We start from the raw sequence: 134,930 nt of genomic DNA, 5'->3' as shown, positions 1-134,930 counted from the left end.
TTCATCTGGGGTGGGGGGTGGGGGGGGTGGGGGTATGAATGTTATATTATATTCTATCCATCGAGACATTTTGTTCCAAAGCCTAATATGAATCTCAGTGGTGTTAGAGGAAAACTCTCCAGGGATCAATCAGCAGGTCACCAAAGCCGTTAGGGTCATTATGTGGGAACTATGAGGACCTGCACCAAATGTCATGGAAGTCCATCCAGTAGCTGTTAAGACATTTGTATCAGCGTCCTCCATATACTGTGATATGGTGTATTACTCGTGCTTTTGGTTTAAGCCTTAGTATTTTTAGGGTCTCTGCTGGTAAAAGTCCAGATAATAAAAAGCAAATGAAACTATTTCTACCTGATGTCAGGCTGTAATGGAGTCAGAAGAAAACGATATGTCCAGTGAACCTCATTCCTTTCTTACATTAAATCCACACTGGAGAAATTGAACTTCACTACTAAACTTTTCTGCTGTTGTGTTGTGTGATTTGTGTGATGCCTGCACTTTAGAAACAGAAAGGTTTCGAAACTCCTCAGTTGGGGCCCAAAGACGTTTTGCTGATTGGGCTAAAACTGTGCAGCATTTTGCATGTTTAATGTCTGCTGCATACAGGAACCCAGCAGAACCTTTAGGTGCTATAAGTCGTGAGCAGCGGCCTCCATGGATTGGACTTGTGTGTCCAGCACCGCCCGCGGATGCTTGATTGGATTATGATCTGGGGAATTTGGAGGCCAAGTCAACACCTCAAAGTCACTGTTGTGCTCCTCAAACCATTCAAGAACCAGGCCCAAAGCATCACGCTAACCTCCCCCAGGTGACCCTCTTCCCATGGTGCATCCTGGTGCCACGCGTTCCCCAGGCAAGCGACGCACCCGACCGCCCATGTGATGTAAAAGAAAAAACGTGATTCATCATCGTGTTTTCATTGCTCTGTGGTCCAGTGTTTGCCCATTGTTTTGCTTTTGGACAGCATCCGATGAAAGATAGTTTGTCCTGCTTCCTCCCTCCTTGATTTTGTTTTTGCAAATGGTCCCACATGTGGGTTCGGGTTGAACTCCCTGGAGCAACTCGAAGGTTTAATAAAAAGTTCTTAATTAAAAGACACTTAAGGACCTGAGCCCATGGCAGAGCTCTCCGTTCTCCCACAGTGATGGCAAATAGATCTAATTGAGATGGGGATGGATGAGGCAGCATGTGGAGCTGCTGCAGCACGGCTACATCTCCATTTGTTTTCATTACACAGGCAAAAACAGCCAGAGAACAGATAGAGGAACAGCAGAGGACCACGGTATAGATTTTGGGGAGTGGAGTCATCGTTCACGTCTGACGAGTGCGGCAACAAACTTTTGGTAAAAGCTGTGTTTGTCCCCAGTTTCTGAATATCTGCCCCGTTGATTCCGGTTTATGTGAACACACGAAACATTCCGTCACAATCACAGGTTTGTTGGTTAAACCGAGAATTCAGCAGTTCGCTGCATGATTCACACGCAGACAGCTGAGACTCTGACAACACCGATTTGTTTGACATTACAAAGCCCCTCAGGGGCTTCCTGAGCGTCCACGTTAGCGGCAGTTCATTCTTCGAACGGCATTTGGAATTTGTAGGTGCCCATAACTACCAAGGTTTTTCAGAGCTTAGTTTGCTTCTAGATGCTTCAGGTCTGTTCTTAGCCACCAGTACATGCTGCTTTGTGGATCAACTATAGGGACTGTGTGACATGAATGTGGCTTTTTCCCGTCGAGTGAAGGTTAAAAACGTCGCACACCAAACAAAACACGTTTGCACTGGAGGGGAGAATCTCAGTGTGTTGCTTTTTGCACATCAATCGGGGACAATCAGCAACTGATTTTAACTTCATTTACCTACAGATATCGCAAACGAGTGGAGCTTTTCCAACTTTTCTGACAGTGACCTTTGAACCCCAGACCAAATCCAATCAGGTCATCTTTGGGCACAAGTGGATGTTTGATCACAAAAACTAAATAAAAGGAAGGTGGGTACATAACGACTTGACATAACCATTTCAATGAGTCAATGAGGCCCAGAAATCTTAAAGCACAAACTGCTACCAAGCTAAACAGACATTCAGCACATTGGTCATAGTAACAATATGTAGGAAGGTGCTTCTTTTAAAATGTAAATGATCCACATGTGCTTTAGGTGAAAATCCATCCACTTGTAATCTGTTTAAAACGTTCTTAGCATCAAACGCTCTAACAGCACAGTGAACCAGCCAGTAAAGTAGATTCATTCTCTTAGTACACTTAACTGAAAGTACTCATAAGGGGTGCGTGTGAGTCTCCGAAGATTTCAGCTGAAGTCCGAATTAAAGCCCGAGGCTCAACTTATTTGCCGTGACATTATGCAGAACTGATGATATAGATGTGAGTGATTGACTCAAGCTTATCCTCTCAAGCACTCGGGCGCTTATGAATCTCAAATATTGGTTGATTTCACGGATAACCGACACTGCGGCTTCATGTCACGCTCAGCTTTATCTCCCCCTGTGGAACTGGGCTACTACAGGTCAAAAACCTCAAGGAGGAGTTGATGAAATTTCATGAAAGAGCAACAAGGAGTTAGTCACACTGCTACGCTGGCACACGTGGGAAAGTTGATGTGCACCCCCCCCCCCCACACCCGCCTGCCCCGCTCCATCCATTTCTCCCTCCACTCATACTGCCTCAGAGTGACTGAGACACCCCCCAGATGTCTCATTAGCTATATCATTAGGGAGACAGCTGGAAGGGGGTGCAGACAGCTGACGCGGGGCTGCAGGGGCAGGATTAGCTGCAACTTCTTGGAGGGATGGGGGTTCAAGGGTGCGGGATAAGGTGTCAAGGTACAATCCCACAGAGAGTTGACTCAAACAAAAATTTGTTTACTGATGTATTTGTAAGTTTGGGTTCAATCACAAAGCTACTGGCATTTGAAATGAAAACACCTTTGGAAGCTTCTCCGGCAGCGTTTGTTCAGGAGCTCATAGATTCTCCTTCACTTCAGTGAATAATGCTGTTCAAGTGTAGGCAGAAGCAGCATATTTGAATATTTCACGAGACGTGTTTGCAGTCGCCCGAATGTCATGATCCTGATTTTACTTTTTAAGTTTTATTTTGTTTGTTTGTTTGCACAGGTCCGAACACAGCTGGATGGGGTCTCAGTCAGTCCAGTGCAAGAAAAACTCTGGAGCTGTTTGTTGGTGGTGAGAACATGATGCTACCTCAGTTCTGAACACCGTGTTTTAGCAAAACAGCTGGTTGACAATGGGTCGTCTTTGCATACGGACTTTTTTTAAATTATACTCAAAATTCTGCAGCGTTTCGTTGGTGTATCAGCCACACAATCACTACGGCTATAAAACTAAAACTTGATAACTTTGACTTGTTCCATGTTTGTTTCCATCTGTAAATCAATGACTAGAGGTTTGATTCTGCCTCAAAATACATGTTATCTGATCAGATCACAGACACATCAACATCCCAAGTATCACAGTAAATACACTCATCTCCACGGTGTCGACTCGTGTTCCGATTTTGCATTTTACTTTCTCTAAAGCTATACGCACATGCAGCACATTTGTATTAAACAATTAAGCAAAAATGTTGTCGTGCACCATGTCGTGCATTGATGATTTATTTTCCCTCTACATTGTCAGTCGCATTACAGACCACTTGGTTTAAGTGATGGGATCACAACGCATCATGGTGCGAGTTTACAGTGTATTTAGCGCCGTCTGATTGATTCTGCAAAAGAACCAATAAATCGGAGTGAAATATGGCTTCCCTGCGTTCCTGCAGGATCCCAAATACCATCTTTACAGAGCCCTGTATTCAGAAAGACCTGGGTGATGGAATAAGCCTTCTATTTATTGGAGACGGGATCAACAAAATAGTGAAAACTCTGTTTAGAGAGGCCACAATGGACAAATGAGGCCATTCAGTGTACAGAATGATAAATGGACGTCTGCAGTGGGTCGCACTGAGCCTCAGGACTTCAGTCGTTAATGTGTTCTGCATTGACTCATAGATCACTCACGGCTAAATCATAGGTTTGTCTGTGCTTACACAGTCCATGGAGAAATTAATGACATAGCAAGCCACAGTTTTTTTTTTGGCTTTTTGCAGTTGATTCGTTTACAGTTTAATACAGTTTTCACATTAGAGCATGAAAAGTTGCTCCATTGCAGTTTTGGCTGCAAACCACGGGACTGAAAGCCTGGCTGTGTTTGTGTTCTTCAGAGTGACATGTGCAACGTAGTGTCCCTCACTCTGTCTTTGTGGTAAAGCGGAGGCTCCCGACCTCTTGAGTTTCCCATGTGCTGGACTTACCAGTGTAAATAGGCCAGTTTCTCCTGATAAATGTCTGAATAAAGCTGCACACATCCTAACAAAAATGCAGACACTTTGTCAGAAACAAAAATAAATTGAAACGTATAGTACAGGTCCAAAGAGATGGTCAGACCCCAGTCTTCCTGTAGCTCGGACCAAGTGCCGTGAGAATATAAACACAACCACGGGGCTTTAGAAACTGTGCATTGAAAGATCAGATATGTTTGTGTATATCCTCAAAAATGTAATCTGGCTTTTGCAAAGATATTCCTCCACACAGTCGCATTTTCATCAGCAGCTGAGCTGTGTGGAAATGTAATTTTTAGGAGACGGGGGAGGGGGGGGGGGGGGTTGATACAGTATCTCTATTTGTTTTGCCAGACATCTCCAAATTATGAAGCAGCAAGCTGAAAATATTAGAGCATTAAGAAATTCCCCCCAACATAATCTGGACACTAGAAAAACTACAGGGTCAACTTTTAATTAATTGTAGCACAGACTCAAACTCGCTTAAATGCACGTGTGAACACAGGAGTGTGATAATTGTAAGAACAGCACTGAGGGTGGGTGGGGGGGTGGGGGAAGCGGGGGTTTGCGGTTTACATTCTTGGGGTATTGCATTTTGCTGCCCTTGTGCTCCCTCCACAATGTGGGCCACAATCCTCCGCGACCACGGGGGCCGAGCGGGGCGACAGCTGCCGAGCCAGAAAAACAACGGACGCCATTTTCCTCCATGTGAAGCCATGAGAAATTCCTGGAATGGCCGTGATTGTAATGTGGTGCTATAGGGTTACATAATGAGGGCACTTCATAAACATAATCTCCGCTTCCTTTTTCCCCTCCTCTTCCCTTGACTTCACCTTGGCGTCCCCCGACCGAGGACAGGCTCACGTTCCCACAGCGTCTTTAGCGTATTTCACACTGAATGTGGACTAACGCAGCTGCGCTTACAGTTGTTTGATTGCAGTTGTGATTTTGCTTACGCATGTGTTGTTGTTGTGTTTTTTTTTTTTTATTGTAGCCAGTCTGGACCATAACATTGATCAGAGAATTAGCTCACTTTTTTCCAGTGATGCCAGTTCATTTAGAAGGCAACGGAACACAGATCTGTGTGGAGATGTTGAAAGTACGAAAAAAGAAACATCCAGCACATTACAAAAAAAGCTTTTACCACTTGGCTGTGATGGAAATGTGACAAACATACGGAGCATATGACACATGGGGCAGCTTTACTCTCCTACAAGTTCATACATGAAACAAATGGCATGTTTCGATGGTGTTTCACACTGTTTGAAGTCTGACTGATTTTATATGCACAACTTTGGATAAACCAGGTCTTAAAGGGCAACATCACGGATTTTCAACCTGCTTCCTATTGCTTTAGTTTGGGGAGCAAATGTCTTTGAATGCCCTGTAAGTTTGAAATATCTCCCAGCTTCTAGCTAGAAAATGCCTCCAGATGACGTCATCGGATGTTCAGTTCATTGCTGATACAGTGGAGGCTGTATGCTTTGGTCCACTCGTTGCTCAGAGCTCCTCTGGATGACATCATATGAACTCACGATGATGATATCTTTACATTTGAATACAGGGATGGCAGATTTCATGAAACCCATGAATTTACATTTAATTTTCACTATTTACTAAAATGTACTAACTACTCCGTCAGTTTTGTTTCTTTTCAACACACAAATCTGAAACTCACGATGAATTCTTGGTCAATTCTTGGTCACGCAGACCACCGCAGGTGAACATACAGTAGCAGAGCCTGTAAAGGACAAACAGAGCTGAAAACTATATTCATCAATTGCACAGACACACGACTCCATATGAATATGGATATTGTTCCTCTATAACTGCTAGATGTGGGAATAAGCAACAGATTTGTCATTTTAACGTAAGTCACTTAACCCTCTGGAATCAATCGATCGTCAGTGTGTCCAAACCATTTAAGATAAATTGGCAGACGCTTGATTCTTTTGCGTGTCGAAAATGCAGACGTCAAACTCTATGGACAGTTTTCAAATAGTGTCGATGAGTAAAGTAAAACCAGAGTTATGATAAATGGTTCACATGCACAGAATAGGATGCATCTGGAGATCTGGAGATCCAATGTGTTAATACAGTATGTGAAAATCAACAAATAACTAAAGCCACACAGGTGAGGTTGTGCTGAAAAAAATGACAAGTATTGGCATGGGAAACAGTTTTGGGCTGAAATATACAGGTAGAATCCAAAGTATTCAAAAAGGACCAGATCTACCCTGGAATCCGGAGGATCACCATCAGAAACTGTGGACTCACTGAACCGAACACACAGAGAAGAACTCTTCCGAAGGTTTTGGAGAGAGGCTCGCCTTTCTGACCAATCAGAGATCAAACCCCATTTGCTGATGAAGACGAACACGGCATGATAATATCGGCTAAGGTCCTTATCGGTCTATTCGTTTTGTTTCTCCCAGTACGTTGTGGGTGTGGGTATAAACAGAATATTTGCGCTATTAACACAAAACGGACTTGTTTTCACCACTTTGGCCTTACGACCTCTAACAATTAATCCTTGTGAGCTAGAATTGTGTTAACAACAGTTAACACAACAGCTTGTGGGTACGATGTCGTCCAACCCTGTCTGAGAGATTTTTTTCTTGCTGCATGATGAAGCTGCTTCTTCTGTCTTCATGTTGTTGCTGTAATAAACACTGCAGCCTCTAGTGGTCATTAGCTCATGAAGGCTTTTAGAAAATACGAGGTCACTGCGAATGCAATGAACATCAGTGGTCGTCTGGAAATGTCCGACTGAAGTTAAACGACGTTTTCTTTTTTTTAATTTTGTTTATCCAGGACGTCCCATTTGAGACTTGCAATCGTTCTCTTTCAGACAACACTGCTGAGAGCCTGGAATAATAACCGTGTAACTGAAGATACCAACGGTGCATTTTTTTCCACAACAGAGGGAGCTGCAGTTTATGTCTGTGGTCTGTAAACCAGCTTCCATACCAGTTTTGTTTATGGGGCACTCGTCCTCCTCCTTGGCCGGCTCCTCTCCCTCCTCTTTGTGTCCTGGAGTACTTGAAGTGGGTGCTGTATGAAAAGACTTATTTAAAAAAAAAATTTAAAAAAAAAGGATCTGAGGGACCCTTGGCTTTCCCCAACAGCTGTCCAGCGGTGCCCCTTGCCGACCGCCCTCCCGCCTCCCAACTAGCCCCGATCAGCACTCACCAAAGTCTGGACATCACAGCAGAAATGTGCCGCAGTGCCAGCAGCTACTGTACAGCTGTAATGAAAGGAGCCTTTCTCTGGGCTCTCAGGGTGATGTGAGGGTCAATTTTCCCTCTGTGAGGTTATCACTAAAATATACTTTGACACTTTCCGTCTGCTGCTCCCCCCCCCCCCAACCCTCCACCAACTACCCAAGTTCCTTTGAATGTGATGCAATGTGTAACGCATGTTAATCAGGAGGTCGAAAAAGAAAAAAAAAAACAGCCTCTCTTATCAGAGAGATTAACATTGATCTGATAGCGTTCTGCCTTTTTTTTCCCTGCATGCATTGTGTCACTTCTGCTGCCTCACCCTTGAGATCCTCCCCCCCCCTTTTCTCCCTTTTTCCCCAGGCAGGAGCCGCACATGAAAGGGAGACCGAGAGAGCATGAAAGGCAGCCTCTTGTCAGTCAAGCTGACCTCCAGGCTTCTCTCGTTTAAAAAATAAAATAAAATCTGTGTCCTCCCACCCGATTCACCTGCTCCAACAACTCCAGAATCTCTCCCCTGTGTCTGTGGGTGAGTCTGACAAGTTAAAGGGAGGCGGGTTAAGAGACTGTGGAGGACAGTCTCTTAACCATTATATCCCGTTTTCACACCGGAGTCAAGACCTTCAATTTTCCATTAATTGCAAATGTTTTGTTTTATAGCACTTAGTTAATCACAGTGGAAACATTAAGGCACTTTTTCCAGTGTTTATCTCTTTGCTGAATAATAAAAGGGATACGATTTGATCTCTGATGCCTCTCAGAGATTGAGTCAAACTTGCTGATCTAAGGCAGTTGCCTGCGGACATGCCTCAAAAAGGCAGCGTGCAGTGTTTGCAGGAACTCCTTGTGTGCTGCTCGGCACTTATATAACACTTTTCTACTTTACAGCTGATGGAAAACTGAGTTGTGGATCACATCACATCAACATTTATTCTTCAAGATTCATGAAAACATTACAGAGCAGCTTGAGCTGATACCAGCAGCTAAAAATCCATGGTAATTAGTTTATCTGCATGTTTAGTTTTCAATAGCTTTATGCTTTAAAACAAACTACAAAAAGCATTAGACAGATTAGTATAATCAAATTGCCAAATGACTTCACAAGTGCAAATATGTTTCATTGAAAATGTGAACATTAAAGTTTGGCTAATTTGTAACAGTCTTCTGAAAATGATATTTACAGTAAAACCACACGCCCAAAAAAAAAATGGATGTTTGTTGCGGAACTTCACTTCAGCTGGTTTCCATTTTCTATTAACATAATTAGGACACTTTATGTAAATGTTAAAATTCCCAAATATGTTGTTTTGCCCCCAATATTTCAGCATCCGGTTTAGGGACTATGACATTAAACTTTTTATCTTTAGAAAGTCACAGCACTAAAGCTAAAACTGCAAGAACTCCACACCCAGTGTGTTTGTTCAAATGTTAACTAAAATAAAAAAAAATGTGCAAAAGAACGTGTAGTTTTAGATGACGGAGTTCCAACAGTTCAAACGACTGCGGTGTAAAAGTGATTGAAGTGGATGCAGCAGGCAGCCGTTTTTTTTTTTTTTAGCAAAAAGCCCGATAAACTTACTGCACTAACTACAAAGTTAGATGATGGAGCAGTGAGCAGCTGACGAGTCACATATTTCTCTCTCAAGATTCTCCAAATAACAAAAAGTTGTAATGCCGCTCAGTGTCTGCTGGATGTGATGGATGTCTCTTTGTTCAGTCTGGTTGGACCGAGCTCAGGTTCGTTTATCCCGTCAGTGTTTCGGCTGCTCTGGAATTAGGTGAGGACCACACGTTCTCATCCCTCAGAGGCAGAATGACACTTCCCAAGGCTTCAAATCGGGCCACTTTTCACACCCTTTGGTGCATCATACTGACGCCACAGGGGCCCTTTGCCGTTATTATTGGATGCTCCATGAGCGTCACAGGAACAACTTTATATCCACAAAACAACTGCGTTAGGGTTTGAAATCCACTTCAACACCGGGTCCATACGAAACGAAATACTACAAACTCCTTTGGTTAAAAGGATTCCTGCCCCTGATGTGTTTGACCAACGAGTGCACAGGAAAACCAGCAGAAAAAGGATCACGCTGACAAACTGATTCAGAGCAGAGCAAACGTACGAAAGCTGTGAATTAATTAAATGAATTGGTGAGGGGGAGAAAAAAAAAAAAAAGAACGAAGATGCTGTACAAAGTTTTCTGCTCTACATTTAAGCCTTGATGGATGAAGCTGAGGTGGTCAAACCTTCAGCACTGCAAACCTTGACACTTATTTGAGAGCAGCAGATGATTTTACATCAGAAGGAGGAGAAAAAAAAGAAAACAGCTGGACGAACTCAACATCCCAGCTGTCAGGCCCGCTGGTTACTAGGCAACAGCTCTCCTCACCTCTCTCTCCTCCACTTCTCTTATTCAGTGTAATCTGTTTCTGTTATGTACCCTCCCCCCCCCCCCCCATCATACACATGCTGGAACACCAACCTGGTATTCTGCTTAGCAAAGCCAATTTTATTACCTCAGGGACACGTATGGTTTTACAGCACCGGGACAGAGAGCTGCCTATGCTGGTGGACTGTGGTGTAGACAGGTTTAGCACCGGGGCTAACTAGGTCTGGGACCGGGGTGTTTCCTCGCCTCCTCCTCCCCACTTCCCTGCGCTTTCCCTCCTTTCATAGAGGGGAACAGCAAGGCGCTAACAGCCATGAGAAATCAGGCATGGAATTATTCAAAAAGCAATTCAGCCCAAACAGTGGGGAAGATATGGAGCGAGCCTTTCACTGAAGCAGGCACCTACTGCACAGCCCCCCCCTCCTCATTTCGCCCCACTACCGATTAAAACTTTGGGTTAAAGGGACAGTTTACAAGACGGAAGACCCTGCTCAAAACCTAAATTAATGCTGCTGTTTAGCACACGTCACTGAGGTTCGTCTGCTGCTTGTGTGGGACGGTGCAGGTGATACTTTAACGCCATTATACTTCTGTGTGGGACCGGTTTTAGTTTCCTCAGCAATTACGAGGAACAAAAACCAGACCTACAGATCTGCTACGAACATTTCATCTTCAAGGGTGACAGTCAGAAAACAGGACAAAGTGACAGAGCTGCCTTTATGCCTTCAGCCTGATGAGCTGACGGGGAACAGCTGAGCAGGCAGCAGGTCACAGAGCCGCTCAGCTGAGGAGCGGCAGGTGTGCGGGATCAGGAACTTCGCCGTGTTCCTCTTAGCTTGTACTGTGGGCCAACAGTGTGATCGGGTTACAATTAAATCATATTTCACACAGATTATGCTTTGGATGTTTCCTTTCAAAGTGCAGTCTTGTGTCATTTTTTTCAATTTGTAGTGATCATTTTGTGTCATTTTAAATGCTGTCAAATGCTTGTTCATTCTTTTTGGGGCTAAGAATCATTCTGTTTCAAATTTTCAAATTTATTTTGTTTGTTTTCCCAAATGTTTTTGGCCATTCTGTTTCCCCCTTTGTCAGTTTGTGCCCGCTGACCACTCGGGCCCGTCCACTAATCCATCCATAAAAATAAGATTGATGTTATAGTTTGATTTGAATTTCTTACAGCTGCTGTCAAACATGCTGTCTTGTGCATAACTCGCAAATTTTACTTGTGCAGTTTTGTGCCAAACTTGTGTCCCGTGAAATCTTTATGTCAGACTTGACTAACAGACCCTCGCCCTGTTATATGAGAACAAACAATTGAGAAATCTGAAATATGTTGCAGACATTTTCTTCTCAGACATGGATTTCAAAGAAAAAAACAAATTGCCAAGAGGAACACATTTTTAAGAAGAAACTAATTATGATGCAACACAGAAAAAGAGCAAGTGAACATGTGGTGTTCACTCTTCTGTCATAGGAATTGATCAAAACTAAACAACCTCTACTTTTATTTGTCTCTTCATTTTACACTGTTCATCAGTTTCTCTTCCTTAGTTCCAGATGCAGACATAATGGTGAGCAGGTCGACTCTGCTGCGGGTTTGCCCACGAGTGAGGATGAATGTTCCAGATGTGAAAATTGTTCACAGTTAAAAGACAAAAAAAACAGGAAGGAGAAGAAAACAGGAAGCAGAAGAAGAAGAAAGCAGAAGGTGATGACCCCATTAGGTGCTCAGTGGAGTTGACAAGGGTCATTTACCTCAGGTGGGGACAGGTGTGTGTGTGTGTTTTACTTTGTTACAGCTGCGAAATCTGTCTCAGCTCTGTCTGTCTTCCCAGTGCTCAGTCCTCCCATCATCTCAGCCTCTTTTTATTTCAATTTTCCTCATTTCTTGGTGTGAAACTGCCATAAAATCTTCAATCAAATCCACTTTGCTCCTTATCTTGCACTAGTTTATCATTTACTCTCGTTTTGGTCTCCGTCTTTTGTCCTTTGTTCATCATTGACATCTCTCGCCTCCTTCTCTCTTTCCGTCCTTCCTCTCTTTTTCTCTCGTCGTCCTCTCTGCGCACTGCTGCCTCCAGGAAGTGCCTCGTGAATGGGGACTATTGAGCTCTGGCCCGGTTGGATCTCTCTGGCCCCAAAAACTGTTGTCTTGGAGAGAGTCAGCAGCCGCCAGAGCTGGCCGTCCTGCTGCCGTGCTCCTTTGACCCGGCCCGGCTCGAAGCTGCTGGGCTGCCCGCTTCCAGCCCAAACAAGCTGATATGGAGCCAAGTGCTGCTGGTGGAGGATGTGTGTGTGTGTGTGTGTGTGTGTGTGTGTGTGTGTGTGTGTGTGTGTGTGTGTGTGTGTGTGTGGGCTGGTTTGTTGGCTGAGCTCAGAGTCACGGCACTATAAACCCTCTGGTTGGGATGGACTGTTTCACATTCTCTGGCTGAAGCAAGATTTGTGTAGATGGCTCCAGTTTTTGGTGCAAACACAAAAATGTCTTATATATGTGATCGCAACTTTAGCCTGGTTTTCTGGGAGCAAAAGCTTTAGGATATTTTTTTCAATACTAATCATTTTCTTGTACCGTCAGTCTGGGGCTGTTTAATGATCTCGTCTAAAACTGCTAGTTTTAGGTCAGTCTTGCAGCCTGCAGGGATATTTTAGACATTCGACATGACTGTGCCCACATGCACAAAGCCAGGATCATAAAGACGTGGTTTGGGATGAACTGGAATACCTGAAAGCAGAAAAGTCGAGGCCTTTATAGCAGCACTTTAGCGCCTGTGGTTTTGGAATGAGATGCCGAACAGTCACGAATTGACGTCTTTGTTTGGGTGTCTACATCCTGGTGGCCGTAGACACTACATAAAAAGATCCACGTGTCCAGACACAAAATGGCTGCCGACACATGTTAATTAAACCTGACGGCCAGTGCACTTTGTTGGAGCTCGGACTGTAATTACCCATCTGATGTATGTTTGTGCAGCTCTGAGTGACCCTGAACAGGTTGGATCCACCGTACAATTATCCCATAAAGAGCTGCAGCTAGTTTCTCTCAGAAAAAGGCAGAAATATTGACATTTATTTGATGCTATTTTGCTCCACTTTTAAATGTTCTATGAAAACAACATGTGCCTGTATCCGTGCACGCAGCACTGTCATTACCCCACATAAACGTAGGCTGTAAGCCACACTTGTGGCATTATTTCTAAGGAAAAGTGCAGGAGATTTCCGTGATTGTATTTGGCTGATGTAAGAAAACACACTGCAGCAGCATGTCTGCATGTGATACTATAATTATGTGATTTACATACAGTACTACAGTATGTAATTATACTGTAAACCACACACTGTGGTTTCTTTCCACAAGAGAAGCTGTTGTTGAGAAAAAAGGCCGGGTTTGAGGCATCTTTGGCTTCGCTTAGCGTTTCTTTGCCATCCCGCTGTGAACAGGGGACAGAAAAAAAGTTTTGGAACTTCTTGAACGTTGTTCCCCGATCCCTGGGTCGGCCAGAGTGCGGTCTAGGAGGGCCATCCAAAACTGGAACACGGCTACGTGCGCCATCATATATATATGTGGGTCAGGTAATGAGTCGCAGTCGCAGCATTTTGTTGTTAAAATACAAAGAACAGTGGGATCTGGGGGGCTTTTATTTTGAAAACCAGACTGTAAGCACATGCAGCAATGTGATCTTATAATATACATACGTCCTGTACAATTATATGCACCACAACTGTTTGTTTGAGGATGAAAAAAAAAAAAACAGAATTTCTGCGCGTTTGCCTCAACACGGAGTAAGAAAACACACAGTACATGTAACACTATACAGTATTTACACTATGCAGTACTGCATGTAGAGCAGTATCACAGACTGTTGTTTTTTTTTTTTTTTGAGACATCTTGCTCAAAGTAAATGTTGCTTTTATTTTCAAACGGTCCTGAAATACACACTACTTGTACATGTCTTGTACCCTGGAATACAGCCCCCACGTTAATCCGTGCAGCAAACAACCCTCAACTTCTGACTCCACGTTGAATCAGCTTCTAAACAGCCGGGACGTCTGCGGTTTCTGACGGATGCCTGTACGTCTAAACAAGCGACTTTGTGAGTTTCATTCACATGCGATGCGCACGCATGTACAACACAGCATGTTTGTCATCATCCATCTATATGATCTTTTGTCTGTATACTATTTTTTCCTTTAATATTTTATTACATTTTCTTCTTCTTCTTCCATGCACTACATCACCATCATTGTCAGTGAGCTTCCCACACAGTGCTGCCTGCGCTTTCCGCCACTGTAACTCTGTATCGATCGCAGAGAACAATGGAGACCTGAAGGGGCCTTTGTAGTCCGGCTTTTGACGAAGGGCCTCGTGCCGTTTGGAGGCAGACAAAATAAATAAATAAAATAAAATAAATAAATGCAGCTTGGCGCACTGAGCTTGCTGGGCTCGACTGTCACTGCGCCCTGAGGAGCGTTTAATCTCCTCCGCAGCTCATCCATCACACGCTGACGGCGCAGGAGACAGCGGCAACGTTTACACGCGCGGAGGACTCACGTCTTAACCTCTCTGCGCTAAAGATCGTCAAAGGAAAAGTCGTTATCTGCGTGAGATGCAGCCTGGGTTTGGTCAGTGGATATAAATGTTGGAACCTTGCTCAGCGTATAATTTAATTATGGGCCACAGGTACATTTGGAAGTCAATAAAACAGCACGGCACGAGAGCAGGACCTGCAATCACTGCTGCCATGGGAATCCTCTTCCCCATCGCCCCCCCCCCCACCCCCCAGGCTGTTAGAGTAAACCTCGGTCACCGAGAGCGCTGGCAGCCAAAGCCTTTCATACATTTTATGGCATATTCTATTAACTTTTTTTTTTTTTTTTATCCAGGAAGGAAAGTCAACCCCACAGTATCAAAGGTTCATGCAGAGGTCTGGCAGCTTAACCTGAATAATACTTTAAGTAGGACTGAGTGGCTCTGCACATGTACTTTGTCCCACTGTGCATGTTATGCATGACGTTGTAGCAGCACTAGTAGCTGTATGGATCCTAAAGTGTTTGGGTTGATATTACTACATTCATAAGCCTCTGTGTTCTCTCTCCTTGGAAGGCAGAGGAACTTGTGTTTCCAAATGGAGCGGAACTGCAAACTAAAGAGCTAAACAAAGTTAACGAAGACACAAAAAGTGCTGACACATTTGCCGCACTCTTGAAAAATACATGAGCTGTATATATTTTACATTTCGCAGGATAAAGTAAGGAAGCGTGTTTGATCATGGTTCCAGGATGCTAGCAGATGGAAATCTTGGGAAATAAAGTGCTACTGATCTGTTTGCAGGATGATAACTGAAAAAGTTCACTATCAGATTTAGCTGAACGCTGATAAACAGGTGGCTAAATATCCAGGTGTGTCCCAGCACAGCCACCAAGAGCCACCTTTTTTTGGGGGGGGGGGAGGGGTCAAACTTCTAATCAAGTTTAGTATTGCTGCTAAACAAGATATAAATATATTGGGAAAGTTTGTTTAAACTGAACAACTAGTCTGAACAACTATGAACATATTAGCAGCTAGAAAACACTTATGCGAGACAGATTTTTCACTATGAGAAAAAAAAAAAAAAGGGAACCAGATTCTCATTATCCAGTAATTTCCCTTTGGAGCCACCGGGCAGCTGCAGCACAGCAGAGGTAAAAGCAAAAGAATAATGATGATAGTTTTTATCCAGAGTTCTGTAACAGTTCACAGTGTTCTCTGCATTAAAATGAATGTGTCCACATGATCCTATCAGATATGTTCCCTCCAGCCCGTGTTTTATCTCTCCTGGCAAATATTGCATAATAATGATAATCACACATAAAAATATATGGTTAGTAAAAGGGTTTTAACATAGGTCACATCAAACATGATCATGCTGCAGTTATTATTACTAAAACATTATCTAACAACATGTCAAACATGTACACTGATGCATTAACAATATATTTTATTAAAATTATACATATATATGTATATAGCACATGTTAGATGGAAATGTGGTACAGATCAGGCTGCACACAAGGAATTCGGATTTGTTTTATGAGCTTGCTCTTTGTAAATCATTAATGACAGTTTCAGAGGGAACCGTAACCACAGTGTTCCCTCCTCCCCCTAGAATCATCCAACAAAGCGCCAGTGAACGCCGAGATATCACGAGCTACACCAACATTTTTCCTTCATGATCGCACATCATGGGCAAACATGTCAAAACAGCTCAGAGGCGACTCTCAACATCCAGGACCTTCCCGTCACCCTCTAATCTAGCAATTACAGGAGAGGCCAGTGAGATGGAACAGATGTGCCATAAATGGGAATGGCAGAGGGAGTCCTGGTCTCCACGAGGAGGACGGCCGAGGCGAGAGAAGAGGTCAATGTGTTCTCTGCTATGCTTGTTTTAAGCCACATGGGCTGCCAGAGGGGTGGGGTTCGCTTGTTGAGGGGTCACTTTGCTTCACGTGCAGTGCTCAGATTATCGAATGTGGCTGGAAACCGGAAACGCTGCGACTGTGTGCAACAATTCCTGCAGCATGACAAGTTCAGCGGTTGGAACAAACTGAGCTCCTGTGGAATAATCCACTTACTCTCTTGTCTGATGGATGTGGAAGCAAATGGACACGACTGGTCCCATCACAGCTCTGCTGCTCCGAGCCAAACAGCCAATGAGTGTTTTAGCTACAGTGCTCAATGTTCTCAATGTACAATGTCCACGTGATGTCATCTGGAGGCGGTAGAGCATTTTTTTACCTGTAACGCTATGAGATACCAGCTTCACAACCTTTAACAACAAATGGATGTTGTCTGATATTTTGACCCAAAAAAAAACCAAAAGTATTTATTGATTTGTTCACTTTATATAAATCAACAACATACTTGATTATGTTAATTGGCAAACACACTTTCTGTTGACAGTCGAGTTGTATAGAAACCTTGATTTTGAAAGACGGAGTTGCATCAGCCTAATTTACATCGTTAAACAGCTTGGTGCCGTGTGGCAGCTCCTGACCCCTCACGTACATGCACTGCGCCCACGTAAATGTGGATATACTGTGTCTGTGGGCTTAACCTCCTGATGATTTGTCCTGAAAAATCACTCAATGTCACGAAGCAGGAAGTGCTAAACGGCCGTGGGGTCTGAGCCCTGCACCTGTCAATCAGAAGAGGAGGCTGAAGTTTGCCTTCAGAAATCCTAACCAGCTGTGCAGCGAAGCTCCAGTTTAACTCCAGTCGACCTTTAACTCAACGTAACAGCAACACAGGGGGGAGTTTCGCAACAATTGTGGCGGCTCCGGTTGACGCTCGAGCCGCACCTCGCAGTCAGGGAACACCTTGAACCATGTTGGTGTCCATGTTGGTCCCCCACCCATCATCTGGTCTATTCCTGCCGCTCAGTGGGACGGGGGTTCTCCACGGAGCGCTGAAAACCGGATTGTTTTACAAACACCTGTCGCTGAATGTCACTCGGCTACACGCCTGTCTCAGAGCGAGCGCAGTTAATCGCTGATTTGGCACACTTACAGTGACAACATACCGAGATCTAGTTTCAGGAACTCAGAGCGCAAACACACATTAGGACACATACTCTCATGCATACACTCTTTCTCACACACAGATAGATGCGGGCTGGCTGCGCTTCAGGCCTTGAGCACAGTGTACTGGAACGAAAAACGCTAAAAAAGATCACGACGAGACGAACAGTGTGGGCACTCGGCGGCCATCTTTGATTTCCCCCTGACTCCGTTGACACACAGAAATAACCTCAAACTGTGCAGAAACACAGAAGGCTGCACACATGTTCAAGGTCGGGGCTGAACTTGCAATTATTTTCAGTTGTCTGCCAAAAAAAAAAAGGGCGACAGTTTGTATATACTGGAATGCTCGAAGCTTTGTGGCTTTGACTGAATGGGAAACAATTAAAGTGCTTCTTGGCAGCACATGAAGCCAGACGGCGATAAAAATGGCTGTGCAGCATGGGTGAGGCCTGTCGGCTCAGCCTGTCTGCAGTCACAAGGATCTTCCAGAAAACTTTCCTTCGGGACTCGGAGTCGGGTTCTGCTCTTTGTCTCTTTGAGCTCAGGCTACTTAACAGCTGCTCAGTGGATCTTAACTTTCTTATCATTGGACGCCCACTTTCCCTGCCTTTCTTATTTTCTGAATTCCCGGTTGAGGTTTATTTGTCAGAGCTTTCAGAGTTCATTTACTCGTGCTAACATAAAATTTAAGGAGCATTTTCCAACTCCTTACCTACAGTAGTAGTAGAAGGACAGAAGGAAGAAATGTTTGCATGACTGACTGGGAGACGAGTCTGCGCCAACAACTAACAATGAATCTGTTAACAAGAGTTTGGGATTGTTGGGTTACTTTGTAGTGGCTTGGAGCTCTGCCCTCTGTATAATGCAGACAAACAACACTGAGACTGCAGATTCAACATGGCAAAACTGATGTGAATCGAGAAGGAACTCACTGAAGTATGTTGATTGAATGTCTGAGAAATATTACAGGCTGAGAGCACTGGCCAGTTTACACAGAGCACGGAAACCGATGGCCAATCTGCCAACGTGACGCCTTACCGCAGTGTCTTGGAGCTTTGCTCGCTTTAAAAACAGATTATCCTGCAAAAGGAAAATCTTTTTGGAAATCGTTTGTCTCACAACAGACCTTCAATATACCACAAGACTTTGATCCACACACTAGACCCCACCAGGCAGTTAGGAAGGGACTATGTTAACGTCATCTTTAACCGCTTACCTGCTTCAGAGTCACGAGTGGCTGGAGCCTATCCCAGCTGTCATTGGGCGAGAGGCGGGGGGCCACCCTGGACAGGTCTCCAGTCTGTCTTGGGGCCAACCCATTGAGACCCACACAGACAGACAGACAGACAACTATTCACACCTATAGGTGTACGGAAGGCCTTTGGACTGTGGGAGGAAACCAGATTAAATGGAGGTTGCATGCAGCTGGGATTCAAACCGGCAACCTTCTAGCTGTGAGGCGGCAGCGCTAACCACTCCGCCACCACGCTGCCCTCTATCTACAAAATGCCACACAAATTTGAACAGACAGTTCACTGGACCTGACTGGGTCCATGTAAAGTTGATTTAGAATCAATCAAGACGCTGGGCAGCAAGTGATGCACATTCTCAACGCATCCATTCAACAGATGCTTTTATGCTAAGGGGTCACAAGGGACAACTTTGACCTGTAGCCAGGAGCAACGGGGAGTCGAACCACTGACCCTGCCGTCTGTGGACGACCGCTTTACGTGTGATTTTCTTTTTTACTAATGTCATCCTATCAAAACGAGAAATGTTGGTATCGCCCATCACTAACAGATAGTGATAGTTATGAAACCACAATAGATACAATTGTTTGAACACTAATTACTTCTTCATTTAATTTTATTTGTCAGAGCTTTTGTGGCTCTGGCCAGAGGTGATTTAAAGGTCGTGCACCAGCCTGAAGACGGACGGCGGGCTTGTCAAACCAGCGATGAGGAGACGAAAGAGAGAAAGTGGGAATGTGAAGGAGAGAGGCTGAGGAGGTGGGGGGAGGGGGAGGGGGGGGATGGAGGTGGGGCAATGGAAAGCATCCACCAGTGCAAACACCTCTGAAACAGAAACATCCATTTAGCAGCGAAAACAAGCCCCCCTCACAAGACCTCCGTGAATGGGCCACTTCAGCCGGCCGAGGAAGTTCCAATGAGGGGCAGGATGTTCCCCTCAGGACGCACTTGAGACGGGCTGAGGGCCAAAAACCTGAATGCATAGACCCCTCTCTCTCTCCCTCTGTCACTGTCCAGCTTTGCCCTCCCACCCGGGCCGAGTGGCTTCAGTGCCCCTCGAGAGAGAGAGAGAGAGAGAGAGAGAAAAAAAATAAAAGATGTTCTCCCCTGCCTGCCTCCCTGCCCGCTTCTTCTCCTCCTACCAGCCATTTACTGAGCTCCAGCCAGTGGGGCGGTGAGGGAGGGCGTGGAACTGTTCTCAGCAAACAAAGACGGAGGGGTAAAGACTTTCCATGATTAAAGAGCAGTTAAGATGCTATGAGAGGCTAATTTGTTCGCTGTGTGACAGGATCAACGGGAACTGGGGGCACAAATCTCCGCTGCCTGCATTTCCTGCCCCAATTTGCAGTGCGATTCAGAGTCTGTTTACCTTTATTCATATGCAACAATTACTTACTTGCATAAATCTGTTTGCGTTTACATGCTCTGCAACAGTCTTAACTTTGTATGCATATGCACACACTCTAACATTTAGCAAGCACAGCTAATGACCTACAACATGGTCAGTAAATAAAGATGTGTCCAAGAGAAATCTGTGTGTAACGATCAGGTTTCCCCCATGTGCTTACAGGCATCGCCACAGCTCACGAGTTAACATTTTACGCTGGGTTTATTTAGTCTGCACAAAACAACTATGTTTAAAATGGTGGTTCTACATGGGCCCCATACAATTTTGTGTTGTTGTATTGTGGTCTGTTGACCCCATGGTTACTCTCGAGACCCCCGCGAGTCACTGCACCTGGTTTAAACTGCAACATACAGTCTTCAATCTACAATCTACCCTGATGGATCATGTTACTCCTTAGAGTAACAGTGTAATATGGGGAGGGGGGTAGTGGTGGGCGACTGTAGCCGCCCAGGTGATGCTGAAAAAAACAGGCACATGGACAAGAGAAAGCAATAAAAAATCAAACTGCGCGTTACGTCAGCGTTAAGTTTCAATCTGAACACAGCCATGGAAATGTTTGGTACAGTTATTCTGTAATCTGAAGCATTAGCAAACATTCAATACACCCGTAGATTAACTGGCTCCTGACTGGATTGGGTCTTTGGGTGGAAAAGAAAGGAATTTATTAGAGCTATATATTGAAAGAAAAACATTTTTGTGGTTGCAATCTGGCTTTAAGAAGTCACCGCTGATCAACTCTATATCTGCAATGAGCTAATGAGCAGTGTTGAGATACCTGGGATTTCTGACACAGTAACAATTGCACTGCATTCGGACTAATAGGCTGCAATAAATTCAGCTCCTTTTATACGAGACATGAGCTCGTTCCGGCTCTTTCTAGCAGGGCTGTTACCATGTGTGCCATTCATGTCCAGAGCTCATTTGTGTTCACGTTAACCCACAGAAAAACAAGTCCTGATTCTGACGGCGCTCAGACAAAACAATCTCCCAGACATGTGGACTCTGTGGTATTTTGGTTTCATTTCATGAACACAAACTTTCGAAACTTCTCATTTGTTCACAATGACTCGCAAAGTCTGTTTGTTCGACTTGCAGGTTGTTTTTTTTTTTTTTTCCACAGGAACAAATTGTTTTGCAAACACAGACTCGCAGCGACAGACACGCCATTGACAGCAAACGCTATTATAACATGTTTATTGAAAACCTTTTTTGACAGCATAGTTTGTCAGGCACAGAGAGAGACTGAGAGAGAGACGCACACAAATTGTTTTTTCCCAGTGGGAGACGTTTGCCCAGAGGGTTTGTGGTGTTGGAATGTTACAGAGGATTCATCATGATCAAAAGAGGTACATTGCAACAAACAAGCTATGAATTACAAAAAAAAAAAAAAAAAAAAAAAAAAAAAAAGAATCACATAATGCCAGATGGTTAGTTTCACCTTTCTGTGTTAGAAACATAGACAAATAAATTACGTGGGATTTCGTTGCACTGGTCTTGTAAAGGGCCTGATATGGAATGCAGAATGAAACGTGGCGGAAACGTAAAATCACCCAAACTGCACGCGAAAGTCGATGTGAATCACTTCATACAGCTACGTGAAACCCTACTCGTGTACATCCGTAATGCGAAATTCAAACATAACTCAGGACCAGCTCGTCGCTCGGTCGCAAATGCAAAATGAGATGAAACAAGCAAAGGACAGCGGTGGGAAGACTAAACACTTCAACCTGTGAATAAATTAGAGACATGAGACATATGTAGAGCTTTAACATCTCAGTATCTCAGAAACTAAAGGAAGCACATTAAGTTGACTTCAATCCAGATTTTCTATTCTGTTGTTACAGAACATGGAATAAATAAGTTGGTCAGAGTCGGGACGACGTAGCCGAAGGCAGATGTGAGACCGTCCATACAGTAAGTGTCCGTCCCTGCTGAGGCAGTGGACTTTTTTCATTCAACAGTTAGGAAAACGTGTTAACTCCTAAAAAGGATTTGTTGTTTTTTTACGCACCTGTTAAGTTTTTCAAGGTCAATGCTGATATTTGCATTAGAGCAAGACATGTACAGTATTCAATCACATGCATACTGCTAAGCTATAAATTTGTGTTTATACGTTTTTGTTGTTCTCCAAAAATGTATTTGTCGCACAATTTATTTAAGTGTATCAGTAATTGTAGGACACAGGTCTTAAAGGGCAACTTGCTTTCTACGGCTTTAGTTTAGGGTGTAAATCTACATTAATGCTTTTGAACTTCCTTCTGCCTTTTCCTATAGGAAAACATTTCTCTGCTTCTAGCTTTTTTCATCATTTAGAAGTTCAGCTGATGTCATCTGGAGGAGCTCTGCAAAAGCAGCTTGACCACGATTACAAACTCCATAGTACGAGCAACGAGATGGCAGAATGCGAACTGAAGGTTCCTCCAAGTGATGTCACCTGGAGGTGTTTTTCAGCTAGAAGTAGAGAGATATTTTAATACACTACTCAGACTAGAACCAAAGGAAGCGGGTTCGATACCTGTGAAGCCGTCCTTCCGGCCACAATACCTGCTAACAACTCTTTGATAATGAAGAAAATGTAAAAACCAATTAGAGGGATTCCGATTTGTTTTTGTAGCAGTTAGACTCTCGGTGGCTCCATGAGCTGCCACGACTTCCAAAAACCTGAAAGACGCTCGATACATTTGTTTGTTTCTATTATGGATCGCTGGCATTTACGAACATGCCACTTTGTTTCACTTTTGTTGCTCTAGAAAAAAAAAAACGAAACAAAAGCCACGTTATGAATGTTGGAACAACACATCCATTTTAGAAGCCATTTAACAGAATTGCAGAAGAGACAGAGAATAAGGTCAAACAGAGCATCCAAATAGACTAAAATACAATAAAATACAGGATAAATTATGCCAAGAGAAAAGCCTGCTGGGGGGCATCAATATCTATTAAAATGACTACTCTACATCATCATCATCATCATCATCTTCTGGCTCTTTAATGAAAAACAACACTGAAAAGCAGACAGCTATGAATAAAAATACTCTCACCATAGGGAAAGCTTTTACCCAGCATGGAACAATAAAACAAAACACCATCCATTTCATTAGATCCACCCAACCTTTACAGAAGTGCCTTTTTTGTCTGTGTTGTTCACTCAAAAAAAATAAAAAGAACCTGGCTTTTATGTACATCACCTTACCTCTAGTGAGAACTGCCTTTGTATTTTTCAAGGTATTTTTTTTTGTCTTTTTTGCAATTATACATTCAAAACATGATCAAAAGGAATCAATCTCATTTTTGTTCGCTTAATTATTCTAGGCACTTCATACATTTGGGCCAGAACTGCACTGAAAATAGAAATAATAACTTTGTGTAACCTTTTACTTCACAAGGGCCTTGATCCTGTGCATAAACCAAAAAAAAAAAAGCTCATAGTTTGGTGCTAAATAGCATAATCTCCCAGTGTAGCAACACAATTAAATACATAACATTTCATATTTTTAAAGTACTTTAAATACTGGGAAGATTTCATTCAGTACTGAGACAGCCCTGTTGAATTATTACAATATATTTCTCTTCATAAAGTCAGTTCATACACTTGGGATCAGGCCATTGCCCAGTAAAGCGATACCACTGTTTCCATTAAGCAGCAGGTGACTCGTGTCTCTGAACCCGTGCTAAAAACACACTCTGTAAACATTTCAACCCTTACACTTTTTTGGGGGGTCAGCTGGAGAGACGACTGCATATTAAAAAGGTGTTGATGGTGGGTGGGTGAGTGGAGGGGGGGGGGGGGGGGGGGGCATTTTGCCATCCCATCATCCTCCCACATGTAACCACCACCCACCTACTGTAACTGTTCTTTTGACAGTGCAGCAATTTGGTGCAGATCGGGAAAAAAAAAACTTGGTGAAAACGGACATTTAAGACTAATTTCGCACTCCTCTCAACAAACGCCCGTCTCCTTGAACAAACTGATATTTTCATACACTGTCAATATACTTTAATATTTGTGCTGTGCAAAAGGTCACACAGCGATGCCTTCATTTCGGTAGTAATACTGTAGAGCAGCGACAAAGCCTCGAGTGTCTGGGCAGGCGTTTCTACTAGAACTCAAACACAAAAGGACATAACAGCTTTACATTTCTGCCTTCACGCGGATGGTTTCATCCACCAGTGTCTCACTTCACGCAGCTCGTTCGCACTGACCCTGTGACCTCTCGGTTACAATATGAGCGGGAGCCCTTCAGGATCAAAACATCCGCCTCTAAATGCTTTTAGTACTGCTCCAAACCATCGGTTAATGCTGACGTTATTTACATTTGTGTGTACCGTTTGTCATTTGGTGTATTAAATTCATCCTTGTAGAATAACAGCAAATGTCTTCATGTTTTGTTCTCTCAGCATGTTTGCTGAGCTACTGAAAAGCATTGTGGGAAACGTACGCCCTTAGTGACGTTTCGTTCCCATCCTCACCTCACCATGTAATGCGATGGGTTGGAATGGTTTCGTTTTAGTTAACTCTTTGTTAAGACCACTTAGGAACGGCAGGGGAGCATTGCATTGTGGGGATTTGGCGTTTTGGCACATTGACAATAGATTTGCGTCCTTGTGGGGATTTTTGACAGCACACAAATTCAAATTTGCGTGTAGGGCAGTTGGTGTAGTTTAGGGCAGTAAGTAGCCGAATGGTCAGAATTCATCAAACATCACACACTGAGCAGTAAAAAAGCATTATTAAGTTGATTTTTGATGTTTTTTCTTATGCAAATGGATTCTCGGAAGGCTTCTCTTAATTCACAGCTAGTTGTTGTTGATGTTCAGTTTGTCTTTAAGTACTAAACCACTTTACTAAGTACTTACTAAAAGGCCCCTCTGGCACATACCTCACATCACTGCTATGTCTTGCCCAGCAAGAGCTAATCGTTGCTTTGATATTGCAAAAGTCATCTTTTCAAACCAGGATTTGAACTCAGTGGAGACATTCAGCTCGCAGTCAGCAGGAGCCTTCAGCTCATGAGTCAAATCACACTCGCTCTTTAAAAATCACGTGTCATACATTCTTCTGTTTTTAAACTGTAAACAAACCAAAATAAAAATAAAAATAAAAAATAAAAAAATAAAAATAATACGGATCAAAAACCGGAGGAGTTGTGAAAATAACATCGCAGTTCTGTTGTAGAATAAGTTACAAAACAATTGAAATAAAAATCTTTGCGTACAGTACTAAAATCCTAAACTAGACTTTTCGAACTGAAGAACCACATGTTAAGTCTATAAATATCTTTACAAATATACATGTTAATTATTCAAATAAAACTTTTCTGTATCACTTTAAATGATTAAATGTTTTACACGTTCATGACAGTGTCTTCTAGATTGCAATGCTTCCATCCTAAAACAATACTTTAAAAAACGTAATTTTTTGTCTTTAAGTACATGGCTGTGGACAGCAATATGATACATATTTGCATTTAGATATTTACAATATATAATTTTCTAGATACATAAAAAAAACAACACCCTTAAATCCTGTAATTATTACTGAATGGCCCTGAAACGTCGCCTCACGTCGGATGAGGGATTTGTTCCATGCTTACCACAAAACTGTTTGCTTGTTTTCTGGGATGCTAATATGTGACGATGTTGGGCAAATTCACGTGTGTTGGTGTGATCCTTCCTGATGTCGCACGCCTTCTGTCAAAGGGAAAGTGTCATCAACTCCCATCACAAAGTTGATCCTGGTTTTATCTTTCAGATTTGAACGTTTATCACAAGCTGTGCAGGCGAGAGGATAAACAGCTGAGGTCCCCGCCTACTGGATCACTGACCAATGCCCTTCATTCCCTCCTCTTGTACCCTCTAGTCTTATTCAGTCTCAGGAGGTTTTATCCCAGTAGGCACAGAATGGTTTCACCCCACAGATTGTCCGTAACAAAAGACTGGCCCGAGTACAAAAATATAGAATTTCTGAAAAGAAGAACACAAACATGGTTCAGCTGCAAAAAAATAATCCTTCAATGTTTAAGGAGTCTCTTATGGAAAGGACGAGGAGGAGGAGAAGATGAAAAGGATGTCGACCAAGAGTTTAGGACGAACCGAAGCACTATGGAAGTATTGCATGCTGAGTTTTTAATTTCCATATCTTGAGGAGGTGATTAATAGTCACAAACTGGGAGAGGAGGTCGATGTCCTCAACCCCCCTCCCACACACACACACGCAGATCCCAGCTCAGGTTTTATGTCCTAATCACGCCGTTACTGGGAAGCTGTTTGGGAAGACAGGGCTCCTCAGGCAGCGGGTCGTGGGTGAACACCGAGTCGTCCCCTGAGGAGCAGGTGCTGTTGGAGTCCTGACAGGTGGGCGAGTACTGCTCGAACGGCACTGACAGGTCCAGGTACTCCTGTCAAAGGAGAGGTCAAAGGTTACACTGGGGCGTCCCAGTCAAATCTCTTCCCTGATCACACGATTTAGTGAAAAATGATCACATTTTCCAGTATTAGCACTTGTATTTTCAGCACTTTAATGAATCTGTTGATTGCATTTGAAATGCACTTCAACCTATTAAATATCTACATATTTCTTTGTCATTGAGAATCCTTGTGCGTTTATATTGCACTTTGATAACATGACACGGTTGTTTTCTCTGCGACTTGAAACGGCTTTTAGCTAAAAGGCGTTTACTGTTGAGGCCTGACGAAGTGGACTTTACAGTGGTCCAAGGTGAAATTGTGAGTAAGGTTTTGTTTTTTATGTCATGGGGGAGACTTACATCGGTGGAGGTCATCGATAAAACCCGGTCGAGATCTTCTACCAGCTGTCTGAAGGTCGGCCTCTGTGATGGCACCGCATGCCAGCACTCCCTCATAATCATGTACCTGGAACACACACATCAGGTTTTAGAATGCCATGCTTTCACGGGATCTGTAACCGTCCAGTTTTACGGTTCAACTACAAGCTCTAGCATTTTTGGGTTTCAACCGGTTTTCACTTTTAGCTGTTGTGTTTCTAGCTGGAAAGAAAACACTGTTCATCACAGTTTGACTACGACGCACGCGGAAATGAGCAGATGCTCACGGTGTATAATGATCCATGGATTTGTGAAACTCACTGAAATAAAAACTAACCCTGTTTGAATTTAGACTTTTCATCGGTTTTTACTATTCAAAAATAAAAACACAGTAAATAACCAAATGTGAGTACAAAAATGCATAAAAGCTGGTTAAGACAGTAGGTGATGTCCTTCATATTTTCATTTTAAACTTTAGTGCGTAGTTTTTGATTTTGGTGAAAGTTCAGAGTCTATATCAACTTTTTCTGTGCCTAACATATCTGATTCATAAATTAAACATTAAGCGAGCATTTAAATGTAAATTTGTACATTTTTCCTTTGCATGCCAGGTCTCTCTGCTTCTCGTATATCAAGTGAAGCTATAGCTGCTAAATACACCTACAGTTCATGGGTGCAGTTGGCAGGTTTGTCCATCCGATGTCCCTCCTTCAGCAGCTTAAAGAGTTCCTCTACTGGGATTCCTGGATATGGCGAGCCCCCCAGTGTGAAGATTTCCCACAGCAACACCCCATACGACCACCTGAACACAGACAGGAAAGATTAACACTCAAATTCACTGAATTGAGATTGGAGGTCAAACAACACTCACGATTCAGAAAGAGGCTTTTTGTTCCCGAGATAAACAGATTGATCTGTTTGAGAATTATTGATCTAAAATAATGTTCACAGCACTCAATTTAAGTCAATTCAAGAGTCAATCTGACACTTTTATTAGCAGCTCACGGATGTTTTTGAAGCTTGGAGCTCAACAACACACACACGCACACGCACAGACAAATGCTAAGTTAGTTCATAGTTTCTTTGGCTGTTCTTGGTCTTTTTATGGAAACAGTTACCAGCCTTATATTTCAAAGGCTAATTTGCACAAGCAGCACTGCTGAACATTGACATTTTAAGAAAAACACTAAACTCCTGCAAAACCAAATGAACACAAATGAAAAAGGGCTCAAGATGCATCGTCAGTAGAGTAGCTGCATATAAGTGACTACACAATCTTTAAAGTGAAAACCAGAAGTGATAAAATGAGAAGTGAGCACAAAATATGAAAAGGAAGGTAAAGTATGTACAGTCACAGCCCAGCTGTTGTCCAATCCAAGAACGCTCATATTGCTAAACCAAGCCATCATCTGGCTTCCTTTCTCTCGCTGTGACAGCAGCTCTCTCCTATATGACTAAAAAATGAGGCGAGGTAATCAGATAATGGGAGGTCTATTAACCTAGTGTACTATTGTCCAGTGAATCACAATCAGACCCCTCCTCCCACTGCAGCGCTCAGTGGGCTTAATCTAATTATCCATGCTCCGGTCCAGAGGAGGGTGGAAACAGACGCTACTGGTCGAGCTCATTGTCCAAACACAAAGAGAGAAAGAGAGAAAAAAAAGACAGAGGGGAGACTGAGGGAGAAAGAGAGACGTCAAAATTTAGATTGAAAAAGAAGGCAACAGGAGACTGTGGCTGTGGCTGAGAGGAACCTGGCTTTCTGAACAGATCTGGACCTAACTCGTTATCTTTGCTGTATTCGAGACATAAACAAATCAGGTCTGTAGGGTCAGAAGGGGGTCAGGACTCTCAGCAATAAAAGCAGGCACAGACTGAGGCCGCGTGCACACACTGCTGCTCGCCATACACGAGTATTCGCAGGCTATTAGGTGGCCAGCAGGAGAAGGTAATCAAGATTTAAACACACGTTTTTTTTTGAGGGGATACTGCAGCAACAAATGAGGATGAATGACATCTTTGAGATCTATACTTCGTCTGCATTTGCAGTTTCATGAAGGCTGATGCAGAGCTGATGTTCCTGGGATCAAACAGCTGATTGCTGGTCGCGCATCAATGGAGAAAACGCTTAAGTTTCCTAAATCCAAAACAATCCACTTCCATCTTCTTCCTTTGATTAATTAAAAAGACATTTAGGCCAAATGTTAGACAATAGAGAGAAGATCTATCTTTATCGTTTCTGTACCTGGTTTAGCCTTTCAACCGTTGATGGAAGTTTCATATTGAGCAGCATTAAGAATGTGCATGCATACAGAAAACACATGACAGAAAGGTGGGGTTTTCTCATTGCACCTCTGAAGCAGTCTAAATAAAATCCTCACCTCAATATTATTGGCAGTGGGGAATATTGTGGCCCTTGAAGTGAGTTTTTGTCTGAACTGGCAGCCTGATTTGAATTAGCATGTTAGTGAGCCGCTGCTTGCAGTAGCTTTGTTATAGTCAGATTTGTTTTAAGGTGTTTTATTTCCCCCCTTGTCAGTCTACACAACCCAACACATTTCATGAAAAAACCCCCCTCTCAGGTCAAAAGTCAGAGTCCCCCGGGGTGTGTGAGAGTAAACTGGCTGCAGAGCGACTACTGTATGAAGGGAGGAGGAGGTTTGGCGGGAGGATTGGCTCTGTAATCCAGACCTGCTGAAATAACAGAGCAGGCTGATTCTTCTCTCGGCCCGTTCCCAGCCTAGTGTAATCACACAGCGAGCCAGTGTTGACAGGGCCCGTGTTTGGCTTGGATGGCTGTGCTGGGGACACAGCGTCTGGCTGCAGCCAGCTGTGGGGGGGCAAGGGGCATTTTAGGAAGGGGTTCAGCTACCGCAAGACACACTCTCTCTGTGAACTTCTCACCTAAACTCTCCTTTCTTCTCCTGATCGCAGCCAATATGGGAGCAATCAAAGATCGCGTCCACCACGTTTGTGTCTACCAGCAGAAGTCCTTTGACTTGTCTGAAAAACGCCCGGAGGGGACTACTCTGCGATAAATCCACTGACCCTTCTTCTATCCTTCTGTTCTGGGGCAGGTTGGATTTACACTGATAAAACAACAGTAACATATTAGGGGCTCCGCTGTGTTTCTATCCCTCTCTGATGTCTTGTTTGGAGAATCAAGAACAAATGCAGTGAGGAATGTGGACCCGCCGACACACGAGAAACTCAGGATTATCCAGTGAGTGCAGACGACAGCGAGCAGGAGATATTTGGAAAGGGAACGGTACCATTTCATATTCACACGCTCAAACTCAGCTAGTGATGCTAACATGCTCCGTCATGATATTTCAACACCCGGATTCCTTGGGTGGGCAGCAGGTCCACATGAGCGGACAGTTGGCATGTGACGGTTGGTTAGTGCAAACTCACACGTCGCTCTGGTGCGTGTAGACCCGGTCGAACAGAGCCTCCGGAGCCATCCATTTCACGGGCAGACGACCCTGCAACAACAGACGCACAACAGAACCGCTCGGTCAGCAGAAATGGTCTGTGCAGAACAGGCAGCAAAACATGGACCCAAACACAAACCTCGTCCTGCCACAAAGATCTTGATTATTAATACCATCATGCGGCTGGAATTCTCCCTTTTCTGGTCTTAAAAGAACTTCCTGAACTCTTTGGACTCTCGTGTAAAGCACTGTAATTATCTTCAGACTGTCATAAAATCAGTTTCTATCACGTAAAGCTAGTGTTCTCTGAAAGACAAACTCAACTCAAAACAGCAAAGTTACAACTGTACAGCTTTTAATGCTGGCCAAACAATCCTGCTTGCATTGATCTGTTAAAGCCTGAGGGGAGCTGCTCAACTAGTGTTGATGATGGGCGAGGCTCACATTTGTGGTCTTTTTGTAGTAGTCTATGTTGTGCACGTCTCTGGCGAGACCGAAGTCGGCGATCTTCATAATGTTGTCCTCCGTCACAAGGACGTTTCTGGCTGCCAGGTCTCTGTGGATACACTGAGGGAAAAAGAACAAATGCATCAAACACACATCCATACAAACACATCTTTGCCCTCTGCAGTTCACAACCTTCATAAAACACTGTCCAGCTTTATTGCTCAACCCTTCCTGGGAAATACAAAGCTTTCCCGAACTTTAAATCAAAACCTTTCAGCAGCTGATTTAAATTTATTCTCAGTGACATTCTTTTAATTTCTAAAGGTCTCAAAGAGAGTTACAAAATCAATTTATTGTATCTCTACAATCAAGCCGAACCCAACAAACCCAACATGCTCTAATTAACTGTTGCAGTTTCCCCTTTCTTCTTATTTTTGCTGTAGATGATAATAAAGTTAAAAGAAGTTAATAAGGCTAATAATCAGAGCAGGTCTCTCAAACAAAAACACAGTGTCGTGGGGGGCTGACCTTCTGTGAGGCGAGGTACTCCATGCCTCGGGCGACCTGGTAGGCGCAGGACAACAGGTCTTTGAAAGTGAGCTGCTCATCGGGGATTTTACAGGTGTCGAAGGAGTAGTCCATGCCTGGTGGGCGCCGCGCCCGCAGGTACTCCCTCAGGTTGCCTTTGGAGGCGTATTCCACCAGGACGTACAGAGGACCTGCGCACAGCACAGAGCGCAGTGTCATCATCAGTGTTAATTTCTGACTTGGAATATGTTCTCTGCAATGCACCGTGGCCTCACCGTCCTGTGTGCAGGCTCCCAGCAAGTTGATAATGTTTTTGTGTTTTCCAATCATCTTCATCATTTCCATCTCTGACACCAGGTCTGATAAATCTTTATCTGTGGCGTCATCTGAGACAAACAAAGGAGCATAGAGTCAGATCACAACGTAATTGTAATGAAAAGCTAGTGACAAAGGGCAAAAATGCAAGAGAGAAGGCTTCAGTTTGAGCCTGTGGGACATATGAGACCAAACAAACCAGACAAATGATTGGACAAAAAAATAAACAAACAAACAAACAAAAAAAAGACACAATGCTGCTGATTTTCTGACGTAAATCATAGAACGAAAAACGGTCAATGTCTTGTGCCAGTTCCTGGACCGCAGCCACGTCAATCACTAACCTTTCAGCATTTTCACAGCAACAGTGAGCGGCTTGTTGGGCTTCTCCTTGTCGATACCGACAGCCTCGGCCATCACCACCTGACCGAAGCAGCCCTCGCCCAGAGGTTTGCCCAGAGTTAACCTGAAACAGAAGCAAAAACTCTTTCAAAGCTTTGATTTTTGCTGCAAGCAACATTGACTGGTATTTTTTACATTTCTCTCCGAAACACAATTTTGAACATTTTGATTGTCAAGCATAATAAGCACAGAAGAAGGTGTCACGTTGACCTCGATGAAGTATGAGTGTTCGCATGTTTTCTTAGCACATCACATTACTGTCAATTCAGAAATATGTTGCTTGGCAGCAGGAAAAAGCCGCAGCATTCCATGTTTTCCCCTGACAGGCAGTAAGTGTGTAGCTGCAGGAGCAAGATCTGCTCTTTCTTACCGGGTTCGAGGAAACTCCCACTTGGGGTCTGATGGTAGCTCCAGCTCGGAGACGTTGGCCAGCATCGGCCCGTCACTCGACGAAAGGCGGGCGATCCTGACCAGCGGAGTGTTGGAGTTCATGGAGGAGTTGGAATCCAAGGACACCTGCTTGGGTGCAAAAAACAAACTGTTATAGTCTCTGAAAAGGGGGAGGTGATATGTGTTTGAACAACAGGACAGAGGGAAGACAGAAACTGTGATCAGCAGAGTTTGACTCAGAAGAAAAAACAAAAAAGCTAAATATTCATGCATAAAAGTAAGAGTTAATCACTTTTTTGCGTAAAGGTTGTTAAAAGCTTTAAAGAAGCTCATCTTACATCATTGGCAGATGAAATTTTAAAAATTGTTTTACTATTTCAAAATAGTGTCAGGCAAGCAGAATGATCAAATATAGTTTGATCATTTTAATAAGAATAGTAATTTAGCTAGAAAATGATGAAACGGTCAAAGTGCTCGACTATAAAATTCACAACCTCCAATAGTGAATCTAAATAATCTAAATGTCACCACTGACGCCAATGGAGACATTTTACAAACGGCCGGCTTGTGGCTGTGCACAGGAGGAAGAGGGGGTAACAAAGATGAATGACAGAGGATGCAAAGGTGGGCGAGTGAGTCAAGATGGGATCTCTATCCATCAGCAAGTTCCATTTCGAGATTGGCGCTCCTGCCGCCGTGCCCACGGGCTTTTGAAACCCCTCCCACCATTTATCTGACTGGCTGATGTCTCTGGTTCCACTTTTGATGAATCTGTTTGTGTCAGAGTGTGCTAGTGAGGCCCCTTCAGGTGGGGTCCTGCAACAAAACATGTTCACTTACATGACTTCCTTCCTCAACTGAAGCAAAATGAGAAAAAGGGCTGTGAAGCTAAAAGATAAAATAAAATAAATAAATAAATGAATAAAAAAACAGCTCAGTCTCAACTGCAATTTCAGAGGCATGAAAAGTAATATCTGATAGAACATGCCAGGAGGTTTATGGGAGATTTACCTAGAGTTATGAAAAAGACGAGAGAGAACCAAGAGATTAGCTTTACAAAAACGAAGTGAAGATTACAGAAAAATGCAATAAGATCTCTCCCTGCACTCCCTTATAAGAGCATGTTTATGAAGGCTGCAGAAACAGAAATGATTTAGAAACAGCAATTAAAGATGTGGTTTCTATGTGATATAGCGAAACAAGACTGTTTTATGTAACGACGACTAAACAAAAAAAATACAATCTTCTTCAGCTAAATCCAGACTTTAGCTTTAAACATCGCGTGTGTGTTTTCTAAGAACTGACTTTTAGGCATTTCTGCATTTTGGGGAGGTCAGCCCTTCAATTACAAAGCTGGAAAGGTGGAGCTTACAGATGACAACCACATGATGGCTGTGTCTTGCACACAGTCCAGCAGGGTGGGGCAGGTAGGACACAGTGAATTAGTAGGAAAAGAAATAGAAGCTCAGGATATCAAGTGAAAGTCTTTCGATGAGAGTGACGTGAAGTGGAACACAGAAGAAGACAAAGGCAATTTAATTAGTGTGCAGAAGTAAAGGCACTGATCTTCAGAAAGCCACATTTATGATTCTCAGACTTGCCCTGTTCCAGCCACTGATTGATGCTGACACTCAACCAGCAATCAATGAGCCAGCTTCTAGCACTTGTGTAGGGCTGCACCTTACGATAGCTCCAGATTGAGCTCTTTTTTTCATATAAAAATACATTTACCAAAAAATACAAATTTGAATTCAACAGTAAGTTACATTTCAATATGTTCTTCTCTGTATTCATCTCAATATCACCTTCTCTCGCAGCCTGCACTGCAGGACTTTATTCCGCAGACAGAAAACAGGCCAGTCTTAACTGGTGATCTGTGTTGGACAGACTAATGTAAAGTCTCTCAAGAATATAATTAAATATAAAGAGCTTGTTCCACTCGAGCCAAAGGATTATGATTCAATCTACATTTAGCAATTCAGCGGCAAAATAAGTCAAAGAATTAGCAGAGCTGGTAGAGCACCATGTTGTTTGGACCCTGCTTTAATTACGTCCATACTTTTTTGTTACATCAGTGGACCCCGTGCTCTCACTAGTCACAGCCATCTTACTTCCTACTCGTGACACATCGATGCACATTACAGAAATTGACGTATTTACGCGTTGCCCCACCCCTCGACTCGGCTTTTTTTTTCCTGACATGCCTAGTTACATTACACCTAAGTGTACCTACAGTATAACCTCGGATCTGGATGGACGTTAGATTACACCAAAGCAAAGATGTTTGCGTGGTCAAGGGTTCCAGACAAAACCTCCTTGAAGAAAAAGTCATAACAAATTAGCTTTCTTCCTTAAAGGTTGATGAGAAGAGCAATGTCACTCATGGCTGGCTGGTAAATATGTAGCCAGATCCAGAAAACCTTTCGTTCAGCATAAAGACTGAAAATAGGGGAAGCGGCTTCGTTGGCTCTACTTAAAAGTAAAACCAAACCTTCGCATTTTTCCTTTGTTTTTCTCCTCACAACCAAAGTATAATGCGTTAAGCAACAAGCATTAGAGTTGTTACTGTTACCTTAACTGTGCACTGGTTGGTTTGATCTGCATTCTGTTTGAACTTGGCGTTAGTAACATTTGAGGTTAGTCTTGAATGACGCAACGAGCATGCAGACTGCAGGCTGTGGCCATGCAGCTGCTCCACTCCATGTTTCTCTCCCAACAGTTGAGAGGCCAGTGTGTGTTACACCGAGAGTGAAATCTAAAACTAACACTGACAGTCGCAGGAGGGCATAAATATCCCTGAGGTGAATTTGCTCCAAGATAAATGTGAACACATGTCACCAGTGGGATGCCCACCGGCGTTCACGATACGTCATCAAAGCAGCAGGACAGAGAGAGATCCACGACTGATGGATGTAAACGAACCTTCTGGATACTCAGGCTTGCGTGAGCCTTAGCCTGTGTGCAACTCTTCTTTGAAAGTTGAAAAGACAGGTTTGATTTAGAAATAATCCTAAATCTGTTGCGGCTAAGTTTGTTTTGAGGGAGAAACACCTACAATGCAAAGAAGGTACCAAAGAGCATCCCTATCCTAACTACACACATGAAGAGGGGAAAAGTGTTGTACGAATCTTGTATCTACTTTCTGTTACCTGTCTCTTGAGAGGAAATTTCGAGAGCTTTTGCACGGGGGGCGTGGGCAGCGTCTTCTGCGTGGTCATCCTCATGCGACAGAGCACCACGATGACCACGGCGAGTATGAACAGCACGCAGCCCGTCACGTAGATGAGGATGTCGGCATAGTAGTCTTCCTTTCCCTCGCTCACTGCTTTGGGAGGAAGAATATGGTCAGTCAAGAAACGCTAAAACTAATTTCAACTGATGACTACATAGAAACTTTGCTTTTATCAGTAGCTCATACCTACAAATCACAACAGAAATAGATCGTAAATTTGCCTTTATGCACTTAAATGTTTGCATTCACATTCTGGATTGAGACAACAAATTAAGTCGCTCGTGGTTTTAACCTGCAGCAGATAATTACACCTGTGTTATGATTCTCCTCAGAGAGTTAAATATTGTGTGCTGAACATGGAAATGACTTAAAGTTGAGACATTTAAACTGACAATCCATTACTAATAAAATATCCTTCAGTGGTGGTTGGATCATATGTTTGATTTGTCAAATTAAAACATGTACGCAAGTAACAAGTATCCATGATGATAATTGACATTGAAATCTTTGGTTATAAGCTCCAAGAGCCCAAAGTTTCTTGGACTTTATAACATCTACATTATTAGAACTGGATGCTAAGAGTCCACAGATCCACAGATAGAAAAGGAATATACCTGGAAGCACCGTCAGCCAAGCAGAGTGGTAATTATAGCCGATAGAGTTCCCTGCCAGACAAGTGTACTCGCCCGCATCCTCAAAAGTCACATTGATCAAGAGGAGAACCTCTAGCTCCTTATCTGTAGTGTTAATACCAGCCGTCTGTGGAGGGTGACAGAGGGAAAAGGTAGAGAGAGAGAGAGATGGGGAGATATCATGAGCCCAAAGCTTCTTAGAGGAAACACCAAATAAACCCTGAAGGAAAGGACAGGATTTAAAGAGGTCAGCAATGCAGTATTCTTCTGCTGACCGTTCCATTACCAACACCTGAAAACACCCAAGCAGCACCTCCACCATTCTGCGAGAAAGAAGCCTGTTGGTTCAACCTGAGGCCACAGGTAGAAACATTTCACACCGCTCACATCACCTTCTTATGAAGAACGTTTGGCTTGTCACTAAGTTACCCTAATGAGTTGAGAAATTACTAGTGTGGTAATTTCGCCAAAATTGTGAAAACTGCTTAAAAAAAATTTTCAAACCATCAAAACCCTATTATATACTATATTAGTATAACCTTATTTATTATTGTATTATTTTCTCTGAATATCAAATATTGAATTTAAGACGGCTTCCTGGATATATATATATATATATATATATATATATATATATATATATATATATATATATGTATATGAAAGAAAGCTTGATTCTGAAGTGTAGAGGGGTGTAGAGGGGCCTCAGGGTAAGTAAATGTATTCTCTATCCCATTGACCTTACACTGAGTTTTATGAAGACAAGCTTTACATTTTCCTCTAGCATAAAGCTGGTTTTTGATTTTAGGGGTTCCTCAAGGATCTGTTATCGGCCCATTCCTTTTTAAAATAAATTCTAATTCTCTGTCCTATTGTTTCAGATGAACAAACTTACATTCAGTTTTTTGGACACAAGGTTGAAAATTTAGCTCTTCCATAAAGATTCACCACAGCTGGTTGTAAATAACCTTTGAAAGTGATCAAAAACTTGCTTTGCCGCAGTTGTGGTTTTTGACCTTTGACTAATGGCTGGTGGGTTGACCAGTGGGGGAGTCACTTTAAATCTCAGTATGTGATGTGGTTTGGTGGTAGAGCAGGGTGGGGGACACTTCTACCCCAAGCCTCGGCAATGAACAGGGACACCCAAACCCAGATATGAATCAGAGTCATGCTCCATGCTTTAATATAAAAGCACATAATAATATAACCGGAGAAAGTGCTTGCAGTGAAATCAATACCAATCTGTGTGTGTGTGGGTGGTTTGGTTGGTGCAGGAGTTTATGTGGGTTTTCATATATATATATATATATATATATATATATATATATATATATATATATATATATATATATATATATATATATATATATATATATATATGTGAGTGTGTACATTTGTGCATAATAGTGGCTTGTGGGAGAGCGAGGACAAGGTGTCACAGTGATCAAGTAGTAGAGGTAGGACACCGTGTTTGTCATTGATTGTGAAGTACTAGTTACTAGTTACCAATGTCCGCCTGTCAACTTAACACTCAGCAAAGGAATGTGTGTGTGTGTGTGTCTGTGTATATAAGTATGTATTAATTCCAACAGCAAGCCAGTAACCCAGTCAAATCAGAAGCCCAGGGGAGTCCCGCAGAGAGGTAGAGACACAGCAGAGGGTCAACTGTCGCTCCAAGCTTGGGATTTACCTGGTTTGTGTATCTTAAGCCAGAAAGCGTTTTCCGACTTGCCTACAAAGTTTGAGGCACGACACCAGTACTTCCCGGCATCTTTCGCTGTCACGTTGGACAGTTTCAACTTACTGTGGGCCTCAGTGTGTTTACTGACAACACTCTGTGAAGGGAAAGTTGGAGAGTGGGCATTAAGGCCACACGAGGAGAAAATACATGTAAACCCGGACAATACACAGCCACACAAATATACTGCAAGCAGCTGAGGTAATAAAACTCAAACACCTTATTTTTTTTTTTAAATCACTCAATACTCTGCCAAAGTGACCAGGGAGTGAGAATTTCAGAAAGAAAATAATACACAGTGACAGCTAGTGCCAGAGTTTGATATGTTGATACCTCCATTGCAGAAAAAAAAAAAAGTAGCTGCTTGCCGTTACATAAATGTCGTTTCACACATAGTCATTGACAAACAAATGTGATTTTAAAAAGATATCCAGTGCATGAACACAAGAAATCAAACCTTTTCTTTAGAGTTGTACTAATTGCTAACAGGCTAAATTGCTCACAGGTAAACTAATGATCTCTTCCTTGATCTCTGCTTCTCATCGCTAGGTGATAATATGCTGATGCTCCAACTTGTATTTCCCCAAATGTCAAACTATTGCAATACAAATGCAGAGGCTTTACTTGAAACTGGCTGCTTTTACATAGATCTATAAATATACACAGACATACACAGAAACGCAGACTGTCTGTGAGATAAGAAGCATTATGACGTCAAACGCACACGTACACACCGTGCAGTAAGACATGCTACCTACAGGCAATTGCAGTATGTCAATCTTCCAAAAGTGTGGATGCTGTGTGCACAAACACACAACCGCTCACTCACACCCGTGTTCTGAAACACTCATGGCGTGTGACAGGCTCTCGAGCAGAGAAACTGCAGATGAATAATTAAACGGGTGAAGCACACAAAGGAGAAAACATATCATGTTTTATGGTTGCTTAATGAACATCCAGGGCTCGGCTCCAGGCGCCTCCCCTCACCCTCCCCACGGCAAGTCGCTCATCGTTAACTCTTTTTCCAGGCATCAAAAGAACGATTCATGCATTTCTCAAAAAAAGAAAAGAAAAAAAATGACCCCCTCCTCCCACCCTCAGCTGTGTTTAACTCCTACAGTACAGTAAACGCCACACATGAGATGTCGCAGTGAATGAGCTGTGGTGGGGCCACAGAGAGCGAGACAGAGGGAGAGAGGCACACACACATCTCTGTAAATACTGTTTCAATTATGTGGTAGTCGAAAATAGAGCGTGGAGCCGCGGTCTGGGCTGACAGGCTCGCTTTCCCCCTCTTTCTCCCTTTCTGTTGGCCTGTCTCTCTGCTCCTCTTTGCTCTCTCCCTGTCTGCCTCTCTCGCCTTCATCTCTCTTAGTTTACTCCTTTTTCTTCCCACTCTGTCCCTCCAAGTTTCTTCCTTTTGTTATATCCCAGACGCAGACGCGCACCTTACGTAAGTGTGACGTCGAGTTCAGACTCTAAATGCCGTAAGTCACACCTAGAAACGTTTCGGCTGAAATTTAAACGGCGAAGACCACATTATGCAGATGACTAAATAAACAGAGATGCTAAGTTGGCCTCCTGTTCTGCTAACTCGTTCCCTAGAAGTATGTTAAATGATGTTTCTGTTAGTTCAGTAAATAATTAAAGGAATAGTTTAACATTTAATTAGAAAGCTTAAGAGCAGGGGTGGGCGACCCGTGATCCTCGGGGGCCCCAGCCCCGCTTGTTTATTATTTTTTTCGTTCATTTCATGTCTTTTCATGATTTCTTGCGATGGTTTCCCCTCAGTTTTAACTCTAATTTTAACTGTCTGTAGTTTAAAATCTATTTTCTACCTGATAAATGATATAGAATAAAGGCTGAGGGACCCACAAAGGTTATTAATTAAGGCTCCAACTGCACAATAATCCATCACTCATGCAGCCTATGGCGGATGCCAGGGCCTCTTTTTCTTGAAATTATTTTCCAAAATGTAATAAAGTAGAATGAAATTTGAAAGTCTCAAATCCATCATTTCAAGAGCTTCGAGATGAAACCAGCAATGTTAGATTCTATGTCGAGAAGGGAGTTTTTTTTTCTCCTGTCACTCGTCTGTCTCTCCCTTCTCTTGTCTTCTTTCTCTCTGTGTCTTGTGCCGGCCTCCCTCACCCCCTCCTCTCATTCGCTCACCCTCCATCTTTACCCACCACTCTGTCACACATTCTCTCTCTCCCTGCTGACTTTGCCCTTCCTCGTGTTCCTCCGCTCATTTTTTCCATGGCTTTTTTTGGGTGCCCCTTCCCTCTTTCCTCTCTCCTCCTCCCCCTCAAACCACGCGACGCAAGCACATCTGACAGCAGTGGCGGTGAACAGAGCCCGTCTCTCTCCCTGCGTTGCCGCCACCACAGCAGTTAACTTAGTCCAAACCAGATGTTTGTTTTATTCCCTCGCTCTCTCTCTAGAAAAAAAAAAAAAAAAAAAGCAAAAGGGGGGCGCCAAATGAGAAAGCAAAAGGCCTTGAGGTTTTTTTTGTTTTTTTTTTGATGGGAGTCTTGCTCTGTTCACCCCAAAGAAAAAAAAATACCCGCCTTAGAGTGGGTTCAGGGTGTTGTCCTCTCTTGGTGAGGAGTGACTTCTAGTCTATTCCACTGACCGACAGCGTGACGAGCCCTGCAGGAGTTTCTCCTTAACAGGAGCAAACCCTTATAAAGACCCCCTCACTACATTTATTTAACCTTTATTTCACACCGGAATGCTTGTGATTGAGAACCACTAACACAATGCAGCATCAGAGAAACCATGAAGTCTGCAGACAAGCAATATACTGTACAACTACACCAAATTGCATCTGAGCAGTTTGACACAAACACACTTATGTGCATATCTGTGGTTGATGCATAAGATACAAGTCAGGTTAACACACACACTCTTTCACAGCCGTGTTATTTGATGTATAACTGAAGTTCTGTTTTGAAGATCTGTTATATGAGTGTGTTGTTTATCTGGCATTCTTTATCCTTTAGCTGCCCTTTCAATTTATTACATTATTGAAGCTTGAGCAATGACTGTTGTTATCTACGACTGGTTTGAAAATCTAATAAGTGCATTGCAGAAAAAGAATGTAATCATCGAGGCTCCAGCACAAGAACAGGTCAGATCAGCTTGTGTTTTCTTCTTCATGTAGAGATAGTTAATGGTGAAAACAACATGGACCAACATAAAAATAAAAGCTCAATAATCACGTTATGATGCAGCATGGAAAACCTCCTTACAGTAATTGCAATGTAAAGACTATCTGATCTTAAAACAAAACATTATTCAAGTACAGTATTATTCATTCAAACTGTATGCTCTTCTCCAGTAACTGGGACAAATTTGAATCCTCAACAGTGAGACTGTTCTCCTTTGACATACTGTAAACGCTAGGAGCAGCTGTGCCACAATAACAAAAACGTAATACTTATCCAAAGCAACTGATTATTGGGCTCTGAACGCTTCCAAAACACAGGTGACCTACACTGTTTACGCTCCCTGAACGTCTCTAACAAAGTGGCTTCAATGTACGGACACAATGTTCGTTTTTTAATATAAGGCCGCCCCAAAAAATCTATATAAAGGATAAATTATTAATATTATTATACAGCATGGAAGTTAGAATATTTGGAAAGAAAATAAATGCATTTTACTGAATCCCCCTTCAACACTTTGTTCATAAAATATCAAAAGCTACTGTGAAGGATTAGGAAACCTTATAATGAAGTTAATGAGTGTACAATTCTATATGGTGCAGTGCGTAGGAAAGTGCAGGTGAGGCTTTTCTTTCCTGTAATGAAGCTTTAGTGTTCGAGGACTGTACGCTGCACTAAAAAGAGCCCCTTAGGCCCCACAGACCCACCTACTGTGAAAACTCATTAAACAAGACGTTTAGCAGAGATTAATTATGAGTGAAGTTATCATCAGCTGGAATCGACTCCAGGCAAACTCCGCAGAGACCCGGACTCATTAGAGGCGTGAAACAGCGTCAGGCAGCAGACCCACCTTTAGGATGTTGACGTAGGGAACGCCGTCGGGGCCGTAGCGGCTGCCGTTGACCTCGATGTGTTTCAGCCACTGGATGTGCGGCTGGGCATCGCTGTAGACCTTACAATGAAACTCCACATCGCTGCCCACCACTACCGTCTGGTTGGCTGGCAGGCCCGCTTGGAGGATGGGTCTATGAGGGGAGCGCTCTGACGATGAAACACAGAGTCATTAGCAAAAGACATGCATGGAAATTATAAAGTAGCTTTAAAACATATTTTTTTCAACAACTCCTTTTTTAAAAAACTATTTGCACATGTTAGTTTATTAATTGTTTGCACAGCAATAGTCAGGATACTAAATGTTTCCATGGTGTTTACCTAGCACATCCAGCTGGTAGGTGTGGGATATGGTGCCGTACTGGTTCTGGACCACACAGGTGTAGTTCCCCCGATCCGAAGGGACCGCACTCTCCATCACCAGACTCCACTGCTGGTGTCTCAGCTGAGGGGAGGAAAATGAGGAGAGAGTAGTCAGCATACTCGATACAGTATCGGTACAAGACATCTACATTTGTGAGGTTATTGAGCCTAGAAGTTTGTCTCTTTAGACTTTATACGTCATCTTCATCAATCATCATCATCTTCTCAATACAAGGAAATTATAAAAAAAACTGTAGATGAAGAAACTGTAGATGTATGAAAAATCCCAGACTTCAGGTGTGCACCTGAACTCATCAGCTTAATCACAGTCCAAAGTTAAAATTTCCTACTTTCGTAAAACTATGGTGAGTGCGCAGTCTCTCCACTGTTTAAGTGTGTGGTGGAGGCCGTGAACTCACGTTGAGCGAGGTCACGTGAAGAAATGAATTGACAGAATGCACATACTAATGCTCAAGATAGAAGATTGCCTAATAATTTGTTGTTTTATGTTGAAGTAACCAAAAACAATGATATAAGGATTATTTTACATGAGATAATTTTCAAAAGACAGAGCGTTTTCTTCTCTCTGCTTGCAGTGAGCTTTTTCTTTTTGCACCTCGGAAATTGGTTCAGTCGAGCGCAATCCATCCCCAGAGATTCAAGGGGTAGATTTTGTGTGGTAACTCAAACCAGGTGTGGTCTGATGGCAGCAGATGACAGAAAGTGACTTGACAGACGCAGAGCGAACGAATCAGCACAGCGAGGGGAGAACACAGGACCTGCTACGCATCGAGAGATAGAGTCTCCATGGGCCAAGAGGGACGACCTCGTGGCAACACGTGGAAACACGAGCTGCAGCGCTCGCTTCTTCGCTTACTGCCGCGAGACGAATGCAGAGTGAACTCCTCCGAAAGAGGTCAGAGTGACTGAAGACGCGAGTGAGTGATGTCAACAAGGAGGCTTTTCACAGTAGAACACTTAACATCACCTACGTAGGAAAATGTGCCGAGCCAGAGTGGAATCAGTGTTTTCACAAACGTTTAACCCCGTGCATTTAGGTAACTGGCCAGCCATTCACAGAATGTATATATTTGTAGGAGGATCTCGTTCTCCCCTCCTTCTTCTCCCTCTGCCGCACACTCCTTGACTCTTTCTCTTGGAGGCGCATGCGGAAAATAATGTAACAGTGTAAATATTATGCCTGTGTGTGCTTTTTGCAGTTGCATGGTAACATAGACCAGGCAGCCCACTCAGCGCTGGCAAATGGTTTTTCAGAGAGGCTGGCTCCACCCCGTCTACCCCTCTAAGAGACGAGGAGTCAAAGCAAAGTCAATGGCTGCTCTCATGAGCAGATGAGTGACGCCTTGTGCTGCAGTTGCTTGGCCCGAGCTGAGCGGAGAGCAGGGGGAAGAAAAAAAAAAAAATACACACAGAAAGACGCACATAAAAGGTGATAAAACACCACCTGAAGTCGATACTCAAGAGGCCAAGACCACCAACTGAAACTGAAAGAAACTGTCCAAGAATTAGGGTCTCGTTTTATAACAACCAGGGAAACATTTACTTATGTTCTGTACATCTTTTTTTTCTGATGGAAGAACTCGCTCCTTTATCACATGTTTTATTGTAATACATTTAACTGACAGCTGCAAGGACACGTTTGGGGTAAAAATGTTGCATCTACGCTTGTTGAACTTCATCAAACTTATTTTTTTAATTACAGAATTCTAAGTGGCAAAGAGTTCTTTAATTAATTTTAAACCCGAACCATTTAATGCATAACCCTCTGTCTAATTACAAATGAAAAAATTAATTCATAAGCAATAAGACAGACGTGTGTAATTGCAGATACTTAGCCTTACATGGTGTGAGCAGTAGCTTTTGGTGCCTAACGTTAGTAAGTTGTGAAATGAAGGTAGATATTGTGATATTTTTGCTGCAGCAGTTCCCTGACTTAATTGTGCTTCTACACAATATGTGGACATAATCCATGAACCAATTTCGTGCAAATTTCTCTGCTTAAAAATATACAAGTAATTGTTCTGCCACTGTGTTTACGCCTGCTGAAAACAGACATCACCATCGGCATCACACTCTCATGTGAAATTGATCATTTATGATTATTTCAAGCCCCCAGTTCTACCTAACTCCCCTCAGTCTTTCCTTCAACACATTTAATTGCTTTTTCTTCACTTGCTTTTATTACTATGTTACACTGGCTAACCCCTGTTGAACCTGCAGCCTTAGTCACCAAACGTGATAATCCCATCCCCTCCAATCATGCCAGATTCCAAACAGAATTAAATTATTAAGGAGCTTACGTTAGAGTCATACGAGGCTTTAAAAGGTTTTAGGGCTTTGGCTGTGGACCTACAGAACAGCACAAGTCATGGGAATGGACAGGGACGTTTACACTGCAAAAAGTGTGCATCTGAAGCGACAGCGTTTGCTTGGGAGAAGGAGACAGACAAGTATGTTGGGCATAAAATACCTTGATGAATATTGTGAGCTGCCTCGTTGGAAGACAGTCGAGTTACTGTACCTCATCCTACTAGCAGATTCCTTTACCTTTTTATTCAAAACAAAAAGTCAGCACTTGAGTTCCAGCGTCAGTGACATGAAAATATATTGACATTTTTTGCAGCGTAGCAGTTGTCTGAGAAAACACAGGAAGCTCTGCTCCCTTTATACTCCCGACCCTCCATCTTCACCTCGCAAAATAGCCCTGTCAGAACCAGCGGGGCCAGTTACCAGAATTTATGACCGTGTCAGAGCGAACTAGTGGCCCGGATCTGTGCTACCACCTAATTTGACCCACAGAGAAGGCGGAAACAGACAGAAGTGGCCCTAAGGGCTTGCTATTACGGCTGGCAAAGTTTGTGGATCTATTGACTGAGTTTAACTCTACACACTGTTGCATCAACACAGAGAGAGGTAAAATTGGAAGTCTGAGAGTTCAAAGGAGAGAAGAGTGGGTAAGAAAACCAAATAAATAGAATAATTTGTCTTGTGATATCTGTGGATATGATGACAGGGGAATAAAGCGAATGACCACGGTAGGTCTAAAATTAAAGGGTCCAAAAATAATCTTGCAAAGTGTAGAAATTCCTATGTGGTCTACAGAGACTCACAATCCCGGCTGTGTTAAAATGTGGAATGGAAAAACAGGGATTTAAAGTGCTTAAAGTCTTAAAAAGTAACAACGTGGAGCCAGTTTAGGGGCCCTGCCTTGGAAATGTGTCAAAACGGGGATCGCCGGGTGACCTGGACGAAGTGAGACACAATAATTACATTGTCAGCTTTTGTCTTCCTTGTGCCGCTGCAGTTTAGCATGAAAACAATAAAATCCCTTCCGCCATATGTGGCACCATGAAACAGCTTAGCCTCTGGCTGTCAAAGGTTCAGGCCAGCTCAATAGGCTGGCAACACGCCCACCTCTCCCCGCCTCGATCTGATGGCTCAATAGAGGGGTGAACTTTAACCTTTAGGCCCCGTCCGTCCGTATAGGAGGGGGGCACCGAGTTGTCTGGAGAGGGGCACAATGCTCCACAGAACGTTGAGCTGCTGGAATTTTATTTTCCATTTTACAAATGAGGCGCGCATCCTATTCACCGTTTCTCTTAGCTGCGTTTAGCTTTTGGTGCTGCATTCAAATGGACTCTGTAAGTGTAAGACACACAAGTGAATGTCTAAGCAACCTCCAGTGTGCTCGCGGGTAAGAATATACTGAGCAGATATACAGAGGATTTGTGCTTTGAAGAGTCATAATTATGCTACAAAGCTCCATGCTACATTGGGCAACTGTAGCTCAGTTGGTGAGGCAGTTGTCCACAGACCACAGGGTCAGTGGTTCAATCCCAGATCGTGTTGATGTGTCCTTGGGCAACGGTGGAGGAGAAGCAACATTGTAAAGCGCTTTGGATAAAAAGTCCAAAAAAAAAGTGTCCATTTACACATTGAAGTTGCTCACGATTTACAATTCAAACGAAAGCATTACAGACAAATATTTAGCTGTTTCAGCTGTTTTTCTGATCATTATGGAACATTGAAACTGCCTCACTGATAAAATTCTTTTGAGCAGCTCTTAAATGTAGCGTGACCCACAACAATTTCTGTGCCCCAACTACTGCCATAAAAGAAGCTGATTAACACAAAATATCTTTGATAAATCAAGCTAAATAAAATACGCAAAATGTGGTGAGACAGAAAAGCCTAACATGTGATATAAATAAATGGAGATGTTACGTTGGTGTTCCATTCCCACTGGGATACAGTTTTACTGAGCTTCTCTCCCTCAATGCTCCCCTTCCACACTGACATTACTTTCACTTTATTATTATTATTATTACTTTATAAAAATTGATAAAACACATTATGCTGGGAATAGCACAAATCTTAAAAAGTAAAGTAGGTTTTGTTGCCAGATAAGTGGCTCCAGAGTATCACTTAACCTCAGTTTCATCTTAGAAGTGGTGAAATGCTTTTCTCATTACACAAATTTCAGGGACCATCTTGAATCCCCTGGTACGTGTTGGGAATCTACCTTAAAACTACTTTCAAGCTTTTGTATCGTTTGAAACACACGTGAAACTATACAGATGTCTTGACGCTTTAAAGGAACAAATGAGTATCAGCAGAAAGGCCACTTTCAGCTACTATAGCGTGAAGACAAGGCATATTTTGTACGAGCATGATGGAGCTTAATGGTGCGCTCAGTCAGAAACGTTCTCTCATACGTCTGCAGATCTGAACGTTCTTGACTAAGTGAGGAAAAAGACAAGCTGGCTGGTTCTCACTGTGCTGACCAAATAACAAGTGCCTTACACACTCCCAGCTTTGAGAGATGTGACAAAACCATCCCGAAACCCACGGAAACCTTAAAGTTGGATGCGGTTGCGATTCATTCAGCTGAAATTAACCACAGCTGTCAAATCAGAAATGATCTTGTCATTTCAGGAGCAAGGCGGCTTCACCTTGAGCTCCCCGGAGAAATTGAGTCTTTTGAAGGCAATTGTCAGGCTGTCAGTGCTCAGAGTGACCCCTCCCCCCGCCCCCCTCCCCCCAACCCTGGTAGATGAACTCATCACAGGCAGATATGAGGTTGAGTGATGAAGGCTGTATCACAGAGAGGCTGAATGCAGTGAATGATGTCCGTCAAGACAACAATTCTCTCCATTATGTGTCTTTCTACACAGCAACAATTCCAGTCATTTCTAAAACTTAATTTGAATTTTCCTTATGATAAACTAACAACGTACTTTCCTAGTGCGTGTATTTCCTTGATATACCGCATTGTTTTCGACGCCCAATTTTACTGAATGCCACAAAGTATTTGATGTTTACTGATTGGTCGACTCTCAATTGAGTTTGAGGCATTTCTAATTTAGTTCCCTTTTAAACCTTTTTTTTCAAAATAGATCATAAATTAGCTGAAGTCACAAAAGCAAAAGAGGAAAACAAAACATCTTATGTAAATGCCACTTATAACTGAGCAAGATACTGCAGTGTTCTCTCATGAAATCACTCTGAGCATGTGGCAACAGAAACAAATTCATGAAGGATAATCATGTTAAAAATTAGGGGGCAATATAATGATATATAATGATATAGGCACATCACTCAACATATTTGAGGATAATATGTCTTGGATGCTGATGCAAATATCTTTTAGAGCCAAATGTTCACGTCTATTTTTATAAAGACTGTTTTTAATGGCACTCAATGATGAAAGCTACAGACAAAATCTACTTTAAGATGGATTTTTTGCAGTGTGCAGAGGGTTTGACATTATGCCGGGTAAAGCTGCGACCTCTGACCTCTCTGAAGCCTGGCTGTATCACCAGCTCATCTGTCAGCCAGAGCCCTGTTTCTATAGAAGGTGACCTCTCTGTTCATGTCTTTCAAGGCCCAAAGTAGCCACATGCTGGTCGGCTAACTGGATTTTAGAACAGCCCTGAGACGGGAGGGAAGAAGGGAGGGTGGGCATGATCGCACAGGATAATGCCTCAATGAAGACACAGCGAGGGATGTCTCAATAATCAGCTAACGTCCCTGTGTTACTTTTTCTCTGATCATTAGGTAGATGGTGATTATTATGATGTACTAAGATAGCTGCAGAGTCACAATTGTTCCTCACAAGGTAGTTAAAATATGAAACTAAAAGACAATTTTGCAGAGGGGAATTCACAAAGCTCAAAGCCACGAGCAAAGACTAGAAGAGAAACATCTTAATACGGCCTATGATTTAGTATATAAACCTAACGCTGCTCCAAACACCTCTGGCAGTTCTTTCAACAAAGAAAATTCCAGACAACACAAAAATTTTTCCCATGCAATTTAGTTGAAAACTTTTCCCTAAAAACTTTAAAGCTCTTTGAATATGTGCAGCATGGGTGGCCAGTGTGGGAACTAAATTCACAGCAATGCCGGGGCCAAACTTGACCCACTGAGCTATTCGGAGCAGAAAATGTACAGGGATTTTTCTTGGTCGCTCGTTGACAACTTATGGTGTCACGGTTCATACCGACACTGCAGAGTACAAGGCCAGGTCTTCATATACCCAGTAAAAGCTTGCTATGAGTGAGCCTCACATGTCACTATCTAATTATACATTTAGCATCCCAGAGGAGCATATATTAAAGCGAGCAACATCTTAATACCACCACGGCCAAAACAGATATATCTCTACTATGCTCTTTAACTCGTCAGGTGGGTTGTTTCATGTAAAGCAAAGAAGCTCAAGAGAGAAGAAAACGTTGAGGACGTGGTAAACAGCTGGAATAAAAAGGCAACTAGTCAAATTGGGATTAATTTGCTGCTAACAATGTGCATGCAGACATTATCATCAGCAAGTTTTCGTGCATACTAAGTTCCTGGAGGCCAACTTGGAGCATCCTGAGGCCTGGTGACAGGTGTGTGTGTGTGCGTGTGTGTGTGTGTGTGAGAGAGAGAGGGGGGGGGGGTGGCAGAGGGAGAGAGACAACTGCTGTTGGTCTGCTGGGAGCAGATGTTGGAGATCTCTGTAAACTGTTAATAGCTGCAGGATCTCATTACATTTAACTCTTTAAATGCCGAAACTTCCACCGGGGAGAAAGCTGCTTCACTAGCAGTGTAACACATGTTTACTGTGTTTTCCAAAGGCTGAATGCTTAATTTCATTAAACTATTTAATAGCCTCTTTCACTCCTTTTTATTTTACTGGCTTATTTACAAGTGCGGCTATTTTTATGCAGCATAACACTTGGTTTATAAAAAGACTGTGCCACTTGAAAGAAGAAACAACTTGCGCCTCCCAATACAAAAAAACCCAAAAAACTAATAAATTAATAGTTAATAAAATGTAACCTGACGCTAAGTGGTTTTCCTGATACAGCTTTACATGGTCTTTTATGACCACTAGCCAAGGTGGCAAAACCTTTGCTAATGTAAGCAAACATTACGGATTCAGCACTGACTTTATGTGACACTTGTCTTTACTTGTGCTATTGTTATGCTAAGGATTTAGCTGTAGTTTAGTTTGCTGTCACAGCCACCAATGCAAGCAAAATCCACAAAAACACAAACCATTTACGAAGAGATAAAAAGTTTCCATTAAACTTTTCCTAGCCCTGAACTTGGTATGATTACTTACATAATGATTTGTGGTTATTATAAATGTAATACATCTGTTATAAAACATAAATAAACCTGCAACCTGCTTCTTCAGGACTCATCAAGATGACATCATCAAAAAAAAACAAAAAAACACAAATCCTTATGTTTTTCAGCTAGAAGCAGACAGATGAGCAAAGGGGAGTTTAAAAGCATTAGTAACCATGTAGACCCCAAACTAGAACCATAAGGAGCAAGCTGAAAGTCGGTGAAGTCGACCTTTAAGGATGCATTGAGGGATCGGCCTGATAGCTGGATGGGTTCAGCCATCTCTCCTCTGCTTCCCGTCTGCTCTTCATTTGTAACTAGTGAATAAAGGCACAAATGGCCCAAAGTTGCCTTCAAAAAAAAGCTTTAACAGTGTGTCACTGCGTACATAGTTAAAAACAGGAAGCTCTCCCCCCATCATTACTTTATGAAGACAGACACAACATGACAGAGGAATGTACCTGGAGGAATCTGCATCTTGTGTATAATTTTGGAATTTATATGTCATTAAGTTGAGGTTTATTTTAACCCAAACATGCATTGTGACTGTTTGAATGCCAATGTTCTTACCACACCGAGTACGTCTTTTAATCCTACAGCTAAGGGCCATTAAAGGAACACAAAAATAAACCAAACCCTGTTACTTTAAGCAGTGCCATTTCACATGAGAGCCCAGTGTTTAGAGTGAATCTGATGACAAAACTGAGTACAACAGCTGTTTGCTGCACCGAGTTCCTGTCAGCACTGAACTATCACGCGAGCATGCATGTATCTGTTTGCAACTCTGATTTCAGCGCAACAGTTTGGCTCGCTAAATTTATTTCAGTCCGCTTAGCAAAGGCTAAGGGAGGTCTGAAACCTGCCAGGCCCTCAGGCATGTTTTCTGACCTTTATTTACCATGAGAAGATTCACCAAGCTCTTCCAGTTATAGAAATTCACACCGGGGAGCATCGCAGCACTCACACTGACCTACTGTAGGACACACAGCAGCTCCACGGGGGCTAGCGGGGGATTAAGATGCCTTGCAGATAGGCACTGTGACAGTGGTTGAGGAAAGGGAGAGCATCGCCTTCTTGAGTCGGAATTGTTTGAATCTTTACATCACAGCCGCGCTGCTGTGACCTTAAGGTATTAACATGTCTTAACATAATTGCTGTCACCTTGATTCCTCCCATCCTCTGCTCTCCCTTGAACTCTTTGCCGTTCTTCAGCCAGTGGATGGTTGGCTGCGGGTTTCCGTCTGCAGCACAGCGGAATTTGACAGTGTTGGCAGCAGGAACAGCCAGGAGCTTCTTGTCCATCCGGTCAGGCCTGGTCCAACGTGGCGGTTCTGTTGGTGAGAAACAAAATGAGGTGCTGCGTCAGTCTTCGAAAAACTAAACATATCATGATTTGATATTTAACGAATGTGCAACAATGATAGGTAAAGTCTTATTTGTCCACAGCTCAAATAAAGCTGTGGGTCCGTTCAGCTCTGTGAAAGCCTGACGTCTCCAGTCTGGATGGACAACAAAAATGGAGAGAGAAAGGTGCGGTTTACTCGGCTTAATGTAGATGTGGTTTAGGTCATATCTTAAGTTATTTGAAACAAATGTCAACTTGAATCTCAGGTCTAAGGAATTTAAAGTTTCTCCGTCTACAGGTGTGTTTTCCATAGCTAAGACACAGACTTTCCGATTCAAATGTTCCTAAGGAATTAACTATTAGCACTTGTGCCTGGAAAGGTTTTTTTCTTTCAAGTCTAACTTACTTAGCTAAGATGTGCCACTTTACTATCCAAACAAATGTGGCCATCATTAACCATTTTCTGGTGTGCTTCTAGATCACAGAGATGTTGGGAAAGACCCTGCAGGAATTCATAGTTACATGTTTTTGTAATTGCTAAAAGATGGCACAGATGGGACAACTTGCTCCTCCGGCCTGTCTTCAAATTGGCTCATCTTGGATGAGTTATGTGCTATTCTAGAACAGATGTGAGGTTGAACCGGCCGTATCTCTTTACACCGATAAAGTAACAGTAACAAAGTACCTGTGTCACGTTCGGACACTATCATACAGTACAGTTACAGGTTTCAGTTTCCATTTTCAGTTGAAATATGATGTTTAGCTACATTTTAGTGACTTGATTATAAACTTTTTTTGGTCTTTCTGAGGTTCACTATGATGCTGTAACAAAAAATAGATAAATCTGGATAGATCAATGTTGCTTAGTGACATTTTGAAATTGTATATTTTGTGGAACAACTTAAATACGGTATAGCAAATGGGTGTTTGCTGGCAACTACATTTTTAACCCATTTAAGTTCCAAGCTCAAGGCCACGCTGCTGTCCCAAGAGATACAGTGAAGTTTGAAAGATGTTGAAAGGACACAAAAAGGATGCGTGAGGCATCACAAGGAGCTAACAAAGCCGATCATCTTTTTCCCCGATAACAAATCCAGAGTTCATTTTAATCGTCCGATGCTGAGAGTCTGGAAATCTGTCAGGGCGATTTATTGAGTTGTATTGAGAAGACAGTGGACAAAGAGAGAGTAGAGCAAGTCAGAGGATCCTATTGTTCCTGCTGTGTGGGTGTGGAAGGTGAGAGCACTGATGCGTAGCTTTATAGGTGTGTGTGTGCATGTGTGTGTGTCCCTGGTCATCAGATGTCTTTTTTACTCTCTTAATGCATGAGGAGAAAGAGGAGCCAATTACCATCCCACTGTCTGCCACGGTGTGTGTGTGTGTCTGTGTGTTTTGTGTGTTTGTGGTATCAGATTTGGGACACACACTGGTTTCTAAACCTCAAGCAGTACGTGGGTAAAGTTTTATCTCATCAACAAATCAGTGAGATATCACAGAGGAAATATATACATTTTATATCTGTGTGTGCTTGTCCCTGATCTACCGTGTGTATGTGTGTGTTTCAGTTTATCAAAATGCCTGCGTTGTTCTGCTATGTTCCTGACACACATTTCTTTGGCTCGTGCCATCAATATTTGGATCTGGCTTCAGACGGTAATTACAACCAGACCGAGAGAGAGATTTGGTGATGAAAAGCGCAGGCGTATCATCTTAGAAAGCAAACAAACAGAACGTTACTTCACTCTATTGAACAAGCTATAAACTGTGTGTGTGACTGTGTGTGTGTGTGTGTGGGTGAGTTCTAGTACTTTGATGGTGCAGCTGACACTGCTCCCTGCTCGACTCCCCAGCTTGCAAAGGCAAACACTCTCCATGTGCAACCACACACACTCACAACAGCCTGCACCTTAAAAGGGAACTATGTGTTAGATTTCGTTACTTCTCTCTCTGTCTGCGACTCTTCTCTCTACGTATTTGGAGCAACGCGGCGCGTGGGACAACTCTCCTACGAGTCTGAACACATTGTTTTCTTGGCATCGTAATCAGCCACACACACACACACTGGGTCAAACAGAAACACACATTGACTTTTTAAACAGTCTGTCTCCCGATGTGTGGTCCTCCTCCTCCTGCTGCTGTTCTTGAACTCATCTGGGCCTGAAAACACCTTTCTTGCTCCTGCAGATCCTTCAGCCGCAATGACGCTTTTAACCCAAAATAGAAGACTATGTGGATGCAGCGCAGGCCGGAGTGCTTCTCCCCAAAACACACTGAGAATGTTTTATTTGCTGACCTTTGGCTGCTAGCTGCCGACACTTGTTAGCTGAACTGAGTGGGTACAGGTGTGACATCTGTTTCTCTAAGTTGCACTGTGCAACACAAACTCGCTTGGTGACAGAGTACTTAGGGAATTAATAAAAAAATGATTTGGTTTTACTATTTTACAACAAGAGCATTGCTGGTATTTAAAAGCGGCAGAGCAGTTACAAACAGATCACAGCTCGTTATATGAGCACTATTTTGATATGAAAATGTTTTTGATTTGATGAGTGCACTCAGACACACACAGGAATCCCATCCTGTGTCTAATTAGCCGGATGGTATTTCCTCAGCAGAGGGGAACAGGCTTTTCTGAGAGGAGGAGGGTAACCGCAGCAGATAGCCCCCAAACCTCCAGTGGGACAGGGTCTGCAGATAACCCATACCACTGTAGTGGAAAAAGGTTTCCCATAACATTGTCTCTGATTTCTGCAGATACACTGCACCACATGTCCACCTGTCTGCAGAGGTTAACCAATGGGGGGGGGGGCTAAAAATACACAACTGTGTTCCTGCTCTATTGTTTGTCTAGTCCAAAGCTCAGCTGTGGAAATGACTGAACACCATCAGCAGGTGGAGTTCGTGTGAACGACTCTGATGGCACATCCCATGCAAGAATGCCATTGCGTGTATTTTGATGGCGAACAGACCACGATGCAGGCTGCAGGACGAAATGCGTTTGTTAGATAAGAATAAAGTTGTTCGACACTCGTGTGTGTCACCGGCTGTTTGATCTTTCCAGTTTGGATCCCAGTGCACATTAAAATGTTCACATGGCTTTCTGGTATTCAAATGACAACTTGAAAAGGAGTGTACATCCTTGGCAGGAGTAAGCACACTTTGTTAACAAGTATACACTTTTATTCAGTACAAGTGTTTCACAGACTGATGCACCCACGCACACCCCCCCCCTGCAGCCCCCGGTTTACTTTGCTCTGACTTCTGGCTCTGTGTTGCAGGTCGGAGGAGCGTGACTGTGGCTCTCTATCAGCCCAACTTCAGTACAACAGCAATTAGCTGGAGCAAGACACGCGGTGGTGCGGAGCGCCAAGGCACAAGGCCCTCAGACACCGATCCGGGGAAACGAAGGAGGGGGGGGGGGGCTCTAATTGTGTAATTGTATAATTCGCCCTCGCTGACGCCTGCGAGCACACAGGCAGATTTCATTACAGATTACACTGGGGTTCTTTGAAGGTGCGCTGCTACAGAGAGCCTGCAGGGACTCAGGGCAAACACAGTCGGAGGAATGGCGGCCACGGAGCAGCGTAGCGTGGCCCGGCGTCCAGCTCTCTGCTCTCCTGCCAGGGTAAACAAGGAGGCTGCATAGCTCAGGAGCACAGCACAGCACAGATTAGACTCTGTTAACATTCCTTCCCCCGACACAGTACCCTTTCACTTCACACAACCTCAGTGTGTGTGCACTGCGTTCCACGCTGCAAGAACTGCTCACTTTAATGACTTATACTCACATCTCTGACCTTTTATTTGCTCTCCTGTCAGGCTCTCACGATAGCTGCAACATAGATGATAAGGTTTGCTCTTGAAACTTCAGAGGGTGTTGCATCATATTAATGAGCTTTGCTCTTTCCCTGCAGCTCATTCTGACATGTTCAAGTGGAGGAAGCACAAGTCAAAACAGGTGAAATACTTTTTACTGATAAACGCTAAGAAGGAATGCAAATACTTAGAAGAGACATTATTGCTCATTTACTGATACACCGACGCCAACATCCTAACCATTACTTACAGTACTTCGCTCTTTACGAGTATTTCATAATACTACTACTGTGCCTCATTTCAAGAGTATTCACACACATTTCAGTTTAACTTGTGTAACCACAATAAATTACATTAATAGTTGCTGGTAATAGTCAATGAAAACCCTTCATAAGAACTATTCAGGCCTTTTAAACGAAGGTCTTTCTGAGTTTTCCTTTGTTTCCCAGAGAAGAGTTCACGGGACACATGACTAAAAAGCCTCTTACAACGTAAAATACAGTATCTTGTGTGTGTAAAGCTCTGCTAAACCTGCTAATTCTGTGTAGATGCTTGAGACTTCCTTGAAACATTAAGGCAACAGACACACACACACACACACACACACACACACACACACACACACACACACACACACACACACACACACGTGTTTTCCTTCTCCTCAGATAAAAATTAAACCCAAATCTGTTGTCAATCTTATAAATTGGGCGACAATACTGTTTGCGCGCAGCGCCGGCTCCACAGGAATCGCTTCTGTGTTAGCAGAAGGCCTTTAGGGACAAGCTGAGGGAGTTCTGGAGGTTGGCTGGAAATGAGCTCGTGACTGCGCCAGCTTGTCAGTCTTTCTTTCTGGCTGTTTGTCACTCCTCTGAAGAGAATCATCTGTGGTCAGCAGCATCATTTCGACCGACGGCCATACAGTGACAGCTCACAGTGATTCATTTCTACAAATCTCCTCGTTTTCGTATCATCTTCTCACTTCTCCCGCCCAGCAATTCTCTCTGTCTGACTGTCAGTCAGCTAAAGTTCCCAAGTCCCTCTCCCTCATTAACTGCCCGACTCTTTCACCAACTCCTCGTCTCTATTATCGGCCTCTCTGCATGTGGATGTGGATGGTGGTTCTTCCGCTCACCGTCAGGGACTCTCCATCTGGCTGTGTGGCTCGTCATATGGCTCCTTCCTGTTGCAGCCGGGTAATTAGCGGTGGCTTAGTGGACATTAAGCAGCGATAGGGGTTTAACATTTCTGGGCTAATCCTTCTCCTTTCGGCCAGGAAATCAGAGCCTCATATGTCATGAGGTAGACTTGCATCCAGAGATTAAGTCTGGCAGTGTGAGGCTATTTACTGGCATTCAGAATGTCTGCAGTAATCTGCTGCCACTTTGGCCCATTTAGAAAGTACACAGGCTTTCAGAAGCTTGCTTATATGCAACCTACGGGAAAAAGATGGCAACAGGAAGCTTTCTGTAGTGTTACACTGATCTTACTGTACTGCTTTCTTCTGTAATCTCTCAGGATTACAGATGAAGGCAAATACAAATGTGAACCAAGATCACAAGTCTCGGCCAAATTGCGCATATGAAAGGAGATAAGCGGTGATTTAACAAAAAACAAGCAAGGTTAATAGTCATTTAACCAACACAGCCGATGCACAACATAAAAATAAGATTTGTAATGAGAAATTAGGAAATCTACAACAAATTATTAGACGATTACATGACTTATAACTAAGCCTTCACCAATATTTTTTTTCCAGGCATCCACCTTACTAACAGATGGCGCATGTTTTTGACAGTCTGTTGTTGCTGATCAGCAACAACTGCCTCGTTAAAATATGGATTTTTTTTCCTGTCTCAGTAACAGCGAGGAAATCCTAACAGTACATCAGGGTGAGGAAAACTCTCTGTAACGCAGTAGTAATAGTAGCGGGATGAGAGAGATAGGAGATCACATGCAGAAGGTCTGCAAAGACATTTGTGTATGTACAGAAACTGACCAATCGAAGGAGAAGGGCCTTAGTCATGTTGGTGACCAGGAACCCAATGGTCACTCTGAAATCGCTCCAGCATTTCTCTGTGGAGAGAGAGGCTTCCAGAAGCACAACCATCCCTCCAGCGCTCCATCAATCAGGCCCGTATGGTTGAGTGGCCAGACCAAAACCACACCTCCGTAAAAGGCACATGACGGCCCACCTGGAGTTTGCCAAAAGGCACCTGAAAGAATCCTTAACCATAAGAGACTAAATTCTCTGGTCTAATGAAACAAAGATTGAACTCTTTGGCCTTAATGCCAAGCATCATGTCTGGAGGAAATCAGGCACCGCTCACCACCTGGCCGATACCATCCCTGCAGCAAAGCACGGTGGTGGCAGCATCAGGCTGAGGGGACGGTTTTCAGCGGCAGGAACTGGGAGACTAGTCAGGATCGAGGGAAAGATGAATGCAGCAATGTACAGAGACGTCCTTGAAAAGCTGTTTATCTCTCAACAGGACAACGACAGTGAGCACACAGCCAAGATAACAAAGAAGTCAAGCTTCCAGCATCATACTCAAGACTGGTGCTAAAGGTGCTTACACAAGGTGCTACTGAGCATAGGCGGTGAATACTTATGTACATGGGATTTTTTTATTTATTTAGTTTTTAATACATTTGCGAAGACTTCAAACTAACTTCTGGGGTATTGTTTGTAGAGCTTTGAGGAAAAGAATGAATTTAATCCATTTTGAAACTAAATGTGGAAAACGTTAAGTGCTGTGAATACTTTCTGGATGCACTGTAAGTATTTTTGCCTAAAGTACTTACTGAACATTCTTAAACTTATGAAAACATCTGTTTTTGTCGTGCAGTTCATCATTTCAAATATATATACTTTTTAAATAATTGTAGTCCAAAAGAATTAGTTTGGTTGAAAGACTAATGATGACCATGGGCGCACACACAGCAAGCCAGCATCACCCACAGTCACGGTCTGCATATTTCATTTTGAGCTGAGAGTGACGACATTTGATTCGGTCCGAGCTTTTTAACAACGTTCACGAAGGGGCTTTGATTCCTGTTGGGTGGCCACCTGTTGCTCCGTCACCGTAACAGTTCCATATTTCGCTTCTGGCACCAATTTTCGTTGAGCAGTTTTGGTGCACTGCAATTCAGTTTTAAGATATGATAAACTGTTTGAAACGCCCGGCATATGTTTGGCAGTTTTTCCAATCAGCACTGAAGCCTGCAGCCAACTGTCAACATGTAGACTCGCCTAATCAAGTCCGTCTTTGAACAAAGATTAACAGCAATAAAATTCAGAGGAAAATGTTGTGTTTTGCAATTTCTGTTTGCAACCATCTACTAGTAGATCCACTTATTGTGTTCTCGGCTTCACTTTTATACCGTCACGACTTCCTTTTATCACTGCTTTTCACATCTCCTCTTTTTCTTGTATACCGCTGACTGTCTGCGCCTCATCTTCCATCCGTTAAGCTACAACAAAGGCAACACAGTCAGGTGTCTAGGGCCTGCCGCAGGGCGGAGACACATTCTGTCTCTCTGGAGTGCTGCTGCCTGACAGAACAGTGCGTGTAAAAGTTTGCGCAGCCAGCGGAAGCCATCCCTCATCGTTCTTTGTTCACCTGCAGTTGAACTCCACATGGTCCTAAATGCCAAAACAGCTCAGATCACGGCAGAGCGCTGAGAGGGGTGTTAACCGCCAGAGAACCACCAGCTTTTGATCTGTGCAATGGCAGCATTTATTGTATTTCTCCGGGGAGACGCTTTAAAGTAAGTACAGGACGACAGTGGGCGGTTATAAGAGCCATATAATTCCAATTATTGATATAAAACTCAGATTGTGCTGTAATAAGCGGCATAAATCCAATTACAGCCGTGCAACTACTCATAAAAGCAACTTTCTAGGTAATTCTTGTGGCCCGTGCAAACGAACTCTTTCATCCCGATGACAAGTAAAATAAGCCCAAAGTGCAAAATTCACATTGATTAGAAACAATGTGTATCACAGAAAGGCTGTGGTATACACAGACTTTCTGTGAATTAAATTACAGTCAGGTGAAAAAATAAAGGAACATAAATTTTGTGTCTTCCTCAGAAATGTTGGGTGCCATTGGCTCTGTCAATAAATGGCCCCTGACTCACTAAGTGGTCTCCAATAGGAGCCAATCAGTGGTTTACGTGGGCTTGTGGCGAGTTCAATGTGTAGCATGGCCTTCAATATCAATTAATAAATACGTTTGTAATCAAAGAGACGTAAAGCTGAACAACAACACTGTATTTAACCCTCACCCGTGTACCGGCAGGTAACGGCTCCCACTCCCCAGTCCATTCAGCAGCTTGTTAAGCTTAACGATGTGGCTCGTGCAGCCTTAATTGAATGTGCTTTCAGAGGTAAGAATGTGTGCTGCCATGTTACTGGAGGTCGCTTTGTTCTCTCTTCAGAAATGGTGAGTAATAGCATTATTGTTTCTGACATGTTTAGAATCACACTTTTGTGAAGTCTGGGGTAAAGATCAGTGTTAAAAATGAAACAAAGATTCTCTTCCTTCCTATTTTTAGCTGTGGCGCCTCCCGTTCCTTCCTTGAATGTGAGGTAGAAATGTCGGAAAAATGCTGCCTTGCTAAAGTGTTGTGGTTAAAAATGAGAATAATTAAGAATTCACCATTTCCATTACCTCCATCTTCTGGGTCTTCGTCGTCGTCCTCATCATCACCAGACGAAAGGGAGTCTAAAAAGACAAGTAGAAAAAATTATTCTTTTACAAAATGGTAGATATATCTGTACTTCATTTAATTCTACTTAAACTGGCTAAACTGTGTCATCACATGACAGAACAATTACATCCCAATGACTTGTGTCACATCCGCCATTTTGGGGCAAGACAAGTGGAGGGAAAAAAAGGAAACAAGGACAAAAATACCAGCATGTTAAATGCCCAGTGGAGATTAAATGGTGAGTGTTCACAAACAAGCACGATTACACAAACGTACACACAAACAACGCAGCACGACCTTGTAGATTTGCTGTATCACCCATTTGTGCGGCGGTTTTGTTCCGGGTCAGGTCTGCAGGTCTGGCTAAGTAGAGGCAGCTGCTACCAGGACAACCTCTGTTAGCTAAAAGTGCTCCACAAACGCTCCTGCCCAGCAGGTTTTTGTTTCTATTATTTGACACTTGAGTCCACGACTCCACTCTACTGTTGCGGCGCAGCTCAGGGGAAAGAAGCTAATTGGACTCACATTACCACCTGGTTGAGCTCCATCTGTGTTCAATAGGACACAAAGATGGTGAAAAAATGAAGCCGTGGTTGTCCAAATAAACCTTACAATGAGAAGCATGTAGCATGTCATTCCTGACATCAGGTCTGTGACTGACTAACTGAGCTAAATGCTAATGCTAGCATGCACCCACACACAGTAGGAACGCTAACATGTTGATGCTAGTATGTGCTGTTGGGTCTAAAGGTTTATTTTGAAATGGAAAAAACAATTGTTCCTTCATCAGAAATTATTTAAACACTTAACATTAAACCTATAATAATATCAATAGACTCAACAGCAAGTAGGCCAATAAGTATAATATTAACTATGGTAACTAGGCTATTTTAGTCTCATGTGTTAGCATGCTAACATCTTCTAAACAGCATTAAACATGAAAGCTGCACCAGATGGGAATGTCATTAATTTTGTGCTATTCACAATAAACATGGTTTCTACATTCTGACACTTTGAATAAAGTACAAAAAGCAGACAGTTCCACATTTTCAAAGCTCATAAAACCATATGAAACCAAGTTAACTCGTAAATGTACGTTTCCAAACTTGAACAACCCTAAAATAATTTACAGTTCAGCCAGAACATCCGAATGCTGTCTAAGAGTAGACCTACAGCAAATGCATGTGCCACACTAATTCAATAAAGTAGTTTGATAATTCATTTTTAAATAATACGGTGCAACTGACGTTTTGATTTGATGGATGTGTCACGTGTAGTTGGGGAAAAATGGTGGAGCACTGTAAAAACGATGTGTTCCCACAGTGTATTCCAGTAAAATCCCAACAGTTTTCTTAGCAAACTGTTTGCTTTAGATAAAACTGACCTACACCCAGCAATGTAATTTTAATATCTGTTATTTGCCCACAGCCACTTCCCAAAACCCCTCCAAGGATTTGTGTCGCATTTAATGCAAAGTCATAAAACATAAAGGTGATTGGTTTTCACACACTTTGACGTGCAGATAATTTATTCCATCCTCTCATTCTACAGCGCCCCCCCCCCCCCTGTTTCCAACATGTGTCCCACCTGTGTATACAATATAATCTGGCGGGCTTCTGCTGTCTGGATGCCGTCCAGGTGCTAAATCTGATACCACTACTAAATATCTGACACCTTGCTCAAATATTTGAGGAAAAACACAATAGTCCATGTGTGTTTTAGATAGAGCTCAGGCTCTGTATTAAGAATAGAGGGAGGAGAACAGGATATTGCTGCCACATACAGAGAAAAGTCTTACGGTGTTCAAACTATGTGAAAATGTCTGACAGTGGACAGCGATGAATTTCTTTCCTGTTTAGCCTTAATTCCTGAAACATGCCGAGCTCAAGTGGAAGCAAACTGGACTTTGACATTTGCTTAAAAAAAAAAAAGGAAAACTAGATTTTTAACTGAACTCGGATGTTTTCTTTTAAGTTGGTAATATGGGGAGCATGTTAGTATGTCTCTGTACTCTGGAGCTGATGCGTAGGTCCAACTCTGATCAGTCCTGGAAATGGCCATTTTCTCCCCAGCTTGCAGCCAACCACTTGCATCTGTGTGTGTGTGTGTGGGTGTGGGTTTGGGGGACTCTCTCATTTCTTGCCACCCCATCTGTTTTCAATGATGAAATGTTTCGAGCTAATTGCTTTCTAATTAGTTGTCAATAACAGGCTCAGCTGGTGTCCAGGAGTTTTACAGGACAGAAATACCCAACTCCACACACACACACACACACACACACACACACACACACACACACACACACTCCCCCCTCCTGCATTCCTGAAGGAGCTCGGTTTGCATCACCCACATGTTTAAAATCTCACTTATCCCTTCATACGATAATGAATTTCACCTTTGCACTGTGCATCAGGACGGCGAGTGAAACTCTGTGCTGGTGCGATGCTGTATGCGTTTGTGTGTCTGTGTGTGCAGCTTGGCAGGCAGCTGACCAGGAAGTGAAGTCGACCATAAGGATAATCGGGAGAAGTTTCCTCTCTTATAGTTCAGTTTTTGTTGCTCATGTGAAGGCATCAGTGTTGTCTGTTCGAACGTTCATATTCAGAGAAAATACTTTGACTCTCCGCTGTCTGTCGGGTGGGCAGAAAAACTAAGAAGGGTCAGATTCTGGGGGGTTTCTTATAGGGTGCAGCCAAAGTGTCTGTTTCCATTAGAGCTCTGCCACTGACTCAAGTAGCTTAGAAATTACCATGTCCTTGGTTTTACATCTTATTTCAACAGGTTGTAGCAGCACTGTGCCGCAGATTTGCTAAAATGTTTCTTTCCTGTCACACTTTGTTCAGTTTCTAAGACGTTCAAAGGGCAGGAGAGCTTGAAATTTCACATTGTTACAACATTAACGCAATGCTGTCCAACAGTACCACACTTTGATCTTTTTTTAATGTTTTAAACATCTCACGAGCAATTAGTTTTGTCGTGATTCCCTTGGATTTCCTCATTTCAGACTGAAAATCACAACCAAATGTGAATTGAGGCCTTGGATCGAACTTTGCCCCAGCTACATATTAGCTCCACCTGTGTGTGAGAACTTTTCCCCGTAAACTAGAAACTTAACCCGTGTTCTTACCTGTCACCTTGATGGTGTAGTTGCCGAGCAGCGTGTTGCTGTGCGCGAGCCGGCACGAGTAGACTCCGGAGTCCTCGTATGACACGTTGATGATGCGCAACATCCTCTGCACGAGCTGCGTCCGGTTACTAGGCACCAGGCTGGCGCCATCTTTGAACCACACTCCTGGCTCTGAGGAGCCCTGAAATTCGCACGACATTTCCAGGGTGTCCCCCACGCCAAGAACATAGTCCTCCAGGAAGGCTGTCTCACTGGACACAGAGTCTGCACACAGAGAGAAGACGTGGTTGGTTTTCAGAAATCGGTATATTTTGTAGAATTCCAGCAACTAAGCATTTAATAAACTTTTGCCCAAACAAAATCTGAGTTTTCTTCGTGTACAAACCCAATCTTTTTCTGAAACAAAGAGCCACTAATGCAGAGTTAAGCACCGACCCATTAGCCAGCTATCAGCTAATCTGCCTGTGGAAAAATGGAACTTTTTATTCCAGCATGAAGCAGATGACATATTTGAGCTGTGTGGAAATTGACCCCCCCTCCACCTCCTCTTCAACCTTCCAACGTCATACACCAGCTCATTTACTCCGTGCGCTCCGTGTGCCAGCTTGGTTATAGCCAGGGAAAAATCAACATGTTTACAAGCTTCACTGGGGATGCCGACCTCCGCTGAGGATGGAGGGACACGTCTGGATAAATAAACACTGGGTCTCCTTGTGGCTCCTCTCATCAGAGGTGTCATCTCATCCAGACCTCAATTACACACCATCCTCGTCAGGGAGAGATAAAGAAAGACGACCTCATGCACACTCTGGTTGCTCTGGCAACCATTCAAGGTGACGCCTTAATGTACACAAACACACAAGGGCACTTATAAGCTCGCAATTGCATGAATACACATGCGAGAGTGCAGCTGTTGTAAAAGTCTGAATGAGCCCCCTCCCCCACCCCTGGGAAAGAGTGAAAGAGATGTGTTAAGAGCGTAATTTATGATGCAAGTACACCTAATGTTGACCCGCAGAGGTTCACTGACAAGCAGCGAACATGAACGCAACCCTCGCACAGACAACCTCGAACTGAGCTTAGGAAATTGGAGTTGAGAGGTGAGCTTGAAATGAGCGGCGGCCCGGGCTAGACGATCTTCGTGGGGAATACATAATAGGCGCGGTGAATTATGGATGGATGCTTTCAGTGTGAGGGAGGTTGCAGGTGTGGACCAACGCGAGTGTAGGAGACAGACAGACAGACAGACAGAGGTGCTGTTTGTTTGCATGAACTGGTAGAGTTGAACCTGCCTGTCAGCCAGGTATGACTTATATGTTGTATGTGAATGATCAGAGATAGATCACAAAAGGAGGAATACTCCATTACACGTGATAAATTCCTTTAAACTCATCAATAGCATCAAATGTCACAATGTTATGGAGCTAAATGAATTGTGCCGAATAATTTACTCAGAAATCTGTTACAATTAGGCAGCACATCAAAAGACCTTTAGACGTTATGTTTAGTTGAAACATAGAATATGAAAAAAAAATCCAATCCACAGCTGATATTTCATGAGCTCAAATTCAGCAATTAAATCTACAAAAGAAATACATAACTACAGCTATTCAATACATCTAATCTAGTTTTTCTCAGAAATCTTTTGCTAAACAAATCTCCAAATGTCTTATTTTCTTTAAAAGCTCCAGTTACTAAAGTTTTCCGTGACTATAAGTACAATGGTAGATTTTAATAAAAGGTGTCCTCCTGTGGACCGTCTGTCTTACATAAAGTGAAGTGAAGAGATGAGTTGTGGACTGCTTTGCGTGTCTTGTAAGACTTGTTATAAATACTGGTCAAAAAAGTACTGAACGTGGCTGTGCAGTTCTCAGCGAGGCCTCTGGCTTTGACAACAATATTTACAGCATTTTTTTTTTTTTTAAACAAAAAGGCCCATTCAGGAGTAGAAAAACAGGGAGGCCACGGTGCAGAGAGCATAAATTTAAGCCCAGCATGAATGGCCCTCTACTTTGGAGTATTACTTATGACCTTTGTGAAAGAAAAGGAGAAAATGGGTCTTAGAAAATCTTAAACAGGGGGAACTGGGCTTTATAGGGTAGATAAACTAATCTCCAGAGACTCATAGCTCACTTCGGCTTTATGGACCCCCGAGCACTTGAGCAGCACCTCCTCTGGCAGCTCTGAACGAGCAACAGCACGCAGGCTCCACATGAACAGCTCATTTGTATTAGGCGCATGTTTCCTGCTTAAAGTTCAACCAAATGAGGAATCTAAATTTTCACACTTTTTTTTTTATCACCATGGTCAACAAGCCCTTTAATCCATAGTTTAAAATTGAATAAGCCTTTTTGTTTTTACATAAATCTGTCATCATACCCTACATATATAGAAAAAAAAAATCTTCATGAAGAAGGATTTACTATAATAGTTGGAGCTTGTTGAACCTAATAAACTGTTGATCAGTTCATTTCTATAACAGGAAAATCACATGGACACCATTAAATGGAAAATGTGGTTGTGAAGTTTAAAAAGAGTGAAGAATATAGAAATGTCTATGTTGAGGATGGTGTTTTGAGATACTACGTTAGGCTGAAGGTTTTTTGTTCACTTCACTGTATGATTATGCTGCTTTAACGGGTTTTTCTAATCAACTACTTTGGGCCCGGCCAATATTTCTCGCACGCCCTTACACAAAACAAACTCTGGCCTTTGCTGATAGCAAAGCAAAGCAGTGCATTTGTGTGATCCAGTGAAGACACTTCTGCTTTGATCCTGCATGAGAAAATAGATGGTGCACATCCTGCATGTTTACACTGCCAGAGGCTAAACAAATGCAATTTACCCAAAGAACAATGCACAGATGTACAGCTCGTGCATTAAAAACTCGGGTGTCACACAAAAGAGCAAAGCTCACTTTTCTTGGTCTTCGTCAATGACAAAATATCTGTTCCTGCTTCAGATCCTGCACTTTGAAATGCAGATTTAAGTGAGGTGAAAAAAAAGGTGCTGTGAATAAAAGTAGAGTTGGTTTGAAAGGTTTCACTTTGTGCCACTGCACAACCTTTCAGGACGGATCTACCGGCCGCGGAGCTTAGTACAGACTGTAGCTGCCTTGTTGGACCTTTGAAGCTGTGAGTTCACAGGTTTGACCACACTGATAAGGGACAGTTCTTTGAAATGTGCTCATGTTTGGGTGTCACAGGGAAAAATGCAAATTCGTGAATGAGCACTTTAAATTCCCCAAAGAAAACATTCCCGCTGCTGGTGAAAGGGAGAAAACAAGGAGAAAACAAACTAAGCTATAGTTTGAATTTCGAGTGCAGGTTGAACCGGGGCCAGTTTGCCTCATGTGGTTTCCTGCATCTGACAGTGAGGACTAATGAAGTGAAAAGAGGCCTGGAGAAACTGCAATGAGGTACGATTTCAACCGCAGGAGGTTTTTCAGCAATTTCTAAAAGGGAACTCAGAATCTTTACCAGCACCGGACTGGTTGTTGGTTACTGTTCTGACGTAGCATTAAAGGTGGCCCACTAACACAACCTGCTTGATGTCATGGACGGATCATGAAAAAATGGGCAAAGGACCCCCCCCTAAATCCCGTCTCACATAAGAGCCTAAGAACAAGACAATAGGCAACATAGTTCGTGCACTGTAACAAATTGCTGTAATGTCTACAGTATCTCAAATCTTTAGCTTTATGATTTCGCTGCAAAACCAGCTTCAATTTTCTCAAGTTAGAGACAAATATGCCAAGAATAAATATATAAAAAGACCAGCACAGGCCGGATATGTTGGCCTATGGTAACTCTGCGGCAAGCTTAACAATAGTAGACGATGGCTGTGTGGCACTTTTCTGTACATACTTGTGCTGTGGGTTAAAATCACTAATTCAAAGGCTTTTGTCTCACATCATTCGTCTCTGTAAATGCATTCTTTGTTCTCAGTGAAACACCTGATGACGCTCCTGTTTGCCATCAAAGCCCTTCATGAATTAATTTGACCTGAGCCGTTTCCGACAAAGCATATGAATGCGTGGCTGCAGCATTCTGGTGGCATCTAGCTTGATATCATCTAGACATTCCTGCCGTTTCCTCGTCCGGTGCAGCATGTGCGAGCTATCGACTCCCTGTGGGTGTGTGTGTGTGTGTGTGTGTGTGTGTGTGTGTGTGTGTGAGTGTTTGAATGGGGTGCGATAACTCTTGGCGGAACCTTGGTCCAGCTGGAAGCAATGTGTGATATGCACTTTTAGAGTGTGTAAACGTGTATGTGAGTTTGGAAATGTACAACTGTGTGTGTGTGTGTGTGTGTGTGTTTGTTGGGCTGGTCACTCCATAAATCAAGAGGCCCCTGCCCTCCTGGCCCTTCTGAACCTCTCGGCTCAATATCATAACAAATAGTCCTTCAGAATAATATAAAGTCTCTCTTTGAGATGCTGCGGCGTGCTGTCCACCGCTCACAGACTCCATCCTTTCTGCGCGTCTGAAGAGGTTTATTTATCCTCTACAAACTTCTCCAGGGGCCGACGAGCGGGCGGCGGCCCCAGGGATGAAAAGGCCCCTTTATGTGGGAAGCCTTTCCATGCCTGCGTCTCTCTCCTTCTCAAAAACACACACACACACACACACACACAGAGGGACTGAGTGAGGGAACCTGGAGTAACAGGAAGTAGTTTAGACTCGACACAGGAGCTGTCACCATGGCTGCTATCGTATCAGGTCACAAGAGGAGAACAGGGATAAACACAGTAAATCCACGATTTTCCAAGGAGATGTAAGGACTTACTGTAGGGACCCAATGAAGCTGTCGCATTAATAATGAGTTCCGTTTTTGAAATTTGACAGAAATTTAGCTCTGGATCAAAGAATTGATTAAAAAAGAAGAAGGAATGTGTGTTTTCATTTTTCACCGTTTCAACATTTTTGAGTGAGCCCTGGCATCACATTGTATAACACAGGCAATTAAAGCTGAAAAGCAAGGAAAATGTCTACACGCAGTATTTTGTCACTAATAGTACACAAGTAAAAGATTGCGCAGGCTTGAAGGAAGTACACAGTCCCTGATTGATTTCCTGTTTTGGACGCTCAGTCTTTCAGAGCAAATTCATAAAGTAGCAATTGTCAGCTTGGTTAACATTTCCTGAGCACATTTTTCATTCTGACATTAGTGTCTAAGCTTTTTTCACCAAGTGAGTGAGTCAAAACTGGGAAAATCAGCTCCAAGTTAAAGTTAAAATGAGTCTGGATCTGGACTGGATCTTTAAATTGTGGCTCAGTCTTGCTGCATGCAGTGTTTTCCAATGAGCATCCCTCTTTGAGATTCTGAGTGAGGAAGGCATTTTCTGAATTTCACATCTGTCAGTAAACAACTAAATCAAGGCATCACTGCGGTGACGGTCTGATGAATTTATTCTCTGCTCTGGAGGAGACAGACAAGGAGTTTCATTTGTGCTGTGTTATCAATAATACCTGATGTCTTTACAAAAAAAAAAAAGTTTGCAAATTTATTAGCATCATTTAAACTGCTTTAGAATAAACACATATGATTTGGCCCATGCCGCTTTGCATAGAACAGCATCCACAGAGGTTTAAACAGGCCAACAAGAGGGATCAAAAATAGTCAAAGATTACAGGACTCCCTTTCTTTCTGGGGCTTAACAGGTACTTTTAAAGAGTCTGGTAGAAAAGCAGCAACACATACTTTTTCAAGCCATATCTGCATTAAACCGCTTTTGAAAGTGATGGATTCCAGACATTCGTCTTTATCAAGCTCTCTTTTGTCCTCCACCTCCTCACTGCGCTGAGCCATTACTTCAACATCTGGAGTACAAGCTGCTCCCAAACCAGTGGCAAACAATTCAGTGTCAAATTCCTTTCTTTTCTTTTTTTTTTTTTAAATAACAGGTAATTAGTTGTTTGTTTCTCCTACTGAAAATCTGGACTACTTCTTTTGGAAGAGAGACAGCAAATACTTTCCATATTTTGGTGATCACTCACGGCCAATTGGTTTGCAAGTGTGTGTCGCTGAGAGTCAAGCTGGTATGTAAATGTGTACAGTATGTGTGTGCAGATGTGGGTAAATTTCATCGGTGTGCGTTTCTGCAAGTGGCAACAGCGCATGTTGAACTTAACGATTAATTTCGTTTTGTTGCTCGAGTCTTGTTTTCCCAGTTTGAGTCATCACGATCACATGCTGTAATTGTATGTATTCTATGTGCTTCACACATAAAAAAGTAATGGCAGAAATCTGGAAATACGGAGGTCAACGAAGTGCAGCAGTTATGAGCGATTTAGGTTTCAGTTGAGTTTTCAAAAGAGCTGAACCACAACCATCACTCAAAAAGCTAAAAATGTAGAGGCAGTGGATCAGTTTTCGACAGCTTCTCCGACGTGATGAGTTCAGGGACAGTCTAGAGTGAAGGTCAAGTTGTGGTGGTTGAACAAAGTTACATGGTTATGCAGATTATGTGTTTAATGTTGCGTGTTATGCGTGTGGCACACAGCTGGACTTCCCATGTCACACATGTTTTTACCTACAGGAAGGGGTAGCGATAAAAGGCTGCGGAGTTGTACTAAAAAGAAATATCCTCTAAAAGAAGAAGAGCCACAGACATGTTGACAGGCGGGTGGTTCAGACTGTAACGTCCTCCACAGCCGCCCGTCTGCTGGCTGCGTCCTGCCAACGGATTCTCTTTTACTTCTGCTTCCTACAGTATGTTGGAAACTGGACCAGCTGCCAAACGTTTGGCACACTCAGCACCCCCTCAGACAAGGCAGCATCACATGACCTTCAAACAGGATCCACTCCCCCAACCATCACCCCCTCCCCACCCCATAAAGAGCACATTTCTCTTCCTCCATTTCACGGCTATGTCAATTGTAAATCCTGCTCGTCCTGGAAACGTTCCCTCTTCTCTTTCACCCGCTTCATTTTTTTGCCTCCTTTGCAATGTGCAGCAAAAACCCCTAATCTCTGTTTAATATGGTTTGGCCGGATGTAAATACCTTCGGACAATACCCTTAATCTGGGCCAGCCTGACAACCTCACACCGTCGAGCAGGGGCCTGCCAGGAGGAGATGCAGAGAAAAGAGGGATGGTTCGGCAGAGATCAAGGAAGAGAGGAGAAAAGAGAGAGCGAGGGGAGGGAGGGAGGCTTTCCCCAGCTTGTTGCCTCTATTCTTCACAGAGCTGAGCTGAGCTTTATCAAAAGAGCCTCTAAAATCAAGTTAAAGATAGACATTGCTTCTAAACATCCCTCCCCGGCCTGTGCCAGGCTCACCCTGCCACCCCCTTCTCCAGCGTCTGGCCCTCATAACTGGGCTGTGCTAACGAGCATCGGAAGCTACTGTACATCCAGAGCAACTTGGCAGCGGCCAATCGCCTTTGCTCTTTTCATACACTCATCATCGACCCCCAGCCCCACCCCCACCCCCACCCCACCCCAACCCCGCCGAATCCCTCCAGCCTCAGAATAGGGCCTGGGTTTGGTCCACGGTAATTGTCATTCTAAAGACGAACTGGCCTAGTTTCAATTCAACAGACAAGTGTAAGAAGCTCGGCCCACAAAAGCCAGGATGTCTGCAAAGTGTGTGCGGGGCTACTATACAACATAATCACACTTCCCTAAACAACACGGAGGAACCAATCCGATTACAAGGCAGCTTTTCTTTTTTCCAAAGCTTGTTTCTTAGGGGATGAGCTCTCTATATAGATACTTTTTCCTTCAAAACATAATATAGATTCAGGATTCTGATTCCTAAACACTGATTTAGGGGAAGAGCTCCCATAAGGACAAGAAACTGAAATCGGGGCAAAAGCACAAAACACCTAAGGTTTGTGCTGGACATGAAGAACGAAAACGCTGTCTACTGAAAGTTACTGTTGCTGTTATCACAAGTAATACGTTATTCCAATGGCTCCTAAAGAGTAGTTATGCGTTTCATGTTACAATTGTAAAAAGAAATATTTAACCATTAATGTTGTAGACAAGCTTCATGCTTTCACATTAATCAGAGGCAACAGTGTTGCAGCGGTTCTGAAATACAAGACATGTAGAAAACAACCTTGTTATGTTGATATTAAAGAGTAAAAATCTTCAAATCGTCGACTGAAGGCACCACATAGACAAGAAACAGCTGGTGGAAACAAATTCCAAACACGCACTGACACAACACGGACGACGCCTGATCAAAACGCTCAGCTTTGACCTCTGCTCCCCCCCTGACCAGCACCCTGTCCTGATGACACAACAACTTCTGATACAATCCAGCTGGGATGACCTGCCCTCAGAAATAATGCTGCGCTGTGGTGTGTGAGGGGACACACCACAGTTCATGTCATGGAGGGTGATCGGTGTAATGGCACACACACACACACACACACACACACACACACACACACACACACACACAGTGCTGTACTCTTACTGTATAAAAAAAAACTTATCTCACACTGACTTTAGAATTAAAAAATATATATTTTATCCAGGCATATTTACATCTTCATGTAGGAAGCTAAAAAAAAGGGGGGGGGGTTAAACTTAAACATGATTTGATGTATTCAAGTTAAAGGAAACTGGATTTGTTTCAACAGTTTCATCTGAGGAGGGTGTGAAGGTGGAAGCAGGGTGGGTGTGTCCCCGAGCTGGAGTCAGCAGGACATAAAACCCTTTACTGCTTTGTTTACGATGCTGTTTATTAGTGCGGTGGGACTGCGTGGGCCTGTCTGTCTCTCTCAGCCTGGTTGTAACCTCGTCTCAGCTGCCACATGCTTCCAGTCACCATGAGCTGCCTAAACTCTACTGACCCGCTGTGATCCTTTTTGTCATTTCAGCCACTCAACAATCCCTCTCGTCAGGACTTGTCTGTTCCAGCGACGAGACGAAGACAAAGTAAAAACGGACGTTGTTATTTGCACTTCAGCTCCCCTGGGTGTGAACGCGGTGAGACTCTTGGACACAGGACTGCTGTGTGCAGTGTGTTTGCTTTTGAGAGCAGGAGAGGAGCAGGAAAGCCTCTAATCCCACCATTCCTCCCTTCTGCTTCCCTCCCGGAGCTGCCTTCACGTACAGCACAAACAGGCCACAGAGGAGAGGAGCGTCTCTATGAACACAGCCTGAACAGCTGGAGTCAGACATTAACTTTGAATTTTTTAAAAAAAGCCTCATTTTTTCCTATTTTCATAACCTGAGATTGTTAGCATTGCTAACACGTTAGCCGTGCTCTGCAGGTACCCAGACATCCTGATGCATCTATGGTAACCACGGCGACTGCGCCCGTTTGTCCTCACTCCAGCGTGCTCCTGCACTGCCATTCATTATAAACTCAATGGAGTTTCCTAAGGAGCACAGTGCAACAGTACAACACTTCACACATGAGAATGTTCAACCAGTGCCAATGTGCCACTGAGCAAAACGCTTGCACTTGACTCTTGATTGTTCAGGTGAGGCAGCTCACTGGCCATTGGTTTATCATCTCATAATAGTTGATTGATGAAGCTGGGTGTCAATTGATTGGCTCTTTGATTGTATAATTATTCATATTTTCTTATTATTTGTAGAGATTTTTTTCACATTGCACATTTTTTTTTTTTTTGCTACACATTTCCGAATTCCGCTGCTGTAGCAATATAAATTACAAATAAAGGTTTATCTCATCTTCAAGCAATAAATTTAATGATTTTCAAAAGCGGAAACGTTAAATTGTTTGGTTTTTCCAACCAAACACCAAAAACCCAAAGATTTTAAAATTAAATTATATAAAACACAGAAAAAGAACATAATCCAAAACACAAAATAAAAGTTTTCTTTACCACTTAGGACAAATTGATGCTTTAAAGGGCAACACATACAATACTAACGCTTACTATGACCATAAAATATCTGACTTTACCAAATCGCTAGTGTTCACCTGAGCTGTCTTTGTGGCTTTCTTATGAGATGCTTCATGTTTCAGGCAGAAACCAACTGAATGAACTCACAACTGAAGTAGGGGGATGACAAAAGTCAAACGAGGTTTTCATGATGCTTCAGATGTCTAAAAAGGTTAAAAAAGTTCAAAACGATCTAATGTTTTCCGATTTGGACGCTGTGGTGATACAGAGTGGATAAACCACCAGTGAGGAGAAAGTTGTCAAGTTGTCTTTCTTCTTTCCAGGGAGAAAAGACTTCCATTACGCTCTGTAGATGGGTGCACGGGTTTATTATTTCAGCTCTCCTAGCAAAATAACATAAGGCAGGAGAGAGCGAGAGAGAGAGAAAGGGGTGGGGGGTGGGGGGGGTGAGAAGGAAAGACGTGGGAGGGAAAGAAGCAGAGTTTGGTTTCAATATTAGATGTGTCAGCTGCCATGGATGTGGGGGGGCTTTAAACAGAAGCGCATGTGAGGGCACACAAGTAAAACCAGAATCTTTTTGAACAACCACGGCGGCGGCAGCAGAGGTGAGCAAAGATGGATGAAGCAGCTGAGAAAGGGAGAGAGAAGAGGAAGAGGAGGAGGAGGAGGAGGAAAGGGTGAATTGGAAGATCTGAATTATTCTACCTCAGTGTAAATCTTGTATACGCGGCTTTGGGTTTTTACCCAAAAAAGCAAACCTGAATCAGTGCAGGCAGACACAAAGACGAAGAGGAAGGATGGAGGAGGAGGATGGCTGGACAGAGCAGAGACAACAAAGAAAAAAGAGAGAGGTGATGAAAGAGACAACCTCACTCACAGGCACCCTCTCTCTCTCACACACACACACACACACACACACCCTGCCTGTTGGCTCTCTCTGTTTCCATTCACAGAAATGTAAATGGATGCAGCACAGCCAGACCGGGCACCTCTGCCTCTGGTCAGCAAGCAAAGAAGAAACTTCAGATGGACTTAAGAGATGGACCCCTCGTTGTTTGGCTGGTCGAGACACGGCTGCCTTTTGCATTCGCTCAGTCGTAGCTTCCGTGACTTGTGTGACCTGTTGTACCTTCGCCAGTACCACTCAAAGCACCAGCAGCAGATGTGCACAAAAGGAGGGACTTGTGAGGCGGCATCACAGGACACACGCGTGTTGAGAGAAAGCGAAAAAATGGGATGTTCTTGCTTGTGATTGATGCTGTATCCGTCGATTTCCACTAATGCCGAGTTTAGACCACACAACATGAGCCAAATCGACAAATGCAGGGCGTCCAGATTGGAAATAAATGTTGTATAGTGTTTCACAGCAGGCGACCGTGGACGTGATGAAGTAAAAGAGGATCGAAGCTGCTCTTGATATGAAGTGGAGCTGTGCAAAAGAGGAACGTTTTGTGCGGCAATGACATTGGCGGCTTTTTTAAATTTGTCCTCAAGAGGCCACAGAGAAAAAACCAACCCGGGGAGTATAACATTAAACTAACAAACCATCCATTAATGGACGATAGTTGTAAAGACAAACATCATCACAAACATCCAGGCATAACATTATCTCAGCCTGGTCTTTGGCATCAACAGGAGGCTGTGTCTGTAATCACTGTGTGGTCTGTCATATCTGTCAGTCAAGTCACGGCACGAATCTACGAGTCTGTCATAGTCTAATCCAACACAGATCATCGTATCAGACGAAGATATTGTGTAATCTCAACCTGGCACAAAACACGGCGCACAGGATAAAATAAGCAGCTCACGAATCCAGCTCTCGATCTGATGCACAATAAAGAGAATGTTTGTCACGTCTGCACATTCTCCAGCTGATGGCGTTTAGTCTGCTCTCCGGTATTTGGAGGCGATGAGTGAATGGTTGTCCGTGCCTGTCCAGAACGTCTTTCAACGTCTTTCCTGACATTATCTGCCGTTGTAGTCAAGCGATAGATCAACAGAAAAGATCCTATTGATTAGATTAGATGCACGGCTCCGTTGTGCTGTAAACCAGTTTTCCATCATGTTGTGATGTTGCCCCCCTGTGTGCTGATGATGCAGTTTCTCCCGTGCAGACTGACCTACAGACAGATGCCGTGTGAAACTTGTCACATGTCGCCACTCTGGCCGATGTGCGAGGCGGATTTCTCCTGACCTTGGCCCGAGTTCACATGTGAAACAGGCTTATGTGATTTGTAAATAGTGCTGCCGCTCATTGTGCAAAAATGTAGCTCGTCAAGCTCCACAGTACAGAAACACAACGACTGAGCAAATACAAGCAACATTAGTAATATGTGTCAAATTACTAATAGAAGCATAAAGGGGCTTAACTCTATGTGTGTGTGTGTGTGTGTGTGTGTGTGTGTGTGTGTGTGTGTGTGTGTGTGTGTGTCTTTGCCAGTAACAAAACATACTCTTTCAGTGCAGTTGGCTTAAAGCTGGGACACACACACACACACACACACACACACACACACACACACACACACACACACTCCCATGCAAACATGTTTAAACATGCATGAGGGCAGTTTGTGTTGGCTCCATTTTGCAATTACCGTCAATCAAAACAATTCAGTCAACATCTTGGATTTGGGCCAAAGGTGGCCATAAATCCATCTGTCTGTAAGAAAGAGAGGCCCAGCTTTCAATCTAACGCCAACAACTATCACTTCACAGAACAAAAAATACTTTGTCCAATTTCTCTGCTGCTCCGTCTGAAATGAGCCGCCGCTTTTTTTTCCTCTGCCTACCATCCAAAGGCAGTCACAACGAGCCTCTTTGTTCCCTTCCCCACGTCTGCCTTATCTGTTAAGTATCTCAACAGCTTCCTTGAGGAGAGCATGGCAATTAAAATCGCTGTATGTCAACAGCGCTGTCAGCCAGCGGGCCACGAACCACCCTGCACCGCAGCCAGCGGCAGAGCAAGAGGACACGCACAGGTGTGTGTGGACGTGCCGCAAATGCATCATTAAGCTAACACAGACGGTACATGCCGCCATCAAAGGGCTCAGAAACTGACGCGGATTTGAAACCGTGGCAAAATAGGAGGGGAGGGGAGAAAATGAGGAGCTATCAGGGGAAACTTTAAGCTTAAACCGTGTCATGCTGGTGTCACATAATGTCTGTGTGTGTTTGTGTGTGTGAGCTAAATGGGAGTGAAAACGAAAAGACATAAAAGGAGTAAAAGAAACAAACCAAAAAAAAAGGTGGCAGGGGTGAAGCAGAACACACCGTCAGGTCTGCAGTTTCATCCATAATTCATGCAGCAGCACGCAGAGAGGGTTTCAAAGGACATTAATGAGGTGTATTAATACACACATGTCTGTGGCCTATAGACAGGGTTCGTACGAAGGCTGCGGGCTGACAATGACCTACTGATTCACAGATGTCTGCTACATTTCTCCACACACACCGAAGGCTCACCTGGGTGTGCACGAGAAGTCCCGAGCTAAACGCACAGTAAGGACGTGGGCTTAAACTGAATGCTAATGTTGCTCCATGTCCACTGTGTGTGTTAATAAATAACTATTATCAGGGGGCTCGGTCAGAGGAGGGGGTGCGGGGGGTAAAACTGACGGTTTGTGATGGGAAATAAATAGAGAATCTTGATATAAAATATTATTATTTTTTAATTAAATCCTATTTATTAGGTACATGTAACAATGCATAAAGTGGCACATTCAGCATTTCTTGCAATGAACCAACACTTTATTACATACAAACACATCAGATAAAGTTTAGTATTTCGGAAAAACTCATTTCCTTGGCCCCGTCGCCCCGTTAAAAAGGTTCTGGAGCTGCTTATGTTTACAGCTGTTTTCATTGAGCCAGTGTCAGTCATCTGTCTTAGTCACACGTTTCGGGTGATGTGGGGCCGTGAGTAAACAAAACTGGACCTGACATTCAACACATGCTTTCTGTACTGGAATGGTTGCATTACTGAGTAGTATTTTAATACAGGAAGTTGATTATGCAGCCAGCTGTGTGTTATCCTTCAAAAAAATACTGCGTTTATGCGATAATACCCACAGCTACATGAAACACGTAATACGTAATATGCTTGAAGGACGTTGATCACGATGCAAATTCAGGACCTTCTACAGGTTCCTTTACACATTTCCTTTAATTAATCCTGTGGCATTTTCTTCCAGTAGTCTGGTGCCGCGTGTTAAATGCTGCTCGTGTTTAATATTTAATTCGCATCCAGAAAAGTGTCTGAAGTGTCCGCGGGATTAAGCGCCTGATGGACTGAGGGTAGAACAGCCATTGTTCGACACGTCGTCTTCCTCCAAAGCGGTTGTCTGGCCCGCACGCTTCGCACGCTCGCCCAAAGATTTCTTGATAAAGTTGCCAGGGAAATGAACATTCATGCTCGAGACTCAGGAAGCCAAAGTGCTGCTGCAGGAGAAGAGGAACCACTTGGAGGAACTTTACACTTCAGTTGTGATGAACGGTCCAATTTTGTGAGAATCATGTAAAGCCCACACATGGAGCTGTGCTCATTTACATAATGGGATGATTAAAGGGTGGTAATGCCGAGTGCTCCACAGAAAATTGCACCACCATCATACTCGAGAAAATAACCCTGCTATAAACACACCCTGGAGATGCAGAGGTATCTGAGATACATTCAGCTAAATGCCAATCAGCTCCATTTTATCTCTGTCACGGGCTAAAAATACCTAATGAATATTTGTGGCTCGATTTTAACATCACATGTAAAACCAGGCCAGTTTCCCTCAAAGAAGAAAGCATCCTAAGAGTCAGCCTGTCGGGGAAGGACACACTAAAAGTAATCCACAGTGTCTCAGCCTGAACAAAGTTCCTTCCAGATACGCTGACGTGTGATACATTGCCCTCCTGGCTGCCATACAAACATGGACGAGAGTGGGGACTCACAGACCACCAGATAGGACACAAGGTACCGGCCAAACTCAACTTGACTCTACTCTACTCACTCTGGGAACTCCAGGTACCACTTCACTACCCACAGTCTTTGCCAAACTGGGCTGATCGGAGGAACGTGGACTACCCAGGGGAAGGGCTGAGCAGTTCTGTGGACAGAGACTTACAGGTGATTCAGAGACTCTGTGGGGCAGGAGTTATCCCTGCTCCACAGTCTGCTAATTATCCGGATCAGAATTCAGTCCATCACAAGCTTGTACTTTGACCACTTTCTCTTCCCCCACTTCGCCGTCATCTCGGATGGTATCTTCCAGCGTCTCCCCCAGCCCTGGACTAAAGGGACACGCAGGTCAACTAGAAGGCTTCTTGTTTGTGGAGCAGTGACAGTTGTGGCTTAAGGGCGGACACATCAAACAGCGCTAAGTTCAGAGAGCCCACTCTGTCACTGCAGACACACAGAGTTCACTTTTTACACTTAGAGAGCAGCTGAAGAACACTTCACCCAACAGCTGGATGAACACACACAAACACACACTTGTCTGTTTTAGACCTCTCCAGTACTCTGGAAGTCTTACACAGCAGCAGCAGCAGCAGTGTGTGTGTGTGTGTGTGTGTGTGTGTGTGTGTGTGTGAGTGAAGTATAGAACCTGTACATGGTTTAGGTTTTAATGAGTCTCCTAATGGCCTAAACAACCCCTGCTGACATTTACAGCCCTTGCCAGGGGGGTGGGAGAGTCAGTGACCTCATGCACACACACACACGCACACACACACACTCACGCACACACAAACTGCTATCCTTTAATTTCCATCTTTCCATCTTTTCATGTTACTGCCTCCCTTTCATAAACTGCCTCTCCTGATACAGACATAACATTCACTTAACTGTAGACTTCACGTGGGCCTGCTATGTGACACACACACACACACACACACACACACTGTTTGGCAAAAAACTGTTGGCATTTTTCATCTGAGCTCTGCGGGGGGAACGCTGGGAGGTGTGTGTTTGTGTGTGTGTGTGTGTGTGTGTGTGGTCAGTAAATACAGAGGGGAGAAGAATAATACACCCACACAAACACACACAGCCTCTGCTCTTTGTCGTCAGCCTCTCACTTTGGTTAACATTTTATTTTTATTCCAAAACACTTGGAAATGCCACCGGCCTTTAGAGAAATAAATAACGCTGCGCTCTGAGACAACATTACGGTGGACCCAATGGAAACGAGGGGTTGCACATCACACACATGTACACACATGCAGGCCACAGTGTACAGTTACCCCACACAAGTATAAATACAGACCAGAGAGTTTTCAATTTGGTCCTTAGAGCAGCTGGTGTTTAGCTCAATTACCTGAATTTATACAGTAATTCTTTTGATTTCTTTCTAGTAAAAACACACAACTAAAGTGGCTCACGTTGGCTAGTAATCACATCCACTCAATGTGCTACAACAGCTACATGAATACAGAAAAACCATATGGGAATTTTAGTGCAGTACAGTAAATTCGCTGTACTACGATTTAACACGTCTCCTATAAACGTCCGAGGCCATTTTGTCCTTAACACCTGACCCCGACATGCACATTCATCGCCACTGCCCCACCATCGCCAGCACACACACACACACACACACACACAAACACACAGTGTTACGTGCAGAAACACAAACTCAAGTGAGAATTGTGTAGCCCGGTGCTGCGGTGGCTGAGGGGAAATCGTGCCATCTGCCAGTAAACGAAAGTCATTTTATCCCTACTGCTTGTCCATCTGTGGAGGTGGGGGAACTCTGCTGGAGGCCGCGAAGGGAGACACCACACGGGCACCAAGGCCGCTACATGTGCACCTCACAACTTTCTTTACCTCCATTATTCTATACGCTTTACTGCGAGAGGACAAAGAAATCCTTTTAAATACTGAAGAAGCGTCTAGTGGTAACCTTTGACCTTCACCGTTTCTGGAAAAGACCCCACAACACAGACATTATTCACCAGGTATTTCACTTATGACCGGAGGAGGCATAATGAGTCACAGTGAACATAAATCCTATTACAAACGAGTTTTTCTGTGGGATTCTCAGCTTAAAAACAACTTCCCCTCCCTCTGAAATGTCCCTACGGGAAACCTGGCTGCACATGTTTGTTATCAGCCAACCCTCAGCCACTTCACCTGCGATTAATCATCCCACCTTAACATGACAAACATTAGGAACGTGAAACAATAATCTCCTCTGTGTGTCGTGGCTGTGTTTGGCCATGTCTGCATACCGTGCAGGTACGCTAAGATCACAGCCTGAACCCCCGCCACCCTCAGGGGTTTAAAAAATAAAAAACACACACACACACACACACTTCGCTTTTTGAATGATGCCAAGCATGATGGGCTGTGATGGCTCGCTGAAGGGAAGGCAATCAGGTGGACAGAATCACAACATTGTTGTTTTTATGTGAAAGAGGGCAAAGGCGTTGAAAGGGGAGAGATGCTGTGAACAGAGGGACAGTAAGAGACTGTTGCAGAGTTTAAAAGTTCTTTAAGCATCCGACTGCTTAAGATTCAGGAAAATTGAAAATGTTCACACGTTTTCAGATGCAGCGGCCGAAATCTGAAAAGTAAAAAAGGTCCAATTGTTTTGGTTCCAGGAGTTTTCCAGGTGAAAACTTGAAACTTTATCATTATTGGCTTTGAAAAATCCAGGTCAAGTTCAGTAGTCAGGTGGTTGAGTCGCACGTAAGCCAAGAGCAGCAGCAGTAAAGCCCAAGTCAAGCTTCAAGTCCTCATTTGTGACTCTCCACTTGTGACTGTGACTTAAGTTCATCTCAATTTCTTGTCTGTTCACACAAAGAAGTCAGCCCTGACATAGCACTACACACACACACACACTCACGCACACAGCTCTTTCTTAATGCACTGTAGTGTGTAAAGTGTGTCAAAGGCTCATTTTAAATAACTCTCACATGAAAAGAAAAAAAGGGAGGGGGTGAAACAAAAAATAACACTTGGCTAACGCCTCAGAAAAAGATTACTCTGCTGTGTTAGTGTTTTTTTTTTTTTTTTTGTTTTTACGCAATATGAGGAGATTAAAGCAAACACAGTCGGCGTTTACTTTGGATTGATCTTTGGGTATTTCTCTTGCCTTGAGAAGAAAGAGGGAAAAGCGCACTAAGCTCAGCGAACCGTGAAGAGTCCAATTAAATCCTCCTCGTAATGAAAAAAAAAAAAAAAGGAGTAAATAAATAAATAAAACCACTACATTCACCTATACAACAAATGGGCCCTTTTGAAATACACATATTTGAAGTGATGAAGACACACAAAAACTGCTTCTATATTATTATAGAAGATGAAGCACAGTCTTTCCTGGTTATGGACAAGAAGTCTTCAGGCATCTTTTTATCCGGAATTAGGATTTTTTTAAAAGGGCAACTTCACCCATTTTCCTAATGGCTTTAGTTAAGAGTGTAAATATACAACGACGCCCTTAAACCTGCCTATATTAGAAATATCTGTCTTATTGCCTCCAGATGACATCACTTGGAGGAACCTTCAATTCAGATTATGTCATCTTGCTGCTCCTAATGATTTAAAACTCCTCCGGATGATGTCATCTGGAGTTTTTTTTTTCAACCAGAAGAAGAGAAATATTTTAAAACAGGAAGGTCGGAGAGAAATTTAAAGCATTATTGTATATTTACACCCTAAACTAAAGCCATGGGGAGCAAGTTGAGAATTGGAGAAGTTGAACTTTAAGCATTGCTCAATAAATGACAAATGCCAAAATACCAATTGAGTAATTACGAAAACCAACCAATCAGGAAAAAGTGCTCAATAAAAACCTGTGTGAATTGTTTAAACTTTTTTAAACAATCTTCCCTTTGCTTCAAACTTTCCTTGAAGACATTCATTGTTTTATCAGCAGCACGCACGCTTTGTGCCGGTGTTCGAGTATTATGTTTCCCACCTGTAGGCTGAGCACTGGGCAGCCTGGCCGGAGTCACGCAGAGAGGCAGGAGGAAGGAAAGCCAGAGCAGGCACCAGAGAGCCGTCATTCCTCTGGATGGAGAGGTGAGACGCAGAGCGGCACGGCCCGACTCAGACAACATCCTCCGTTCGCATGCTGTCCGGCAGAAAGGCGGCCTCAGAAGCTGCAAGAAACCATCCAACAAGTCCCCGCCACTGACCTGAAAACAACAAACATGAAAAAATAAAAATAAAAAATCCATCAGAGCTGAAGATAAGCGAGAACATTCAATCAAATCCACACAGAACAGAGACGTCTCAGGGTCCGTTTACACGCTAGCATGGTTTCACCTGACACGCCAGGTGAAAGATCCCTCTTTGCAGAAACTTTCTCTGAGCACATGAAGCCTTCTATATGCACAGACTGGAATACAATACAAGCTCACTAACCAATCCAATAAGGCTGCTGCAGCAGTTGGGGAGGGAGAAAAATCCCATTATTTCAATCCTAGACAGCCTGCTACACCTTCCACCAGACTCTTTTCTGCCCGAGAAACTCCTCTGCACGGTTTAACAATCCATTGACTCGGATTCACCGATCTTCCTGCGGGATGAGGAATGCCAAACTAACAGTATCAGTTGGCCAGCGTGCCCGGGGGCTCGCAAGGAGGGAGGGAGAGGAGGAGGAGAAAGAATGGAGGAGGGGAGCGTGGCGTCTGCGGCGAGCGACAGCGAAGGGCTCTGCTCCCCGTTTGCTTAAGCAGGGAGACGCTGGAATGCCCCGGAGTTTTCAGAGAAAGCTGTGAGCGAGGTGCCCAGAGGAGCAAAGCACAACCCCCACTCCACACACACACACACACACACAATGTTTGCAGCTCTGTCCAGCTTCAGAATAGCATCGGTTAAGAGATGTCCACCCTGACAAACACACAGCTTGGGTGAACACATGCGAACACAGTGAGCTTTGCTTGCACATACAGAGGTGTATTGTACACACACACACACAGTCTAGAGAAAGGTGGTGTTGTCTTAGGCCTTAATAGGACTGTTTTTCTTTCCCTGGGAGGACCTGTGCCCCACTCCTTGCTCAGCGGTCCAGCTCTGCCAGGCTGTGTTTGCACATTATCACTCTTCTCCGCAGAAACTTCACAACATGACACACACGCACATGAACAGATAAAGCAGCACAAACACACAGGCAGCCTAATCTAAACACAGATGGGCCTGCACCTTTCACACACTGCGGCCTTTTATGTTCTCCATGTGCAGAGCTGCTCTTCTCCTCTGCGAGCCCATCCTCGCGTTCTTACAACACGAGACGCCTACATGCCGCCGCAGTTTGTTGATACAGCACGATAAGGCCTTCCCTCTACAGGTGTGGAGGTAGCTGATTGCAGGCCTCTCTGATTTGAAGCTTGTTTTCTCTGGCATGCACACACACACACACACACACACACACACACACACAGCTCACTTACAGAGGTGACAAGGTTTCGAGGTTGGTTCATGTCAACATGCACGTCTGTTTAGACAAGACTCTTGACAGCCTCTTGAGCCATGTGAGAAGAGATTGGAAAACAATACAGGCTCAGGGTTGACTAATTTGGTGACAGGTATTAGTTTAGACTACTTCAGGTCCAAAGTGATTCATTGAGTCTGAGGAACAAGCCAAGTGTTGCAACATTTCAGAGCAGTGGGTTATCTGTGCCCTAAACACTGAAAATGAACTCTTCACAGATAGCAACTAAAAACACTTTGAGTTCACTTAATAAAACTCGAGAAGCACAGAAGAAAAAAAAAAGAGGGGGGGGGGGGGGGGGCATGGATGTTGAAGACCCAGCCTGCAAGTTCAAAGCCTGCAAAAGTGTTTGCATGCTAATATTTTCTTTAAGCATGAAAGGGAAACACAACCGCTGCTGTGAATAATAGATGCACATTAATCATGCAGAACCATCTTTACAATGTTGCAGCTCTGAGGCAGGAAAGTGCTTCAACCAGGGTTCAAATCTCTGTCATCCCCCTCCCCTCTGTGAGGATCAATGCGAGGCGGTCACATGTTAGTCACACCTCCGCACACCACCAGTAATCTTTAATAATTAAGCCGGAGGATCAACAGCCGGGGCCGGATCGACTTAATTTTGGGGGAAGGGGGATAAGAGGTTTTTTTTGGGGGGGGGAGAGCACGAGTGCAAACGGCAGCCGAGCAGAGGGCTTTCATATCATCTTCACTCGGTCTTCTCTGTCCTCCTCACTCGTCTTCATTTCTCCCCCTCCTCCCTCAAACGCAGACTCAGGTGAGAGGCGCTTTGAAGCTGTCAGAGATGCAGCGTGACTCCAGGTGTGAGGCGCTGCGGGTTCCCATGCGGAGGACTCGTAAACGCATCTTGTACACTCCGCCTGACACGGAGGATGCAAGCTGACCAGAGGGGTGGATTTCAACACTGACTGTGCTCAAGCTGCCCCTGACACATTATAGTGCAGGTGGGGACATTTCTGTGAATGTAGGACTGCTGAGGTATAAAACACCACGAAATAAGAGCAGTATGAGGTAAAACTACTACAAAGACCAGAATGAATGGACTGAATGAGGGTGTAGCCCATCAATGCGCCGTTCTCCTGCTAATGGGCTATTAATAAAAAGAGGCAATCAGAGTCTCATTTGGAGCCTCAGTGTGAGTGAGGCTCGCCTCTAATTGAAAACGCATCAGACTGACGCACACTTTTTCCTTGGGTCAATAGATGCAATTAATTTGCAGCATTAGCGCAGCTATAATCACCAGCACGCTTGTTTTATGGCTCCAAAACGTCATAAGCTAATGCAAGAAGTCCAAAATCTAATCCCCCCCCCCACCCCCCATTTCCTCCTCTCTCGCTCGCTGCTATAATCAGGTCGTTTTCTCCGGTGATGATTTGACATGGTGCGAGTCTAAACTGAGCCGAGTGGCCAAAACCCACATCTGAATCCCATTGATGCGCGTGTGTTTGAAGAGAGGATGACTGATCTGCTGCTGAGGAGAGAGAACCGCACAGTTCCTTCATTCAATGTGGGGATGGGGAGGGGGGGGGGGTTTCTGGAGAAACTTCAGAGTGATCAGAGACATTAGAGAGAGAGCGAGAGGGAGGCTGATGTGTAATTCATATCTGTGCTGCGAAGCAGGGGAGACGTCACTGTTGCAGTGAGGAGAAAAGGCGTGTTCGTGCTCACGAGCACAGGACGGCGATCAAAGTCTATATTTTACTTTTTTCACGATGAATTTTTAGACAGAAACGTTGAAAACGTGACGAATGCAAACCAAACTCGCCACAGACGCGTCTGAGGATCATCCCACCCGATGCATCCCGATGCGATAATTCAAAAAACAAAACAAGACAAAATGGTCCAGTGTCCACATTTTAACACTGGACAAAAAGAGACGGGTCCCAGCTTGAGAAAGAATTTCTTCAGAAATTCTTGAAGCAAGTTTCTTCTCGCTGAAAACTATCAAAAACCGCTCAACGGCCAGTTCCTCATTTTCCATTTGTGATTGAAGTTTCGCAGCGGGCGTAATTCCACCACCAGAATATTTTATATATATCTATCTATATATATATATATAGATAGATACATATATAGAGAGAGATATCTAGATATCTCTATATATAGACACCGTATCTATATCTATATATATATATATATATATATATATATATATATATATATATATATATATATATATATATATATATATATATATATATCAATATATAGATATAGATATGTATATAGAGAGAAAAATCTAGATTCACGTCCGTGCGCTCGTTCTCTAGAACCAGAACCACGGACGCACGCTGACACTCTGTCCTTGACGCGCTGACACCGGGCGAGACGCGACGATTACGCACAGAATAAGAGACTGGACAGAGGAGCTGTACACACTGCGTCACCTGTGCGATGGCACTACAGTACACCGTGGGTTCGATCCCTAAAGCTCCACGGCACGCACACGCACACACACTGACAGACTGAAGAATTCAACCTGTCCAACTCTCATCTACAAGGAAGTAAAGCTATTTCTCACTGTCCTGTGAGTGATAATAATAATAATAATGTGATATTATAATACGAATATAATAATAATAATAATAATAATACTTACTCAAAGTGTCCGGCTTAGACGACAAATCGTAGCCTTTCAGATTCAGGCGTCACCGGGAATTCATGAAATCAAAATCAGCCTTAATTCTCCGCTAAGATACATAAAAAACCCAAAAGCACTTTAAAATCCGCACGTCCTCGTTCTTCGCAGCGCAGTTTTGGCGACAGTGGAAAACAATAAAAGTCTGAAATCCCCCTTCACGACTTCCCTGCGAGCGTCTCCGGCTCGGGCACCGCAGCTGGAAAACGCCAACTTCTCCACTAAATCCCGTTCTCCGCTGCGCGCAGCTGTCCTCAGTGTCCAAACCTCCGGAGTGCGCTCATCATGTCGTGCGGCGGGGCCAGTGTCCTGAGACGGGGACGGGGACGCACAGAACCCGGCTCCTCGCTGCTCTCCCGCCGGTCGTTGTGTTACGTCGCCTCGGATCAACCAAGTCGGACTGGTGGCTCTCCTCCGGTGGCTGCCTGTGAAGTAAGAGCAGCGCGGTGCCGCCGTCAAGGCAGAGAGACCGGGGACACAGGAAGAGTTGCAGGTGCGGACCTTCAAAATAAAGTCGCATTTTACTGTGACGGTGACGCAATACTGCGTGAACGGTTTCTCTGTGAAATGTGCACTAAATAGAGAAACAAGCTTATGGAAACGTGCCTGTTAATTAAGTGCTGCACACGCTGCAAAAACATGTGAATAATTTTTTTATATCATGTTTTTACTTTTTGGGGCATTTTCCTTTAGTTGCTTATTGAGCTTTGGGGTTGTTAAATGCTAATATACTGTAAAACACTGTCTGCGCTGCTTTTCACTATTTGCCTTTAACTTGAATGTAAATGATAAAACATCATTAAAACGTTAAGTAAGTATGCGTCACAATTAAGACGTCAACACGATCTCATTGTTAGGCAGCTGCACTGACATTTATTTTGAAGGCTGAGCCGTCGTGTGTGTTTCATTCATGTTGCAGGCTTGACGCCCCTCCCCTCCCCTTTCCTCCCTCTCCTCCCCTGTCCGGGATGCCTCCTCTAGCTGCCTCTGCCTCCGTCGGGCTGCGCGCCGCCGGGACAAAGCAGCAGCGGCGAGAGGGAGATCAGATTTCGGCGCGCCGCCCCTCCGGGCGTCGCTGGAGGCAGCGAATGACCGACAATCCAAGCGCCTCCCACCTTTCTCTCCCCTTTGAATCGTTATTGTTGAACCCAGGGAGGCAGTTTGAGTCTAAACCCGATTCCTTAACAGTCGCTGAAGTCTACTGTGGGGTTTGGAGACCACGAGGGGATCTGGAGGAATTCTAAGGGGTCTCTAGCCGAATCAGAAACAAGTTTCCAGCTAAAGGAGCTCAGTAATGATTTACAGAGAAATGTTACAACCACACAAACAACATTTCTCTTTAAAGTTCTTCTGGGGGCTTTAGAGGGTAAAGAATCACTGGTCCAGAGCTACACAGGCGCTCCAGGTCTTGTTTGTGTGTGTGTGTGTGTATGTACTGTTGGATAATTAGATTTTTTTTCTCCATAGATTCTTAACAAACAATAAAAGAAAGTGGTCAACATTTCTAATAAAACCTTGTAGTAAAAGTGAAAAAAAAAAACATGCATTTTTTTATGAAGTCTGTGATTGACTTGTTCTGGAGGGAAAAACCCGCCCTGTTGGTTCAGGAGATCCAGAGGGAAAAGACGTTTTCTTATTAAGCTCGCACTGTGTTCAGATGCTTCTAACGGGGTTTTTATTAAAGTGTGGTGTGATTTTGTTTGATGCAAGATGCTTCTGGTGCTGCACATCTCATCACTAATTGCTTTATTGCTCGCTTAACCATTACATGTCAGTGACTGAACCCGTGTTTGACTAACTCCCAGTGTGCTGACTGAACAGCACATTACCATTAAACACCAATTAACCTGCCATATACTGCAGCCGCTGGGCTAATTAGACCTGGCAGGACAGAGGCGATAGCACCCAGAGCTGCTTTAAACAACACACTAATCACGGTCATCTCTTTTCCAGTGTGTTTTGAGAAGGCGACTTTATGGCACCGTAAAGCAGAACGGCCCTCCGACGAGTGAGTGCGAGGAGTGTGCCACTGTCGTCCTCCTCTGTTTGTCCATCGGCGTTTGGCCCCTCACTGTGATTTGTGACCTTATTGATGACCTCAGCACATCATAAATAACGGCGCACCTGCATCATCAGGTAGGTTGAGGCTTTTGGGAGCTTTTAACCTGCTTTCAAGGTTTAAACAGTTCAGGCTTTTAATGACAAAATGTTAAAGTCGAGGCTAAACTCCAAAGTGCTTCAGATTAAAAATTCCCACGCGGTAAACACGGTCTATGTGTAGCAGAAATCAGGTTTAACCTCTGCAGGCTGGGAACTGTTTGCCAGTGAATAATCTGTCAATTCAAGTTTTAGCACTTGTGAAAAACGTGGATCACATTACAGTCTAGAGTTCTGCTGATTCCGAAGTAACTTTTTTTTTCACTTGAATGTTGATATTGACGGTTTTAGTAATTTGAGTAGGAGCTGCAAACAGCATGAACATGTTGCTCCTAGTTCATCCGTCAAACCACATTTACTAAGATCGAACAGCTTGTGTAGTTGGGTTTTGTAACTATGTTCAACACTGTTAGTATTTAATGAAGTAAAAGTCTCCGTCCGAAGATTGAATAACAGTTTAACAATATAAAATTGCACGCCTACATAATAATTCATCCCCTTTAACAGAAGTTACCTAAAAGCCAAGTTGTGCTCTGTGCATTTGTGCATGGATGCTCATTTTGTGTGCTGTGTGTACAGTTTACCTCCTGTCCTGTTGTTGTTCAGTTCATTACACTAAAGACATGAAAACTTCTTATTGCTGGCAAAAGGTTCTAATCATGTTCTGTAGATCACACGTGGAGTCTTTCGGGGTCCAACCGTCGATACGGAACCGCTTTTCTGTTAAATTGTCGTCCAGATGTGGTTTACATTCCAAGAGAAACATCTTTTCACAGGTGATTTGGCCCACGGGCTCGTTCTCATGGGAAAAGAAAACAAGCTGTTGTCATTAAACTGAGGGAAAGAAGAGGAGTGCCGACTGATGATGAAGGCTGGCACTCCGTGACCCCTTTGGACTAGAGTGGTCTGTGAGAAATGTCAGTGGGAGGGAGGTGAGCTCGGGAACAAAAGCCAGGCAGTCGGGAGGAGAGGTCATACAGATGGTGAGAATGCTCAGTCAGACAGCTCGAGTGCTGATGGGCAAACTGACCAAATGACCTCTTCACTCACACACACTCACACACACACACACACACACACACACACACACACACACACACACACACACACACACACACAGACACCTTGGCCCTTAACAACTGCTTATGTTAGTAGGGAAAACAATACTCCTCCTTGCACCCCCCCCCAACACCCTAGCTTCTAAATGAACACAAACATTTGAATACACATACACACACACACACACACACACACACACACCACAGGGAACAGATCAGCAGATGAAAGTTGAGGCCTTCTCATTTCAAGTGCTAATAAAACAAAAACCTCTAAGAGTTGAGGTTAATTACCAAGGTGCAAAGATCCAAAACATCCAGAAAAATCTGAAAATCTGCACTTGTTGCTTTTAGGGGCAGCAGTTTATTTGCCCGGTGTTATCACGGTGCATTTTTTCACTGATAACCCCATCAAAGCTGCTCCAGCACAGGCTGGCTTCTCTCTGGGCCTGTGTGGGCAGGAGCCAGTTGCCCTGCGCTGTCTTTGTGTGCAAGACGTGGACAAAAGCAGCAGGACTAATAATTAACATCAGAGATTGTGGCCAGACAAAGATGCATCTCAAAGGTGGGTGGGGGGTGTGTGTGTGTGTGGGGGGGGGTGATCACTGAGGCCTCTTCATATTCCAATAGGTGCTGGTGTCTGCAGTGCACTGCTGAGAACCACATCACTAGTTTTTAGTGTAAAATGGACAGTTGTAAGTCAGCGTCTAAGACTGTTTTCAGTTTTCTAGAAATGACTGCGACATTTAAAAAGTGCCAGAGAAGTCACTGAACCAGAGAGTGTGTGAAACCATTGGATGCAGCAATGTTGCTAACAAGACAGTCCCCATGATAGTGAACAGCCTGAAAGTGCAGCACGTCCTTCTCATAGTTTGGCCCATCGGTTGTTGTAGTTGTGTTTTCTAAATGTAAACTCCACACATTCGGTGTTAAATGATCTAAAAGTCTTCATGTTTTATTGTTTCACAACAAACTAAGTCGCCACGGAACAAAAGAAAAGGAGTGAAACTACACACTTCAGGCCTGTCGGCCTACGTTTTGCATTCCGTCCTGCGCCTTTGTTTGTAGCTTTATAGCTGATTCAACATGTTTAATTTGCATCAGACCTGTTTGTGAGAAGGTCCACTCTGATTGGCTGTTTGGTGTCCCTGGGTAAGACACTGCAGCCCCAGACTGTCCAACACCACCTGTTAAGGTTGTGCAAACCAGCGTAGGCTACTAAAAAATAGGGGAAGGGTGTAAAAACTGTGCCAAATCAACATGTCGACAGTGATCCGCTGTGGTGACCCTGAACTCACAGGATAAGCGAGATAACAAAAAAAATAAAAAAATAAAAACCTGTGGGCTGAGAATGTGTTGGAGCAGTCACCTCACAGTGTCCCCACCCGACTACAGCCTTTCTGCGTGGAGTTCCCCCCTTGCTTGGGTTGATTTCCTCCCAAAGTCCAAAGACATGCATGTTAGGCGAAGGGTTGTCTGTCTGTGTGTGTCTCTCTCTGTGTTGGCCCTGAGATAGACTGGAGACCTGTCCAGGGTGGACCCCATCTCTCGCACTATGACAACCGGGACAGCTTGGATATTTGTCTTTCACTACGCTGTTCACGCCAGTTTTGGAGACGTAGAATCATACACTGATGTTTCCACCTGACACCAGTGAATCTCTCCTATTACAGAACCTGCTGCTTGTGTGTTAATAGGGGACAAATAAATGTGAGCGTGTGCTTTGTGGGACACACAGGGAGGTGCAGTCGATGGGAGAGAGAGTGCAGTGACTCTCTTGCACCCCACAAATTGCAACGAGCACCCACAACTCCAAACGAAATGGGATCAGCGGGTTCGCAGCTCGGTGGGATGTGAGGTGAGGTGATGCGAGCGCTCTGCTGAGGCTCCGCATGGTTCCAACAGGCTGTTTGTGTTGTCTCTCTCTCTCCCTGCTGGGTGCAACAGTAATGGAGCTTTTTGGAGGAGAGGGCAGAGAAATATGCCAGACGGCGTGTTTGGCACAGTCGCTCTCATTACACTTCTATTGAAGACCACCAAGCTGAGAGTCATTTCTGCACTGAGGATTGACATTTTCCTCGCTGCGAGGGAGGAGGAGCTTTCGGTGAGGTCGCCAAACAGTTTGACAGCTTGACTCGGAGCTCCTGAGTGTTTGCTCAAAGAAAAACATCTAAAGACTGAAACAGAAAATCAGCTGAAAACCCTCAGCATTATTACCGAGGTGCTCGAGGCCGAATCTGCTCCAGGCGACAGACAAAGTGTAGTTAGAAATGATCCACATGTGCATGGGACCAAAGATGGAGCTCATCCTCATGTCTGCAAAGGAAGCTAAAGTGTTGTTGAGCCTCGCAATGAACCTTGCACGGGACTTTGTTCACTCACACAAACCAGTGGGTTAGAACACAACAAGAAAGCTGTTTGGCTACATTCGGTAAGAAATACTTTGGTGTGTTGGCTTTCTGTGCTCTATTTCTCAGCCGACACAGTTTTAAATGTGCTTTAAAAAGGGTTTTAAGTTTTAAGTTAAGTTTCTTCTTAAAACGCCCAAATTACACCTTTGTGTGTACGCACCATCTGAATTTTCCACTAATGTGCTTTTGCGAGCAAATGAAAAGACGTTCATTGAAGGCTATTTGCTTGTTGTGCACAAAAGCGCCGGGACGCTCAGCGGCTTCACTTGTCCCGGCATCACACAGTGGCTGCTTGTTCTACGTACGGGACTTGGCACAATCGGTCTGTCTCATTCCCAACCTCGGCTTTACCTCGCTCCTGCTCTGATTACGAACCGAGGTGTAAAACTGAGAGTCAACAGAGCAAACAAAACAAGCCCTCAGCTGTGTTTGCATTCACACTCAAGCCCCCCCACCCCCGAAACAACGGAGTCAAGAAGCAGTCGTCCTCACTTTCTACAAGCCTGCTTTCCCCTTCACACAGAGCCGAGAGAAAATCTGTTGTTGACAGGGGATAAACAGGAGGAGCACTACGCCACACATATCCATTTATATTTAAACTAAACTCTCAGACAGAATCAAACAGGAGGGAACACTCCATGTGAGGCCAGACAGCAGGCTAAACGTCTGCTTCACTGTTTGCCTCACAAAGACTAGCAGAAGGGATTCTGAAAAAAAAAAAACAACCCGAATCGGATAAAAAGCAAAAAAAAAAAAGCATTTTGTGGTAGATTTCCCACGCAGCCCTTTTATTTTCTAGCCGCGCAGGTTTAAATAGTTCTGTGTGATCAAACAAAGCAGAGTTATCTAATCGTCAGACCTGAACGTCAAGCGATATCTTGTTTAAATAGGCGGCTGTGAGCGCTTGGCAAGAAGCACAGAGCACAAAGAAATATATCTAAATCTTTAAAAAAAAAAAGAGAGAGGGAAAGAAAGTGAAGCTCAGTCTGCAGCGTATCAGCCCCAGGTTGGCTCGAAGCGTCGGCCGACGAGCTCCTGCCAACCAGACGGTGGGAGAAAAAAGCTTTATTGAACTTTATTGGATCAAGGTGGAGACACTGATCTGCGCTTGGGTTCAGAGTGAAACTAGTTTTTTTTTTTCCCCATTTCTGAGCACATCACAACAGGGACCTCAATGAAAGTAAAACAGCAGAACTAGAACTTGATTCTGAACAGTTCCAAATCCTTTTTTTTTGTCTTTTGTTTTGTACTCGTGTCCTTTTTTACCCTGTTTAGCTTTTTCTTTCATTACTTTCTTCGTTGTCTTCGTTGTCTTTCCACTTGTCTCCTTTTTCTGCATTTTTTTGCCTCTTTCCATGGACGTATCAGTCGAATATGGGCCCCCTGGACACCGACTGTCCAAAGGACAGACTGAAAGACAAGAGACTAAAGCTTTGTCGTCATGGTGTTTGCGTATTTGGCCCTTTGTCTACTTTGATTTTGTCGTTGTCATTTTGATCAAAGTGTGTGTTGTGTTGTTGTGTCATTTCAATAAATTTGAAACTTCACTCTTTGCTTCTTGTACATTTTCCTTCCTTAACATCGTCTTATCTTAATTCCTTCGATGCGTCCTTCCTACTTTACTTCCTTCTTTATGTGCTTCTGTATTTCCTTCCCTTTTCCTTTTTTCCTTAAGCACATTTAAGCTGCATTCTGTCTGTTATTTATACCTGTCCTTACATTTTCTTCTCGTTTCTAATTCCAGCTTGTGTCCTTCCTTCATACCGTTTGCTTTTTTGTATCTTCTCTCTTTCTTTTCCCATTCGTTTCCTTACAGTCCTCTGTTTCCCTCCTTTGCTTCGTTCTCTCCTTCTGTCCTCCATACTGCTGCTCCTCCTCATCTTTAATTTCATATTCCTCTCATCTGTATATCCCTCCTGCTTCTGCCCTTTCCTTCCCTTCTTCCCTCCCATGCTTCATTCATCTCTATTTATTTCCCACTTTAATCAGAGACACAGACTCAGTTTTCATTGTCTTTCGGCTACTTTCATTAAAGTGACTGATTGGAAATTTTCTTCGGTCACTCTTGGGGGGCATCAGAGCTTCACATTTGTTTTCTGAGGACAGTCACAGCAGACATCAGACTATACATTTCACTGTACAAACATACAGTGAGCACAGCAGTGTACAAGTTACATAAACTCAGCCGTCTCCTTTTCTTCCTCTTCTCACCGGGTCAGCTGCTCTTCTCACATTATCACAACGTCTTGAGTTTTTACCTCGGCGCCGCCCTGATCGCACGACGCCAGCGCTACATCGGTAATGACGCACGGGCATCTGGGTAGCGCGTTCACCTGAGGCTACTGCTGATACGGTGACAGAAAAGTGGAGCGGCGGGGTGGAGGCCCTGCGGCGAGGAAGACGAGCTACGGGAAAGTGGCATTAAAGAGAGGGATGAATTTGAATGGTGCAGGCACTATGTGGAGTCAGGAAACACATCAGCAGCTCAGTGATGTAATTTCGGCTCCATTTTGCATTTTGGTGGGGGAGTTCTCCTCACCCAGCATTGCTGACATATTTTGGCTCCAACTGCAAAATTGAAAACACTGGAAATTTAAATGGTAATCGTCAGGTTGTGTGTCGCTCCCCCCTGAGGCACAGAACGAGATTTTATTTTTTCCTCAAACTGCAATTTCACGCCAATGTTTATCGATAACAGGAGGAGGAAGTCACGGTGGAAGAGGCACAGAGACCATTTTCACACCATATAGTGGGAAAATTGCAGCCAAGATAGACCCCCACCCCGTGCAGCTCGAGTCTTCGAGTTCTGCCGACAACTATTCTGTACTGCACCAACCAAATGCAACAGTGTAAGGTTATGAGTTTATAATTCTGACTGACAACAGACAACTGGAATGTAATAAATTCTAAATGCTATATAAATTAGAATAATAATCAATAATCGTTTTGGTTTTGGGCTCAGGCGTTTCTGCTGTTTAAAAGAAAAGATGCATTGCAGAGACAGACAAAGGCTGTTTTCTGCCTGACTCTCATCCAAAGGCTTTTTTTCTTTTTTAGGCTCCTATTTTTTTCATAACCACTCCCTCGGTTTCTTACCCACATCAAAAAGCCAAAACAGAGGGCTTGAGAGAAGCGATGCAGTGAGAACGGGAGGGGATGGGTTTGAGAGAATATGCATGTGAATGTGTGTGTGTGTGTGTGTGTGTGTGTGTGTAGGTCAGTGCTAACATGATAACACCACTGCAATGTAGCACAGAGGTGATCAAACAGATGGGGGATGGGTGTGTGAATGTGGGAGTGTGGAAGGTTAAAAATCAAATGTGATGATTGGACAGTACAAAGTAGAGTATGGCTCCGCTGCACTGTACAGCTAGTGTCAGTCTTTATCACATGAACACAGGTGAGAATATTTTGATTCGTCCGACATGAGTGAAATGGTTTCTTTTTTTCCTGTCTGTTTCCACATGTGATGACTGTGGCTGCTTTCACGGCCGCGCGTAAGGGCGGAGAGGTGGATCTCCGCCCCGGGTTCCTCATTTTTCCGCGCAGAACTGCAGGGCTCGGCCGCTGAATTTCAAGCGCTGCAGCGTGGGAGGAGAGGCGGAGGCGGAGGCGGAGGAGAGACCCACACAGCCGGTCAGACCCGTTGGTAAAAGCCCGGGCGGAAGCAGCACACGGAGCACGTCGACGACTGACTTTCAGCCAGACGTGATTTACAAGCTGCCAATCAAACTGGATGTCGTCTCATCTGCTGTGCCGCGACACAAGGGCTCGTTGCTCCACGACTGTCTAAACTTGTTGGTGTGACAGGGGCTTTTGTTCTGCACTGATGCCTTTGTCACTGTTTAACCACAAAAAGAAACACGTGAATTAGTAGTATGAACTATATCAACGGTGTTAGTGCTGCTGGGTTGTTGACCTGCAAACGTCTGCATCATTTCATTACTGCAAAAAGAAAAAACTAAAATCAATCAATGTTGCGCGCGGGATTAAAAAGCTTTTTAGCTGATCGTAGGATAACAGGATTCATTCTGCACAGATAAATAAATAGAATTAGCACCTCATCGAGCAGCTTACATGCATGTCTGTCAACACTTGTGTTCTAATTAGCTCACTCTTGAGTCCAAGTGGACATTCATGCCAAACGAAATGGAAATACCTCCGCACATTGATGACACACGTACGAGGACACAGTGACCTTGACCTTTGACCACCAAAATTGGTGGAGTGGACATTCCTGAGACACCGCATTCACAAAAATGGGATGGACAGGTTTTCAGCTTGAGTTGTATCCATGAAGAATCATGAACCATCTGCAGGTCATCGACTTCCTCTGTCAGTACAACTAACATATACAAATTAGCATATTTTTTACTTATGATATAATAAAATACAGTTTCATACAGAAAGAGAACCACTTGTTGCTGACACCTTTGTATTTAGGGAGGATAATGATGCATAGACCTTACGTTCCACTTGATACAGCCACAAACACTTTTCAGAGGTGGCTTCACCTGAATTCCTGCCCTCATCAGTGAACATGCCTGTGAGGGAGTGTTGCTGGCAGAAGGCAGGTATGTCACAGCGTTTACCAGTCGTCGCCGGGCGTCAGCTGGCCCTGCTCTGCCACACAAAGGCAGAAAAAAAGCCTGATACGAGCTGGCTACGTTTTTACGGTAAGACAAACTGCCGTATCATAAGTTGGCAGGATGGTCACTTTTTGCTTTCACATTGCATTGATTATCGATTCATCTCATCAGCTGTGTGTCTTTAAAGCGTTTGATTTTGACCAGCTTGGTGAGGCCTCCATCATTCTTCCCTGCGAGAGGACTCCATGAGGCTGGGACAGCCCGGCCCCCTTAAGAAGCTGGTCTGAGGTTATGGGTTCAAATTAAAACACATAAACAATCTGTTTATTGTAAACGCGCTGTTGTCACATCTGTTTGCTTGCTGTCCCACAGCTGCACCCGCCTGTCCGGCCCGTCTCAGCTCACGCAAATATATATGAATATATTTATTCTGGAGCTTGAAGAACCGACTCTGAACATGAGAGACATCAAATGCTCGACGTGTTACTTCGCAAAAACTGCACATCATCGGATAACTCAGCTTTGAATATAAATTACAATAACTGCGGACATTAAGCAGCTGGCGTCTCCACAATTGGACTTTCATGAGCCTGTTTAACGGCGGTTCAGTAATTCTCCGTATACGTTACTATCGATTTCACTGCAGCACACAAACACTGAATTCCACATGCAGATTATGATCTCTGCTCCCAAAAGGAGGGAATTTGCCAAGAGCATTTGAGCGTCTCTCCGCCGCTGGAAAGAGCAAAATGTGCAGACTGCATGTCAGTTGCTTCCCTGAGGCCGCTGGATCGAACACAGACGCCCGTCAGCAAATTCTCCGCAAAGGATCTGACACAATGAAACTCTCTGGAGCATGAAAATAAAATAAGCTCTGTGATACCTGCGTTCCCCTTTGGAGACGCTTGTGACAGCTGATGAATTTGCCTAATTCAGATTAGCCTCCCACTGCTTTGCGTCTCTGTTATTTACTGGAAGGTAAGTGTGACTCAGTGACTTCTTTCGGTCTGTGAATGGGGGCAGGGTGGGTGATAGGGAGGGAGAGAAAGGCCCCTCGCTGCTCCCAAACTATTAGCTCGCTCTCATTCCACCTGTCACACATTGGTGACTTTATTCTGACTCGGCCGCGGACCCCTGGCAGATATCAGAGGGATCATCTCCATCTTAATTTAAAAAGACTCCAACAAGCGTTGTGGCCCCTCCCCACCTCCCCACCTCCCCTCTCGTCCCGTCCCCCGCCTGTGACCTTCGCAACCCCTCGGCACCATGGGTCGTCTGAGGAGCAGAGGTATGAGCGTGGCCGAGGAGGAGTGGACACGGGAAGAGAAGCAGATAGGCTGGAATGAGTTCTGTCATGTGGAAAACTGCAGGAGGGGGGAGGCGATGAATATACACTCCCACCCCCCCACAGAAAGAGCACACACAGCTGTGACACACACACACACACACACACACACACAGATAAGAAACAACAGCAATCAAGCTCAGCTCATTTTTCTTCACACACTTTCTTTTGAATTCTCTCTCTCACATGCACGCACACACACACACACACACTCACACACACACAATAGCAGCTGTGACACAGCCCTCTGCAGGATTAGCCAGCTTTTGTTGGCAAAACACAAATTACAAGTCCTTTAGCATGGACTCCTCCCAGCCTGCAAGTTTGTGAGTGGTGTGCATGTGTGTGTGTGTGTGTGTGTGTGTAGCAGTTTAAAGAGGGGTTTTGTTATCAGTTCCAGGCCAGAAGAGAAAACAGGCGTAACAGAGAAGAACCCTCGACAAGACAGCATCTAAAACACTGAGGAGGAGCAAGCTGTCAATTAGAGACGTCTCATTTAAAACCACATTGCAGCCAAGTTTGTGATCTTCTCCTGCTTTTGAGACTTCAAACGGCCAAATCCCTTCTCCTCGCTGGTTCTTCACAAATCTTTGTGCAGTTACATCTGCAGCTCACACATGATGAAGAAGCGGTGGAGGTGTTCGAAGACAAAGGACCAAGAAGCCAGCAAAGCTGCAGGCTGTTCGTATCACAACTAATCCCCAGTCAGACTGAGGAGCAACACAGCCCCGATCCTGTTCACACCTTGTTCTAGTTTTAGGTGCACTGAAAAACAGGAAGCAGCAAACCTTCATAGCTTAAGTAGCAGAGAGACTGAAGATGCATACGTTCCCATAGAAATCAGCAAGTGCACACATCATTCGAAAATGACGAACGTGATTTCATTTTTTTCCAAAACTGTCTTCAAACTGCAGAAACCTGGGTTTTTGGGGGGGATGTATCCTCTTAAGTTGAAAGCGGGTTCTAATTGTTCCTACTTGACAAAGGTACATGCCCCATCCGGTTCCTCAAAAGGGCTTTTTTGGATGCAGGGCAACCAAAAGACTCTCGGCCAGAAATTTAAAAAGGCAACACTGAGGAAGTCAGGAAGAGTAAGTTGGCCACATGGAGTCCACAGCCGGTGGAGGACCATAACCCAAAGTTCTGAAGTCAACAGAAAACGAGCTGTACGTGCTCCACGTGTGGAGGACTGGGCCCTGATATTAATAATAAATATTACCGTGTTTGCACTCAAACGTGTGTGAATGTGGTCTTGAAGACGTTTAGTAAGACTTTTGTAAAAACTCTATTAGTGTCTTTACAGAAGAACGTTGCTTTTAACAGCTCTTGGCGAATGAGGCCCGTTGAGGCCGAGATCAGAAATAACGCAGACCTGCCTTCACTTTTTTTGCCGATCTTTTTTCAGCGATCTGAAAAACGTCTCCCAACTTCTAATTGTGCAGTGCTGCTGAGCTAGTGCCCATTGTGCGTGGACTCAATCTATTTTTCATGTGGAGTTATTGCCTATCCCGTTCCCGAGGCAATATTTCTTATCCACATTTCCTGTGAGTTCACTTAGTCCTTCAGATTCCTCTCCTCAAGCCGGTGTCGCTGAGTAATGATCTGTATTGATCAGCAGAGCCTGGTAATCACATGGGCTGTGAGGTCACGTACATTTTTGTACTTATGTACCGGTGTCTGCTACATTCATCATTTGGTCCCAAATCCAGTTTTGGTGAGTAAAATACTAATAATATTATTTTACGGCACGCTGTAAAGCTTGTTAATCGAATCACCAAATCCCTCTCACAGACGTACCCAGAGGAGAACTGCTCACAACTGTCTTCCCGTTGTCTCCTGAGAAACAAATCCCATTCTTCCTTTGAGTGTAAAGTCTGGACTTTTTGTTCTACACTCTGCCTTAGGAGACGTCACAACTCGCACTGGAGAAACTAAGAAATGAGGCAGATCTTATTTAGGACATGCGGGGCTGTAATGTTTCCCCTGAATGAAAGGAAGGTGTTTGACGAAGACACGAAAACTGCTTCATGTCAAGTGCGTCTATAGACAATGGGTTTTCTAGTCATAGTTAGTGGTTTGGTTGTATGATTGACTTTTGCCTCTGTCCAACAACTGGACGGGGTAAAAAGCTCTTTCCTGATTGGTTCAGTCTGAGAGTGGATTGACTTTTAATCACGCACATCACAAGCACCTGACTGATGAATGCTGTTGTGTTTTGCTCAGCTGCCAACGATCTGTGTTGGATTGAAACGCCACTTTGAGGAAATGTCATTGAAGCACGTGGTTGATCTTTAGTTTGACTTTTGCCCCTGATTTACGCCCGATAGGAAGAAGTTACCGCTCAAAGCGTGTTCTTCACATGTGGGATTCTCATTTTAACCTCTCGTGTTTATTTAGTTAGTTACAGTCAGATGTGTCTCTCTCTCAAGAATTTACTATGGTTTGGTGACATAGCAGTAATCACTGCTCATTTCTTCCCCCAAATAATTCTGTAACAGGAAATCGAAATTTCCACACGACACTGAATATTATTATCCTTATTAATTGAAGGATAAATTGCAGGCCTGCTGTATTATACCATACGCTACTTACAAAAGGTTATGGTTTCGGGTGAAATTTCCCAATGCGCCTAAAATGTACTGTAACCTTTACAGGTGAACTTAATTTGACCTTCTCTAAACTTTCGAATGCACATGGCCAACTGTTCGGTGTTTCAGTGCTTACTGATAACATGCTGTTCTCTAACAAGGTGATTAGCCACGAAAACCACAACGTATGAGCGTTTATCTGACAATAAATCAGACTACACCTGTTTTAGGTCAGTTAGGATTAACAGAATTATTTCTATTTGCTAAATGCCAGAATAATCAGAGAGAGAATCTGTGCCTTTAAACCGTTGACAAAAGCCCAGACGATGATGTCATGGCTTTGGAAGCTTCTGATAGGCTAATTGACAAGATTTGAGTTAATTGGAGGCAAACCTGTGGATATAGTTTAAGGCACACCTCAAACACACTGCTTCCTTCTCTGACATCGTGGGCCAAGTTATCGGGAATTGAATTGTGGCTGCGATCTCCAGCCATCATACTGCTGTGAAATGTGTGGGCAGAGCCGAAAAGGCGTATGACTAAGTACCATCAGTTCTGGGCAACAATTTCAGCAAACGTTTGTGAGAAGGTTGTGGAAGAACATGTGTGTGACCCAAGCCATGAAGTACGAAGGCAAAACCACCCAAATACTAAGGACGACAAGTGGTGAGAAATGATATTTGCCATCAAAACATTTCAATATGCCACCGAAAAAAACTAAACTGCTGATGAACAACAAGTTCTTTCAACTGGATTCTCTTTGTTTCGCTGATCAGCGATGATGTGGTGTATCGGGTATGTCAACAGCTGGGAGATGTTACCCATATCTATTGAGCATCTCCTTTATTTACCTTCCCACTCCCCACGGGGACTAGCATTCCTCTCACATCGTAAGATGGTCCCAGATCACTTAAGCCACTGACCACATGTCGTAAATCCACGTGGGATTAAGCACATTCTCCACTTTATGGGTTAAGTTGTGGGAAAGTGTGTGCAGTGCAGGAGCAGGATTCCTGGCAGAATTTACACCTCAGATCTGTTTCCCGCTGAAGCTTTTATTCAAAGTTGTCTTCAAAAAATATTTTATTGGCAGAGGGAGAATGAATAAAAAATGTGATGCAGTACCAAGGAAAGCATCAGGTGCACTAAGGGCTATTCTGGGTTTTTTTTTTTTTTATTCTGGCAAAAATGTTTTTGTCAAATATGTGGATGATCCTCTACAGGTCTCTTCACAACGTGAATACATGCATATGTAGTGCCGTTAATTTATGAATGATGCTATAACTGCACCCACTTTCTGGTAACTCCTTCAGTTCTTCTTCCCAGTGATCACGCGGTCGTTGCTCTCGTTTAGTTGTATCTCACTCTTTGTTGCTGAGAGTTCCTCCGCGTGCTCCAGCGTTTCTGTCCTTTATTCGCCTGTCAATCCAACCCAAGAGGCTGTAGAGCCGTTTTCGAGAGCTTCTGTTTCAGCTTTGCTTCGTTTGGAATGTTTGTTTGAGCACATGCGCCTTTATTAAAGAATCACTTCCCTCTGCTGTCTTGTGAACTTCCAACATAAAACCAATTGCATTTATTTAAATACTTATGAAATCGTTTTCTTTAAGACCTGATGCATGGATCTATTTGAGGGCGGCGACACTTGCTTATTGGTCTTTCTCGGAAATTAATAGTCCAGAGAAATGACAAATCAAATGTTCATTCTAAAGTTTTTAAGCATTTATTGGTGGTTCCTAGGTTCAGCCCACCATCATACCATACATTTGGCCACAAAAGGTCCATTTTGATTTGATTTTCAAATGGCAAAAAAAAAATTACTTTCTTTCATCAACTTGCATATTTAATGCACATTCAGCTAGTAGAAATATTCTTTCATCAGAAATAAAATGTTGGATTATTTTAAGGAGGATGCAATTGTTTGCCTTGACCTATTTTTTTTTTCTTATTTCACTTGATTCACAGCTGAATGTTGGGTTTAGAGTAGAGTTTGCATTATTCATCAAGTTCAAACACACACACACACACACACACACACACACACACACACACACAGCTTAATAAATCAAAGCTTGTAGAATGGTCTTTTTGAACACAGCCCACCAACATTAATGACACAGATACCGTACATACTGCATATATCAGCTTCCATGGGCCCCTGGCAGCCTCTGGGCCCTCAGTCAGCGAGCTGCTGGCTGCTGGATATGCCCACAGATGGCTGACTGAACAGAGGTTACATGGTTCATTGGCTTTAGGAGGATGAGAAAATCGCAGTTCAAATCCAAACACTGATGAGCCTTGTTTTTTTGTCTCTCCACACTTAACGGCGCGATCGACAGAAATGTCAATAGTTACTTTAAATAAGTTTCCGCAAAAATAAATGGAGACCTAAATGTAGCTTAACCAGCTTAACTTAACCAGAGGATTATTTTCTACTCTTCTCAGTAAAAATGTGTAAATTGCAGCAGCAGCAGGGAGCATGTATCCAGAGCCCGGTAATGATCACACACTGGAATTATTACAGCATCGGGGAGCAATAGGAGCACAAACCTCGCCATAAACCAGGCTCAGTGTTTATGTCGTGCGTAACCTTTTTTGTGTGCAACCTTCAAAGCCGGATGGAAATCCGTGTCCTACATTATGCATGATTCAGATGAAGATGAAAAGCAGTATTTCGACTGTGATATGTGCAAATGGATCGTCGTTGGGTTGATGCTTCACACCTGGACACAGAAGTCAGAATTATTTGGGCCTCTGTAATAAGACGGGTTTTATTTTTCCTCATCGTTCGTAAATGGCAGTTTTAGAGCATAAATGTTTTCTTTCATTTTAATCTTTTGTGTTTTGATGCCTATTTTCTGTACAATCAAGAGTGAGAGGAGATAACAGACATCACAATAATGATCACAATAATTGCAGTATCACCGCTTTCGCCTCGAGCAGTTGGCTCATTAGCAAATATTGAGAAACCTTCAATTTTTTTTCCCTAAAATATTTTTTACTTAGTTAAACACAGTCTATTACTTTTACGTCAGTGATGTACAATCAAAGCAAGGAAACCTTTACTTTAACTGCTGATGCAGGACTTTAGTTGGCAAATGCAAATGCTAACAGCAGTGATATACACGCTCGGAGGCCGAACTGCGCCTGTGGCGGCCTCACCTGCGCTTCTGGCGGCTTTGAATTCCCCGATGCAGATCAGCACATTGTCTCCAGACAGCTGAAGGCTGAAGGCTGCAGACTTTTTTTTTCCTCCCTACATTAAGTAACGCTTACAGTTACAGTTACAACGCAGACCCAACCCTACGAATGGGGGTGATCAGCTCGTAGCATAAAGCTGATACCTACATAACTTTACACAGTCCTAACGACTTAACTGTCAGTATCCCATCATTCAGTTTTATTTCCCCTGCTTCCCTTCTTTTCGCCGGTTGTGTCTGCATAGCCGCCTCGCTACCACCTCATTACAGCACGACACCCGTTTTTGATTACAACTTTAAAAACCAGCGCAATATAATCACATTATTGTTATTATTATTATATAATGAGTAATTCAAAATCAACCTCCATCATTTCTTGCTCTCAGAACCACAATGTTGCTTCTTTGCAAAACTCATCTGTTGAGTGTACTGACGACCTTTACGGTTGATGCTGCGACAGTTGGCCATGTTTATTTTTTCCATGTATATTTTATCTTCTATTGTTTCTAGTTTGCTTTTATCTGTACAGTGACTTCGAGTGTCATTTATTTTATCTTTTACTTTTTTGTTTAATTTTGTTACTTTATTATTTAAAAAAAACACAATTTTTTAGCATTTTTTTTCAAACAAACTTGTCATTATGGGGTGTTGTTTGTAGAACTTTGAGGAACCTTGAGGCTGTAACCTAGCAAAATGTGGAAAACGTCAAGTCCTGGGAATAGGTTCTGGATGCACAGGACTGAGGGTAGAATGTAAAATATACACGCAAGCTTCCCACATGAGTGTCAGGCAAGTGTCCATTTGACGACGCACCTGTGTTGTTGGCAGCGGAGGGAAGAATCCAAGATATGTCATGTTGAGCAGCGGAGCATAAGAGCTCAGCGCTCGGACCGGATATGTGACAGTCTTTAGATTCTTTGTGTGTTGAGTGCTTGTCTTTCTGCCCCGAGGGAAAGGCTGCCACCTTCTAAGCAGCCACTCAACCTGCACTCACTGCGCCACGAACGCACAGAAAGTTCCTCACAAAGAACTTCCCAAAGTGTGGCGAACAAATGACCCGACCTTTCCTCCAAACATCAGCAGCTTTGAAAGGGCCATTAGTGCAATGATTTGCCCAAACAATAGTGTCAAACAAGGCTGCGACACAAATCAGCATAAATATCACAGCTTATTTCAGTTCAACAAACAAGTGAGCTTCATTAGCTGATTACGAAAACGCCCTCATTACAGCAATCATGGTGATGATACTGTAAATTTGTCTGCATCGCCGCGGTCCCGAGGGTAACGACGGTGGGTGACCATTGGAAATCCATCGAAAAACATATAAGGATGTTTATGATGCACTGTGGGTGAGGTTGGTTGTTACCTTGGAAACAAAAGCTGTCACTAAAACTGACAATGGCTAACATCTGTCACTCAACTGTGCCGTAGACCTCGGATGTTGTGAGCCGCTGTGCAGCTATTTTACTCTTTGGCGTGTTGTGCTGAGTTTGGCCTGTGTACCGAGTTCTGCATTCACAGCTGAAGTGAAAAACCCCCGGACCAGTGGTCTGGTTTGCCTCCCTCCCTCCACTGTCATATTTTGTTCTTGTTAACGGATCACTGTGGCTCTTTGATCTGTGCATCCTGAGCTTATTATATCAGTGGTTGTATCAGTGTTTTATTCGTGAAATCACAGAGCTGTTAGTTAGTTAGCTGTTACTGTCGCGTTGGGAACAGGAGTAGTTTAGAAATAAAACTTTGAAAAAAAAAAAACAACAACCCATCATTTATGTCTATCACCATTAATTAGTTAGTGAGTTTGAAATGTCTACGGCAAAGACAAATAAGCAAATCCAGGTCACTAAACGCGAGAAGAGGCGGCTCATTGTTGGTTTTAGTGTCTCGGCACTGTTAAAAATGACGTTCATTTATAAAAGTTACACTTTAATCCAAAACCGCTTGAATGTGTCGGCTCAGCATCCTGTGACCCCATACAGCATACGTTACCTCATGTGCTTTCCACTATTCAATTCAACCAAACCTCCAGCAGAACCAGGCTCAGGGTGGGCGGCCATCTGCCTCGACCCGTTAAGGCTGCTTTTATTCTAAATTTGCTCGGTTTTGTTTCTACAGAAATTGAAACAGAGGGTTTGCGCACTGCTCAATCTAAGCCTCAGGCGAGAGGGGATCAGTACGTTTTCACGATTATGTTCTGGGGCAGTTGACGTGCATCCTGCTACACTCAGGTTTTCAAAGAGCCCAGGCAACAAAAACTATTTAAAGATGTCCTTGTGCATATTATACTGCCACCGATTTAAAGCCGGGCCAGAACCAATAGGCCCGAGGATCATCCATCATGTGCAAACAGCCCACTCAGCCCTGACAAAATAATAACACCTCTGTGGACCCGGCTTGATAGCCTGAATAAGGGAGGATCCAGCAGGGCTGAGCTCCTCACTTTGCCTCCATTCTTTTCTTTTTTCCTGTCCCTGTCCTCCTCCGTCTGAGTGTCTGCTTTCCTGCCTTTGTCTGCTTGTCCGCCTCCCAAAACCTAAAAAAGGTGATAAACAACATGTAAAAGACTTCTTTGTGAGCTACTTCAAAGTCACTTAGTCCAGCTCTCCTTCTCGTTTTGTTGTCTCGCATGAGTGGACAGTCGCATGCTTTCATGCTCTCTCCTGATGCCATAATGCAGCCCAGCCGCCCGCTGCAGTTAAACACGGGTTACTATGTCTGCTCAGTGGTTTTGTTCAGTGTGTCAACCTCGGCCGTTTTCCTCCGAGCCCAAACATTTGCTGTTATGACAGCTAAAAGCAGGGAGCGTAATTACCGCAGCACAGTAACCTGAGTGTTTCAGTGGGCGCGAAGGGACTGCATGAGCGCGCACACACACACACACGCACACACACACACACACCACTCTTAAATAGGTTGCATCTAAAATAGAAGACCACAAATAACCCACAGTAATAGAAAGAGCTTTGAGAGCACTTCAGCGTGAACAACACTAGCTGCAGAGTGCTTTAGATAAAGAACAAATTCTGCTGTAAAAACTCCTGATTCTCTGTTAGTTTGGCTGTTTTCATTCCATATACTAATATTTCCCATAGACAGTAGCACATTAAATTAGCCCATACATGGCAGAAAGTGCCCCAATCTAGAAAGCACTCAAAGAGCATACGTGCCTCCACCTAAATAAACCATTTTTAAAGTTAATGTGTTTTTAGATGTGACCATTATATGTGCATATAGTGATCTTAAAGCATCACTCCATACGTGTGCACGTGTGTTTTTTAACATTTTTACCTTGCAAGTGACTGCATTAGTTCATGAGAATAAAAAGCAAATCCACCAAATTTTAGTGGTTCATGTTTTTAGATGTGATAGAAAAACAAGCAGAAACAAAAACCTAACTTAATTATGATTAATATTAATGTGCATTTCTGTTAAAAAGTCTACTTTAGATTTGTACTAAATTAGCAAACTTTGTGGAGGGATTGTTTTTTCTTTTTTTACGTTCGGTTTTGTCTTTTTTGTAGATCGGTGTTTCAATTAACCCCGTTAATAACAGCTGTTGTCTTCACACTGTGGTGCATTTTTGGAGCCTATCCCAGCTGTCAAGGTGCGAGAGGTCGGTTACACCCTGGACAGGGTCTCGCTACCATCCCCAAACGGCTAACACAGCATGGCATGCGGTCACAGGTTTTTACAGTATGTGCGGTGAAATGCATTTCAAACGTAGAATATCCTGATTAATACATGCAAAGGTGCGTGTAGGTAGTTACAAACTAAATACAATGGGCTGTTTTTTTACATAATGTGCCGCATCTGTTTGAAATTCAGTAGTAAATGTGTACACACAAATCATTTGATGCTGCAAAAAAAAAAAAAAGAGCCAATTGTATTTCATCTCTAACTACCTAGTCAGCCCACGATGACTTGTTTTGACAAGAGGTGCTCAGTCCAGCCAGACCAAGAATTACTTGACTAAAGACCTCCCCCTTGTAAAGGCGCTCAGCCTTGCCTCACCCTCCCTCATCTTCACTTTCTCCTCCCCGGTGCCTCGTCTGAGCCCCTCGGTCTCAGCCAGAGCTCGGTGGTTTCGGGGGAAAAAAAAACTAAACAAAAACGCTGTGACATCCCTGGCGCCGGGGTCTGTGCGCTCTCACAACTGCTTGGCTAAAGGAGCAGCCCGTTAGCTCTGCTCCGTCCACCACTAAACGCTCAGGATAAAGAGAATCCATGAGGAAGGGGACTCAGTGTCAGCGAGTCCGTGCCCCTTTAAACCCCCACGAGTATTATGTTTCAATCCTGGAGGATTTACTGAGCCGGTGTGCCAAGATAGACCCTGGTCTGACTCCGAAGCTGTGCACCAACTTTAACCTTTCCTGTACCTTATCAGTCAGTGGCCACTTCATTAGGTACACCAGTATGAGCCGCGAAAATCCAATACAGCAGCTCTACTACGGCAATGTCATCATTTCTCAGTTTTTAGGTTGAAGCTGTCACAAATTTTTATTATCATAGTGGGTGGAAGTGGTTCTGATGTTCTGGCCTCACTGCTTAAAAATAACTCAAATGAACTGTATTAACTAGGAAATCAGCCTGGACACTAAGGATGAAACATATACGAATTTTATTTTTTTTTTGCATTACACAGTAGCACACAGTAAGTACACTTTGCAGATTTGCGTCTACTGTGCAATATTTAGTCTGACATGGGGCCACAGCTCTGGTATCTGCTCAACCACAAGCCTCTATTGTTTAGGTGCTAACAAGCATTAATCAAACGCACCTTGGCAGCAAAGACTCGTGACTCACCTGTGCCAAACCTTTCCAAACATAGAACACTGTGTTGTTTGTTACTGTGCCGACACAGTAAATCACAATGAAGATCGTGAAGGAGTGGCTGCAGAGAGCGTCGGGTCATGACATACAGTACAACACAGGTTATGAGGTGATCAGGTCATTTTCACATGTAATAAAACCACTGCTGAACTGAGTTTAACAACATGCATAAAAAGAAGATGGTGGCCATCCAACTTCTGTAACCGCTTAACCTGTGTAGGCTCGTCATTGGCCAAGAGGCAGCACGGATGCTGGACAGGTCTCCAGTCTGTCTCAGGGCCAACAGAGAGAGACACAACCCTTCTCACTTCCCTTAGAGTCACCAAATAACCCAACCTGCGTGTCTTTGGACGGTGGGAGGAGCACTTGCAAACACCACACAGAGACTGAGGCCGGCAGGTGGATTTTAACCGGGGACCTTCTAGCTGCGAGGCAGCAGTGCGAACTGATCCACCACTGTGTTGCCCTAGAATAAGATTTTCATGTTGATATATTATTGATTTAGAAAACTGGGAGTGTGATTAACACCATGGCACATTACGAAGGCTGCGTCCTGTCACTTCTTCTCTCTTTGGCTCCGTTGGTGCAGTGTTCGCGGACAACAGATCCAAATGGATCAAATCCGTGACCTCGATTTGATCGTTTTGCAAATCATATTTTAAACTCTTCACACCTTTTGTGTCTGACTTTTTAAATAGATGCTTGTGTCTTTTTTTTTGCAGTCACATGCAGTGTGGCTCTAAATCTCGCACACATTCCTTTGCAACTGCTCACATCCATCTATCAGTCCACGCTCTCAGCGTGGCAGATGGCAAAAGAGCTCATTGCGCAGGTGTGTGTGCTAGCGCGAGAAGAAACAGAGTGCGGCTGCATCACAGGAACAGGATACGGGATTTAAAGATGGTGACCAGTCTTTTGAAGAAATATTGCTTACACGGTACATAAGCACAAAAAAGTTGCCTAGTTTCCATGTTTTCAGTTTTCCAAATGATTAAAAGTTCACGATAGACACTAATAAACTAATAGCAATCAATGCAATAGCATGAGCATCCACAGGGAACAATGGGCAGCTTTCTTACTCCATCCAAAGGCCACGGTGAAATAAGCACAGATATCAATCACGACCGGGCTCGGCTGCGGCTGGCCGGCCTGCCCCGACATTCCCCAGCAGGTGTGAAATACCAGCGGTGAGAAATAATTAACAGGGCGGCGAAGCACAGGAGCCTCTGATGGGTTTTGTGCACACGGACAAGTAGTGTTTTCAACACCGTGTGTCTGCTGGATCATTACTTTAGGTGTCCACGGATTAAACATCCACTAAAACGAAACCATCGCACAGCACTCGCCCCGCTTCCATTGGCATTTTTTAATTAGATTTTTTTTTTTTTATCATTACTTTTGTATTTCTTTGCTTGTGAATATCCTCATGTATGAAAAAAGCAAAACAGGGACGTCGCTCAATAGCACAAACCTCCTGCTCCTCCAACTATTTTCTTCTGCTATCAAAACAAAATCACAGGCACAAACATCCCTGCTCTGAATGTGATGACGAGTAGAAATGAGTTTGTATTTAAATGGAGTCAGCTATGACCGTGTAGTTCATCCAAGACTAAAAACATCTTATTTACAGAGCTACATGAAATTAGTTTCCACCGTGTCATATTTTATGAGCTGTACCATGTTTAATAAATGTAAATGTGTAGGTGAACGATGGAAAAGGCCGTTGGCTCACGGTTAAGTGCATTGGAGTCACTCAGATGTACAAATCCCATCGCAAATCACCGATTTTAATAGCATGTGTGAATCCTGGCCTCCCAAAACCCCGTTACACTCACTTTAAGCACCAACCAGACCCACACCAGACAGAAAAAAAAAAAAAAAACTTAATAAAATAAAATGCTTGCTGTTAAGAGAGTAGACATTGGTAATTACATATTTTGCAAGTCAGTGCCTGTTGCACTTAAAAGCAACGGGACGCCAAGTTCTTCTGCGGCGGCTGTTTCTTTTTTTAAACCCCAAACAATAGAGCGCTACAGTAAAAAACAGTGAAGCTGCACGTCGCTGCCACTAATAGCCAGACAACACCCAGTAACCCACAGATACCCTCACTTTTTGACAAGCTATTTATCCGGGAGTATTTCAAGATGCCAATTTTCGCTACTTGCACAGGCACAGGAGTTGGCAGCAGTGGAGGCTCTTCAAATATGTGTTTCCACAGGTGAGCCCTTTGTTGACTCCACGGCTGGGAGGTCTTTCTGGAACCTTCAGGTCATCAGAAATCAATGGATCTGCTGCTTTTCACTTGTAGTTGGCAGGCAAACAATGCTCATATCTGTGACATCCTTTGACTCTCTGCTCAGATTAGGTAACACTGGGTAATTAGGGCTCATTTTCATGACTCCCACTAATTAAATTTCCAAAACATAGAAGTCGCAGAAGGGAAGACGCTTAATTCACCGAGCGTGTACTGGCATTTATGGCTGACAAACGGTACGGAGTGATTTTTGCTCTGGTGGAACTGTGCCTTCCTGGAAGTCTGCGGTCTCAGATCTTCGTCGTCTTTGTCAGCCCAGAGCTGTAGCTGCATGGATGATTCTCCAAGACACTTCCATTGTCATCCTTAATTAGAGGAGCTAATGTCTACGTGTGACTCCAGCAGCTGAGATTCTCCCAGCCAGTCACCTCTGCTGCTGCTCCTGGTTAGGAGGCATTTTGCTTCCAACCTTCAAATAATAGTGCAGGATGCCAAGTGGTGTGTTGTACCGATGACGTCCTGCTCAGTAGAAATACCATGAGGTCACAGAGAGAGTGAGATGAAAAATTGACTGGAACATTTTGACTTGTGATGTTTGGCAACTGTCGTTCACTTAGTAAAGGGCAACTTCACCAATTTTTAACTTGCTTTCTATGGCTTTACTTGAAATAGACATTAATGCTTTTAAAACTTCACTCCTTCCTTATATGAAAATATTTCTCTGCTTCTGGCTGAAAAACTCCTCCAGAATGACCTCACCCGGTTTTGCATCATTAGTAGTTCAGATGAAGTCATCTGGAGGAGCTCTGACAAAGCAGGTCTGAACTGAAGCTTCCTCCGAGTGATGTCAACTGGAGGCATTTTTAAGAAGAGAGACAGATTAATATAGGGAAGTGAGACAGGAACTTTGGTGGCATTTACATGGAGGTGCCTGTTAAATCCAAGGCTTTACTTACTAGTCCTCCCGTCCATTCACTTTTCCATTCACGTAGTGATTGTTGGAGGGATAAGTTCACTTACTTTAAGGCATTGACTTAAGACTAGAATAGTTTGTGTTCAGCATTTTGTAATACATATTTATAATCAGCACAACTGATGGTCTGTAGTTATTTGGTTTTAGTAAATTATTGGTTTATCTTTTATGCATTTAAATATCTGAGGGGCATATTGAGCCCTAAATAATCCCAGGGCCGGACACTCTCAGCACGTTTACCTCCTAAAAACAAAGCACACATGCAAAGCGTGTCGTCCTTAAAGTAATCACTGTTTCATGTGCATCTCTGAAGAATCCACATGAGAAGAGGTGGTTTGCTTTGAGGTGGTTTGCTGTCAGTGCTTCGTATGAATGGGACGATACTGTATGTGGTGAATAGAATGGAAGGGATTAAGAAAAAAAGGGTGGAGATGTGGAATACAAGACAAATACGTTTACCCACAGATAAATTCACCAAACGGGAAACATACTGCCATCACCTGGGAGGAGTAGAAATGAAAAGATGGAGGGGAAAAAGAATCTTTGAAGAAGTAGGAATGTTTGTGAGGAAACACTAGAAGTGAAACCGGTGCTTTGTTCACTGACGTGTGTGTGAACAAACATCCAAACGCTTTAAAACGAGTAACATGCAATTTTTCATCCCTAACTTGGGCCAATTTGTCTGCAGCCTTCGTTGTCACTGTGTGGTTTGGATCGGTAATGAATCCAACTCTTAGGCAGCATCAGATAATATACAGCCCGTGTGTTGTGGAAGCTCTGCCGGTGTGTTTCACCTGAGAGGCTGCAGATTGAAGGAATCCTGCAGACAGATTCTCCGTAGCTTCCTCAGCTTTGATGAATGGCAGCTTTGCAGTGCTCTGTAGATGTGGGTTATATAACTCCGTTGCAATATAGTGGAAAGCTTTCTAATACCGGAGCTATTTTCGTGCATTGTAAACTTGAAGGAGAGTGGCACAGCTTTCAGGCGTCATGTCATTTATGATCGCGCAGAGCACAAACCCAGCAGTTTTGGTGGCAATCAAACTGTCAAACTGTTGTAGTATTCCAGTCATTACTCGTACCTGTTTACCTTGTTCCCATCTGACTGCCAATAACAGCTTTTTCCTCTGCTGCTCTGTCGGAACCTGAATTTGAGCCCGAGTTTCTTACATATGCCCTCAGATAAGATGGAAACTTCTCCACAAACAAAGCAGGGCTCATTTACAGTATCTGTCATGTTTGCTTGGATAAGTAAAAAAAAAATAAAAGAAGTAATGCAGAAGGAGAATGGAGGGAACCCAGAGGTTTTTTCTGTGCGACGAGATGGTCAAAGCAGGTCTGAAGGCTTCATTGCCTCATTTTACAGCCTGTCACCACGTATTATGAAGAGAGCTTGGTGCATCAGAATCACCTGCCGAAATAAACCCGGATTCTGTCAAATTCTGTCTCATCATTGGGCCTTTTCTCCTTTGCAAAGACGTTTGTTTTTACTAATTTTAGCCAGCTAGTAGCGTTTCATTTTCAGTATCACGTGTGTGAAACAGGTACAAGCAGGTCAGGAGAAGCAGGAATGTTATTAAAAGGGAAGCCGGTTTTTCAAAATAAAACATATTTCAGACAAACAAAATAAGTTCTTTACTCTTTCTGTGCAGCCCAGTACCAAGTGGTCGGTGGCCCAGTGGTTTAGGGGCTTTATTTAAATGATTATCAGCTGTCAGATTTAGAATGGGTGAGAGGCGACAGCGTCGCCGAGTGGTTAGGGAGGCAGGCAAAAAAAATAATAAATCTTCCGTGTTTGATTTGGAACTGCCTCTTTCCTCAGTGAGAGACTTTGGAATTTTAAGGCCTTTTTTTTTGGTCAATTAAATGCACTGAAGGCAGCAACTGAAGCTGGTCCAGTGAGCAAGCAACAACGAGCTGGGTTACTTTGCGTAGTACATAATGCATAATCATTTACTTATATATAAAAATAAGCACAATCTGAGACAGTGAGATGCTTCAGCAGTGGTTCATTCATGTGATTGCTTTAAAATGTGTGATCATGTGTTACGGGAAGTTATTTTTAATAAACTCTACGCAGTAACGTGCAGACAGACCGACGGACAGGTAGAACGTTTGGCTTGCAGGCACAAAGACAGCCGAGCGGAGACACAGGGAGACAGTTATTACTCTTACAGCACTAGTGATCAACAGTAATTATCTTTTCTGACCAGGGTAAGGCTGTCTCCTTATGTCTCCCTCTCCGCTGAAAGCTCATTAATCTCCAGCAGCTGAGCCGAAGGAGCCGGGCTGCCAAGCAGCAGAGCACAAACCTGTTACGACAACCTGGAAACATACCTGAGACATGACAAATCTAAAATCACTCATCCCTGTTACCAAAAGAGGCCTTTGCTGCATAGGATTACATATGCTGTTTAAGTTCATTTGCAGGAGAGAAAGTGATGGGATTGAGTTAAATCTCCCGCAGTCTGTCTCTTTCAGTTTTGGACAAAAGGAAAGTCTTTTGATATGAATACAACGATGACTCCATTACAGCTGGGATCATTTTAGCTTTACACAAAAAAGGGACAAACGGCGAAAACTAGGATCAGTTGTTGCCTTTTAAGATGTCAGTGAGCCAACCGTGCTGTTGGTTCAGTGCAAATGATAACAAATGGAAGCAGGCAGGCAGACGTGAGGAGTTTCTTTTTTTTTTTTTTTTTTTTTAAACGCAGCAAATGTTTTCATGCATTTCACACAATGACACGTTTACGAACACAATGAAGCAGCTCCTCTGCAGACACTCTTTAAGCTCCTCAGTGAGAGTCTGTTGAGACTGGTCGACACATTCTTCCCCCATTAGGAGCAATCCCAGAAAGTGAACCAAGACCAGATGCTGTTGATACAACGTGAGTTCATTTTCAGGCTTAACAACTCACATTGTGTAAAGCAACAATAAAACAATGCCTCTTTGGCTGGATGGCATGCCATAAACAGCCAGCCGCATGAACCCCACTCGCTGTTTGTTGGCCGAAAAGAGCTGGAGACTGTCCAGTCATTGTCGAGAGTTTGATTAAGCAAATGTGAAAGAGTAGCAAACTGCAGGCCGACTGCTTTTGAAAACATTCAGCACAGCCATAGTTAGAGGTGGCTACAGTTGCATAATATGTCCTGACATTTTGTCTTAGCTGATGCATTTTATCAAACCCCAGTCTGGAAAGATCTCTGGCTCTCTTTCAGTTATTGCTACGTAAATGTTAAAAGCACTTGTCCAAGGTTGCGAAAAACGATTTGTGATATTGTCAAATAAACAGTTATTATTTAGTTGTCGCAACCGTCATTGTGTTCGGCGCTAATGAGGGTAACAGCAACCTACAGTTAATGACCATTTGGAGGCAGGTCTGGAATCTAATATGTTGGTGGACACATCTTACGCTGCACATTAGTTTGTAATGCTCCAAGATCAGACCTCGCTGAACAGCACAAATACAGCGTTCGTGATACAAAGTAATCCAGTGGGAATGGATGCTTGCCCACGAGAGACTGGCCAACACAGCGCCTTTCTGGTTGACCAGTGGAGCCAGTACCTGCTGCGTTAAACACACTCCCCTATTGAAATTAATGGGGCGGCCTGCATTTTTAATCACACATAGTTCGACTTACTTATCGCTTCAGAAGCTCCAGCTTTCTGCTGACCCCCCCCCTCTGTCTGTGTCTGGGCCCGGAGTCGCTGGGATCTGCAGGTCCTCGCTGTATAATGATGGTAATTCATTCCTATTAAACAGGCCTGTTATTATTGTTAAACTTTTAGAGTGGCATCCAAATAATTACCGCACACTTCCAGACAGCAGGCTGAGCAAGACAAATTAAAATCTTGTCACCTCGGCGGCCACCGTTGGCACCGCGGCTGCCTCCACAGAGCCAGGAGACAACAAAGAGCTTAGAGGCTTCATATGCTTGAATTCAGGGTAAAATAGAACAAGCACACACGCAGCAGGGAGTCTGTGTTAAAGCCTGATACACCACGATAAAACATGTGACATGCAATGTTGAAGACAAATGATATTCAATCAGTAACCAGTGCAGCTAAAATGCACAGTCCCCAGAGAAAACATGTCAAAAAAAAAGGAATCGACAACAACAACAACAACAAAACTTACAAAGATGACACACTCAGACACTGCTGCCTTAAATAAGAAAATCTACGTGACACTATAGCTCGCAAAAAAAAAAAACAAGACACACAGAGTAAAAAAGGGGAAAAATAAAGACAGCACCAAATGTATTCTGCTCTCCTATTTTGAGCCACACTTTGTGGCTCTAGTGATAATAATCTATTACTTGTGTTCACCACTTTGAGCTTGAAATGGCTTGTTTTTCAATTTCAAACCGGTGGTCACCGTGACATGAGGCTTAGTGATAATGTGTGTGATAATGCAGCCTGCTACTGCTCCACCCTCAGCTCCTACCACTCAATGGGTGAGTCTGATCAACCCTCGGTGCCTCCCGGAACCTTTAAATAGTATCAATGCAGCACTGGGCCTCACGTGCACAGGTAAGTGAATTGTTCAAAAACTGGACAAACTGAGCAATTATTTATTTCTCTTTACCATAAGGGTCCATCATCTATCTATCTCTATATATTTATATCTAAGTCTATCTCTCTCTATATATCTTTCTATATATATAGATATATATAGTACTACATTGTGCCGTCACTTAAGGTTGTACATTCCTTAGAATTTAAATTATAAAGGTACAAGTACTCCACTAAGGCAATGTATTCTTAATAGTGCTGATAACAGGAATGTACAAATCTATTCCAGATTTATTCAACAATTATGGCAAGACAATTTATAGTATAGTTGTGACTTGCCGACTAGGAAAGTTTGAGTAGGATTTAACACACTTATGTACCGACAGGTGGTTTATTCTTAATAATTGCGAATTATTAGACATTTTGCTATTGTAATGCAAATCCTCATGTGCAAAAAGAACTTGGTAACTAAAGCTGTAAAAAAAATGTTTTGGTGTAAAAGTAGCCGAAACATGGTAGTTGAAGTACCACACAATTGTATTGATTAAAGGCACTTACATATGAGGTATTTTAATTTGACTGAAGAATTTAAAGGATGCATCAGCAGCTCCAACATATTTCAGACAGACTTTGAGCTTGAGCTGCCTCGTTTTCATTAAACTTTGTGTCTCTGGCTGATGTTGTGTTTCTGGATAAAAATAATGTTGTTCAAGGATCCCAAAAGCAATATTTCCAACATTAGATGTGAATAAGTCCCTTTAATAGATTTTCCTATCCACCCCTAAGGTTTTATTTTTTATTATGTCTACCCAGGAAAGGGAGTGTGGTGAAGAATGGAGGAGGAAGATTAGAGAGAAAGGGGGGAGGAGGAGACAGAAAAGAGAACTGAAGACGATAAGGAGGAGAAGGAGGGAGGAGAACAATGGGAAAGCAGAGTGAGGCGGAGTGGGGTGAGGAGAAATGAGTAATGAGGAGGAAGGTGAGTGAAGAAACAAAGAAAATGAGATGAGAGAGAAAGCAAAGGTGGGGGGAGTACAGGTGGTATTCAAGACCGAAAAAAGGGGGAGTGTTTGAGAAAGCGTGAGAAACATAACATTTCTCATTATCCTGTGCCTTTCTCAGATAATCCCTTCAAGTGGCAAACTTGATTCACCCCATGTATGACTCATCTTGCAGGTCTTCACTAATGTTTTTAAATCAACGGATCAGTGGCAGAACTATAGCATCACCGACTGCACCGGGAAAACGCTGACTACACCATTAAAAAGAAACTCTTTAACAGTAAGGTCAGAGATACTGCAGCTCAGAGCTCATGTCAACATCTACTGTTGTTGTCTAATCATTGAAGTTCATTCACTGAGAGTAAAGTACGAGCAGCAGCTGAGTGTCTGAAAATATCTTTCATGGAAAATGGACTGAAACCCACTTTGCTGAATATTTACGGGTTTGCAGAGTGTTTTACTGTAGATCTTTCTCTGCAGTGATCTCCTAATCTCTTGGTGATCGCCAACCACTGCATTACATCCAGTATTTCCTTCACATTAAATATATTTGTGTGTTCCAGAACAATTGACCTGCCTGTTTGATTTTGTTAAACTTATTTAGTGAACACAGTCTAAATTTAGTCTGTATTAACAATGCATAAATTTTGATAAATTAGTTTTTATTTTCTAAATATTGTGATTGTACCACCTCATAACTAACTATTACTAAAGCCAACGTATTTCAGTTACTTTGTATTGCCTTACAGTTTTTGAGTAAATTTCCTTTTCAAGTTATTTAAACATTTTTTCCCATAAATATACTCAATTATTTGCCACTTTGTTGCCAGAATATTTCTTAACTAAACAATGGCCAGTTTTTGCATCCCGGTTACATTTATTGACGTGAATTAATAAGTAATCCCGTTGAATAGTCTTTAAAGACGTTTTTTTTTCCCCAAGTCTGTTATTAAAATTAATTTCATATGTATATTTAAAAAACTAAAGTAAGACACTTGGTGGCAAAGTAGAATCTCCTTGAAAAACAAAAAAACATTATTGAAAAGGTTCAAGCTTAATTGACTAAATGTAAGTCGTGAGCTAATATCCAAGGCCTAAAGAAATGTTATTGCTGTTTGTTAATAAAGTTTATTGAAACACAAGCCGTGTTTTGCTGTGCACATTGAGTGACTCCTCAAACCTTAAGGCTGTCAATCATCCTGTCCGGCCAATCAGGAAGGCGAATGGGGCGGGATGGAAAGGGGTCTGACGAGCTAGCAATGCGAAGGTTAAAACTTCTACACTAATTATTACCATTATGTCAGCGGAAGCAGAGTTTCCCGACTTATTGTGGAAATGTTATGATCTGCAGAAGGTACATATGTCAGTATGTAATTTACGGTTTTAGCAAGATGTATTATGTAAATTAGATGCTAATCTCGATTAGCATATTAGCGCGCTAGCATATTAGCACAAACGTGATATCGTATGTGTGGCTAACGTGTATTGAGTCTGTTGCCTAACGTAAAGCTAAAGTGACCTCTGAAGGAACGTGCACAAGGCTTCAAATGAATAAAGTAGCTGAGAACCACCAAAACACCGGGACACCGTCCGTGGACGTTGTGTGATCGGACAACAGATGTGCCCTGCTCGCCGTGACCACACGTGACCTGCTGCTACCAGTGAGTCCATGATTCATTCATTCATCCTTTGTTCTTATGCGACACTGCCTGCTCGAGCTGTTTGTGAGAACTGACAACCCCGCGCGTGTGTTACGACTTTCCACAAGTGCTGACGGAAAGCCTGTTTTAATTTGTGTAATTAATTTAATTTTCTTTGCACGAGGCTCAAGATGAACGCTGATGTTCAAAGTAACAGTTGTGCGCCTTGTCGTGCACGTCTCTGCTTTTGAGTCACAGGAAAAGGAAAACATGAAATATTAAATCGTTTTAAGAAACAAATGTGACATTATATTTTACTTGGGGGGTCAAGAAATTCAATATAAATCTAAATAGAACGTTTCATTTCAGAAATTCAGATTTATTTGGATTCAGTGTTGCTAAACTACATAAAACACAGGTTGACTGACTCCATGGGCTGTTTTGTTGCATTGCCACTATTTGCACTGGATTCAAGCACAATACAAGCGACATGCAGTTTCATCATGTGCCGATTCTAAATGTAATGGAAATAACACCACCTGCCACAAACACTATGCTAATTAATTAATTATTTTTACAAAATGTATCCAAAATTAAAGTACCGTGAGGGTAGCATGTGATATTTCATCAGCATGGATCAGTGTCGGTGGCCTCGGTGTGTGAATGGGTGAATAAGATGCAACATTGTAAAGCACTGTATAACCTGACCGTTTACCAAGGTGCATGTTCTAGCTAAATGTTGATGATGTGTCCACTGCAACCGGGCCTCACATTTCACTTTCCCCCCATATTTCATAAATTGTGATGAATGGGTGGAACATGTAAAAACAAAAGTATCTTCTGCTGTGTAGTTATTACATTCAAATGTAATTCTGATGTATCACAGCACTCACCTGGGGATGTGCATACGCTGCCATGGTTACTGAATTTATTTTGCATAAATAATCAATAATTCATGATCAGCAAGTGTATTTTATTGTAGTCCGGTGCTAGACTGTCACACTTAACAGTTCCACGTTTTTAGCCTGTTTACACCACAGTGTAATTGATAGTTTTCACGGGAAACCAACTGGCAAACGCATCAAAGTTTGTCTGAACCCAACAAAAAAAAAGGTTACGTGTGAATTTGGCCCAATATGTGAGAAACAGATGCACAAAGAATGAGCCAAGCCACAAGAACACTAGTTCCTTCATTCCCTATATTGGGAATTAATATTTTTTTCATTTGCTTCATTCCTTATCTTTCAACGTCCATGGCCTGTTTATTTCTCAGTGACTTGACATCACTTCCCCTGAGCAAAAAAACCCGAACAGTTTTCCCTAGGTAGGCTTCACTCATCATGACTTAACTGATCAATATGTATAAAACTGGAGACCTTCAACATTTTGGATTAGATTACTTTTATTCTGTTGTGTTTATTTTTTTAAGACCGGCCCACATCAGTATTTACAGTGTATATTGCAACACAGACCTTGACTTGTCACCTAAAAAGGTCATGACTTACATTGATTGCCTAAAAGTCTTTATAGTTGCCTGTTGGGAGATGAAAATTTGATCTATTTATAGCGCAACATAATCCAACACTTGTACAACCGCACCTTGTTTTGCCTTCAGCGATGCAACTGTTTGCTATGTCTTAATTCCGTGCCAAGCTTCTAGTTTGCAGTTTTTTTCCTTCAGGACACACTTCTCAGAGGCAAAATCTGTGCAGGCAAAGTGAGGTGAGAGCCCCAGGAGAGTTTAAACACAGGAGCAAGTCAGGAAAACAATGAGAAGATTGTGATTCAGTAATTCTAGTGAATTTGTGATGGACAAATTCCTCCGGAGCCAGAGTGAAGGTATTTCGAAATAAACCTAAATGCCCCAGTGTGTAGCAGCAGTAGTTGCATGGTGTTGATGGAAAAAGTTTTATGTCCCAATAAAAACGAGTTTACTGCAGACTAACTGGGTGTGTATTTATATCCATAAAAAAATAATAAAAAAAAAACAAGGAGGAGGACTCAGTCCTGTGCACGTTTTGCAATTCAGAGAAGTGTGCAGATTTAAGATGTTCAAATAAAGTCCTCTCTACAGACTTTAAGGGTGCACTTAAATTATACAGTGCAGCCACAGAAATCTAGTCTTAAGATGATCCCACATAGATTCTGTAGCTTCTAACTTGCACTGAGTGTGTCTGAGTTGGGGATGAGTAGGCAGTGAAAGCAGATTCTTCTGAGCAAACCCCAATACTGAAATAGGCCCTCAGTCTGAGCCTCCACCCATCATTTACAAGCTATCACAGACTTTCATGTCCTCGGTTTGTTTTTCTCATCAGTTTTATTTCGGAGGTAAACAAGATCAAGTACCTCGGACCAGGTTTTTTGGAGCTGAACAGTAATAGGACGGGGGCTGTAGTTATTTAACCTTGGGGCCAAATGGGACGACAGGGAGACAAACAGGCCTAAACTGGTCTCTGCAAACAACCACCCTGTGGTGAAGATGCCCACGGCACAGCTGCAATTCCCCAAAATGGCAGAATGAAAAAACTCCAATGGTTGTTGCGTAAAAGTATATAGCTGTTATTCAGGATGCTAACCATTTATTTTGTATCTGTGTATGTGTCTGTGTTGGAATATTTGGGTAGAATGTTATTCTGGTTTGCTGAGCTATAACTGGACAGCAATTCAGAGTTCTTTACCGTAACCTCCAACCAAAAGACTGGCTCGACTTTACTGGATTCACCCCCACTGTTACTAGTACCATGCTGTCGAATTAGAAGGGACATGGTCACATGGGCCAGACAGAGTCAAAGAATATGTTTTTGGGGGTGGTTGTAGCTCAATTGGTCAAGCAACCGCCCATGAACCCTAGAGTTTGTGGTTTGGTTCCAGGCTCCTTCTGTCCACGTGTTCAAGTGTCCTTGACCCCTTGGACAAGACCCTAAAAGCCACTGTAGGTGCACCACTGTCTATGTGCAGCTGGCCCTCAACAGATACTGTCTGTTTGGATCAAACTCATCCACCATGACTTAAACTTGGATGGTTTTGGTGACAAAAATCTTGGCACATATACGGTCATACTCTGTCAATTACTGAATTAGGTTGAGAAATGGTAGAATCCCAGCATAGGAAAGTAAGCATTGCAGTAGCACAACAGAATAGACCGAAGAAGAAAATAACAGGATATAATTAGAAAATGCAATTATAGACCAATTTTGCAGTTGAATCAAGTCATTTTCTACATATTTTTAAAATGAGTTCATGAGATTGCAGTCAGAAACCCGGGTCGTAGGGTCTAGAAGCAGTGCTGCAAATCTCTAGAAAACGTATGACCTGCTAAAAGCATTCAGGTCACTGCATTCAAAGGAAAATGTTCTTATTCAGACAGCATTACTTCCACAACTTTATCATGGCTTTTGCACAGGCAGGAGCTTTGGCTGGAGGTGCTATCTCAGACCGTTTGAGGGAATTTATTCTAATTTGCCACCAATGTCCACTTTGCCTTCAGGAAAACCTGAGTGCTGAATGTCAATTAAATATTATGTTAATGAAAAACCTTCTTTGTTTTTCACTTTTTGCCATTTCAAAATAAGGGGGTGCAAAGTTTTGCAGCCAACCCTACCTGACGTAGTAATTAGCTTTCCTTTTCTTGCAGGAAGCTGTCTGCATTTTACAACGATCAGTCCACAAAATGGCCTGACCGGAACAGACAGGTCGACTTTCAGGACATTTAGAAAGTTTTAAAGGTCAACCACTGGTAGAATCCTTCCCCAAGAGCTTGTAGTTGCACACTTGCAATAACATAATCAAATTTTCCACGGAAACTTTATGACAACTTTAAAATATTGATTTTTAACAGGAATAAACAATCTATTCAGTCATGTTCTATTCACCCGAGCCACATCTGCCGTGGTCTCGATTTTTCAATTCCTCCCACCCTCTGTCGTTAGCCTTAAACTCGACTCCGAGTCAGACAAAGCAAAGCTCTGCAGGCTTTTCATTGAAGCTTCACTTTAGCATCACAAAGTATTTGCATAGCAGAATCTACGGCTCAGTTTAAAAGTCTGCAGTGTTTTTGACTTAAGTGCCTTGTGGTTTTTCTGGTTTGGTGCTGATCTCTCCCATAGATGTGAATAATGCGTATCACAAGCTTTAATGCACTACAGTCACTGATGGTGGTGGGGCTGCCTCTTCCTATGAAAAGCTGAGAAAAGAGCCTGTCTGGAACATACCGAACGTGTTCATAAATCACCCACAGCCTCATCCAAGCCTCAGCCTTTGAGTGTGTGGACTTGATGCAGACTTAGCCGTGATGACATCGTCACCCCGCGAAACAAGTTGGCCCGATGACAGAACCGCCAGGACCACCCACACAGGCCTACGCAAGTAAACTCGGATTTTTGCGACCCGTCTGCTGAATCAATGAGGAAATTTTTATTGAGGCTGTTTAACTTCACAAACAAAGGAGAACATCACCACAAAAATGTCAAACATGGGAAATGGAGGCGTTTTTCTTTCTCGGTTGAATTCACAGCAGTTCTGCCAAAGTGACATAGTGATTTTTAATGTATCTTCAAATTTGCCTCACATTTATTTTAAGGGTAACACTCGAACATGAACATCTTTTTATTTATTTCTCCTAAAGAAGAGAGACTGAGGAAAAGCCTTATTTCCATCTGCAACTCACAGAAGCTGCAAATTGACCTTTTTAAAACTCTTAATGAAAAATTAGTATAGTTTCAAAATATTCTGAAGGCATAATTTTCGAGTTTACGTGTTACGTGAAGTCAAATCTTTAGGTTTTAGGGATTTAGCTGACGCTGTCATCCGGAGCATTCAGAGGGATTTAAGGCTGTAATCACCGGACTAATTACTGACAGTCACAGCTTCCCTCAGTTTAGCGCCTAATTAAGAACACTTATGTAAATGAGGTCGGCAACAGGTTTTCCAATGAGAATACCTTTTTGCTCGATTTAAGTACAGATTGCCCACGTCTGCTGGGTAGACCATATGGCAAGCTGTTCGATTAGGCTCTGCTTCCCCAGTGCAGTTGAGTTATCAAAATTCATGCTGCTCCAAGCAGTAAAAATTACATTCTTCATAGTTTGAGAAAATCCTAAAAATACACTATTATTCGTCCTTCCTGACTACATGGTTTGGATGAGCTATTACGAGGATTGTTAATTCCCAAAATAGATATAACATATAACTGTAATCTGCTGCTATATAATTACACATTTATTTAAAAGATAGTATTGACTCACGTCCGGCTCAAGTATTGTTTCCAATTTAGATTAGTTTTGAAATGGTCTCTCCCCATTCCACAATTACAATTAGCCATTTAGCAGACGCTTTTATTCAAAGTGACTTACTACCCCCCTCTATCCTTATCCTTATATTAGGCATGTTTAAGATGTGATAGAATGCAGTGGCCATTAAAAGGTTGACACGAGTTGTAGCGTTGCCACTAGAAACGTTTGGTAATGTTTAATGAATGCTTTACACGGTGTTTTGGGATGGACACACGGCTTTGTCAGAACTGTTGCATTTGACATTTCTTCCTTAGTACATCTCATTTATCCAAATACCAATATAAGATTAGAGCGATTAACTGCTTGAGGTTAGACAAGCCAAAGTAGTTCTTTGCGGCACTATTAGTCACACCTCTGCAGTCTGCACTGCGTTGTGTCTTTGCCTCAGAGATTTTGGTCATACAGGTAATTAAATCCCTACATAGGCCAGGCCTCCAGGCTAGATAGAAACCACAGACTCCCTCCCCACGTCTATCATCCCTCTTTCAGCGTCCTCTTCTCTAAACTCGATTTGCAGGCTCCGGCATTCCTTTGGCCTGACTGCATCAAACTGTGCCGAATTATAATTAATTAGTGGTTGGAAAAAAATAGAGACTCGGCTGGCTTAGCGAAAATTATATAGTGTGCTTCCAGAGTAAAACTTAGAGAGACTGAAAGAGCTCTGCTGCTGAAGAACAGAAAACACAACTTCTTCAGTACCACTGCAGCCACAGCATTGGTGTGGACGCATAAAGGGGTGGAACTGGAACTGTAGGCAAGGCAAAAATGGGGAAGCAACACATTCAGTAGAAAGGTTAACGTTCCTTTCAAAGAAGTGCAGTTTAAACCCACTAGTGACACACACAGACGCACAGATTAAGGCTTTATGCTGAAATGTCACTTTTTAATTTCACAGATGACCAAAATAACCACAATTCTAAACATTCGGTGCTTGTTTCCTTTTTTTACCGATAGGCGGCCTGCTGGGTCCAATCCAAAACCCACCAGGTGTCGCCCAACCATCTAGATCCACCTTGGTGGATTAGTATTTTTAAACAGTCAACAGATTAGTATTTTTGAAGTCTGACATTTCAACATTCTGGAATAATATTTGAGTCACTGGTATTATTCCACACCCTTTGCAACTCCCACCGTTGCACTGACGAACAGTTTGTTCAGTCTAGCTCACCTCCTTTCCGGCAGATGAATGCACATCAGCAATGTCATTGAATTTTGTCAGAGGAACTAATAACCAATCTCAGCAGGTAGAACTCTTGAGAGATGAGTTGGAGATTAGCACAGTATTACTGCCGTTGCAGGTCAAACCATTATTACTATTTGAAATTGAGCCATTTCCTTTGTCTGGGATTCATCAATCTCCTTTGGCATAAGGGAAGTGATTAGATCTACCCCCCCCCTGCACCCCTACACTCCAGGTAGACTACTTCATAACACCTAGTGAATTGATTTGGGCGAACGTAAATCTATGGACACAGCACAGGCATGTGTTGTTTTTTTTTTTGAGTAGAAAAGTGTGTGGTTCACTTAAAATGAGTAAATGTAATTTGTAAAATAATGAAGTCCAGGGGGCTCTTACATCCGAGTCCTGGGGGCTCTGCCCTCACAATTACAAACCAGTCTAGATTATTTCAAATTGCTTCACGTTGTACTCGGCTGTACTGCTTCTACTGCATAAAAACTAACAAACCAAAACTATTCTAATTATTATGTCTACAAATTAAAAGGGGTGTAGAAATGATCGATGCCAAAGTGCAAAATAACAGGATTACAAAAAGGCTCTAGAACAGAACATACTCAATATTAGAAATCTTACATTCCCTTTGTGCTTTGTAACAATGTAGCAATGTAACAATAAGCGCAGACGTTTCACAAAATACCGTTTTTTTTTTTTTTTTTTTTTTTCATTGCAGTCAATTAAGTGTTAAAATCAGAGGCAGTTAACATAACAAAACATCCTCACTGAGAATTTGAATAAAATACATGTCTCATTACGTTGGAGAAACAAACAGTCGTCACAGAGGCTATCTAGCACTATTTAAATCCCCTGATGTCACACATTTGCCAGTGCTGGATCCTCACTTCAAGACTTCTTAACCCAATCAGGCATCAAAGCCACCAGGCCTCTTCTCGATCTCAGCTACTCTACTCTCGGCTGCTGACAAAGACTCTGAAAAGGAAATCTTGCCTCTATCACTTAAAGTGATGCGGGATGACCTAAATCACAGAAGAGTCTTTTCAAAGTCATAAAAACATCTCTGTATCTCCATGCAACTCTAATATAGCTTTGCTGGATAAAATGTAATTTCTGTTTTAAATTGTGTTTTGTAAATTGTCTGTCATTCGGCACGAAAGGAGTGACAACTTTGATAGTGATGAGATTTTTTTTTTTTATGGAAATGACAGGATATTTGTCATGCTTTTATGGTATAAAAGAGTGCAAAAGAAAAGAAAATGCAATATCACAAATGTCACGACCTTGATTTCAGATGCAGAGAGTCAGTGTGAAGATATTGAGGCATCACAGACCCTTTTCTATTTATCAAGGTATTTAGAAAGTGATGTTGACTTGGCTCAGGTTCTTTGCCTAAAGAAAAACTTCTAAATTAATACATTTTTTAATTTTTGGTTGTCTCAGTCTGCAACCTGGAGTAGTTTTTCTTGGCTGTAGTCCTCTGCTTTCAAAAACAAATTAGCCAGACACACAATTCTACTACGTAATACGTTCTTTCCAAAATGTGTGGTCAAGGAATCAAAACAAAAATTTCCCTAAAAGCTCCGAATCCTTCATAACTTTGTACGGCTCTCTGAAGTGAGCAGGAGTCAAGTGTCCATGCACGACGTCTCCAGGCAATTAACGAACAAGCTCACCGTTTTTAACACAGTAGTGTTATGTTAATGGTGACTGGGAGGCTGCGGGAAGAACTGATACTACCCCTAGTGTTATTTTGAGCTTTAAGAAATCAGTCGATGCAGATTAAGCACAAATGCTAGAGACTGTCCTGATTGATCAGCAGACCGATCACCTGGTCAACCACTACCGCAGAGCTCGATAAGTAACTCTTTAAGAGAAGCAGAGTGAGTGTATCTGGAAAAAGCTGAGGGTATAGAGAGCACAAGTGAGCCCTGTTACCATACAAACTCAATACAGCCCATTCAAGGTGCGTCACACGGGCAACGAACACAGGTATTTATTCACCAGCTTATTTATCCGGTTTAATTTGTTTTAAAATGCGGAGTCGAAACCCCGTCTTACCTCTTGTAAAAAATGCTGAGCGATGATTAAGTTATGAGTTGTTGAGGTCAGGGGTGCTGTGTCTCCTTGTGGGGTCAAAGCTGCCTATTCTCCATAAGTGAATGAGAGCTGGAGGCGCTATGCTGCGCTGCAAAAAAAAAAAAAATCCACCGCAGGCCCCACACACAGTTATATTTATCCTCCCATGTCTCCAGCTAGTTTTCCTTTCGTCGCGGGGTCTGAGGCTCTTTTTAAAGTGCCCGTAAATGCTCCTACTGTATACCAGCACGCTAAGAACACAGGATGACTTTTTCTTCTGAAAGTTGCCCTTGTCTTCCTGAGAACCCGCCACTTCCTCCCACAAATAGCATTCCTCTTTATGTGATATATATGAAACCTTTCTAGCTTTAAATTTTCTGTTTTGTTTTATTTGCAACTAATTCTTCACTCGACAGTCTTTTGGGGACAATTTGCTGCATACATGTAGAATGAATTGGTGATCCACAGCTGGTATGTTAAAAGTGATATAGGAGGTTGACAGCAGTGCATATGTGCATATGTAAATGGGTTTGAAAGGTTGGTGAGTGGTCTGGAAACAAATCACCCATCTCTATTTAAGACAACCTTCTGTTAAGTGGGGATATCGTTGCTTTGCATTAGAGCTGCATCTCAGAGCGTTTCCTTACTCTGCTTTTCACAATACAAACTTAGTGTCACTTTATGGTCCTGGCCTGGTGGATCAGTGGCTAGCGGATCAGGCTGGAATACAGAGGTTTCTCAGACCAAATCCCAGCCTGTGGAGATGGTGTAAAGATCGAACATCAATTTCATTGTAACATGCATAAGTAAATATATATGTAAGAGTCATATGCAAGTGAAAGGTTTGATCAACTTCCTGCCCACTGTCTGCTCCATCCACACATGGGCACATTTGGACATTACCCAGAATTCATACTGCGAACTGGAAGGAGCTCGTCAGGGAGACGTCTAGAGAAACTCAGGGTTGCAGTGCATGTGTGAAGCCGCTTTAGAGGTGTCTAAAAATAAAACAAGCAGTCACTAAAATCCTAATTCTAATCTCACTTTAATTAACAAGATGCTGCGGTTCTTTAACCTGCTTTTCTGTCTGTCATGCTCTGTGATCCTGTAATGGAATTTAAATGTTGCTTTAAGCCAATAAGAAAAATGCTGAAAAAGAGTTCACTGAAGGAGTGAGGATGCTAAGTCACATGAATGTTGGGTTTGCTTGGCCTTCCAGCGTGTCGTGCCGTTTCTGCAGGATGGTGTTTATGTTAAGCAGAGTGCCTTTACTCCAGCAGTGATTAATGTGGTGCCCTGAACGCCACGGCTTCCACGTCAGACAGATAACGGTTTACTGCCTCCTGTCCAAGTCCTGTCGAAAGGAAGAACTGAAAAGCAACGTGCCGCTGCCTTGTCCACTCAGAGCCACATGCGTTTGTGAAACAAAATGCAGAGACATTTGCAGACTCATGCACATACAGTGCTTCTCAGGCCACCTCTGCCTAGGAACGGGTATCATAAGGAATATCTGATACTGGTACTGATTTAATATCTTGACTGCAAGGATCCTAAACAGTACTTTTTTCTATATAAATTTGATCAAATTGTATTGTAACAAAGGAAATTTAAATCTACTACAAATATTTATTCTTGCTCTTCAGCTCTTAGACACTTTCCTAATGTTTAGATAACAGGTTTTTCAATTGTTGTTCTGTTCCTTTATTCTGGTGCACATTTGTTCATTACAGCCAACTAATTGGGTCCTCTGCACCCAGATTATAGGTGCCATTTGGGTTCCACTTTATCCGGCTACACAAAGGGGAGATTACTGCATTGCTGGAGGTGTTTTGGAACATTGTGGTTCACTTTTACAAGACAAGGACGATAAGGAGGAGTTGGTTTAGCAGAAGTCCAACAATGTATCTGTAAGATTGACTACTTGTGCACCTTCAGTCTGCGTAGAGCTCAGCAACGGAGACTCGGCCACGCAGTCGACGGACCGTCCACTAATAAAATTCCGAGAGTCAGTGTGCATTGCTTCTCAAAGTTGCACCAAATAGATTCTTACAATCACAATCTTTAATATTCAGTTGCATATGTGAAACACTTTTGCACTGTCAGGCCCCTCTTGGGTATTGAACGTTGTTATCAAAAGGCATTTTTCAATACTCAGTAGGATTGAAGCAATTCAGTGCCAAAAAAGTATCAAAGATTGAAAGATGGAAACCCAGGCCTATGTCTGCCATACACACACATTCAAACAAACAAGGAGTGAAACTCATGGTTTTCATTTTCCATTGTGCGACAGGTGACCGTAAATATTTACACTGCTTGGCAGAAGCAGTGCCTGGGGATTTGGGTCTTGCTGAGCAGTGAGCTCCCATTACACAGAGTCAGGGGTCCAATAGTAGCTGTGAATATGTCATGTGTTTACACTGTGTACCAGCCGAGTGAAGTTAACCACAGTTCAAAGTGTCTGCTTCATTGTCCACCACAGATCTACACTCTAGCTTGAAATTCTTATCGTTGACTGTGTAAACAGTCTCAGTACATGGTGGTGTCTGTATCGGTGACTAATGTTGGACCCAGTCTTTGCTGTCCAGACTGGTGTACGCATAATCAGACTGGGTGACTAAGCCAACTATGTGTCAGCATCTCAACACGGATTCAATCCTAAACGGTCGTACTAGTAAAGTTTACTCATAACCAATGTTTTACGAACTTGAAATGTACTTATTGGCAGGTTCCTGCAGCAGTGCGTGAACATTCAAGGTGTTATAGTGCAACACGTGGATTCATTCCATTCTCATTAGCAAAAGATCACACCCTTACTCCTGATTAGAAAAATGATTATAGGCATTTCTGTAAAACCCTGATTACATTTAATAACATCATTTCAAAAATGTATTTATACCTAAATTGTCCATGCAAAGTGCTACTGAATGATTTAAAGCTTTTTCATTTGTTGACCGGAGCTGAAAGTTGGACAGGCTACACACTTCTGTTTCCTGTCCATCACATTTGCTAATATACTTATGGAGAACTGAGTCAGAGACGACTGCGATCTATTAGACAAATGTGAATGAGTTTGAGTGCTCACTTGCTGCTTGTGAGTTATCAAGCGCTTTACCCTGATCTCCAGCAATCTGCAGTTATTCTAAAGAAAGTGAGTATTAATTGTGTAATAGCAGTATATGATGTGTCACCCATAGGCTTTTAGTTCTTGACTTGTGTGTGATGATGGGTTTAACATTAAAAAATTAAAATCTGGTTATGCAGTTGGATCACACATGCCAGGATCGAAAATCTATGGGTCGTCTATTGCTACACGTGTCCACCAACAAATGCATTTGAAGATTCCCTGTGCACAGTATTTACAGCACATCCTGAACCAACTTCCCCATGACGGTCTGCAATTTAGCATTACAGAAATGACCACAGTTACAGTTGGAGATACAAAAAAGTCTACTTTTTCATTATTATTAAAATGCAACAATCTTTTTTTTTTTTTTAATTTTAGGGAAGTTGGTCTACAATTGATCTCCATTTCTGAATGAGATACTTGTTTCACCTCCATTTTCTGCTGACTTTTAGCAAACTGTGTTGTGGAGGAAAGTAACCAGCCAGATGTCTTATGATGGCAGCCTGCCACAGGGACACAGTGTATGACAGAGGCTAAGAGGACAGGACCTTTGCCAGGACACTTTTCACCCTCACAGTATGTTGAAGCGAGGCCTTAACAATGTCTCAGTCATACCAGGAGTCTGTGTGCATATTCAAGTCTACAATTTGGAGCATTTTTACAGTGTTCCAAAGTTATTCCTGAGTGATGTAAGAGCCTTTTCCTAAACGGAGGAATGCTGAACCCAATAACAAAAGGACTTCTCAGCGCTTATTCTGATATAATTTGCTTGAGTTTTATTGGTGTTGGCCTGTCTCGGCTTCTGTGCTTGTGGAGAGCTATTAACTTTAACAAGGCTCAGTCAGCTACTTAGTCTAGCAGGGAGTGAGACAGAGTGGTGGGCGAAATGTCATTAGGCAGCAAGACTGGAGGACAGGCAGTTAAAACATCGTCTTACGGTGCAGCATAAAGAACTTCGGTCACTTATACAACATACAAGGTGGCTCTTTCCACGGCCATCAATGATGTGTTAATGTTGGTGTATTTCATAGTTGTGGTTGAGGGGTTGCACACGCAAGCAAAGCTGAAATTAAATCCTTGCTTGTAACACATTCTGGTAGCACGTTTTAGTGCCCAGGAGAAATGATTATCAACATCTGAATTAACACACTCCATGTCCTGTGAGGTTTCCACTCTCATTCAACAAGAAAATAAATGGACTCACATCCGTGTAATAACCGTTGGCTTGTTCTAGGTCATATACAGAGGAAAAAAAAAAAAAAGACCTTTTGACCTTTTCTGGAAAGACTACATTTATAACCAAGTCATTTCTTAATTGAAGCATGATGTGATACGTGCACATTCCTCCGCAGTGCAGATGATTGGAAATATCATGAAATCCTATCCAAAATTGAGCACCTGGGTGATCAAAGTGCTTAGGTGTCAAACAGGTGCTATAACAAAACCACGAGCCAACAAAGAGGTTTGGGATTACACCATCGTTGATTGGTTCTTGAGCGATTTTGATCGTTTGCCGACAAGTTCTCCCTCTCTGCTTTGTTGTGACGAGATTCCCCTGTCCGTTGTGTAAGTGGAGTGCTGTGTTTGCCGACCTGTTGGTTCTCGGCCAGCTGCAGAGTGAATGAAGTCTAACTCTCCCTGTATTTGGCCTATTGTTCCCTCCCCAGGCCCTGGATTAGAGAGGTTTTTGTTGGCAGCTCCTGGCGTTGCTGCCCGGTCAAAGACATCTCTCCTGGGCTGTTGTCGACCATCTGTTTGCCCCCGGCATTCAAGCCGGCCATCCCCTCAGCACTACAGCCATGTGGCATGAGCTGCTGTGTTGCTTGAAGGACTCGTTACCCCATCAACGCTGTTTTATTAAAAAATTAAACTACTAATATATTACTCTCCTGTTTCCCTAAAATGTTAATGCACTGGAAACAATTTACATTTTAAATGTTACAACTCTGTAGTCTAATTGAAAGTTATATGTCTCTACCGTCCATTTACATGTATAATAAGGCCTGTAAAGATGCACGTGCTTTACATCTGAGCCTCATTATAATTATAATTATTTATTATCAATTATTATTTGATTCATGCTGCTTTTAGAAAGCTGAGTGTATGCATGGTCTGAAGTTTGCTGAGGTCTCCACTTATTCCTCCACATACATGTTCTGTGTTTAGGAAAGGTGTATTCATGCACTCTGTGCTTTGTGTTACTGCAACATTTCCTCTCACACTGCTCAGTTGCTCTGGCTTGGAAATTCCGTTTTTTATGGTTTGAGAGGTCCTTTGTCCAAGTTTTCACCATATTGGTGTCTGTGTCATCTCTACTCATCAGTCCACTACGCTAAGGCAGTGATCCTTTCAGTCGTCCACTTACTGTCATGCTCAGGCCTAATTCGGTGTCCGATAGCTCATAATCATAAATACAATCCAAGTCGTATTGTCAAATGGAGCCCAAACCAATGCAGCGGAGGCCATCACCCCCTATAGCTGTCAGTTCCTGAGTAAGTCAAGCATCATAACACTAAATTTGTTGCTGAAGAAATCGATTTCTCAGTGATTTGCCCAGCTTAGCAGAAAGACTAGAAGCAAGGGGAAACTGTTGGCTTGGCTGTTTCCCACATGTAAAACCACGTTAAACATTGTGATTTCCTGAAACGGAGTAATCGAGCTGATTTGTATCGACGCTAGCACAGTGGCCTCTACAGTGGCTCAGTGTAGAAACTTCGGTGAACAGTTTGGTCCTAAATCAGCTGTCTTTTCTCAAATTGTAATTGAACACTGGACTTAGACCTCCCTCAGAGTTGGGTGCCCACCATGGAGTTGGTATAGTGGGTGGGGGTAATCGTACTAACTCTGCACAATAGCTAATCCATGGGCTAAACACTCAAAGCCCTGATCTGTGGGCTCTGATACCGGCTGTGTGAACAGTAGTCACGACTTGGGGACGCTGAATAAACAAGCCCCTAAAGCCCCCTGCTGCACAGCCACATCAGTCCATATTTAAACCTCTTCATTTGGTCATTGATAGGCAAAGTGAGGAATGTTGGTCCTTTCTCTGTATCTTTTTCTTAACTTTATTTGCCTGCACAAACCAGTAGAGGACCGATAGTTTAGTCATGTTGTCTGAAATAACTACAGTTTAAAGAAAAATTGTAGCGGTACTTTTGAGAATTAGCCATAAAATGAGACATTGAGCTAATTCCAGTGGGTCCCCGAATGTTTGAATTAAAAACGTTAAGTATGTAGTGAGAGCTTCATTACCTGAAGATCTGTTATTCTGATTAAAGATCAGGCTTTAAAGCTGTAAAAAACCTGGATTTTTCAGATGTTTTCGAGCTTCAATCTAAGCGTAAGTAGCAAAACTAATACATGAATTTCTGTGAATTGACTTTCCCTTTTGCTGCCTAGTGAAGATACAGAGAGCTATTAATCATTTTGTAGGTTTTGTGTTGTTATTGTTGTTTTTGTTTTTTTTAATGTTGCTTTGGATCATATCTCCTCTGACTCTTCCCTGGCAGCCTGGAAAACTTAAAGAGCCTCCCATGAATAAAAGGTGGGACCCCAGCTGCCTCCATGTAGCCCCTTACTTACCCAGCAGCCCCCCTACTCTCATGAAGCCCTCTCAGGTTGTTTGCTCAGGCTGTTGCTCTCAAGACAGCCCACTCAGTTTAGATGTTCTTTTCCCAGGCGAGAGCTGCCGGCTACATGTTTGCTTTCCCTCCACTCTCAAAGGCCACATTCACCTCAGACCTCGGAGAGAAAGGGAGCACGGTATATGAAGGTATGCAGGCCACGGTGGGCAGTGCTACTTTGAAACCAAGTGCCCATTTGGTATGTGCAAGCTTGCGAGTGTTGTCTTCATGCTTTTATTTACTTACCTTTTTTTTGCAAAGGGCACTTGGCATTCCTCACAAATCAACATGGAGTTCACAGGTTTCGTGACTTAAAAAGCAGTCAAAAATGTATAACAAAATTTCACTTGGTTAAATATTCACATGAAGAACTTGGCTCTCTGAGGTTCGCCTGTTTTGTTCATCAGTGGGTGAGATCAAAAGACTGAACTCAAGTCCTATATTTCTCATGCTCGGAGTCATTGTAGACCCTTAAGATGAAAAGTGGAATCAAAATTTAAAAATCTCCAACGATGAAGGGGACTTTTCTCTATCTCAATGGCTTCCTGTTTCCTCTCACATCTCTGGGCTTTGAAGCTGTGCAGCAGAGCAGGTTGCATGGGGCATTTATGGAGTGATTCATTTGCCAAATGCATTTGCAACATGTTTAACGTAAAACCCAGTAAATGTAATTGGTGCTGAGAGTTAGCAAAAGTCATTCAGACCATCACGTCATAGCTTGTAATGAATTTCAGTTTAGGATAAGCTACTGATCCCCGCCCACCGCAGTACAGCTATATCAGTGAAAGGCATATGTGTGCACAAGACTCGAGTCGAAACAAAAAATCGAGCTGTGTTGTCACAAAATTTATAAAAAGCTGTGTGCATACCTATGTTTTTGTTGTGGATTTTTACTTTTCTGCTTACATGCAGTTGTGGCCAGTAAAGTCTAATAGCCACTGACTTGACTTGAGTACTTTAGAAACTGCTCATCTACTGGGATTTTCACACACAACCGTGGCCATTC

At 43.1% G+C, this 134,930-nt stretch overlaps 1 protein-coding gene across 7 annotated transcripts; it reads right to left on the bottom strand.

The window, feature by feature from the left end:
- Nucleotides 1-22,375: 22,375 nt before the first annotated feature.
- fgfr3 (fibroblast growth factor receptor 3) lies at nucleotides 22,376-86,507 on the bottom strand. 7 transcript variants are annotated; one of them, XM_067479712.1, is made up of 18 exons: nucleotides 86,021-86,507; nucleotides 81,886-82,105; nucleotides 63,149-63,412; nucleotides 59,970-60,035; nucleotides 51,306-51,475; nucleotides 42,465-42,588; nucleotides 42,103-42,293; nucleotides 38,035-38,179; nucleotides 35,630-35,805; nucleotides 32,461-32,609; nucleotides 32,033-32,154; nucleotides 31,649-31,759; nucleotides 31,374-31,564; nucleotides 30,843-30,965; nucleotides 30,379-30,449; nucleotides 27,629-27,766; nucleotides 26,947-27,052; nucleotides 22,376-26,577 (listed from the first exon to the last, which is right to left on the bottom strand). In XM_067479712.1, exons 2-18 carry the CDS (start codon nucleotides 82,025-82,027, stop codon nucleotides 26,413-26,415), a joined length of 2,454 nt encoding a protein of 817 aa, XP_067335813.1. In that variant the 5' UTR covers nucleotides 82,028-82,105; nucleotides 86,021-86,507; the 3' UTR covers nucleotides 22,376-26,412. The 7 variants fall into 7 exon arrangements, with proteins under 7 accessions (XP_067335813.1, XP_067335816.1, XP_067335812.1 ...); XM_067479715.1 differs by having other exon boundaries at nucleotides 35,630-35,802; XM_067479711.1 differs by lacking the exon at nucleotides 38,035-38,179 and adding an exon at nucleotides 36,327-36,471.
- Nucleotides 86,508-134,930: the final 48,423 nt, after the last annotated feature.

This window comes from Channa argus, chromosome 16 (genome assembly GCF_033026475.1).
Source record: "Channa argus isolate prfri chromosome 16, Channa argus male v1.0, whole genome shotgun sequence".
NCBI classification, from domain to species: Eukaryota; Metazoa; Chordata; class Actinopteri; order Anabantiformes; family Channidae; genus Channa; species Channa argus.
Note: the sequence above shows the minus strand (reverse complement) of the source record. Positions and strands in the feature narration are given on the sequence as shown.

Excerpts from the sequence above, each read along its gene's own strand:
- fgfr3 (XM_067479712.1), bottom strand. The coding sequence starts at position 82,027 with ATGTTGTCTGAGTCGGGCCGTGCCGCTCTGCGTCTCACCTCTCCATCC. Across the intron at positions 32,155-32,460 it reads TGGGAGTTTCCTCGAACCCG|GTTAACTCTGGGCAAACCTC; the intron begins GTAAGAAAGAGC and ends CTTCTGTTTCAG. Across the intron at positions 31,760-32,032 it reads TGCTGTGAAAATGCTGAAAG|ATGACGCCACAGATAAAGAT; the intron begins GTTAGTGATTGA and ends TGTTTGTCTCAG.